The following is a 144,179-nucleotide window of genomic DNA, read 5'->3' as shown; positions in this document are numbered from 1 at the left end:
TTTAAACGCGTTTTCTGGCTAAACTAGAAGAGATAGAGCGATTTTAAGTGTTTTTTGTGATCACTGGGAGTTCACAGATTCCGCCAATATATGATAATAGCCTGTAGCAAAAATATTTTTGGAGATATTTAAAAAAATCTTGTGCAAAACTTTAAACGCGTTTTCTGGCTAAACTAGAAGAGATAGAGCGATTTTAAGTGTTTTTTGTGATCACTGGGAGTTCACAGATTCCGCCAATATATGATAATAGCCTGTAGCAAAAATATTTTTGGAGATATTTAAAAAAATCTTGTGCAAAACTTTAAACGCGTTTTCTAGCTAAACTAGAAGAGAAAGAGCGATTTTAAGTGTTTTTTGTGATCACTGGGAGTTCACAGATTCCGCCAATATATGATAATAGGCTGTAGCAAAAATATTTTTGGAGATATTTAAAAAAATCTTGTGCAAAACTTTAAACGCGTTTTCTGGCTAAACTAGAAGAGATAGAGCGATTTTAAGTGTTTTTTGTGATCACTGGTAGTTCACAGATTCCGCCAATATATGATAATAGCCTGTAGCAAAAATATTTTTGGAGATATTTAAAAAAAATCTTGTGCAAAACTTTAATCGCGTTTTCTGGCTAAACTAGAAGAGATAGAGCGATTTGAACTGTTTTTTGTGATCACTGGGAGTTCACAGATTCCGCCAATATATGATAATAGGCTGTAGCAAAAATATTTTTGGAGATATTTAAAAAAATCTTGTGCAAAACTTTAAACGCGTTTTCTGGCTAAACTAGAAGAGATAGAGCGATTTAAAGTGTTTTTTGTGATCACTGGGAGTTCACAGATTCCGCCAATATATAATAATAGGTTGTAGCAAAAATATTTTTGGAGATATTTAAAAAAATCTTGTGCAAAACTTTAAACGCGTTTTCTGGCTAAACTAGAAGAGATAGAGCGATTTGAAGTGTTTTTTGTGATCACTGGGAGTTCACAGATTCCGCCAATATATGATAATAGGCTGTAGCAAAAATATTTTTGGAGATATTTAAAAAAATCTTGTGCAAAACTTTAAACGCGTTTTCTGGCTAAACTAGAAGAGATAGGGCGATTTTAAGTGTTTTTTGTGATCACTGGTAGTTCACAGATTCCGCTAATATATGATAATAGTCTGTAGCAAAAATATTTTTGGAGATATTTAAAAAAATCCTGTGCAAAACTTTAAACGCGTTTTCTGGCTAAACTAGAAGAGATAGAGCGATTTTAAGTGTTTTTTGTGATCACTGGGAGTTCACAGATTCCGCCAATATATGATAATAGGCTGTAGCAAAAATATTTTTGGAGATATTTAAAAAAATCTTGTGCAAAACTTTAAACGCGTTTTCTGGCTAAACTAGAAGAGATAGAGCGATTTGAAGTGTTTTTTGTGATCACTGGGAGTTCACAGATTCCGCCAATATATAATAATAGGCTGTAGCAAAAATATTTTTGGAGATATTTAAAAAAATCTTGTGCAAAACTTTAAACGCGTTTTCTGGCTAAACTAGAAGAGATAGAGCGATTTTAAGTGTTTTTTGTGATCACTGGGAGTTCACAGATTCCGCCAATATATGATAATAGGCTGTAGCAAAAATATTTTTGGAGATATTTAAAAAAATCTTGTGCAAAACTTTAAACGCATTTTCTGGCTAAACTAGAAGAGATAGAGCGATTTTAAGTGTTTTTTGTGATCACTGGGAGTTCACAGATTCCGCCAATATATGATAATAGGCTGTAGCAAAAATATTTTTGGAGATATTTAAAAAAATCTTGTGCAAAACTTTAAACGCGTTTTCTGGCTAAACTAGAACAGATAGAGTGATTTTAATTGTTTTTTGTGATCACTGGGAGTTCACAGATTCCGCCAATATATGATAATAGGCTGTAGCAAAAATATTTTTGGAGATATTCAAAAAAATCCTGTGCACAACTTTAAACGCGTTTTCTGGCTAAACTAGAAGAGATAGAGCGATTTTAAGTGTTTTTTGTGATCACTGGGAGTTCACAGATTCCGCCAATATATAATAATAGGCTGTAGCAAAAATATTTTTGGAAATATTTAAAAAAATCTTGTGCAAAACTTTAAACGCGTTTTCTGGCTAAACTAGAAGAGATAGAGCGATTTGAAGTGTTTTTTGTGATCACTGGGAGTTCACAGATTCCGCCAATATATAATAATAGGCTGTAGCAAAAATATTTTTGGAGATATTTAAAAAAATCTTGTGCAAAACTTTAAACGCGTTTTCTGGCTAAACTAGAAGAGATAGAGCGATTTGAAGTGTTTTTTGTGATCACTGGGAGTTCACAGATTCCGCCAATATATGATAATAGGCTGTAGCAAAAATATTTTTGGAGATATTTAAAAAAATCTTGTGCAAAACTTTAAACGCGTTTTCTGGCTAAACTAGAAGAGATAGAGCGATTTGAAGTGTTTTTTGTGATCACTGGGAGTTCACAGATTCCGCCAATATATGATAATAGGCTGTAGCAAGAATATTTTTGGAGATATTTAAAAAAATCTTGTGCAAAACTTTAAACGCGTTTTCTGGCTAAACTAGAAGAGATAGAGCGATTTTAAGTGTTTTTTTTGATCACTGGGAGCTCACAGATTCCGCCAATATATGATAATAGGCTGTAGCAAAAACATTTTTGGAGATATTTAAAAAAATCTTGTGCAAAACTTTAAACGCGTTTTCTGGCTAAACTAGAAGAGATAGAGCGATTTTAAGTGTTTTTTTTGATCACTGGGAGCTCACAGATTCCGCCAATATATGATAATAGGCTGTAGCAAGAATATTTTTGGAGATATTTAAAAAAATCTTGTGCAAAACTTTAAACGCGTTTTCTGGCTAAACTAGAAGAGATAGAGCGATTTGAAGTGTTTTTTGTGATCACTGGGAGTTCACAGATTCCGCCAATATATGATAATAGGCTGTAGCAAAAATATTTTTGGAGATATTTAAAAAAATCTTGTGCAAAACTTTAAACGCGTTTTCTGGCTAAACTAGAAGAGATAGAGCGATTTTAAGTGTTTTTTGTGATCACTGGGAGTTCACAGATTCCGCCAATATATGATAATAGGCTGTAGCAAGAATATTTTTGGAGATATTTAAAAAAATCTTGTGCAAAACTTTAAACGCGTTTTCTGGCTAAACTAGAAGAGATAGAGCGATTTTAAGTGTTTTTTGTGATCACTGGGAGTTCACAGATTCCGCCAATATATGATAATAGGCTGTAGCAAGAATATTTTTGGAGATATTTAAAAAAATCTTGTGCAAAACTTTAAACGCGTTTTCTGGCTAAACTAGAAGAGATAGAGCGATTTTAAGTGTTTTTTTTGATCACTGGGAGCTCACAGATTCCGCCAATATATGATAATAGGCTGTAGCAAGAATATTTTTGGAGATATTTAAAAAAATCTTGTGCAAAACTTTAAACGCGTTTTCTGGCTAAACTAGAAGAGATAGAGCGATTTGAAGTGTTTTTTGTGATCACTGGGAGTTCACAGATTCCGCCAATATATAATAATAGGCTGTAGCAAAAATATTTTTGGAGATATTTAAAAAAATCTTGTGCAAAACTTTAAACGCGTTTTCTGGCTAAACTAGAAGAGATAGAGCGATTTGAAGTGTTTTTTGTGATCACTGGGAGTTCACAGATTCCGCCAATATATGATAATAGCCTGTAGCAAAAATATTTTTGGAGATATTTAAAAAAATCTTGTGCTTAACTTTAAACGCATTTTCTGGATAAACTAGAAGAGATAGAGCGATTTGAAGTGTTTTTTGTGATCACTGGGAGTTCACAGATTCCGCCAATATATGATAATAGGCTGTAGCAAGAATATTTTTGGAGATATTTAAAAAAATCTTGTGCAAAACTTTAAACGCGTTTTCTGGCTAAACTAGAAGAGATAGAGCGATTTTAAGTGTTTTTTTTGATCACTGGGAGCTCACAGATTCCGCCAATATATGATAATAGGCTGTAGCAAAAACATTTTTGGAGATATTTAAAAAAATCTTGTGCAAAACTTTAAACGCGTTTTCTGGCTAAACTAGAAGAGATAGAGCGATTTTAAGTGTTTTTTTTGATCACTGGGAGCTCACAGATTCCGCCAATATATGATAATAGGCTGTAGCAAGAATATTTTTGGAGATATTTAAAAAAATCTTGTGCAAAACTTTAAACGCGTTTTCTGGCTAAACTAGAAGAGATAGAGCGATTTGAAGTGTTTTTTGTGATCACTGGGAGTTCACAGATTCCGCCAATATATGATAATAGGCTGTAGCAAAAATATTTTTGGAGATATTTAAAAAAATCTTGTGCAAAACTTTAAACGCGTTTTCTGGCTAAACTAGAAGAGATAGAGCGATTTTAAGTGTTTTTTGTGATCACTGGGAGTTCACAGATTCCGCCAATATATGATAATAGGCTGTAGCAAGAATATTTTTGGAGATATTTAAAAAAATCTTGTGCAAAACTTTAAACGCGTTTTCTGGCTAAACTAGAAGAGATAGAGCGATTTTAAGTGTTTTTTGTGATCACTGGGAGTTCACAGATTCCGCCAATATATGATAATAGGCTGTAGCAAGAATATTTTTGGAGATATTTAAAAAAATCTTGTGCAAAACTTTAAACGCGTTTTCTGGCTAAACTAGAAGAGATAGAGCGATTTGAAGTGTTTTTTGTGATCACTGGGAGTTCACAGATTCCGCCAATATATAATAATAGGCTGTAGCAAAAATATTTTTGGAGATATTTAAAAAAATCTTGTGCAAAACTTTAAACGCGTTTTCTGGCTAAACTAGAAGAGATAGAGCGATTTGAAGTGTTTTTTGTGATCACTGGGAGTTCACAGATTCCGCCAATATATGATAATAGCCTGTAGCAAAAATATTTTTGGAGATATTTAAAAAAATCTTGTGCTTAACTTTAAACGCATTTTCTGGATAAACTAGAAGAGATAGAGCGATTTGAAGTGTTTTTTGTGATCACTGGGAGTTCACAGATTCCGCCAATATATGATAATAGGCTGTAGCAAAAATATTTTTGGAGATATTTAAAAAAATCTTGTGCAAAACTTTAAACGCGTTTTCTGGCTAAACTAGAAGAGATAGAGCGATTTTAAGTGTTTTTTGTGATCACTGGGAGTTCACAGATTCCGCCAATATATGATAATAGGCTGTAGCAAGAATATTTTTGGAGATATTTAAAAAAATCTTGTGCAAAACTTTAAACGCGTTTTCTGGCTAAACTAGAAGAGATAGAGCGATTTTAAGTGTTTTTTTTGATCACTGGGAGCTCACAGATTCCGCCAATATATGATAATAGGCTGTAGCAAAAACATTTTTGGAGATATTTAAAAAAATCTTGTGCAAAACTTTAAACGCGTTTTCTGGCTAAACTAGAAGAGATAGAGCGATTTTAAGTGTTTTTTGTGATCGCTAGGAGTTCACAGATTCCGCCAATATACGATAATAGGCTGTAGCAAAAATATTTTTGGAGATATTTAAAAAAATCTTGTACAAAACTTTAAACGCGTTTTCTGGCTAAACTAGAAGAGATAGAGCGATTTGAACTGTTTTTTGTGATCACTGGGAGTTCACAGATTCCGCCAATATATGATAATAGGCTGTAGCAAAAATATTTTTGGAGATATTTAAAAAAATCTTTTGCAAAACTTTAAACGCGTTTTCTGGCTAAACTAGAAGAGATAGAGCGATTTTAAGTGTTTTTTGTGATCACTGGGAGTTCACAGATTCCGCCAATATATGATAATAGGCTGTAGCAAAAATATTTTTGGAGATATTTAAAAAAATCTTGTGCAAAACTTTAAACGCGTTTTCTGGCTAAACTAGAAGAGATAGAGCGATTTGAAGTGTTTTTTGTGATCACTGGGAGTTCACAGATTCCGCCAATATATAATAATAGGCTGTAGCAAAAATATTTTTGGAGATATTTAAAAAAATCTTGTGCAAAACTTTAAACGCGTTTTCTGGCTAAACTAGAAGAGATAGAGCGATTTGAAGTGTTTTTTGTGATCACTGGGAGTTCACAGATTCCGCCAATATATGATAATAGGCTGTAGCAAAAATATTTTTGGAGATATTTAAAAAAATCTTTTGCAAAACATTAAACGCGTTTTCTGGCTAAACTAGAAGAGATAGAGCGATTTTAAGTGTTTTTTGTGATCACTGGGAGTTCACAGATTCCGCCAATATATGATAATAGGCTGTAGCAAAAATATTTTTGGAGATATTTAAAAAAATCTTGTGCAAAGCGTTAAACGCGTTTTCTGGCTAAACTAGAAGAGATAGAGCGATTTTAAGTGTTTTTTGTGATCACTGGGAGTTCACAGATTCCGCCAATATATGATAATAGGCTGTAGCAAAAATATTTTTGGAGATATTTAAAAAAATCTTGTGCAAAACTTTAAACGCGTTTTCTGGCTAAACTAGAAGAGATAGAGCGATTTTAAGTGTTTTTTGTGATCACTGGGAGTTCACAGATTCCGCCAATATATGATAATAGCCTGTAGCAAAAATATTTTTGGAGATATTTAAAAAAATCTTGTGCAAAACTTTAAACGCGTTTTCTGGCTAAACTAGAAGAGATAGAGCGATTTTAAGTGTTTTTTGTGATCACTGGGAGTTCACAGATTCCGCCAATATATGATAATAGGCTGTAGCAAAAATATTTTTGGAGATATTTTAAAAAATCTTGTGCAAAGCGTTAAACGCGTTTTCTGGCTAAACTAGAAGAGATGGAGCGATTTTAAGTGTTTTTTGTGATCACTGGTAGTTCACAGATTCCGCCAATATATGATAATAGCCTGTAGCAAAAATATTTTTGGAGATATTTAAAAAAATCTTGTGCAAAACTTTAAACGCGTTTTCTAGCTAAACTAGAAGAGATAGAGCAATTTTAAGTGTTTTTTGTGATCACTGGTAGTTCACAGATTCCGCCAATATATAATAATAGGCTGTAGCAAAAATATTTTTGGAAATATTTAAAAAAATCTTGTGCAAAACTTTAAACGCGTTTTCTGGCTAAACTAGAAGAGATAGAGCGATTTGAAGTGTTTTTTGCGATCACTGGGAGTTCACAGATTCCGCCAATATATGATAATAGGCTGTAGCAAAAATATTTTTGGAGATATTTAAAAAAATCTTGTGCAAAACTTTAAACGCGTTTTCTGGCTAAACTAGAAGAGATAGAGCGATTTTAAGTGTTTTTTGTGATCACTGGGAGTTCACAGATTCCGCCAATATATAATAATAGGCTGTAGCAAAAATATTTTTGGAAATATTTAAAAAAATCTTGTGCAAAACTTTAAACGCGTTTTCTGGCTAAATTAGAAGAGATAGAGCGATTTGAAGTGTTTTTTGCGATCACTGGGAGTTCACAGATTCCGCCAATATATAATAATAGGCTGTAGCAAAAATATTTTTGGAGATATTTAAAAAAATCTTGTGCAAAACTTTAAACGCGTTTTCTAGCTAAACTAGAAGAGATAGAGCGATTTGAAGTGTTTTTTGTGATCACTGGGAGTTCACAGATTCCGCCAATATATGATAATAGGCTGTAGCAAAAATATTTTTGGAGATATTTAAAAAAATCTTGTGCAAAACTTTAAACGCGTTTTCTGGCTAAACTAAAAGAGATAGAGCGATTTTAAGTGTTTTTTGTGATCACTGGGAGTTCACAGATTCCGCCAATATATAATAATAGACTGTAGCAAAAATATTTTTGGAGATATTTAAAAAAATCTTGTGCAAAACTTTAAACGCGTTTTCTGGCTAAACTAGAAGAGATAGAGCGATTTTAAGTGTTTTTTGTGATCACTGGGAGTTCACAGATTCCGCCAATATATGATAATAGGCTGTAGCAAAAATATTTTTGGAGATATTTAAAAAAATCTTGTGCAAAACTTTAAACGCGTTTTCTGGCTAAACTAGAAGAGATAGAGCGATTTGAAGTGTTTTTTGTGATCACTGGGAGTTCACAGATTCCGCCAATATATAATAATAGGCTGTAGCAAAAATATTTTTGGAGATATTTAAAAAAATCTTGTGCAAAACTTTAAACGAGTTTTCTGGCTAAACTAGAAGAGATAGAGCGATTTTAAGTGTTTTTTGTGATCACTAGGAGTTCACAGATTCCGCCAATATATGATAATAGGCTGTAGCAAAAATATTTTTGGAGATATTTAAAAAAATCTTGTGCAAAACTTTAAACGCGTTTCCTGGCTAAACTAGAAGAGATAGAGCGATTTTAAGTGTTTTTTGTGATCACTGGGAGTTCACAGATTCCGCCAATATATGATAATAGCCTGTAGCAAAAATATTTTTGAAAATATTTAAAAAAATCTTGTGCAAAACTTTAAACGCGTTTTCTGGCTAAACTAGAAGAGATAGAGCGATTTGAAGTGTTTTTTGTGATCACTGGGAGTTCACAGATTCCGCCAATATATAATAATAGGCTGTAGCAAAAATATTTTTGGAGATATTTAAAAAAATCTGGTGCAAAACTTTAAACGCGTTTTCTGGCTAAACTAGAAGAGATAGAGCGATTTGAAGTGTTTTTTGTGATCACTGGGAGTTCACAGATTCCGCCAATATATGATAATAGGCTGTAGCAAAAATATTTTTGGAGATATTTAAAAAAATCTTGTGCAAAACTTTAAACGCGTTTTCTGGCTAAGCTAAAAGAGATAGAGCGATTTGAAGTGTTTTTTGTGATCACTGGGAGTTCACAGATTCCGCCAATATATGATAATAGGCTGTAGCAAAAATATTTTTGGAGATATTTAAAAAAATCTTGTGCAAAACTTTAAACGCGTTTTTTGGCTAAACTAGAAGAGATAGAGTGATTTTAATTGTTTTTTGTGATCACTGGGAGTTCACAGATTCCGCCAATATATGATAATAGGCTGTAGCAAAAATATTTTTGGAGATATTTAAAAAAATCCTGTGCACAACTTTAAACGCGTTTTCTGGCTAAACTAGAAGAGATAGAGCGATTTTAAGTGTTTTTTGTGATCACTGGGAGTTCACAGATTCCGCCAATATATGATAATAGGCTGTAGCAAAAATATTTTTGGAGATATTTAAAAAAATCTTGTGCAAAACTTTAAACGCGTTTTCTGGCTAAACTAGAAGAGATAGAGCGATTTTAAGTGTTTTTTGTGATCACTGGGAGTTCACAGATTCCGCCAATATATGATAATAGGCTGTAGCAAAAATATTTTTGGAGATATTTAAAAAAATCTTGTGCAAAACTTTAAACGCGTTTTCTGGCTAAACTAGAAGAGATAGAGCGATTTTAAGTGTTTTTTGTGATCACTGGGAGTTCACAGATTCCGCCAATATATGATAATAGGCTGTAGCAAAAATATTTTTGGAGATATTTAAAAAAATCTTGTGCAAAGCGTTAAACGCGTTTTCTGGCTAAACTAGAAGAGATGGAGCGATTTTAAGTGTTTTTTGTGATCACTGGTAGTTCACAGATTCCGCCAATATATGATAATAGCCTGTAGCAAAAATATTTTTGGAGATATTTAAAAAAATGTTGTGCAAAACTTTAAACGCGTTTTCTGGCTAAACTAGAAGAGATAGAGCAATTTTAAGTGTTTTTTGTGATCACTGGTAGTTCACAGATTCCGCCAATATATGATAATAGGCTGTAGCAAAAATATTTTTGGAGATATTTAAAAAAATCTTGTGCAAAACTTTAAACGCGTTTTCTGGCTAAACTAGAAGAGATAGAGCGATTTTAAGTGTTTTTTGTGATCACTGGGAGTTCAAAGATTCCGCCAATATATAATAATAGGCTGTAGCAAAAATATTTTTGGAGATATTTAAAAAAATCTTGTGCAAAACTTTAAACGCGTTTTCTGGCTAAACTAGAAGAGATAGAGCGATTTTAAGTGTTTTTTGTGATCACTGGGAGTTCACAGATTCCGCCAATATATAATAATAGGCTGTAGCAAAAATATTTTTGGAGATATTTAAAAAAATCTTGTGCAAAGCTTTAAACGCGTTTTCTGGCTAAACTAGAAGAGATAGAGCGATTTTAAGTGTTTTTTGTGATCACTGGGAGTTCACAGATTCCGCCAATATATGATAATAGGCTGTAGCAAAAATATTTTTGGAGATATTTAAAAAAATCTTGTGCAAAACTTTAAACGCGTTTTCTGGCTAAACTAGAAGAGATAGAGCGATTTTAAGTGTTTTTCGGATCACTGGGAGTTCACAGATTCCGCCAATATATGATAATAGGCTGTAGCAAAAATATTTTTGGAGATATTTAAAAAAATCTTGTGCAAAACTTTAAACGCGTTTTCTGGCTAAACTAGAAGAGATGGAGCGATTTTAAGTGTTTTTTGTGATCACTGGTAGTTCACAGATTCCGCCAATATATGATAATAGGCTGTAGCAAAAATATTTTTGGAGATATTTAAAAAAATCTTGTGCAAAACTTTAAACGCGTTTTCTGGCTAAACTAGAAGAGATAGAGCGATTTTAAGTGTTTTTTGTGATCACTGGGAGTTCACAGATTCCGCAAATATATATAAATAGTCTGTAGCAAAAATATTTTTGGAGATATTTAAAAAAATCTTGTGCAAAACTTTAAACGCGTTTTCTGGCTAAACTAGAAGAGATAGAGCGATTTTAAGTGTTTTTTGTGATTACTGGGAGTTCACAGATTCCGCCAATATATTATAATAGGCTGTAGCAAAAATATTTTTGGAGATATTTAAAAAAATCTTGTGCAAAACTTTAAACGCGTTTTCTGGCTAAACTAGAAGAGATAGAGCGATTTTAAGTGTTTTTTGTGATCACTGGGAGTTCACAGATTCCGCCAATATATAATAATAGGCTGTAGCAAGAATATTTTTGGAGATATTTAAAAAAATCTTGTGCAAAACTTTAAACGCGTTTTCTGGCTAAACTAGAAGAGATAGAGTGATTTTAATTGTTTTTTGTGATCACTGGGAGTTCACAGATTCCGCTGATATATGATAATAGGTTGTAGCAAAAATATTTTTGGAGATATTAAAAAAAATCCTGTGCAAAACTTTAAACGCGTTTTCTGGCTAAACTAGAAGAGATAGAGCGATTTTAAGTGTTTTTTGTGATCACTGGGAGTTCACAGATTCCGCCAATATATGATAATAGCCTGTAGCAAAAACATTTTTGGAGATATTTAAAACAATCTTGTGCAAAACTTTAAACGCATTTTCTGGCTAAACTAGAAGAGATAGAGCGATTTTAAGTGTTTTTTGTGATCACTGGGAGTTCACAGATTCCGCCAATATATGATAATAGGCTGTAGCAAAAATATTTTTGGAGATATTTAAAAAAATCTTGTGCAAAACTTTAAACGCGTTTTCTGGCTAAACTAGAAGAGATAGAGCGATTTTAAGTGTTTTTTGTGATCACTGGGAGTTCACAGATTCCGCCAATATATGATAATAGGCTGTAGCAAAAATATTTTTGGAGATATTTAAAAAACTCTTGTGCAAAACTTTAAACGCGTTTTCTGGTTAAACTAGAAGAGATTGAGCGATTTTAAGTGTTTTTTGTGATCAGTGGGAGTTCACAGATTTCGCCAATATATAATAATAGGCTGTAGCAAAAATATTTTTAGAGATATTTAAAAAAATCTTGTGCAAAACTTTAAACGCGTTTTCTGGCTAAACTAGAAGAGATAGAGCGATTTTAAGTGTTTTTTGTGATCACTGGGAGTTCACAGATTCCGCCAATATATGATAATAGGCTGTAGCAAAAATATTTTTGGAGATATTTAAAAAAATCTTGTGCAAAACCTTAAACGCGTTTTCTGGCTAAACTAGAAGAGATAGAGCGATTTGAAGTGTTTTTTGTGATCACTGGTAGTTCACAGATTCCGCCAATATATAATAATAGGCTGTACCAAAAATATTTTTGGAGATATTTAAAAAAATCTTGTGCAAAACTTTAAACGCGTTTTCTGGCTAAACTAGGAGAGATAGAGCGATTTTAAGTGTTTTTTGTGATCACTGGGAGTTCACAGATTCCGCCAATATATGATAATAGGCTGTAGCAAAAATATTTTTGGAGATATTTAAAAAAATCTTGTGCAAAACTTTAAACGCGTTTTCTGGCTAAACTAGAAGAGATAGAGCGATTTGAAGTGTTTTTTGTGATCACTGGGAGTTCACAGATTCCGCCAATATATAATAATAGGCTGTAGCAAAAATATTTTTGGAGATATTTAAAAAAATCCTGTACAAAACTTTAAACGCGTTTTCTGGCTAAACTAGATGAGATAGAGCGATTTTACGTGTTTTTTGTGATCACTGGGAGTTCGCAGATTCCGCCAATATATGATAATAGGCTGTAGCAAAAATATTTTTGGAGATATTTAAAAAAATCTTTTGCAAAACTTTAAACGCGTTTTCTGGCTAAACTAGAAGAGATAGAGAGATTTTAATTGTTTTTTGTGATCACTTGGAGTTCACAGATTCCGCCAATATATGATAATAGGCTGTAGCAAAAATATTTTTGGAGATATTTAAAAAAATCTTGTGCAAAACTTTAAACGCGTTTTCTGGCTAAACTAGAAGAGATAGAGCGATTTTAAGTGTTTTTTGTGATCACTGGGAGTTCACAGATTCCGCCAATATATGATAATAGGCTGTAGCAAAAATATTTTTGGAGATATTTAAAAAAATCTTGCGCAAAACTTTAAACGCGTTTTCTGGCTAAACTAGAAGAGATAGAGCGATTTGAAGTGTTTTTTGTGATCACTGGGAGTTCACAGATTCCGCCAATATATAATAATAGGCTGTAGCAAAAATATTTTTGGAGGTATTTAAAAAAATCTTGCGCAAAATTTTAAACGCGTTTTCTGGCTAAACTAGAAGAGATAGAGCGATTTGAAGTGTTTTTTGTGATCACTGGGAGTTCACAGATTCCGCCAATATATAATAATAGGCTGTAGCAAAAATATTTTTGGAGATATTTAAAGAAATCTTGTGCAAAACTTTAAACGCGTTTTCTGGCTAAACTAGAAGAGATAGAGCGATTTTAAGTGTTTTTTGTGATCACTGGGAGTTCACAGATTCCGCCAATATATAATAATAGGCTGTAGCAAAAATATTTTTGGAGATATTTAAAAAAATCTTGTGCAAAACTTTAAACGCGTTTTCTGGCTAAACTAGAAGAGATAGAGCGATTTTAAGTGTTTTTTGTGATCACTGGGAGTTCACAGATTCCGCCAATATATGATAATAGGTTGTAGCAAAAATATTTTTGGAGATATTTAAAAAAATCTTGTGCAAAACTTTAAACGCGTTTTCTGGCTAAACTAGAAGAGATAGAGCGATTTGAAGTGTTTTTTGTGATCACTAGGAGTTCACAGATTCCGCCAATATATGATAATAGGCTGTAGCAAAAATATTTTTGGAGATATTTAAAAAAATCTTGTGCAAAACTTTAAACGCGTTTTCTGGCTAAACTAGAAGAGATAGAGCGATTTTAAGTGTTTTTTGTGATCACTGGGAGTTCACAGATTCCGCCAATATATAATAATAGGCTGTAGCAAAAATATTTTTGGAAATATTTAAAAAACTCTTGTGCAAAACTTTAAACGCGTTTTCTGGCTAAACTAGAAGAGATAGAGCGATTTGAAGTGTTTTTTGTGATCACGGGGAGTTCACAGATTCCGTCAATATATAATAATAGGCTGTAGCAAAAATATTTTTGGAGATATTTAAAAAAATCTTGTGCAAAACTTTAAACGCGTTTTCTGGCTAAACTAGAAGAGATAGAGCGATTTGAAGTGTTTTTTGTGATCACTGGGAGTTCACAGATTCCGCCAATATATGATAATAGGCTGTAGCAAAAATATTTTTGGAGATATTTAAAAAAATCTTGCGCAAAACTTTAAACGCGTTTTCTGGCTAAACTAGAAGAGATAGAGCGATTTGAAGTGTTTTTTGTGATCACTGGGAGTTCACAGATTCCGCCAATATATAATAATAGGCTGTAGCAAAAATATTTTTGGAGATATTTAAAAAAATCTTGCGCAAAATTTTAAACGCGTTTTCTGGCTAAACTAGAAGAGATAGAGCGATTTGAAGTGTTTTTTGTGATCACTGGGAGTTCACAGATTCCGCCAATATATAATAATAGGCTGTAGCAAAAATATTTTTGGAGATATTTAAAGAAATCTTGTGCAAAACTTTAAACGCGTTTTCTGGCTAAACTAGAAGAGATAGAGCGATTTTAAGTGTTTTTTGTGATCACTGGGAGTTCACAGATTCCGCCAATATATAATAATAGGCTGTAGCAAAAATATTTTTGGAGATATTTAGAAAAATCTTGTGCAAAACTTTAAACGCGTTTTCTGGCTAAACTAGAAGAGATAGAGCGATTTTAAGTGTTTTTTGTGATCACTGGGAGTTCACAGATTCCGCCAATATATGATAATAGGTTGTAGCAAAAATATTTTTGGAGATATTTAAAAAAATCTTGTGCAAAACTTTAAACGCGTTTTCTGGCTAAACTAGAAGAGATAGAGCGATTTGAAGTGTTTTTTGTGATCACTAGGAGTTCACAGATTCCGCCAATATATGATAATAGGCTGTAGCAAAAATATTTTTGGAGATATTTAAAAAAATCTTGTGCAAAACTTTAAACGCGTTTTCTGGCTAAACTAGAAGAGATAGAGTGATTTTAATTGTTTTTTGTGATCACTGGGAGTTCACAGATTCCGCCAATATATGATAATAGGCTGTAGCAAAAATATTTTTGGAGATATTTAAAAAAATCCTGTGCACAACTTTAAACGCGTTTTCTGGCTAAACTAGAAGAGATAGAGCGATTTTAAGTGTTTTTTGTGATCACTGGGAGTTCACAGATTCCGCCAATATATGATAATAGGCTGTAGCAAAAACATTTTTGGAGATATTTAAAAAAATCTTGTGCAAAATTTTAAACGCATTTTCTGGCTAAACTAGAAGAGATAGAGCGATTTTAAGTGTTTTTTGTGATCACTGGGAGTTCACAGATTCCGCCAATATATGATAATAGGCTGTAGCAAAAATATTTTTGGAGATATTTAAAAAAATATTGTGCAAAACTTTAAACGCGTTTTCTGGCTAAACTAGAAGAGATAGAGCGATTTTAAGTGTTTTTTGTGATCACTGGGAGTTCATAGATTCCGCCAATATATGATAATAGGCTGTAGCAAAAATATTTTTGGAGAAATTTAAAAAAATCTTGTGCAAAACTTTAAACGCGTTTTCTGGCTAAACTAGAAGAGATAGAGCGATTTTAAGTGTTTTTTGTGATCACTGGGAGTTCACAGATTTCGCCAATATATAATAATAGGCTGTAGCAAAAATATTTTTGGAGATATTTAAAAAAATCTTGTGCAAAACTTTAAACGCGTTTTCTGGTTAAACTAGAAGAGATAGAGCGATTTTAAGTGTTTTTTGTGATCACTGGGAGTTTACAGATTCCGCCAATATATAATAATAGGCTGTAGCAAAAATATTTTTGGAGATATTTAAAAAAATCTTGTGCAAAACTTTAAACGCGTTTTCTGGCTAAACTAGAAGAGATAGAGCGATTTGAAGTGTTTTTTGTGATCACTGGGAGTTCACAGATTCCGCCAATATATGATAATAGGCTGTAGCAAAAATATTTTTGGAGATATTTAAAAATATCTTGTGCAAAACTTTAAACGCGTTTTCTGGCTAAACTAGAAGAGATAGAGCGATTTGAAGTGTTTTTTGTGATCACTGGGAGTTCACAGATTTCGCCAATATATAATAATAGGCTGTAGCAAAAATATTTTTGGAGATATTTAAAAAAATCTTGTGCAAAACTTTAAACGCGTTTTCTGGTTAAACTAGAAGAGATAGAGCGATTTTAAGTGTTTTTTGTGATCACTGGGAGTTTACAGATTCCGCCAATATATAATAATAGGCTGTAGCAAAAATATTTTTGGAGATATTTAAAAAAATCTTGTGCAAAACTTTAAACGCGTTTTCTGGCTAAACTAGAAGAGATAGAGCGATTTGAAGTGTTTTTTGTGATCACTGGGAGTTCACAGATTCCGCCAATATATGATAATAGGCTGTAGCAAAAATATTTTTGGAGATATTTAAAAATATCTTGTGCAAAACTTTAAACGCGTTTTCTGGCTAAACTAGAAGAGATAGAGCGATTTGAAGTGTTTTTTGTGATCACTAGGAGTTCACAGATTCCGCCAATATATGATAATAGGCTGTAGCAAAAATATTTTTGGAGATATTTAAAAAAATCTTGTGCAAAACTTTAAACGCGTTTTCTGGCTAAACTAGAAGAGATAGAGCGATTTTAAGTGTTTTTTGTGATCACTGGGAGTTCACAGATTCCGCCAATATATAATAATAGGCTGTAGCAAAAATATTTTTGGAAATATTTAAAAAACTCTTGTGCAAAACTTTAAACGCGTTTTCTGGCTAAACTAGAAGAGATAGAGCGATTTGAAGTGTTTTTTGTGATCACTGGGAGTTCACAGATTCCGTCAATATATAATAATAGGCTGTAGCAAAAATATTTTTGGAGATATTTAAAAAAATCTTGTGCAAAACTTTAAACGCGTTTTCTGGCTAAACTAGAAGAGATAGAGAGATTTGAAGTGTTTTTTGTGATCACTGGGAGTTCACAGATTCCGCCAATATATGATAATAGGCTGTAGCAAAAACATTTTTGGAGATATTTAAAAAAATCTTGTGCAAAACTTTAAACGCGTTTTCTGGCTAAACTAGAAGAGATAGAGCGATTTGAAGTGTTTTTTGTGATCACTGGGAGTTCACAGATTCCGTCAATATATAATAATAGGCTGTAGCAAAAATATTTTTGGAGATATTTAAAAAAATCTTGTGCACAACTTTAAACGCGTTTTCTGGCTAAACTAGAAGAGATAGAGCGATTTTAAGTGTTTTTTGTGATCACTGGGAGTTCACAGATTCCGCCAATATATAATAATAGGCTGTAGCAAAAATATTTTTGGAAATATTTAAAAAACTCTTGTGCAAAACTTTAAACGCGTTTTCTGGCTAAACTAGAAGAGATAGAGCGATTTGAAGTGTTTTTTGTGATCACTGGGAGTTCACAGATTCCGTCAATATATAATAATAGGCTGTAGCAAAAATATTTTTGGAGATATTTAAAAAAATCTTGTGCAAAACTTTAAACGCGTTTTCTGGCTAAACTAGAAGAGATAGAGCGATTTGAAGTGTTTTTTGTGATCACTGGGAGTTCACAGATTCCGCCAATATATGATAATAGGCTGTAGCAAAAACATTTTTGGAGATATTTAAAAAAATATTGTGCAAAACTTTAAACGCGTTTTCTGGCTAAACTAGAAGAGATAGAGCGATTTGTAGTGTTTTTTGTGATCACTGGGAGTTCACAGATTCCGCCAATATATGATAATAGGCTGTAGCAAAAACATTTTTGGAGATATTTAAAAAAATCTTGTGCAAAACTTTAAACGCGTTTTCTGGCTAAACTAGAAGAGATAGAGCGATTTTAAGTGTTTTTTGTGATCACTGGGAGTTCACAGATTCCGCCAATATATAATAATAGGCTGTAGCAAAAATATTTTTGGAAATATTTAAAAAACTCTTGTGCAAAACTTTAAACGCGTTTTCTGGCTAAACTAGAAGAGATAGAGCGATTTGAAGTGTTTTTTGTGATCACTGGGAGTTCACAGATTCCGTCAATATATAATAATAGGCTGTAGCAAAAATATTTTTGGAGATATTTAAAAAAATCTTGTGCACAACTTTAAACGCGTTTTCTGGCTAAACTAGAAGAGATAGAGCGATTTTAAGTGTTTTTTGTGATCACTGGGAGTTCACAGATTCCGCCAATATATAATAATAGGCTGTAGCAAAAATATTTTTGGAGATATTTAAAAAAATCTTGTGCAAAACTTTAAACGCGTTTTCTGGCTAAACTAGAAGAGATAGAGTGATTTTAAGTGTTTTTTGTGATCACTGGGAGTTCACAGATTCCGCCAATATATGATAATAGGCTGTAGCCAAAATATTTTTGGAGATATTTAAAAAAATCTTGTGCAAAACTTTAAACGCGTTTTCTGGCTAAACTAGAAGAGATAGAGCGATTTGAAGTATTTTTGTGATCACTGGGAGTTCACAGATTCCGTCAATATATGATAATAGGCTGTAGCAAAAATATTTTTGGAGATATTTAAAAAAATATTGTGCAAAACTTTAAACGCGTTTTCTGGCTAAACTAGAAGAGATAGAGCGATTTTAAGTGTTTTTTGTGATCACTGGGAGTTTACAGATTCCGCCAATATATAATAATAGGCTGTAGCAAAAATATTTTTGGAGATATTTAAAAAAATCTTGTGCAAAACTTTAAACGCGTTTTCTGGCTAAACTAGAAGAGATAGAGCGATTTGAAGTGTTTTTTGTGATCACTGGGAGTTCACAGATTCCGCCAATATATGATAATAGGCTGTAGCAAAAATATTTTTGGAGATATTTAAAAATATCTTGTGCAAAACTTTAAACGCGTTTTCTGGCTAAACTAGAAGAGATAGAGCGATTTTAAGTGTTTTTTGTGATCACTGGTAGTTCACAGATTCCGCCAATATATAATAATAGGCTGTAGCAAAAATATTTTTGGAGATATTTAAAAAAATCTTGTGCAAAACTTTAAATGCGTTTTCTGGCTAAACTAGAAGAGATAGAGCGATTTTAAGTGTTTTTTGTGATCACTGGGAGTTCACAGATTCCGCCAATATATAATAATAGGCTGTAGCAAAAATATTTTTGGAGATATTTAAAAAAATCTTGTGCAAAACTTTAAACGCGTTTTCTGGCTAAACTAGAAGAGATAGAGTGATTTTAAGTGTTTTTTGTGATCACTGGGAGTTCACAGATTCCGCCAATATATGATAATAGGCTGTAGCCAAAATATTTTTGGAGATATTTAAAAAAATCTTGTGCAAAACTTTAAACGCGTTTTCTGGCTAAACTAGAAGAGATAGAGCGATTTGAAGTATTTTTGTGATCACTGGGAGTTCACAGATTCCGCCAATATATAATAATAGGCTGTAGCAAAAATATTTTTGGAGATATTTAAAAAAATCTTGTGCAAAACTTTAAACGCGTTTTCTGGCTAAACTAGAAGAGATAGAGCGATATGAAGTGTTTTTTGTGATCACTGGGAGTTCACAGATTCCGCCAATATATAATAATAGGCTGTAGCAAAAATATTTTTGGAGATATTTAAAAATATCTTGTGCAAAACTTTAAACGCGTTTTCTGGCTAAACTAGAAGAGATAGAGCGATTTTAAGTGTTTTTTGTGATCACTGGTAGTTCACAGATTCCGCCAATATATAATAATAGGCTGTAGCAAAAATATTTTTGGAGATATTTAAAAAAATCTTGTGCAAAACTTTAAACGCGTTTTCTGGCTAAACTAGAAGAGATAGAGCGATTTTAATTGTTTTTTGTGATCACTGGGAGTTCACAGATTCCGCTAATATATGATAATAAGCTGTAGCAAAAATATTTTTGGAGATATTTAAAAAAATCTTGTGCAAAACTTTAAACGCGTTTTCTGGCTAAACTAGAAGAGATAGAGCGATTTTAAGTGTTTTTTGTGATCACTAGGAGTTCACAGATTCCGCCAATATATGATAATAGGCTGTAGCCAAAATATTTTTGGAGATATTTAAAAAAATCTTGTGCAAAACTTTAAACGCGTTTTCTGGCTAAACTAGAAGAGATAGAGCGATTTGAAGTATTTTTTGTGATCACTGGGAGTTCACAGATTCCGCCAATATATAATAATAGGCTGTAGCAAAAATATTTTTGGAGATATTTAAAAAAATCTTGTGCAAAACTTTAAACGCGTTTTCTGGCTAAACTAGAAGAGATAGAGCGATTTGAAGTATTTTTTGTGATCACTGGGAGTTCACAGATTCCGCCAATATATAATAATAGGCTGTAGCAAAAATATTTTTGGAGATATTTAAAAAAATCTTGTGCAAAACTTTAAACGCGTTTTCAGGCTAAACTAGAAGAGATAGAGCGATATGAAGTGTTTTTTGTGATCACTGGGAGTTCACAGATTCCGCCAATATATAATAATAGGCTGTAGCAAAAATATTTTTGGAGATATTTAAAAAAATCTTGTGCAAAACTTTAAACGCGTTTTCTGGCTAAACTAGAAGAGATAGAGCAATTTTAAGTGTTTTTTGTGATCACTAGGAGTTCACAGATTCCGCTGATATATGGTAACAGGCTGTAGCAAAAATATTTTTGGAGATATTTAAAAAAATCTTGTGCACAACTTTAAACGCGTTTTCTGGCTAAACTAGAAGAGATATAGAGATTTTTATTGTTTTTTGTGATCACTGGGAGTTCACAGATTCCGCTAATATATGATAATAGGCTGTAGCAAAAATATTTTTGGAGATATTTAAAAAAATCTTGTGCAAAACTTTAAACGTGTTTTCTGGCTAAACTAGAAGAGATAGAGCGATTTAAAGTGTTTTTTGTGATCACTGGGAGTTCACAGATTCCGCCAATATATAATAATAGGCTGTAGCAAAAATATTTTTGGAGATATTTAAAAAAATCTTGTACAAAACTTTAAACGCGTTTTCTGGCTAAACTAGATGAGATAGAGCGATTTTAAGTGTTTTTTGTGATCACTGGGAGTTCACAGATTCCGCCAATATATAATAATAGGCTGTAGCAAAAATATTTTTGGAGATATTTAAAAAAATCTTGTGCAAAACTTTAAACGCGTTTTCTGGCTAAACTAGAAGAGATAGAGCGATTTTAAGTGTTTTTGTGATCACTGGGAGTTCACAGATTCCGCCAATATATGATAATAGGCTGTAGCAAAAATATTTTTGGAGATATTTAAAAAAATCTTGTGCAAAACTTTAAACGCGTTTTCTGGCTAAACTAGAAGAGATAGAGCGATTTGAAGTGTTTTTTGTGATCACTGGGAGTTCACAGATTCCGCCAATATATAATAATAGGCTGTAGCAAAAATATTTTTGGAGATATTTAAAAAAATCTTTTGCAAAACTTTAAACGCGTTTTCTGGCTAAACTAGAAGAGATAGAGAGATTTTAATTGTTTTTTGTGATCACTTGGAGTTCACAGATTCCGCCAATATATGATAATAAGCTGTAGCAAAAATATTTTTGGAGATATTTAAAAAAATCTTGTGCAAAACTTTAAACGCGTTTTCTGGCTAAACTAGAAGAGATAGAGAGATTTTAATTGTTTTTTGTGATCACTTGGAGTTCACAGATTCCGCCAATATATGATAATAAGCTGTAGCAAAAATATTTTTGGAGATATTTAAAAAAATCTTTTGCAAAACTTTAAACGCGTTTTCTGGCTAAACTAGAAGAGGTAGAGAGATTTTAATTGTTTTTTGTGATCACTTGGAGTTCACAGATTCCGCCAATATATGATAATAAGCTGTAGCAAAAATATTTTTGGAGATATTTAAAAAAATCTTTTGCAAAACTTTAAACGCGTTTTCTGGCTAAACTAGAAGAGATAGAGCGATTTTAAGTGTTTTTTGTGATCACTGGGAGTTCACAGATTCCGCTAATATATGATAATAGGCTGTAGCAAAAATATTTTTGGAGATATTTAAAAAAATTTTGTGCAAAACTTTAAACGCGTTTTCTGGCTAAACTAGAAGAGATAGAGCGATTTTAAGTGTTTTTTGTGATCACTGGGAGTTCACAGATTCCGTCAATATATGATAATAGGCTGTAGCAAAAATATTTTTGGAGATATTTAAAAAAATCTTGTGCAAAACTTTAAACGCATTTTCTGGCTAAACTAGAAGAGATAGAGCGATTTGAAGTGTTTTTTGTGATCACTGGGAGTTCACAGATTCCGCTAATATATGATAATAGGCTATAGCAAAAATATTTTTGGAGATATTTAAAAAAATCTTGCGCAAAACTTTAAACGCGTTTTCTGGCTAAACTAGAAGAGATAGAGCGATTTTAAGTGTTTTTTGTGATCACTGGGAGTTCACAGATTCCGCTAATATATGATAATAGGCTGTAGCAAAAATATTTTTGGAGATATTTAAAAAAATCCTGTACAAAACTTTAAACGCGTTTTCTGGCTAAACTAGATGAGATAGAGCGATTTTAAGTGTTTTTTGTGATCACTGGGAGTTCACAGATTCCGCCAATATATGATAATAGGCTGTAGCAAAAATATTTTTGGAGATATTTAAAAAAATCTTGTGCAAAACTTTAAACGCGTTTTCTGGCTAAACTAGAAGAGATAGAGAGATTTTAATTGTTTTTTGTGATCACTTGGAGTTCACAGATTCCGCCAATATATGATAATAAGCTGTAGCAAAAATATTTTTGGAGATATTTAAAAAAATCTTTTGCAAAACTTTAAACGCGTTTTCTGGCTAAACTAGAAGAGGTAGAGAGATTTTAATTGTTTTTTGTGATCACTTGGAGTTCACAGATTCCGCCAATATATGATAATAAGCTGTAGCAAAAATATTTTTGGAGATATTTAAAAAAATCTTTTGCAAAACTTTAAACGCGTTTTCTGGCTAAACTAGAAGAGATAGAGCGATTTTAAGTGTTTTTTGTGATCACTGGGAGTTCACAGATTCCGCTAATATATGATAATAGGCTGTAGCAAAAATATTTTTGGAGATATTTAAAAAAATTTTGTGCAAAACTTTAAACGCGTTTTCTGGCTAAACTAGAAGAGATAGAGCGATTTTAAGTGTTTTTTGTGATCACTGGGAGTTCACAGATTCCGTCAATATATGATAATAGGCTGTAGCAAAAATATTTTTGGAGATATTTAAAAAAATCCTGTACAAAACTTTAAACGCGTTTTCTGGCTAAACTAGATGAGATAGAGCGATTTTAAGTGTTTTTTGTGATCACTGGGAGTTCACAGATTCCGCCAATATATGATAATAGGCTGTAGCAAAAATATTTTTGGAGATATTTAAAAAAATCTTTTGAAAAACTTTAAACGCATTTTCTGGCTAAACTAGAAGAGATAGAGCGATTTGAAGTGTTTTTTGTGATCACTGGGAGTTCACAGATTCCGCTAATATATGATAATAGGCTATAGCAAAAATATTTTTGGAGATATTTAAAAAAATCTTGCGCAAAACTTTAAACGCGTTTTCTGGCTAAACTAGAAGAGATAGAGCGATTTTAAGTGTTTTTTGTGATCACTGGGAGTTCACAGATTCCGCTAATATATGATAATAGGCTGTAGCAAAAATATTTTTGGAGATATTTAAAAAAATCCTGTACAAAACTTTAAACGCGTTTTCTGGCTAAACTAGAAGAGATAGAGCGATTTTAAGTGTTTTTTGTGATCACTGGGAGTTCACAGATTCCGTCAATATATGATAATAGGCTGTAGCAAAAATATTTTTGGAGATATTTAAAAAAATCTTGCGCAAAACTTTAAACGCGTTTTCTGGCTAAACTAGAAGAGATAGAGCGATTTTAAGTGTTTTTTGTGATCACTGGGAGTTCACAGATTCCGCTAATATATGATAATAGGCTGTAGCAAAAATATTTTTGGAGATATTTAAAAAAATCCTGTACAAAACTTTAAACGCGTTTTCTGGCTAAACTAGATGAGATAGAGCGATTTTAAGTGTTTTTTGTGATTGGAGTTCACAGATTCCGCCAATATATGATAATAAGCTGTAGCAAAAATATTTTTGGAGATATTTAAAAAAATCTTGTGCAAAACTTTAAACGCGTTTTCTGGCTAAACTAGAAGAGATAGAGAGATTTTAATTGTTTTTTGTGATCACTTGGAGTTCACAGATTCCGCCAATATATGATAATAAGCTGTAGCAAAAATATTTTTGGAGATATTTAAAAAAATCTTTTGCAAAACTTTAAACGCGTTTTCTGGCTAAACTAGAAGAGATAGAGCGATTTTAAGTGTTTTTTGTGATCACTGGGAGTTCACAGATTCCGCTAATATATGATAATAGGCTGTAGCAAAAATATTTTTGGAGATATTTAAAAAAATTTTGTGCAAAACTTTAAACGCGTTTTCTGGCTAAACTAGAAGAGATAGAGCGATTTTAAGTGTTTTTTGTGATCACTGGGAGTTCACAGATTCCGTCAATATATGATAATAGGCTGTAGCAAAAATATTTTTGGAGATATTTAAAAAAATCTTGTGCAAAACTTTAAACGCATTTTCTGGCTAAACTAGAAGAGATAGAGCGATTTGAAGTGTTTTTTGTGATCACTGGGAGTTCACAGATTCCGCTAATATATGATAATAGGCTATAGCAAAAATATTTTTGGAGATATTTAAAAAAATCTTGCGCAAAACTTTAAACGCGTTTTCTGGCTAAACTAGAAGAGATAGAGCGATTTTAAGTGTTTTTTGTGATCACTGGGAGTTCACAGATTCCGTCAATATATGATAATAGGCTGTAGCAAAAATATTTTTGGAGATATTTAAAAAAATCCTGTACAAAACTTTAAACGCGTTTTCTGGCTAAACTAGATGAGATAGAGCGATTTTAAGTGTTTTTTGTGATCACTGGGAGTTCACAGATTCCGCTAATATATGATAATAGGCTATAGCAAAAATATTTTTGGAGATATTTAAAAAAATCTTGTGCAAAACTTTAAACGCGTTTTCTGGCTAAACTAGAAGAGATAGAGAGATTTTAATTGTTTTTTGTGATCACTTGGAGTTCACAGATTCCGCCAATATATGATAATAAGCTGTAGCAAAAATATTTTTGGAGATATTTAAAAAAATCTTTTGCAAAACTTTAAACGCGTTTTCTGGCTAAACTAGAAGAGGTAGAGAGATTTTAATTGTTTTTTGTGATCACTTGGAGTTCACAGATTCCGCCAATATATGATAATAAGCTGTAGCAAAAATATTTTTGGAGATATTTAAAAAAATCTTTTGCAAAACTTTAAACGCGTTTTCTGGCTAAACTAGAAGAGATAGAGCGATTTTAAGTGTTTTTTGTGATCACTGGGAGTTCACAGATTCCGCTAATATATGATAATAGGCTGTAGCAAAAATATTTTTGGAGATATTTAAAAAAATTTTGTGCAAAACTTTAAACGCGTTTTCTGGCTAAACTAGAAGAGATAGAGCGATTTTAAGTGTTTTTTGTGATCACTGGGAGTTCACAGATTCCGTCAATATATGATAATAGGCTGTAGCAAAAATATTTTTGGAGATATTTAAAAAAATCTTGTGCAAAACTTTAAACGCATTTTCTGGCTAAGCTAGAGGAGATAGAGCGATTTGAAGTGTTTTTTGTGATCACTGGGAGTTCACAGATTCCGCCAATATATGATAATAGGCTGTAGCAAAAATATTTTTGGAGATATTTAAAAAAATCTTTTGAAAAACTTTAAACGCGTTTTCTGGCTAAACTAGAAGAGATTCTGCCACTATTATAATTTAAATTTTTGTTAATATTTGGAATACACAAATAATAATCTTCGCGCACATGGTGTAAAAATAGGCGGAATTTCAAAACATTTTAATTAAAAATATTTAAAAATAAAAAAATATTTTTTTTTATATTTTAATTTTTTTTTTGTACATTCATGAAAAATGATTCGACGCAACTAAAAGATCGCGTCAATAATATTTCATTTAATTTCGTTCCATAAAATTTTGAAATTCCGCTGACATGTTTTCTGTCGCGCACAATTTACAGAGAGAAAAAAAAAATTCGTTTACTTTTTTTTATGTGTTTTTAATGAAGTGCGGGCGTTTTTTTCGTGTCCAATTTTTTTTTTTCAATTCAAATTATTTTTACTTTTATATTTTATCTTTACAGTTATTTTTATTATTAAATTTCATAATTTTTCTTGATGTCCTGTTAAATTTGAGTTTAAAAAAAAAAACAGAAGCCTCTTGTACCGAAAAACTTGTAACAATTAATTTTGTTTATTTATTGTATGTATGTATGAACGTACGTAAGTGACTAATTGTTATTATATATAATTTTAATTTTAATAAATTTAAAAAAAGATAAACAAAAATAACAGAAAATATTCGAAGCGTTGAATGAACCCCCGGTGGAAACACACTACCCACAAACTAAAATTGTTAGTGAGCTAATTAAAATAAGTATGTATGTTTAATAGGATGAATTATAATTGGATAGTAACAGTTGAGTCAAGAAATATCTTTACATTAACTGTACAAATTCCGCCTATACAGTAATCATTCGCATAAAATCACACCAATGTTAAGGAAAAATTAATTATTATGTAAAATTTAGATATATTAGAACCGTGCACATTGAGTCACTTCGTCTCAAAGTCGTATATTTTCGATCCTAAAGACGACTTTAAACGAGGGATTGCTTTGTATGTATGTTTTTATAAAAGTCCAATATTTAAAAGAATACTTACTCTAATAGTAATGAGTAGAACAGGTTAAAATTGAATGCCACTTTGACTTACCTGAAATTAGAACAAAAAAGAATTTATTAATTATTGTGGACATAAACCAATTTTTAAATGTTAAAAATAAATAAAATTACATCAAAGTTAATGTACTATTCTGACTTACAATTCAGAATATTATTTCACATAGGCACATATATTGTATATTTATACAGTTATACGGAGCGGAAACAAAAACTCAAAGCTAACCGAATTGCCTACAAATGTCGGAAATTCACTTTTCCATGGTAAGGAACCGTAAATAAACAATTTTTAAGAAACGTCGGTCTGATGGCCCGTTGCTATATATCTGCACTTTCGAAAATTATTATCTGAATTCATTTTGTCGTTATGTCACTGATTGATCAGCTTTTTGATACCTTAGTTCTGATTTGAATAATATAAAGTATGCTTCTACCAGGAGCTCCTTCTAAATAGGTCTAGTTAGTTTTCAAATTTTGTCATGGGTAATTTTTTTGAAATTCTAATAACATTTATTTTACACTTATCAACGCAATTTTTTTCACAATATTTTTTAAATTTTTACATAGGTCATTTATTAAAGAGCCAACCGTCCTTTCGCCTTGGTAAAAGTACATCACATATTGCAATTGGTATGTAAACATGTTGGTATACCTGGTTTCTTAAATCATACCTAAATTTTTTATGAATATGCAAAAATATGGGTGAGAAAATGACAGAAGGCAACAATAACATTGTAAAATGAAAAAAAATGGAAAAGTTGTAGAACAGTTCCGATATTTTAAAAGCAAACACAACTTAGATTCTAGATTTTTACAACCCTTTTACATACAATTATTATTTAAAAGCAAAAAAATCTCGAATGCATTTTAAAAAAAAAATTTGTTAAAAGAATTTTTTCTGTTGTATAAGAAAAATCTTTTTCATGCTATGACAAACTTTTAAGCGGAGCGGTGGTACAGCAATTTTGCACACTTGAAAGGCAAATAATCTGCGCAAGAATAACAAAAACAAAAACAAATTAATATCAATTTTGTTGTTGTTTTGTTTTTTCTCTTTTTTTTTCTTTTAATATTTTCTCATTCTTCATTCATTTTTAAATTTTTTCTCTTTTCTTTTTCGTTTTTTTTCTTTTCTTTGAAATCAACCCAATTCTACTTTACCTATACCAGAACTCAACCCTGTTCTACCTCAACGTTTTTTAAATTTTCCCTAAGCATTTTTCATATTTTTTTGCATTTTGTGTGCCAACTTATAAAACCTAGTTTTTTCTTTGTTCCCCATTATAAAATCCTTTTTTATTTTTCCTTGCCGTTGCAATGCAACATACTGCACTCTTTACATGCATATATGCATAATAATATATAAATATTTCTTTTATTAATTCATAAATGCATTCAAGTTGCAATGCAATTTCTTTTGCATTAATGAGCACATATGTGAGTATAAAAGGCATCATATACGTATGTGCACATTATGTGTATTCAAATAATGCAAATATGGAGAGGAATGCACATTAAAATTGCATATGTAAAATGAACTCGTTCTATAACAACTCCATATACTTACTCTCTAATGATTATTTGTTTTTTGTTTTGTAGTTGTTGTTTTTTGTTAATATATGCCAAAGCCAAAGCCAAATGCAACTCCCTAAGGAAGATCACGAACGCATCATAATTATTTTTTTTCTTCTATTTATTTTTTCCTTGTTTTTTTTTTAACATGTTTTATTGAAATTATGCACATGCATTTAAAATGATAAAAAAAAATAATATGTTCAAATAAAATGTACGTGTGTGTGTGTGTGTATTATATAAAGAAAAATACATAAAGGGTTTATATAAAATGCATTTTATGCAATTAAGAATTATAATAAATGAAAATTGAGTTGGTAAATTTTTTTTAAAGTTTTATTCCTGTTTACTATAGGAGTAACAATTTAAATTAATATTCGATTCAAATTACTACCAAGAACTCTGCATTTATCTAATTAATACAAACTGTGAGTGTCAATTATGGAATTAAGTATGATAGTCTTGGTCATTCTTAAAAACCATACGTGGTTATTCGATTACATGACTTTGGTTTATAGAAAAAGAGAGTTTCTGGGTGTCTGTGTTGCCAGCAAGGATGTTCCGTACAATTAAGGTCGGTTGACAAAAAAATGTCACAAAATATTCGAATTTATTGAAACCACCCATCGACAATGAAACAACCTTAAGTCCAAAACCTGAAGCCTACTCTAAGAAAACGTAATCTAATCCAGAATTCGACCAGTTCATACAACGAAGATAAAAACGAAGGAAACGCATCTGCACATAGGCTCAATACGATCTATATCAACATTGCAAAACGGAAACAAGACCTGAAATGTGTCGCCATAAAAGAATCATTGAATTCCCTAGACTTAGAGTAGAATTCGCACTATTAACCACCAAATTAAAATAAATTTTAAAATCGAGTCTATACAATACAAAATAACACCTACACAGGTCACAAATTCCATCAACCTTCTGCAGAATATGCCTATTAAGCCTGTAATCAAACCTCACATCCGATAAATTATGCCTACTAGGGAAACTCAATACCTGACACTTGCCTATATTAATTTTGAAAACCATTCCTAGTACATATTAGAAAGCGAGCCTATCATGATCATTTTGTAGACCCACACAATTACTCATAGAACGCTGATGTCGCTCTCCAATCATGTTATCAATTTAGAGATTATTTATGTAATTATTTATATAGAGAATTTTAAACTCCCAAATTTAGGCAGTTGAAAGTCAACTGCAATTGAATTGGCTCGATTTGCTTTTAATAAGGTAAGATTCCAATCTAATTCATCATAAATTTAATTAACTCTATGTTTTAATAGATTGTAAAATGTTGCAAATTACATTGTTGTAAAATAAATATTACTCTAAATTGACTATCTCCACATTAAATACAAAATAAAAAAACTTTACACGCATTTATAAAACGCACATTTTCACTGTAACTCATCCTTATTCATCTTATAAAACAAAATAAAAAAAAAAAATTGGAAGAAAAGTTGTTACACTAACCACTTTTTACATACTAAATAATGCTGTCCTACATGTTCCATCATAAGATAAAATATAAGAAAGAAAATGTAGAAATAAAAACTGGAACGCAATTCAAAGATCTTTTGTTTTTTTGTTGTTTTTTATAACAAGTATATAATGAAAAAAATTTCTACCTTTTGTAAACCACAATTGCAATACAACATAGTCAGTTCGACACAAAATAAAACGAAATATGATGCATAGAGTATGTAAGTTGAGGCAAGAAGAAAACAAAAAAGGTAGGAAATCAAGTCCGTCAAGTTTTCCCTTGCACTTTTCATTATTCACTTTTTTACATTGATCTTCTTAAATAGCAACAAGAAGAAAAAGTTGAAAATGAAGCATGCAGAAATTTCAATCATGTGAAAATTATTTGCATCAGTTTTGCATCTTTTCGTAGTAAGCAGTTATAGTAGATATCAAATAGCATTCGCACACTCGAATCGAATGAAAGTGAATAAGAAAAAAAAAAATAGATGGGAATTTTTTCTATTATTGCTTTTTTTTGTTTTCGTTACTTAGAAGGAGAGAAACAGGGAGAATTGGTTTTTATTTTCATCTATACTCACATCACGTACAATATCAAAGCATTTGAAAATTATTGATGGAAATAGATATTGTATATTGATGATAAATTGATAACTAATTATGAAGTTGATGGTTGTTAGTGAGATTTATTCAGAAAAACAAAGATAATAAGAGTTGTACAATAATGCATACTAGTAAGCATTCGACATCTTCTTTGGCACAAGTTTTTTTATGATGATAAATGATTGCACTGAATACGTAAATTACTTACAGTTATGGGTATCTTTCTGTAGTAGTTTCTATTCTACAACAAAGTTGTCATTAATATCAAAATTTATTTACAAATTGAAGGGACTACACTATTTTCCAGGCAGATGTATTTCAATATTTTGGAGACTTTTCGCGAAAATTATGTTCCAGACAGAATTAAATTTCACATTTTGACGATTTTCCACAAAGATTGAACTTCAGACAGGCAAATGATCAAAATTTTAACGATTTCCCACAAAAAATGCGTTCTTGACTGGCACATTTTCCAATTTTAAGGATTTTTTTACAAAATATGAGTTTCAGACCAGGCAGGTACATTTCCAAATTTTAACTATTCTACATTCCAGACAGGCAAATTTTGAAATTTAAACGATTTCCCACAAAAATTACGTCAGACTCATTTTCATAATTTATTAGCTCTCTTGCATTCCATTTACACATTTTCTCCGGATTTTTATTTAAATTTTCCATTTAAAACAATAATTAGTAAGCGACCTTTGTGGCTTTCGTTATTGAATATCTATACTCATATCTTTACCGCATATACTTCAAATACCCAAATTTACGTACACGTAACATATAGGCATATACAAAAATATAAAGTTGTATCTTCTAAAATTAAAAACAAGAAAAAAGCTAAAACCGTGTTGTGCATTCTTATAAAATAAGCACGATTGTGCATAATTGCATGAAACATGCAACATAATCTCATTCAAATCAGATCAAATTGTAAATTATACACAAAGAAAAAAAAATATTATTGAGAATATTATAAATTTACTATACCGTGTAAAATAAAAGTACGTAGTATTAAATATATCGTCATAGTATGAAGAGTGCGGCACGTAAGAAAAATATTTGTAAAAAAAAACGGAAAGAGAAAATTGTATATATAAATATAGTATATAATATGCACATAGTTAAACACATAAATTATGCATATACGAGAAAAAGATATTGAATTGATGTCACAACTTGCAAAATTCGTGCATCTTCGTTTATTTGCTCTGGTGTAGTTTTTTTTTTCTCTTTCATTGTCATATCTCATTTCATTATGTAGTTTATATATTAATAATGAGAACATTGGTGTGTGTATATTAGTAAAGTACACACAAACATAAATACTCAGTGTTCCAGTGAAGAGCTGTTGTGTAACTCAAGAGCCAAATTTTATATTTCGAAATCGTACAAAAAATTTGAAGTAAGCATTTCAAACTATAAAATTTTCAAATGCTCAGAAAATATAAAATAATGGTCAAATATCAAAAATGGTTTTGTCAATTTGACAAATTATTTGCTACCATTCATTTATTACTAACAATTGAATCGTGTGTCAGCTTAAAAATGAAAAGAAAGAGGCAGTATAATAACAGAAACAAGCGCTACAATACACAGAAACTCCAGAGCTCCCAAATTGCATGCAAATATGCTAGTAGAGTGCCACCTCACTAGGTGTAGGTAGCCGTGGTAAGAAATTGTGACTAAGATTCAAGAGACTGTTGAAGAAAAACTAGGCAGAGAACAAGGCTAACTCAAAACATGGATTTCTGACGAAGCTTGAAACGTCATCAATGAAAAGGGAAACGCAAAATACCACAGATCTCAACAATATCAGAGCTTAACAGAACATGTTAAGAAGACGGCTAGAAGAGTTTAACGAAGATACCTTGAGCAGATGGAGTCCCTGAATCAATCAATCAGAAATAATTAAAAACCGCCGTAAGAAAATTTAAACATTATATGGCCGCCGGAAATTATGTCAGAACAGCAAAACTTCTTCAGGAGGACGAACAAACTTTCGCACAGTTGTTATAAACACACTTGTCACAAGTTTGAAGTGAAGAAAGGGTTGCAATTTTAAACAGAGTTTGATATTCGAAACTGTGAGCACTCTATATTCCAAAAGAATATTGCAATATTATGATAATTATTATTATTACATTTCATACGCTAATCCTTGAAAACAATAAAATCGAATAGAAATAAAAAAATAGTAGAAGATTCGGGATTAAAAGCATATAGCCGCGCGCTATTGTCGCCAACGCCATTATTATTTATGTGAATGCAGACAATATTCTATTGAATGTTGTGCAGCATATTATTCAAATTATTGATACCCTTGGACAAAAGAAATACACAATTGTGAATCTGCACAATACACAATAAATTTTTTTTTTCTCTTTTTGTTTTGTTTTTATTTGTTAATTTATTATTATGTTTAATGATTATGTCGACGTCGATATTAAAATTTTTGCATGATAAATATCTTGTCATTATACGATAAAATTCTAGTTAAGAACAATTTATTTTAAATGATGGTGTTTTGTACATTAATAAATTATATTATGTGAATGTACATACTTATATCGTATCTATAATATCGATTTGTGAATAATTACAAATTGATTCTGAAGTTCTATGGCTGTTTTTAGTTTAGTGTGAAATCGCATAATTAATATACGTAGAATATCTTAATCTAAAATGACACTATAAAGAGTGTCCCAGACTCGGTAGTACGGCTGGAGCAGAATGAATGAATGTGTATTTACGAACAAAAACCGATTGGAGATATTTTGGTGTTTGAGCCAGCCTTCCCGAATTATGAGGGCTCAAAGCTGAACTGTTCAGAAATATTTGAAATATTCTTAAGTTTTTATAAAACTTTTATGGATTTTCGTGTTTGAAAATTATTCAATCTTTTTAGTACTAAACACTTTTTCAGAGACTCTTGCATTTTTCCTCTTAATGACACTCGTAATGCTCTCACAATAATGTACACTTAAAAATGTTTAATAAGCTTCAAACAGGGTATGGGCTTTTCAAAAATTTATAGAGATAAAATATAAAAAGTTCAGGTTAGTTCGGGTGATGATGGGAAAATGGAGATCCATTGGTATCACAACTAGCCAACAAGCCGCGTCAACCTTACCACAAACTAACCTACTATATATCATTTAATTTTTGATGCTAAATATTGTTGCTATAAATTATAAATTTTTGTAATTATAAAAAATCTTAAAAATTTTTGTGTTATACTGTTTTTTGTGTTTTAATATATTCATTGTAAAATCATTTTTAATTTAATTCAATTTTAATTAGCAATTCTTTTTACAATAAAAATTAAATATTCAATATTATTTGTCTTTATTTTTTATATTTTCCGACTATTTATCATAATTACAACCTATCCTACTGTAATTAATATTGTGAATTCAATCAAGGTTACCAAATGTTTTAATTTTATTTTATATAATATTTTTATATAAAATAAAAGTGAAATTTAAAGTTTTAATTATTGTCTTTTGAATATATTATCGTGATCGTATTTAAGTCACAGTAATCTATATTTAAATGATGCTTTATCATTTTAGTAAGGAAGAATTCTCTTTATGCCCTCTTTTGACACTCATTTTGTATATGAAGTTTAGCAACGCTAAAAGCTGTCATAATACACATACAAAATTGTAATACTCTATATAACAAACTTCAAAACTGTACCACATATAAAAAACTGTTATACTCAATATAAACAAATTCAAAACTTTTACACTACGTATGAAAAACTATTATACAAAAACTGTTATACTCAATGTAAAAACTGTTATACCTCATACACAAAAACTGTTATACTCGATATAACAAGGTTAAAAACTGTTATACCGCATACACGAAAACTGCTATACTCAATATAAAAAAGTTAAAACTGTTATACTACATACCCAAAACTGTTATACTCAATAAAACAAAGTTAAAAATGGTTATATGTATTGCACAATCAGTAAATCACATTATTATAATACATAATATATTAATTAAATGGTTGCGATATTAAAATAACATGCGTGTATTTTATGATTTCTTTGTTTATACATGACAGGATTTAACTGGATAATTAACCTTTTTAACCAACAATGTCCTCACATAATTATTTTTTATAGAACATTTGAAAACTTTACGTACTCATGTAATTTTGCAATTGTATATAAATAGGTTTTAAGAATATTTTCACAGTACAATATTAAATTTATTTCATTTTAACGTAATATATCCACAAACTGGCACAAATTTTATTTTAGATATGTATACACATATAGTTAATGTGAAAAAAAACTATAAACTTTATACAGTTTCATTGAAAATTTCATACTTAACATGAAAATTACACTATTTTTAATTATATAGTGTAGAGGGTGCCGAATAAAAACACCATTTTAAAAATTTCAATTCTCATAATTATTATTACTTGAAAAAAAATATAAATAATAATTATCTCGAAAATGAAATTTAAATATACACAAATTTGAATTTTCTTTTCATATAGTTAATTGTATTGTAAGTGCTATAAAAATTATAACTCTCATAATATTATAAAAAGTGTTTTATAATTTACACAAAAGAAATATTTATGAAATACGCGAAGTTATAAACAGTGCTTTCAAAAAAAAAATTTAAATTCTCTATGTTAAAATCACTTAACGTTAAAATTTTTTTGATTCCTAACATGAAGAAACATGTAGAACATAGAGCTTAAACCTAATTCAGCCGATTTGTTGTAATAATGGTAATTTTTATTGATTTGTTTTTAAAATTTCCGTTATTACTTCTGTTATATAAGGAATGAGCATCCTAGTAAGAAGCGGGCTAGCGCACGCCTTTTGAGATCCGAACCATTTTATGGAATTGAGCCGCAGGGAATCTGGCAGGAACTGATGAAAGACGTAGATAGCACGAAATCGCAGTTATAGAGAGTTCTTCCTGAATTGGGAGTTCACATTCATTGTCGACTCAGGAGTCACATGAAGAGATTGGGCCTCGAAAGCGAGTGCCCTTGCAGGTTCTGTAAGAGCGTTGACCCACAACAGAAGGTAGCCTCCGGGTGGTTGCGTTATCCACGCAACTATATTAAAATCGGTATCAAGATACTCGAATTTGTCAGAAGGATAGGTCCCGAGCGAGCAACTTAGAAGTGATAATCCGAAGAGAGGAAAGGGGAAAGTGTAACAACCACTTGAGTCGCGGTGCATTCTTGTCCCATGTCTAATTTAATCTAATCTAATCTGTTATTTATACAATTTTACATAGACTAATGCAAGTATATATTGGCGTTTTAGGGTGCAAGAAAGGTTATAGTTTAGTTGGAATTTTCGTGAATTCCACTTAAATTTTCTACTTTTTTTTCTTTTCTACATCTTTCATCCATTTAAGAACACATAATCCAATTTACTCCGCTATGGTTTGTAAGAGCATTTAAAAAAAATTCTCTCCTTATACTCTTCATGCATCTCTTCCTTTCTTTAATTTTCTTTACATTGAATATAAAATATTTAATTTTAATATAAATTCTCATATTTTATTTATGCAATTATTGTCATTACCCTATTGTAATGTTGAGAAGCTGCTGTTTCTGCTATGTTTTTTGTTATTTTTCAATTGTTGAATGCATTTTGCGTGATGTTAAAAAATTTGTTTGCTTTTATTTCTTTACTAGTTTTTGTTATTCTAGTTATTGTTGTCGTTATTTTTTGCATTAACTAAAAATTTTTTTTCTTTTTTCTGTACATGAATTCAAAATGAATACGTCAGAGAATTTTGTTTTCGCACGAATAATTACGGTGTTTTTTTTTTGTTTTTCTATTTTTACTTTTATTTTGCAGCGTACTTACATTTAAATGCAAGCAAGTAAAATGAAAGCGCATAAATAAGAAAACATGATGCATTTTTTTTATACGAAACGAAAATGAAAATGCCAAGTTTAAGAACAATATTTGAATTTCAGAAAAAACTTACTTATTTAGTATATTACATATATAGTAATTATTTATAGTACAGTAAAATTATTTTTAAAAAGAAAAGAAAAAATTCAGTGAAACTAAATTAAAAAAAAAACAAAAACTAGTTTTTCTTCGAGAACAAAAGTATAAAAAATTTTGCACTCTACAACTGCATATTCTATGTACATACGTATTTTGTACTTAATAAATTATTTTTGCGTATATATGACTTACGGCACACAAACTTCACTTAATACGCACAATAAAATAGCCATAAATTAAGTAAATTGAGTAAATTAAACAAATTGAGCTGTTGAGAATTATGTAGGTATACATTGAATTTTATCTTCATACCGGCTTCTTTTCTATACATTATATATACGGATTGCTATCAGTATAAATTTTATGTATAGGAGGCACGAGAAGTATTGACAGAACAAAAAAACAGAAAACAATAACAATATAAGTAAAAGTTGAAAGGGAGTACAACTATAAGAATAAAGTATTAATATTGTCAGGGAGGAAATAAATTAGATGAGATTTATTTATAATATGAGAGTAACGAGAGTTTGTACGATAATTTAAATGTTACCGGGGCGAAAATAACCGATTCTAGTAAATTTAAATAAGACAATCGGGAATATTGGCCTTGTCTTATTTCTTTCTTAATAAATCAACCATAGTTGAATAAACGCGTCATTCAGAAGAGTGTCACGCCCAGAAATATGCAATATTTTTACAATTTCTTATTTTATTAAATACACAGAAATATAACTAGTGTTCCTATTTTGAAAACTTTTGCTCAAAAATTTGCACTTTTCAAGACTATTTTTTTTAAATTAAGAATTTCTTAACATGTGACGCGGTATATTTTCTATTTGAAATGCAAGGGCGTAATTCTGATTCGATTACGTTATAATTAGTTCAGCCTAATTTCATATTAGTGAGTTGGAAAAGTGATATTTTGCCAATATCTTTTGATCTATATCTGAAAATTTGCACTCTTTTTGCACCTTTTGAAATTTCTGAGCAGAAACACTGAACATATTATTTTAATACTCAAACATATTTATTTATTAAGATTTATTGCAAATATTGCAAATAAAAATGTTTAATAATATATAACCAAAAATTTTTTACAATAAATATTTATTGACATACATACAGTAAAATATAAATCTTATAACAAATTATGTTAAGAACATAATTTTCATGCCTATATACACATACATGCACACCATTATAAATTATAATAAAAGTATAAATACAAATTGTTATAACAATAACAACAATATTGCTCACTCTATATATACTTATACAGTGTATAACAAATATACTTAAGCACAATAATATAATTGTAATTGTTGTAAAAAAAAAATTTACACAAATAATGTATAACAATAAAATATTAACTCCGAAAAGCAAAAAAAAAAAAACAAAAAAAAAAACATGAAAAACAATGAGAGAGAGTTAAAAATGCATAATAATAAAAAAAAATGCATGCATAATACACAAAAAACACAATGAACACTCTACTCCTAAATGTCGAGAAGAAAAAAAAAAAAAGAAAAATTGCATGCAATTTACGAACTTATCAACATGCATTCTTCATGTTAGTTATTCGTTGTCGTGCATGGGGTTCGGCAAAAACAACAACAACAATCATGAGCAGCACAACAATCATGATAATAATAATAAAGAGCTTTTTTTTTTCTTTTCTTTACATAAAAACAAAAATAATAGAAAAATAATGTAACAAAAAAAAATAAAACAAAAATTTCTCAATTTACTTAGCATTGGGATGGGTCAGGGTTGGAATGATTATTAAAAAAAAATATATATACAATCATATATGTATGCAAAAATATACACCATTCTCTCTCAGTCTATATAAAAAAATTTTTTGTTTTTCATTTTCTACACTCGTACATTTTATATGCATTTTATTACTGTTATAATAGCTACATAAATATACAATATTTATACAATATTACCGCTGGCGTCTCTTCGTCACTCATTTACGACGACGGCAACAACGAAACGAATGCAAAAAAAAAAAAAAAACAGAAGAAAAAGTAAAAATTCATGATGATAAAAATTGCATACATAAAATGCATACACGTACTACACATACACATATATCGTGTTCATATGCGAATATTATTGTATAAATGCACATATGTATGTACATATATGGGTGCCTTCATATGCTTGTATATTGCATATATGCAGATAAAAATGCATACAATTTTATATTATAATACATGCATCACGCAATGCCCAGAATTTTTCTTGCCAGAATTAAAAAAGAAGAAGAAAACAGAATGAAATAGAAAATAAAATTTCTTCAAATAAATGGAAAAATTATGAATTGAGAAGAGAAGAGAAACAAATATAATAAAAAGGAACAAAAGAAAGCAAAATCTAAAGTTGCAGTATTTACAGATGCAGAAGAAGAGAACACTGACAAAAAAATGTGAATTTAATTGTGAATAATAAATTATTAAGTTAAGAAGAAAAAAAATTTTGTTTTTGGTGTAAGTGAATATAACGTATGTGATCGGTGAAACACAAATAATGGCCATAATTATAGAAAAAAATATTTATTACAATTTTTTTTCATAATTTATAAGAGTAAGCCGAATACAGTCGGACTATCATAGGGCGAATCGCTACATACTTTGCAAACAATTTTAATTCGTGTTAGAGAGCATTGGATTCCAAATCCAATTAATTGCATACACAAAACACGAGTTTTCCCCAAAAATTAGTGTTAAGATAATTACAGAATGTAAGGGAAAAAATCAATTGCAGAATTTGCAAATCAAAATTTTTCTACTAAAGGTGTTGTTTCTTGTTTGTACATTAAAACTGTTTAGTCCTGAAAAAATTCCGCTTCTGAAAAGTGAATTTGTATTAATCAGTTTCATGTTATATAGAGGCTATTGTGAAATTGTCATTAAAATGGAGAGTTTTGTGAGAATTTTGAACGTTTCGCTTTAAGCTGTCAAAAATTCATGAAAATTTTGTTAATGATGTAAAATACGTAAACTATTGTAACGTTCGTAAACTATTGAGAATTTCGTGTTATGTTATTCTGTAGTTTTGAAGGAGTTTGACTGTATAAAGTTGAGAATTGATTATAGTGTGGACATCAGTATATATATGTTTGAAAATAAATTATTAATTACTTGGTTTTACATGTAAATGATAACAAAAAAATATAAATAAGAAAAAGTGAAATTAGTAGAATAAAGTCAGATCAAACCAAATAATTTTTGTAAAGGAAAACTTTTTCCTTGAACAAGTGGAAATGTTGTTATACTAGTTTAATTTTGTTGTGATATCATGAAATAAAAAGAAAATTGCATATTTTTAGGATGAAAACAAAAATTGATAAGGCATTTACTGTTACTTTATAAATGTAAATAAAAGAGTATTGAAATTTGAAAAAGCTTGAAGATTCGGAATAAAGCAAAAGATTCCGGATTTTGATGGCGTTCTCATAGCTACTCCCTTTTATTTGAAAAGAAGACAAACTATACAGTGAAAGCTCCTTATAGGATCACTTTACAGCGGAAGAAAAGTGGTCATCATATAGAGCTGGTAAACATATTATAAAAAATATTGGTGAATGTATGGAATATGGAGGCAACTCTTATTTAAATGGTAACATTGTATTGAAAACCACTACAATCTGTATGTGTAGTTCTGTTAGTTTACGATAGTAGTTCAAAGTCGGCTAAAAAACTGGTCAGACTATACAGGTTTTATCGTACTTTATATTACATTTGAGTCAATGTTTAGACATTTTGCATTTCAAAATTATTTTATAGCTCTGTTGAGCCTCCAGTAAACTAAGCAAGAAACTGTAAACCAGAAAATATTTTTTTCATCGAAAATTAAAATGAAGAATTTTTTTTCCCGAATTTATTTAATTTTTCTTATGGGACGCGCCTAAATTTATGCAATCAATTTTGGTTTATATGACGTGAATTATTTTTTCATTTTAAACATTTCTGCCTTCCCAAAAGACTTTCCAAAATGTAACAGTTTTTCCCTCAAATTGTTAAAATTAAAATGTGCTATTTGACAAAATCTTGGGATCGAGACTGTATTTTTGATTTTCTATTGAAAATTTTATTTTTTTCATTTTATTCTTGTCTGCTGCAAGTGGATGGACACTTGATTTTTATGTTATTTTTTTTTTATTATTTTTTGATTGTCTTATTTTTGGATTTTTTAAATTTGCTCTTTATTCCTTTAATTTTAAAATGTCCTTGAGTTGATTCTCTTCTTTTTTCATTTTATTTTATGTTTACTAAGCGAGTTATGGTCGTTTATAATTTCCAAGAATTTTATTCGTTCAAGGACAATAAAATGAATACACCAACATAATTATTATGTTTCGCTTTGTAAAATGTTATGCAATATTATACTTATATGTATATGAATATATTTAGAAAACTGATCATTAGAAACCTGTGTGAACGGAAGACCTAAAAATGAAAACCAACATTATATTATATGTGCTTTTTATGGTTGGTTATTCTTGTTCTTCTTCTTCTTCTTCTTGTAGTTGCCCTTTTATTTTTCAGTGTCCTTTGTTATTCGATTTTTTTTTAATTGTATATATGTATGAATGTCACTTGTATAATAATGAAGTTCGATATATGCTGCACCTGGCACCTGAAATTTAATTTCTTCATTTTATATACCCCCGTAGAATACAATATGTATATGCATATGTAAGTATGTATATATTAGCTAGCCCATATTATTGTTCGCGATATTGACATAGTTTTGTTAAGAATATTTTTGTCAGACCAAACATTTTTATTGAGCGAAATTAATTCCAATACAAAAATAATAAAAAAAAAACCATAATTCAACCTACATTCAATACGAATATGTAGAAAAGTATGTAAAATTCCTTAAAATCATTGGTTTTACAAAAAAAAAACATAAAATCAAAATTTTGACCGCGTTCTTATTCTTTCACTATTTTGTTTTTTTTCCACTGCTATCTACAACGTGTACTCTTTACGCTTTACTCTAACATAATTTATGCCTTTATTTTCATTGTCGCTATATTTATTATTGTTATTTTTGACCTTGATCCTGTTTCAGTTTTCTTCTGCTCCAGTTCTACCTCCCATCTCTCTATCTATGTTAAATTGTTTTGTTTGTTGATGGATCAACAACAGTGTTGGTGGCCTATTTATTCTTGATTTTTGTTTTTTATTTTTATGATTAGAATTTTTTGCTTATATGCACAGGTTTAACCTTTAAAATAGAGTAACAAAACAAGACATACATACAAAGTATATACATACATCCATATTTTGCTGTTAAAATACTGATGAGATTTTTATCCGGTTATTTTTAAGGTTAAATCTGCATATATGTGTGTGGATGTAGCTTTACATAAGGCCAAAACATAAGGCAAAAAATAGTTTTTTACACTTGGTTATTGTATTACGGCTGCTATGATTGTAAGAAAAGGTCTCTGGTGGAAAAAAAATTGAATCTAGGGCATTTGTAATTATTTGAGATTTTCAAATATGGGTCACTTTAATAATGTCAATTAGGTATAAGGTAAGAAAGATCTTAAAGCAAAAAATCGCAAGATTTATGATTTGTTTTAGAAAGACTTAAAATCATTTCGAAATTTAAGAATTCGGATTTGGAAAATAATTAAAAATCCTTAATTGTACAAAGTTTAAGATAAAATTTTAGCTAACAGTTGCGGAGTTGGAGGTGAGTCTATTTAGTAAGGAGTGCTCCATACATATATAGAGTAAGAAAATTGAATTTTTTCCATGTAAAAGAGAAAATTTTATAATTGATTCTTATAATAGATTTTGAACCTAACCGTACACATTATTTGCAATTGATTACAGGCTGTCTACCGTCGCAATTGTTCAGGGACGGAATTTCCTGAGAGAATTCCAGTTTTATTCTTTGAACAGTTGTATTATAGGCGAGAGTGTTGGAAGATTCAATAAGTCGCAAATGACTGCGGTGGACCGGGGAAAATGTTCTCTTACGTCATTCGATTACGTGTAAATCTACAATCTATCTACCCTATTCCTTTTAGATTTGACTTAAAAAATTTAAATATAATAATTAGTTTCTATATTAGTATTTAGTTAACTATGGCAGTAATGCGAATCTAAGCTTTAAATCACAAAACTAAAATGAATACAAGAATAAAATCTTAATTGAAATCTAGGTGTTCAACATACAAACTTTCATTCTTTTATTCAGTAAAGCCCATATTATATTGACAGTAAGTTCAAGTTCAATAAAACTTTGAAAATAATAAAAACATAATTTATTAAAATTACGTCTTAATTACGATATTACCATAAAAAATTTTGAAATTAATGACTACCCATCTATATATGAGACAATCAAAGTATAAAAAATTACTATAAAACGCAACTTTTATTTTTATTTTTAATTTAATATGCCTATAATAGAATTATACAGGGTGTAACGTATCCAAGTGCACTCCTGTGTGCCTATTGTTCTCAGAATCTTATCGGTAGACAAAATTTTTCAATGGAAACAATTTTCACAGCTCAACTGGTTCCGAGTTACACGGGCTTAAAATCTTTGTTTTAATTACATGGGCTCAAGTTTTTGTTTTATTTTTCGAGAGTATAATTTCGTTCCTGTGTCAGATAGGCACATTATTGAATATGACTTGGAAACCTCACAACAAAGACTTTGTTAGTATTATATACATTATTTATAATTTGTTTTTGGAATGATTATGATTTCGGAATCACATACCTTTAAAGATCAAAAAATTTGAATTTTCATTAAAATTTTAGTTTTTTAGGTGGCGTAACATTGAAGCTTTCTTTAATAGCTTAGCATACCTGGCAGCCAGGTTAACTTTTTTAATTTTGTATTCGAATCATTAATTGAGAAAAATAAAGTGACTTTTATTGTAAATGTTATTTTGTACAAAATTGTTTTCTTCAAAATGACTTCGAAATTTGTGCCGTTAAAATATCAAGCGGTCGAAATGGTGTATCTCTTCTGTGATTGCAAATGTTCAAACTGAGTTTAACCTACATCTGGAAAACTTTACGATTCAGAAAATATCATAAGGCATTATTCACTGGTATAGAACTTTTTAGTAGTTAGTTTTGATTTTAGTTTTGTAACACCAAAACTGATTTACATGAACAGTATAGTGGCAGTGTACTCAGAGTATAGCAGTGCATTTAGGTACCCTGTAGAGAGTGGAGTGGAGCAGTGGAGTACCCTGTACCCTAATAAAATCATTTATTTTAACACTCAATTTTTTAATGAGTAAATCATTTAAATTAGTTTATTATATAAGAGATTTTACACAGAAAAAAAAATATTTTTCACATAACAATAAAAATCTTAAAATTAATATTTTTTTCGGCATTTATTTTACAATAAAATAAAAAAATTGTTTATAGTGGAATAAATTTTTAAAATATTTCATTTTAACTTGTTACAGACTTTCTTATATACTCATTTTTACACATATACAAACATATAAGCAATTTATTATGGTACAAAATTGAAATTATAAAAATATCATTCAACTTTGTTTAATGTACTATAAATATTGCTTTATTATATTACTATCATGGCAATACAATTTTAATGCCATGGCATTAATATTAAGTCTAACAATATCTATAATTGCAAATACACAAATGTTGATGTGGTTTTGTTATTAAATTTAATAATTGTGTAATAATTATTAAAAAAAATATACAGTAAAATAAAAATGTCCTTTAACAGGATATACGCAGACAAATTTTATTAAAAAAAACTGAACCATAATTATTATTAGAAATTATTCGAAATTATTAAAAATAAATTAGTCCACTTTTTGATTACAAAAATTCATTGTACTGGTTTATTTTTTAGTTAGGCGCATCAAAATTGGCATTAGCTGGGCATAGGTTCTGATTGAATGGTCAAGCGTAACGGTTAGAACTTTAATTACGGTAAAATCAAAAAAAATATTTAAATTAAATTAAAATTGCGTAAGATCTTGTAAAAGTTACTGTCTTAGTACAACGGCTATCGTAGTCAACTATAGGAAGGCTGACTGTTAAACGTGCAAAAGCAGAATTAAGGGTAAAGATATTAAGTGTGCTGGCGTGTGTAATAAAATATATGACTACCAGACCAGTATTTTGGAAACAAACAAGAGGTTAAAATTTCTGTGTGACGATTGTGTTTTATACATCCACAATGTAGATTCGGTTCTTCAAAATATGGAATGCGCGTTACGTAGAAACATGGAACACCTTAAAGAATATAAGAGCGATTTCCACAATGCTTTGCAACGAAACGAAAATGAAATGATGGGAGTACTAAAAACTATTAATACAAAAATACAGTTAATTGATTCATTAGTGAATTCAATAAACAAAAGTGACGAAGTGTGCTCAAAATTGAAAATTTTTACACCTTAAAGGTTTGATGATATTACAATTAAAGGTAATTCAATTTAAAATGTAGATAATTTTAAGTACTTAATGTAGGAATTGTAGATATCTGTGATGGGACTATCTTATAAAAAAATTGAAGTAAACGATCATTCCTATAAGCATGGCTATAAAAAGATCTGGCGGAATACCAACACATGCAGCTAAACTTGTTTACAATGGCTATATTCTATCAAAAATCAGATATAACATAGGTAGCTGGAGTCACTGCTCTGAATTTCCTGTAAAACAAATAGGTACAATAATGAATAAAGCGCTAAAAACACGCTCCATGAGTAATCCATTGAACTCTGCCAGGGGACATGTATGAATTTATTGGTTAGTGAAGAGGAGTGTATCATGGAGGGAACCGCTGCTTAGGTGGTAGTGTTGAGGACTCCTATAACTAATCAACTAATTAAGTACAACGAGAGCATTTTCAAAGTTCTCTTACATATTTTTGCCGACTGCATTACGTACAATAACGGGTGTAATGTGATAGCACCAAATTTCACATTTCTCCTGAACCATATCAGTTTTTTTTTTTTAATAGAATGTATTTAATGCAATTAATCATCCAAATTTAGAAAACAGAAAAAAAAAAACTGAAAAACTTAGACAAACCGCAGACATAACGTGTTCGAAAACCATAATATTAATTTTTAAAATTTTCCATATGTATGAGAGGTGTAGTCTGCAGAGTTGCTTATTTGTGAGCTTAGAAAATTTCATAATTTTTCCTTTTTTTTTTGGTGTAACCTCATTCTGAAAGGTAAAAACACCCCCTCCTTCTGCCTCCTTCTTTATCATTTATAACATTACTTTGCACTTAAAAGGCAACAATAATATTTTTTTTTCTGAAAATACATACTCGCACACAAAAATAAATAATAATAAAGATTATTTTATAAAAAAAAAAGCCCCAAGTAAATTTCCACACCTTTTTCCACCCTGTTTTCCTTTTATTTTTTTTTTTTTTTAATTTTTTTTTAATTTTTTTTTTTTTTGCAAATTTACCTATATTAAATGGTATTATGGTAGCACAGTAAGGAAAACTGTTATACATTTTTAAAGAAAGGTAAACTTGGACCCGAGTACCCGACATAACTGTTGACTAGTGTTGTTGGGTTCATTGATGTACAATTTAAAATGAAAACAAAAATAAAACCAAAACCAACTCTTTAAACTCTTAAGATTTTTTTTTTGTTATCTTTATGGGTTTTAGTCCCTCTATATGTATATGTAATTTTTCATTAGAACTGTTCCTAAATTTTTTGTTTTTCTGGTTAGAAAGAGAACCTTTGTATAATCTGGTTAATAAGTAAAAAAGGATGAGAAAATACTTTTAAGGAAAATTTATTATTTTTTGGTCACCTTGCTTGCATAGCCTTAAAAATTTGATTTATTTATTTTTTTTATTAATATAACAAAAACAAAAGTACCTTAAATTTTTATTAAAAATATTTCTCTTATACAATTGTATTGCGTACCTACTTACTATCCTCTCAATATTTTTTATACCGACACTTCCTGTCCTGACAATATTAGTCTTTATTTACAACCGAATGCGTACGTATATACTCCTTAGATGTTCTGTGTATATAAATATCTAAAATTCTGTGTGTATTTTTATGGAAAAATAATAAATTTAGATCAAGGACGTCGGGAATTATATTTGGGAAGACATTAAAAAAAAAAAAATAAAAAAAAAATTTTATTATCATAATTTTGTTTTGTTTTTTTTTTACTGCTTTCTTTTGTAGTAATTTTTGCATATATAAGTGACATACACACACAATTTCGAATAATGTATACATTTTACCCAGACAACTTTCGGGTGGGGTTTGAAAAAGAAAACTTTTTCTGTTTATTTTTTTATTTTCATAAAATTTCTTTTTGTTTATTTTATTATTTTTTAACTTAAACTTTTATATTATTAAATTAAATATGAGGTTAGTAACGTCCGCATAAAATTTTTGTTCTACATAAACATAGTAACACACAAATAAAAATATATTGTGCATAATACTTCATGTGTAGGTAAGGTAACTTACATTTTACATTTATGTATGAAATGAGACAAGAGAAACAACAGACAGAGAATATCGATCATGATAAAAATAATTGACCAAAAATAAACCTAAGTTGTTTTATTTTATTCTTCATATTTTTATGTGGTTTGTTTTTGCAGCTTTCTTATGTGTTATACACCATAGCACACCTATTTAAATTTTTAATATACATCTATTTATCTATTATACCCGCACAATATTAAAAACATACCATGTGTGTATGTAATATGCGCTTTAGAATTGGGTGCAAATACAAAATTTTTTAAAATTTTGCAAAAATTAAAAATGTAGCAAAATTATAACTATTATACAGCAAGTATTCTCACCAATTTAAGTATGATATATGTAATTGTAAAACAAAGTACATAAGTATGTATGTATGTAATTACGAATATATGAAAATATATTTTTGTTGTAATAACATAATATTATATAAAAAATATAAGACACCCCTGACCCTGCACTTAAATTTATTTTTTTTTATTTTTTTATTTTTTTATTTCAAGTACAAAGTTCAATCGACAATTGTAGTCGGCAAAAGAAGCAAAAAACAAAATAATATTCTAATACTAATTTATATAAAGAGAGGCGAGTTTTTTTTTTTCTCTTAAAACTTTGTTTATAATTTCTGACACTCTCTTCAGAAATTTTCTCTTATTACAATATATAGAAGAGAATCATAATATTTTTAATCTTATTATTTATTTTTACTCTTAATATCTAAGAGAATCTTTTTTAAGCATAATAGAGGAGCAAATTAATATATGGTTTATGATGTTATACTAATACTGTTATTAATATTGGTTTTATATTAAATTTCTTAATTAATATAGATTTTAATAAGAAGATTATATTAATTTTGTAAGAATTTCTTAAAGAAATTTAATTTCTTAATAAACAATGAATTTATTAATTAATTGTTTTTTAATAAAGAGAAACTCTTATTAAAAAAGGGGAAGTGCGGCAACAATACAAATGTACAAAAAAAAACATATACAATAATAAATACAACATTAAATATAATGCGCTGTTGTATGAATCACAGTTAATGCAAAATATAAAATATTTCTCTTAGAAATTCTCTTAATCAATACACATATTCTTTTACTCTCATTCACTCTTTAAATTTCATTTCTCTTTCATTTTAAGCAATTGAAAATACATTTAAATATTTTCATTTTTTTGTAAGTTATATGATATACTTATATTCAAAGAGCCTGGCGTTCTATATGCATGTGTATATATACAAAACAGAGAGCTTTTCTTCTCTTTATAGAACATAAGAAATAATTTTTATTTTTTAACAAAAAAAAATTTTATATTTAATAATTTTAGTTTTCATAGTTTATGTACAACAATAACATTACTTTATTTACGATATATATGTGATATATAAATGGTTATTTACAAAATATGTTAGCTATTAACTTATTTCCAAAGCATATAAGTTTCATACATATGTAGGTATATAAACTCAATTAAATATATATATTCGTATATATATATACAAAAATAGATAGTCTACTTCATCAATGTCAACAAACTAAATTTTGAAAAATATGCAATCTTTATGTAATAAGAATATGTACATACATAACGTACAATACATATGTACATACATTTGATTATTATATACATGTAGATATTACAAAATATTTCCAATTATGTACATAAACACATTTTGTATTACATAAATAATACATAGAAAAATTAATTCAAAAGAAAGAAAAAATTGTTCGATATTGCAAAATAAATAGAAAATTGCATACTTTTAGGAACTATCAAAATTAATAAAATATTATTAATAAAAGTTACAGTTTATTTTATGTTATTTATTACAGAATAAAATTTTAAAATTCAAACAAAAAAATTTCTAAAATTTTCAAGTTTAAGCAATATCCCCCCCCCTACAGTTTTCCTTTATAAATTCATTCGTATTAAACAAATATTATTTATATACAAATATAAAAATTTTTTGTTTTAAAACTTCAAATACTATTTACATAATTCATATATGTGTGTATGTATGTATTTAAAAAAAAATATAATCATAAAAACAAAAGCTTCAGCTTCTATATCGTAAAAATTTGTTTCGGTCGTTCACCATAATAAAATCAAAATAAATAATATTATACTGTATATAAGTATGTATAAATGTTTTGAAAACAAAAGTTTAAAAATTACCTACTTGCATACATACATACATATTTGAGATCATCCTAATATAGAAACAAATACAAAGTAAAATTTTTCAGATTATCACATAATTGCTCATAATACATAAGTATGTATACAATACATAATATACTCAATATACAAATTTGAATTTTTTTTGTTATGCCTTTAAATATAGACTTAGAATGTATATGAAATACTTTAAATAGTATTAAGTAATTGCTTAAGAATTTTAACATTTTAAGATACGATAATAATAGTTTTCTTTTTGTGGGAGAGAGGAGGCGGGAAACCCATTCATCAATCTATGCATACAAAGTATAAGTTCTAATAAGAGGTGTACATAAAAATGATTACTATAAATCTCATAATTAAAATGATGTAATAATTAAAATTTCATTCTAAAAGTTTTGGTATGTCCAAAAGTCGCATTAGGCTTTCTCATAAACGCAGTATATTACGATATGTAGTGAGAACTATGCCATATTTTATGTTCTTGCACAAATGTTGGTAATTTGTAACATAAAGTAGTGTATACCGCAGTAGTGTGTGTTTTTGTGAGTAGCCCAGTCAAATCATGCGAAATGATTTAATTTCATAGACTAGTTAAAATTTACTATCGTATAATGCATATCCATCACGCAGCTTGCCTTTTGCAGTTATTGTTTTGTAGTATTGAGAACAGTTTCAATTAATAATAATTAAACTAATATTAAAACCATGCTTTCAAAGCTCGTGGTTATATTCTGTAGGCATCGTATTTTATTCTAAAAATATACTTCTAATACCTAAGCTAACAAATATTTTTTCAACAATAGAAAATAGAGTAATTCTCATTTCCACACCTATATACATAATATTATGAAATTAAAGAAAAAATATTTCACATAATTACTTAAGTAATAAAAATTTTCTCTCATAAATATAAATATCTTGAAAATCATTCACTCTAATAGAATACGTTCATTATAATAAACTCTAAACTAAATTTTAAATAACAAATTAACATTGAAAATTCATTATCATTGTCCAGGGACATAATTATTGATGTACATACATACATACAAATGTACATAAAAAGTCAATAAATATTTAAAACTATAAACATAATCTTACATAAGGCTTATGTAAAATCACCCAAAACACAAGAAAAAATACCCAAACATAATAAACGCAAACAAATAAAATCTAAGTTATCTAAGTTACTAGTAGCATGAATGTATCACAGCAATAATTACAAAAAGTAATAATATTTTTTTTTTTCTCAAAATAGTAAATTTTATAAAAATAAAAATAAAATATAAGTAAATTTTCAATAAGGAAAGGCAATACTGTCATAACAGTAATACATAAAAGTATTAATGCGTGAGAGTTTTAAAATAAAACCAGCAGGTTTTTTTTTTTCTTTCTTGCTTAAGAATTTTGTGTTAATCGAATAACAACAAACTTAGTTTCTTTCTCCCCCCCTCCCTCCCTGCCTTTAATATCATTGTAATTCTCTTCTTTCATTTCGACCAAAAACAAAATATGTGTAACAAGAAAAAATTTAGAGTTCAATGAAAACAAAAACAAAGTAAACAGTAAAAACAAAAAAAAAAAAACAGAAACAGGAATTGTCTAAAACTTCGTCGAACTTTTTAGAGTCGGACATTTTTAATAGAAACTCTATTGGATAATTCTCTAGAATAAAATCGAAAATGAAGCGAATTTTTTTTTCAGAATTCAAATGGAAGCAATAACACAAAAAAAAAAATTCATACCTAAAGTATATGAAGAAAACAACGCGCTAGCTTCGCTCTTATTTATACCAGAAACACATAAAAAACAAAAAGCAAACAAAAACTTTACAAAAACAACAAAAATATGTGTGTTTCTGTATCATTGTGCCTTAGTCTGCCTGACCGGCATTACAAATAAAATACATTGTATTATAAATATAGAAATGTTAATGTTATAACACTAGCTGTGATTGATTATGTTTATATTATTTTGAATTTTCAGTATATAAAAGTATTTATATTCTCGGTCGGTGTTGGTATGGTAAATGTATACATAATGCTATATTAGATTGTGACTGCCTTAATAATATTATGTGTTCATATGGTACAACACAAATACATCCAAAATTCACCATTCACCATAAAAATATACAAAATATATGATTTTTTTTTCCTTGATTTGAATCTTGAGAGGCATAACATAATATATATTATGGATAAAATCGAAGAAAAAAAAAATTGAGAATAGAAGAGCGCAGGTCAATAATTATTATTATTGTTGTGTACTGTTGTGTAAATAAACCATTGAAATCATAGACTATATACCGTATACAGTGTACATACTACAAACATTCAAGAAAAATAATATTAACAATGAAAATGGTTTTATTTTATTTACATACATACAATTAATATGAGCACAATTATTATGAAAATATTACTTAATTTCAAGTACATATCTACATGTATACATACATATCTTATGTATTCAATTTATATATTTTATACAGGTGCATGTACATATTTATTGTGACGCTATAAATTTCAATGTTTAATACATAAGAATATAATATTATTAAAGTTTGTTTGTATATAATGTAAAATACAAGCTTTATATATAATTTGCTTTACATATGGTTTATTGCGTATATACATACATAATATTTGCTAAATTATTACCAAAGTATTTGTTTTTCTCATCTCATACACTATACATGCATGCACAATTTTTTAAATTCTGTTTTTTTTTTATATAGAATTGCAATAGTATTTTAGTTCTTAATGAAGATGACTTCATCTCTATTTAATACATACTAATATATATTTCATTTCAGCCATATAACTGAGCAATCATACATAATATCGTAATATTGGTAGCCATAATAAAAAATATAGTGTAAGATTTGAGATTACCCAGAATAATTTTTCTTCTTAAAAATCAATAATAATTTCATTTCTCTCTACAATATAATTTTTTTTAGTATTCAATAAGCTTAAAATTATAGTATTTCTCTTAACATACGTAAATATAAAAACATTGTATAAAATTTGAAAAGAAACACAAAGAGAGAGAGAGCGGGCGGGGGAGGTACTTTCTTTAAGATTTAAAATTTCTCTTAAAAAAATATTTTGAAATTTCTCTTAAAAACGAAATAATAATTGATTCATCATACCGCAAATTAGACCCCCAAGGGGCTTTAGTTTTTTAAATGAATTTTTGAAATTAGTTTCAAAAGCAAGAGTTAGAGTATAAGAAATTCGATATAATTACTAAAACTTTGTATTTAGTACACATTGTTATAAAATAAAATTATGCTAATCTTTTACCATTTTTTATCCTTCCTAACAATATTTGATGACATTTTAGCTACTCATATCACTACAAACATTATTTCTTTCAGAGCTTTTAATAGTGTAGAAGTAAGCACCTATGCATGTATTTTGAAAACAAGAGTGTGTTGTGTTAGTAAATCTAATTTTTTCAAGTATATTTTACATTAAAAGTTTGTTTACATGTATGTATACATTATCAACAACCGTATTGATGTTAAGAGAAAAAACATTTCTCTATAAAATTTACTCTTATATTTAAGTTTAAAGAGAATTTATAAATACTTATTTAAAATTCTCTAAAACAAAATTTATGTATGCGATGCGACACCTGTTATTATAATCAAGAAACAAAAATGTTTGATAATAGAAAATATGAATAACTTTGCTATTCACCGCTCGATGGCGTCCTATTTGTTTGAGAGAAATTTGAGGAGATTTTGAGAAAGGTTCTCTTTTTCTTGGTATTTAATTTTTTGTAAATAATTCAACAATAATAAAATTTTTTTTGATCTTTTGGTTCATAGCTTCGTTTCGCAAAAAAAAAAAAAACAGTTGTTTAAAAATAATTTTACGTCATATTCTCCTTTACTCATCTACTTTACTCCTGTCACATTTGAAAACTAATTTGAGCAAATGCTTTAGGCCATAATTCAGCTCGCGATTATGTTATTTCGTAAGAGGTTCTTGCTTCGGATTTAGGGAATATATAGTTTCTGTACTCATATTTTTAATAAAGTTTTATATAAAATTTTTGACTTACCCATTTTTCCATTTGGACTATAAGCATCATAGCTTCCAGTTGACATCGGTGATGGATATCCATTCGAGATATTTGCATTAAAATTATGACTTTGTGAGCCCGGTGATGGGCTTAATGGTGCTGCTGAACTAGCCGCACTTGGACTAGGAGATGATATCCAATCATCATGACTGTAATATTAAAAATTTTAATCATTTTTAAGATCTAAATATATAAACAAACATATCTATGTTTAAAAGAAATATATTTTTGGAAATTACCCGTCTAATTTAGTCCTTTTATTTGGAACAAAAACGATATTATGACCATTTGTACTTCCAGTACTGGTAGACGCTATTGTTGTTATATTTGTACTAGAATTTAATGAATTTGTTCCAGTATTATTATTTGGACCTCCACCACTCCCACTACCACTATTAACACTGCTGTTACCGCTAATACCACTATTATTATTTATACTGCTATTACTGATAGCTGTAGCAGTTACAACAGGATTATTTATATTACCAATACTATTACTAATATTATTAACAACATTACTAACAACAGTTACAGTATTTGCTGGGGTTATTGTTATAACATCTTGTATAGGTTCAGATTTTATTGATGTAACAATAATTTTTGATGTATTTGAATCACCATTCATATGACTATTAACCGATGTTCCTGATGATGATGATGATGTGGCAATTGAATTTATTGGAACGGCAGTAATTGTTGTTGTACCACCATTACCAATAATAGTGCTACTAGAATTTGTTCCACCACCAGGTCCATTTCCACCACCAGCTGGTATACCACCTAATATATGAGTTGAATTACTGTGACGATTACCAGCTGTTGGATGCTGTTGTATTATTATATGACTTGGAGTTGTGGCAACTGTTATCGCAGCAGCAGCAGCAGCTGATTGTGATGATGATTGCTGTTGCTGCTGTTGCTGAGCCTGTTGTTGCTGTTGAGCTTGAACATTCAATCTGTACATTTTTTTCATGAATGCAGCTTTTTTTTTTATTTACACGTTCCCAACGAATAATTTTTATATAAAAAACAAAAAATTTCGTTTTTTTTCTGTATCAGTAACGAAGAAGAGAGAAATATAGGGTGAAGAGAAGTTCTCGAACTTTTTGTTTTTTTTTTTTTTTGGTTTTTCTTGATGTTCTAGAAAAATTTGTTAACCCTTTTACGATTAACGGTAACTTTAAAAATTTTGATTTTTTGCTCTTTCTATACGAACAATTTCACTCTATAAGCGCGGTGAGGGTTCTCCTCTCTTTGCCAGCTGATTTCTAAATTGGCTAAATCGTTTTTATTTTTGTTAACTTTAAAATCAATTTTGCTTCACGTTTTATACAATATGGTTTTTCTCTCTTTCTCAAAGTCTTTTTAAAAATTTTCTAGAACGGTATATAATTGCCATTGGAAGAATTTTCATATTTTGCTGTTCATGTAATCCTTGAGTTTTGGATTTTTGTTTTAATTTTGCTTCGTTTTTTTTTGTTTTCTTGCTTGTTTTGGTTTTGTTTCGCTAAATATGTAAATTATTTCTTTTGTTGCTTAAATTGAAGCTTGTAAAAATGAGGTGAAATTGGTGTAATTTATATGCGAGCAGGGATGTGCTTATACTTTTATATCATAACTTTAAAGTAACAAGAAAACACAAGAAAAAAAATAAAGAAAAAAAATCGTTACAGCGACTAGTTAAAATTTAATTATGCGCAATTTTGTTTTTTTTTTGTTTGTTTGTAATTTTAATACAAGATTGTAGAGATGCGTGTGCACTGTAAATAGAAAAGAAAATTTGAATTAATTTTTTCAATTAAATGAAAATTAATGAAATAAAATTATGAATTTAATAAATATTTTAAGTTTAAAACGATTAACAAAAATTTACATATATTGCATATATTTAGGCGTTGATTTTTTTTTTTTTAATTTTATACTTTTAAGAAGTCTAGGTATTGGATTCAGGATTTTAGATAAGAAAAATTCACTAATTTAGAAATAAAAATTCGGAGTAAATTCTACAGATGTAGGGCAATAAAGGTCAACTGACACGACTGTAATAGTAGCAGTTCTTTCTTAACAAAATATGATAGAAAAAAACTATTTCAAATTATTGGCGTCAATGCTACGTTCCACTGTCAGTCAACTAATTTAACCCTCAACGTTTAAGTACCCCCCAGCCTATATAAAAGAGTATTTTATTACAAGAGTAATTACGCAAATTTTGTCTTAAAGATGGCGATACTTACTCTACATGAGAAACGGACAGGTATAAAGAGCATGTTCTAAATTCTCCACCTCTGTAATATCCTGACACCCGGCGGACATCCGCTATATTGCCTTCAAGTCCGTTGTCTATTTTGCTCAAGAAATAATACCCCGTCAGTACCCCAACAAGTATGCTGAGATCAACCCTGCTGTATACCAAAACTGCTCTGGCCACCTTGCACGTGTGAGGGCCCGGGCCTCCTTTTAGACTCTTTATTTATTATCAATGAATTCCTTCAGCGGCAAACGGACTGATCGACTAGGTAACTTTTACTTTAACTTTTAGGTTAAAATTTTCGCATATTCTTTTTGCTGTCCCCTCATCTCTTTTATCACATCGAATATGATACAAAAAAAAAAATGTTTTTTATTCAAAAATTCATTAAAAATTTAAAACAAATTCATTTATTCTTCAATCCATTTCATTTTACTCCTTTAATGCTTTCACTGTTTCAAACAATTTAGTTGACATTATCATACAGATGTCTCTATACGTAGAGGTAGATCCATAGTTTCTCAATTTAAATGTCAAATAATAATTGGAAAAATAAATTTTTTTTTTATTTATTATTAATGATGAGAAAAAAATGCATTTAATGAGATTTACAGCAAAAAACAAAGAAACAAATCCCAGCAAAAACATGAAAAATCAAAAGAGGGCAAAAAGTATTGCCATATCTGCCTTAGCCATTCAATGGCAGGCATGCCTGTAATACTTTTTTTTGATAAATCCTTTAACATTCACATTCATTTTTAAAAAATAAGTAAATTTTGTATTTATAATAAATTTTTTTTCTTTGATTTCTTTATTTTTTCCCCCCATTCTCTCATTTCTTTTATTATTATTACGTCGTTTTTAAAATGTTTTATGCACTTCGGCCTTTCAAAAAAAAATTTTCTTTACATTCATATACATATACGTAGTATGTAGGCACAATATATAAAATTCTCAAATGAAAAATAGAAGAATAAGCAAAAAAAAAAAATTATTATGAAAAGTAGGTCAATGCAGCAGTTTATTGCACTAAAATTCATTACTGACGTTATAACATTTAAACATCGTATAAAAAGTGTAAACACAAATACTCTCATACACACACACACTAACTATTACATACTGTAGGCTTTATATACAATCATACTTCACATACATAAATACAAAATGAAAATTGTGCCTATGTTTGTGATTTTTTTTTGTTTTTACATAATACAAGTATTAGAATAAATTAAGAAAGAAAAAAGGAAGGACACAACTCTAAAAATAAAGAAAATCTGTTTTTTTCAGCACAAAAACCTTTTCTTTATGAAAACATATGTACACTCATTTGTATATTTAAAAATAAAATGCCCTCATATAAAATTTTTAGATATATAGACAAACATACACTCAAACACTGCTAAAAATGACAATTAATTAGAATTTTTAAGTATTGTTTTTTTCTGTGTAATTTTCTAAATAATTTTAAATGTTTAATTTTTTTCAAACAAAAAAATATAGACCAGGGTCCCTATTACACTAACTATCCTTCTTTTACTTTATACAAATCCGATTAAATTAATGAAATGCGGCAATACTTATTTTTACTTAATTTAAAGTTTAAACTTACAAGGTCCAAATATTTCGCATAATTCCAAACTTTAATGAAGTAGGATCAAAACTTAACCATTTATGATTGAAGAATTGTTGTGATATCCTAGTATTCCGTAGGATGGCGTTGATGACATATAGTACTAGGAACACGGCTATCGGAAGGAACTTGGATTAATGCTTAAGACGTTGAGAGAAAACGCCAGTGGCAAAAAAAGAACATTTAGCGAAGTTAATTGTATCCGTTGGGCAAGTGAGCTGAATGACCTACTAGATCTACCCTAAGGGGGAAAGTTAAAAAGAAAGTCGCAAAAGGTCGTAAAGAAAGAAAATCTGAAGTCGCCATTTACAACTTTATTCTATACAGCGATATAAAAAGAAATTATTCGCCCTTTTGTTTTAAATTTTTTTTTTAAACTTTTAAACACTTCATTTCAAATCCTTGAACATTTTTTAAAATAAATATATAAATAATACCTGCACTCTTTTTATACCAACGAACATCTTTTATATTTACACGTAATATTTATGTGTTTATTATGAAATATAGTTCATATACGCTTGCACGTGCATATTTAAAAATATTGCTAGAGAAAAAAAATGTATTCACCTCGTCCCAGTGAAATATTGCAAATTTTTTTTTCTCATTTTTAAGAGGATTATTTGTATTTTTCTTTTTTTCGTTTATTGTAGGCATAAAGTGCATAAAAAATTTTTTAATAACATTGACTAAGAAAAAAGAAGAAAAATAAGCTTAAAACCAAATTTCGAATTAGGAATTTTAAATAAATCAAGCATTATAATTTGAAAATTGCTCAGGAATGTTTTAAATTTCTTATATTCTAGATTCTGGAAGATAAAGAGGCATAGAGCATTCAATCGACCCTATTAAATGCGGTGATAATCGATTTGAGCTCATATGAGGAGTATGTGAGAATGGAACTATGAGAGTCTAAAATAAATAATCTATTGACAGCCTCATATTTCTCATGATTAGTTTTATTCGAGCTACAGAACGATACTTAAAATTAGAGCTAACAATGATTCTATTAAAAATAATGGCAAAGTTTATGTCAGCTTTCAAAAGATGAAAGATAAACATCACATCTACGATATCACGTCTATAACGTCAATATGTTAATTAGTTTTAGGCTATTTCCATATGATGAGAGAGTAATAGGTTCTTCCCACGGAAAGTGTTGAAGCGTAAATCTTAAAATTTTTTGTTTTGAATCGACTCAATCCTATTAATATGAATGTTGTAATGAGGTGACCAAATTTGTGAACAGTATTCCACATGACCAAGAACAGTAGATAAATATGGGGATCTTAAAATGTAAGGATAATTAATCTCATTAGAATGGCGTTTGATGAAACCCAACATCAAACTTGCTTTGCTATGAACAACTTATTATCGAAGCAAATACCTTGTGAGTCCCTAAGCGAATCAACTCTTGTAAGATTTTGTTGACAATCTGACAAAACCGATTGTCTTAGTCTGGAATAATACATTAGTGCACACTTATTTATATTAATTTCTAGCATAAATTAATTGCTTCATTGCAATTCGAAATAGACACAGCATCATTAACAGCAATGATAAATAGCGGTGGCCCCAAATGCCTATGTCTTATTGAGCTTTATTTCTTTAAGTGTTTTGAATATTAGTCTACAAACACTTCCCTCGTTCTTTAGTTCTAGAAAATTTACAGATATTTTAAATTAATCGAAGAAAATATCCACAAAATGAGGCAATAAAAAACACTTATATTCAATATTCAAATCAAAAAAACAATAACAAATGAAAATTCAATAAAATTCAAAGAACTTAAATATTCGGTCGTCCACTGAACTTATGCGCGTCTTTGTCCTAGAATTATTTCAAGTTAAGAACATTTACACTAAAAATAATTTTATAATTTTTATTTTTGATTGACTTAGTCTTTATCTATAAGTACATTCTCCCTCATAATACAAAATAAGTATACCAAATACTTTTTTATATCTCATTGAACCCATCTTTGAAATATACAAGATTATAAGTAAAAAAAAATTAAAATGAAAGCCTTCAAAAGCCTTCAGTCAAATAAAATGTGAAAAAAATGTAAATTTTTTTTTTGTATTTTTCAACAAGCACTACAATTTATCTACAATTTCTTTTATATCTAAATGCATCTACTACATTTTATTTATATAGCCTTGTAATTGAAACCCTTTACAAGTCACCAATACGAATACATTTCTTTATACACACAACTACAAAAACACCACTATCAACATAAAAATTTAAAATTAAAATATTTTTTACATCATACTTTTTTAGTTTTCCATTTTAAAATTCAATTTCTGTGTTTGTTACCTTGATTTCAAAAATGAATTAAAGAAAAAAAAAAAAGAAAAAAAGCATATATTTAGGCGAAACATTGAACTATTGCACTATTATTTTCTTTCCTTTTCTACTTTTCACATTGAATTGAAAAAATGAAAAAAGAATGGAAGATGGGGGGGAAGGAGAAAAAAACTGAAGAGAAAAATAATTAAATAGAAATATTTAGAAGGTTTTTTGTTTTTGTTTTTTGCTCTCACCTTCCTGTTTATGTGTATGTACATTGATTCCCTCGTGCAATGCTGTTCTTAATACGAATTACTATCGTATAATGATAGTACGGATGTGTTAAGCATATTTCAGTGTTTAAGTTGAATTTAAAAATTATGTGAGCCATCTCTCAATGAGATGGCAAAACAGTTCGTGATAAACTTGGTATGAATCCCGGGAAACAAAAGAGTTCCGAGGAAACGTAATGGATGAATTATCTTGCGTTTAAAGGACGCCGCCCTAAAAAAGTTTTATAATTCTACCTGAAAAAGAGAATCTGTATATGCCGTCAAATACTTCTGTTGCTATACAGCGTAGCAGTAAAGTAAAAAAATTTCAGGGAAAATGTAAAAACATGTGACAAGAATAGAATAAATTAGAATAAATGCTAGACTAACGTCACACAAGAGATGTAATAGGGGTTTGTGTCGGGGCTATAACAAGGGTTTTGAGAATGAGGAAACGGTTACCCATCACCCAAGTTCATGTGCAGTGCTGGAGAAATTTTGAGGTAGATATTCGAAGTCCGTAACCAACAGTTTACATACTTCGTTAATGCAATAGCTAGGGAGTAAAGGATAAGATGCGATCTTACTTGTTGTAAATTTTACTGGCCTCAGTTTAGACGACCTTGGGAAGCAACGTCAACGTAATCTAACCTAAGTTTCGGAGCTTAAGCTATATGTAGCTTATTTTATTATGTTTTAGTCATACGACAGTATTTTCCAAAGATATATCACAAATTCACCACTATGTACTTAACGTTAGATATATGAGTATTCTAAATACTATTAATATTCAAATTTCTGAAACGGAAAGGATGTAGAAATAGAACAGCACTGAATATAAATGCTTTAACATTCATTTATATTCAATTATTTAAATGTTTTTCATGTAGAAAACGAAAATACAAACACAAAAATATTATGAAATCGAATGAATTTTCCTTTTTCCTTCCTTTTTCGTTCATATTTACTCATTTGCATTCCATTCCGTTGCACTAAAAATATTAGAAAATTTTGTATAATTTTTTTTTTTGTACTTAGACCCTCTTAAGGGAAAGAAGAAAATAGTGAATTGAATGCACGTACATTTAATATCTAGTTGCATGCAGGAAAAACGGTTGAGGATAGCGGTAAATCAAATATAATACGTTTTTTCTCTTTCGCTTTCCCTCCTTTTCTCTATATTTAAAATATTAAAAAGAACTCTTTTGGAATGGATGAATAAAATGAATTATTTAAGGTTGTAAACAAATGCATTAAAGAAAACCATAAGTAAAACGTTATTTTTTTTTTCCCTAAAAAACCTTCTGAGATTTTAAGGTGGTTTTTTGCTTTAAAGGTTATAGATTAGTTGAAAGAACTGCACGATATTTTCATGTCTTTACTTTTTTTAAAAATATGTAAATTTTAAAATTTATAAAATATGTGCATACTTGTATTTAGAATTGTTTAAGTATATCCAGGACGTATGCATGTATAACAAATTAGATATGTAAATGTAAATAGTAATTAAATGTTTCAATGGCATTTAAAAGAAAGGGGGGACGAGAAAAAGGAAGTACGGAATATAAAAAAACTTCCTTTCGACATTAATTTTCTTTTTAAAAATCAGAAAACGAAAAAAAAGGAAAAGTAATTGGTTTTTAAATGTTGGATAATAAATGCTAGAAAAGATAAGGAGTACAAAAAGGAAAATGAAAAATATAAAAAATTGCATATCTTCTGGCGAATAATTTTTTTTTCTTTTCTCACTCGCTGAGGGAGCATAAGGCAACTACATAACTGCACCATCTAATTTTATTGTGTCCCAGTAATTTTATTTTGGATCATGTTCTGCAGATCTTTTCTATTTTTCATAAATGATGCCGCCGTTCTGTCGGTCTGTCAATTTTGTGCTTTCCTTGAAAGTCCACTTCTAGAAACTTTCTTTAAATATTGTTTTCTGGCCGTATAATGGATTCGTTTTCATTTTCCCTTCCTTACTAGGAGTTATATAGGTTTCCTGCTAATCGCTAGAGCTCTGAGTTCCTGATTATTTTTGGTCGAAATACCATGCATATACGACTTGCATTTTTTTTATAAGAGTACTGACTTTTTCATTTTTTAACGAAGTGGTATCGTACGCAGACTGAGTCCCTCAAAAGTCATTCTGCCGAGTTTCATATGTATGTTGGGAATTTGCTCCTCTTATGACTTCGTTTGATATATTCGTCTTGACCTTAAATGGCCTAGTTTGTTTATGTGTACCATAAAGAGCAAATCGAGAGAGCACATTGGATTTGGATCTTTCTTGCCCTATGATTGGCAGTATTTCTTTACTGCGAGTAAAAGTTATATTTGCCTTCTCGTTCTCTGTATACCTCAGTGCCCAAATACTTATATCAATGTTAAATTACTGTGTATCTAATCTATTATCCCCCTGAGGATATTAATGTGTTGCTTTAATAGTATTGGTTACATAACATCCTGCAATACTTTGTTCTTTATTTGAATACATTGTAATCTACTACAAAATACTCCCATGTGCATAGATATATAATTTTAAAGGTGTTATTTTAACTATTACCACCCAATGGGGTTAAAATTTAACCTCATTAAATAATTTTTTTTTATTTTATAAGAGAGTAAAAATTGGACCAAATCACAGCATTAATTTTTATTCTCATTTTGAAATATTTTCTAAATCCAATGCATTTTTCTCTTTTTTTTTATAATTTAACTTACATTCTGATTCAACTATATACGTACATACATACGAGTATATTTAACACAATTTAACTTATATAATTTTTGAACATTACTTTTGCACTTGATCTAAATTTTATTCTTAAAGGAAATACTATGTACATATATGGAAACGTTTTTGAATGTCAGATACTCAAATGAATGTGTGTCATTGTATATGTGTACATTGTATAAGAACATTGTCAAAACCCAATGATTAAAAAAAATTAAGTACGAGTATATGTATAGAACAAGATGATAAAGATACTATAAAGAAACTTGCAGCATTCACCTTTTTATTAAAAACAAATTTGTGAGTAAATAAATTTCTGCTCATTAGATTAAGTTAGGTCACGTGACATAGTTCGAGTTCTTTATAAAACGTTTTAAATCACTGGAATTTACATTCTCCACGTCTGAAAATTGCATTAAAATGCGAATTAAGAAACTTCCGTTTTCCTCTGTCAAAGCCGTCCTCCTGGCGTGTTCGTCAATCAGACAGTGCCCAGTTATAACAACTATCACAGCTCCGATGTTATCACAAGGAGAGACATTAGATCCGCCGTGCGACGTAGATTCAGGTTATGTCGCATAAATGTCCTTTACTAATTTTAAAAACAAATTAGTTTTTCGAATTTTTTTTTGGATCAAACAAATTTCAAATTTCGAACACTAAAAAAAGTGGTTTGCCACCTTGTTTTAATATTTTTTGCGTTCCTGCTAAAATCCATTGAGCAATTGAGGATGAATTATTAAAATCATAATTAAAACAAAAGGCGATTTAAGAGGACATGAAATACATGTTGAATTTTAAATTGGTTTTCAAACTCTAATTTACATATATGTATGCTCTACAGACGACTATTTCAGTAAACAACGACGACTGAAATGAAAACGAAAACGAAAATTTTCTTCGGAGCATTATAATTGTTTCAACGCGAACATACATACACAAGAAAGATGTGAGATGAACTGCCCCAATTCCATGAATTCACAAAAGACATAAACGAAGAAATCAGTTAAAGAGAAAGTAATACAGACTCAATGCAAAGAAAAAGCGTCAAAGTAGTAAAGTACAATTGCAACTGAAATAAGAAGAAACCATCATACGAGAAAAAATAAGAAAAAAATTTATTAGTGAGTGAATTTGTATTTGGGTAAACATTTAAGTAGAGAAGCATCGCATCGATAACATCTCGTCGATTGTATGTAGTAAAAAAAAAAAACAAAGTGTAAATATAAAGTTGCAGATGAGAAAAGAGAAATGAGAGGGAAAATTTCATGTAGTGCAAGTGGCGCCTTCTTCATTATTTTTTTTAATCTTCTTTAATATTTGCTTTTTAGTTTATTTCGGAAAGATTTTAAAGCTCATACACATACACATTTAAACTCTATTTAGGTGAGTATTAGTGAAGGTTTACTTTTCTAAAATTTGTATAGAGTCTAATGCATCCAGAGATACACATTTTTTTTTGTAGCAATCAATATTAATTTTATCTTTGTTTTTGTATTTTACGAAAAAAAAACAAAATTATAGTGTTTGCATCTTCTGAAGAAGAAACGAATTTCTTTTTTTTTTGGAGGGAAACTAGGCGCCATAACTACTTGGAACAGTTTGTTATTGAATATGAATACTATGCATTTATACGTGTGCAATTATGTCAATGCGTTAGAAAAAATTGTATAAATTTAGTTGGAAATAAATAATTAATTCACAATGTACTTGTATGAACAAAAAGGTTTCAGATTTATCGACCTATAAGTAACTGTTTCTGACATCTAGGGTAAAAATAGTAAAGTAATAAAAATTTTCTGTATTTAAGTAATTTAAATATATCAAATAGAGTGAAAAATACGATTTAAACCCCTAAAATTTATAAATAATTTTTAAAAATTTTAACAAGAAATTTCGACTTTTTGGAACAATGGCTAGTGATGGTTATATACTACAAAAGTTTAATGGATTGAGTATGTTCCAATGAATCAATATTGTTCTTGAATTACTCACTAGCTGCACAATGATACAGTTTTGTTATTCATCTACAGAAGAAAGGCAAAGAGCCCATTTACCACACTATCGGATTTTACGATTCGCATCCTTAATTCATTTCTAAAGCCTCAACTTGCCGAAATACCCGCAATAGAGAAATGCTGCAACGATAACCTCCATTGATTAAAAACGCTTAATTATTTGTTGAAGAAGACTAGTCTGCGACTGTTATTTTAAGCTGTGTAAGAAGATAGTTTCGAGGTTATTAACAATACAATGTGCATTTGTTTATTTTTATTATTTATTTTCTTATGAGAATAAATAATGCAAATTCCTTAATACAACGCCAGAACAAATGGATGACTTAACCAGAATCAAGGCAGAAAAATTAAAAAATTTTAATCTCCTCGAACTGGACTCGAACCAGTGACCTACTGTTTTCTAGGCGGACGCTCTGCATACTAACCTACATAGGCATGAAGAGATTACCGCCCCTGCCTCCGCCTACAGTGTTAATATTTTTGTTTATGTAAAAGAGTACTACTATTCTCTCGACCACCCCACCCCTATCTTTCCTATCTTTGTTTCTCATTCTCTTTTTTTACTTACTGCCTGTTTTTTTATTTTTAATTACATAACATGCAACTTGTTTTGTTTTTGAACAATTTTAGTAATTCATTTTTTTGTTACTATTATAACACTTCCTTTTATCCTGCTTTTTCCCGTTACTATTGTTATTTGTACAATACACTGAGAAAAAAAATTAATAAAAAAAAAAGCTTTTACCTAAATTTCTTGTATTTTTCTGTTTTATTTTTCTCTCTCACTCTCTCTGTCTTTCTCTGACTGTGCCTCTCTTGCTTTTTGAATGTAAGCTTATTTAAACATTTTATAAAATTGCAATTGTATTGGTATACACTAGAATTTCATATTGCATTTTTCAAATGTCCTTATTTTATAATTGTATTTGTAAAAGTAGGTGCAATTTAATAACGTCAATGAACGTTTTTTTTGTTTTGTTTTTCTTCATTGTTGTATTTTGTTTCCTTTGTTTTTAAAAATATCCTAGTTTCAAAACTACTTCTGTTTTAAAAAATTTTTTTTGCTTTTATTTTTGCTTTTGAGGATTTCATGTAATTTGGTCTCTATATATTTGTGTATAAAAGTTATGAATTATTATTTTGTTTTTTGGTTTGTTCGTGGATTGTTTTCATGTGCACTTAAGTGTTATACATACATACAAACATACCCATATGTATTTACATTAAAAGCCTTTGTACTACTTTTTGTTTTTACATTTATATAGAGAAAATAGGAAAGTTGTAAGCAAATAATCATAGTAATGTTAACTGTTACGAGGTTTTTATATTAAAATTATCTTTATTCCACAATATCCGCAATTTTTTTTTGTGTTTTTTGCTTTTATTTTTGTACTTTTTGTGTATGAAGAGAAGATGGCATTGTAAATATGTAAATTTTGTTTTTGTATCTCTTTTTTCCTTTTATTATTTTATATACGGTCATAATGAAATATATTGAGATATATATAGTTAGTATATGTGTATATATGTGTGTGTATTTTAATATTGTATATAATTGGGTGAAGTTGAAATAGAAAAATATTTGGAAATTGACCTGTGACCCCGGCCTAGAATTCAAAAATTTTTGTTCTATTTTTTGGTTTTATTTTTGTATTTTTAACATTTCTCTATGTATATCTACGATATATAAGAGTTTTAAGTAATATATAATTGTTAAGGAATGTTTTTCGAACAATATAATGATAAACTATTTAATTGATTTTTTTTTTGTTAAGGTATACGATCATATCGCATTTAAAGAAAATTCCAAATAAATTTTCATAATTTAATAAAGTCAAATTGCTTATGAATAAATTTATATTTAATTTGTAGACTTATTCTGGCATTTTTATTAAATTAAAATGGGTTTTACTATATAATTTAATGAAAATATAATAAAAAACAGAAACTTAGTACAAGCTTTAAAAATTTTTGAATTATTTAATTAGATATGCTATTTTTATATATGTAAACACTAGGTCCCCACTTGTTGTTGAAATTAAAATTGCTAAATTCAAAGAATTTCAAAATATTATTAATAGAAATTCAATTGGGAATTTGTTATATAATAAAATAAAAATTTCCTTCTAGAAGTTCATAAGATCGTGTACTTTGAATAACATTTGACTAAATGGAATAATTTCAATAGCAATTCGGAATCCAAGGATATAAGATATTGAAGCATGCACGGGGTGTCCATTGCTCTTCTGAATATATCATTATATAGACTCACAAGAGTAAAGCTTTTGCATCGAAATAGTGTTCACATTTCAAAAGTGTTCCGATTTACAGGGACTTTTATTTTCTGAAATTTTAGGAATATAACTCAATTTCTGTATGAGGTAGGCACGCTTTTAAAGATGATTTTAAAAGCTCTGAATGACGACACTTTCATCATCAAATCTACATTAATTATAATTGTCTTGAGTTCCGATATCCCCATGACGTATCAACTAAGCTTCTTAAATATAATGTATATAGAAAAGTCGAGGAACCCAATAAGTCAATCCGGCAATTTTCTTTAATAAACGGCCTATAAATTTTAGTTTTGATTTCAATAATTGTTTAATAGACAAAATTTATTCAGCAGGTCGGTCCATCAATAGAAATTAATTTAAATGTTATATAAAATTAATAAGAATTGTGGAAAATATATGTAAATATAGAATTAAATAGGCATATAATTGTTATACATGCGTATAACATTTAATTCATAATTGTTATACATATGTATTTTTATGTATTAACAATATATACTATAATAGTTTTACGTAACAGTTTTGTATTAATTGTTATACATATGTATAACAGTTAATACATAATTGTTATACATATGTACATATAACAATTGAATTTTTTTGATTTAATTTAGGAATTATAATTACACTCAACTACACATATCTAGAAGTGTAACAGTGCTCAGTTGTCTTAATAATCTCTTTCATATAACAGTTAACACTTTTTTTATGAAAAAATTATTTTCAATGTCTTTTATGTACTAACATAAATACATATATACACATATAAAAATTTCAAGCAAAGTTTTATAATTAGGGGCAACACAATTTATATTATTAAAATTAGTTAAATTTGTATAATAGTATTATAAATTCATATGTTTATGTGAATATATATGTGTATAACACCATAGCTCTGCAACTAGATAGATATCTATACTCTTGACCTGACACAAACTGATGTCACAAAACAATTAATTTATTATATGAAATTTTATTTTTTTCTTATTTTCTCTTTTTGTTTCCATTTTTATAATGCATTGCCATTGTGTATGTGAGTTTGTAATGTGCATAACTATATGTATAAAAAATAAAAATAAGCATTAAAATATTAGTATATATACATATGTATATATACAATAATAATAAGGATATTTTAACCCGAAACGAATGCGTCTGCACACCAAAAATAAAAATAGAAAAACAAAAAAGAAAGGGTAAAAATTCTGTCAAGGTTAAATCAATTTCTTTTTTTTTTCTGGTTTCCTCACAATTTTTTCGTTCTTTTTTTTTGGAATTTTGAAATTAATTCTATTTTTTCTAAAACAAAATTATCTTAATTTTATTTTTAATATGAAATTCAAAATATGAGGTTTTTGTGAAAAAAATATGAGTGAGAGAGAGAAATCAGATATTTTTTAACATAATTTTTAATATTGCATATATTTAGGGGTATTGTAAAATTATTTGAATGACTTGCGGGTTTGTTTTACTATCAAATTTTAAAATGATCCATGAATTTACAATAGTTTTATACTGTATGATCAGCTTTCGATATTTGTATACGAAACTATTCACAATAAATTATACAATCCTGTACTGTACTACGGTAATAATATTACTACTATTTCCTATTCACAATATTATATATAGGGCGGTTCAGTAAAGAGTACAATATTATATATTATTGTTTAAGAGCATTAAAAATGGGCAAAATTTCTGTTTTGAATTAGTTGTCAAATCTCAATGATTACCGAAATACTGGGTTCTTAAAATAATTTTGACGAAATTTCTACTTGTATAAGCGTTTTTGCTTGTAACTTCTAACCCAAAAAGTATAAAAGATTTACATAAATATTTTTCGAAAAAAAACTATAGTGAATGGGTAGGGAATTGTCATATTATTTGATTTTATATTTTATGTATAGCCTAGAGTAGACACTTAAAGTAATTAATATATTTTAAACTTAAACTAATTGATTATTGTGAACTTAAAAAATAAATTTCAAATAAATAAAAATTTTTTTTTTATTTTTACCTTTTTTTATTTTGTTATATTGTTCGCAACGCTATAAATAATTACGGTATACTGCTTTTGTTTAATTTATAATAATTGAAGAATTAATTATTTATTAATATTATTAATAAGTAAATATTATTAATAAAGTGTTATACAAATTTATAATATCTAATATATTATAAGTTGAAAGATTTAAAAATAATTATTTTATATATATTATTTTGTGTAATATTAAATTTAATATTTTAGTTATATTGAGGAAGATTTTTTTATTATTTATTTATGTATACGTATGTATGTTGCCAGTATAACAATTATTCAATAAAGATTCACTTATTAGTATATTATACTTAATGACATTAAAACTAATATACTGATATTAAATACACAAAATTATTATTAAATTTAAATTATAAATGAAATTGAAATTGAATGTAGAGAATTCTTAGAGTTCTAATTCTGATTATAATGACATATAGTGTCAAATTACATTTAAATATACATTATGTATAAGATTATATAAATATATTAATTCAATACGTAGTTATATAAAGTGTTAATATACTAATACAATTAAATATTAATGGCGTCAAAAGGATTTAAATTTTACTGTTATTAAATTTTATATTTTGTTGTTTTCTGTATATGTATATATGTAAAATTAAGAAAAATAACAAAATATTCTTAAATGCAATTTGTTCTTTTTGTTTAATTTATTCACTAAATTTTCACAATTTTGTTTTTTTGTTGATATTTTAAGAAATCTTAATATAGAAAGCACAGATTTTTCAATTAAACATTGTGAATTTTAATAATTAAAATATAAAAATATTTTTTTGAATTTTTTTAAATTATTTTAAATTGTTTTGAATATTCAACCAAGGCAATGAATTTATGCAAGTATTTTGCTCTTCTCTTAATGCACTTATCCAATTATAGTGTAAAGAAATTAATCACTTTTATAAATTGTGTGCGTATGTTTAATGATTTTAAATTTAATTTGAAATTAAAATTCACAATTTTTCTTCTAAATCAAAATTTGTTTATACAAAATCGATTCTGAATCAAAATTTTCCTTACTTTCACTCTCGTTTATTTTAAATTTTTCTCAATTTTTTTTACAAATTTCTCTGTTCTTATTTTTTTTTCCAATTTTTCAAATTGTAGGCAAAAATTTTAAATTCAAATTTTATTTTTCTTATTTTTTTGTTTCTATATTTTATTTTTTATAAAATCACTTTTTTATTTATTTTTGCTGACGTTTCTATAACATATTTCTTTTTTTGACATTTCGATAGATGCAATTTTAATTCTCTCCTATATGCACATAACAATATCTTCTCTCTCTTTCACACGTATTATATGAAAATTTTTATATATATGTAAATGTTAAATAATGCACATGTATTTTATTTTTGTGCCCTTCACTCACTAATATATTGAAGTAAAAAAAAAAAAAAAAATTCACTTACAGTAAAAATTTTTTCATATTTTATAGAAAAAAATTTTAGGCGTTAGAATTTTTGCTCTTTTTGCATTTTAGAATAAAAAATTTAATTAAGCACTAATTTTTAAGAAATTTTGATTGTAAAAGGATGCAATTTTTAAAAAAATTTTTTCCATTTTTCCTTAATTTTAAAAATTTTCTTTTTAAATTCTTGTTCCAAAACAAATAAGAAAAAATTAATTTTATTTTTAATATTTTGTTTTTTTTCTTATCTTTTGTTTTTTGTAGCCCTTTTTTTTAATGGTTTGTGTTGCGACTTCCAAGTACACGAGTAACAAACTGAAAAATCAAAGAAAAAACAAATAATAAAACCCCGCCGAGACAAGAAACACAAGAAAAACGAAAAAAAAAAATAAAAGCTTTTTTTTTCCCTATTCTATATTCTACTTTTCTTCTTTGAAATACAAAAATCAACGGTAAATATGCAAAAACAAAAAAAGAAAAAATCTAAGTTGCCTGGGTTGCCATCAATATTCAAAATATGATGCACAAACAAGAGGAAATAGAAAAAAAACAAGAAAAAAAAAAGAAAAAAAAAATACAGTCATTGCGCCGGTTGCATTCGAGCAATTTTTGTTCTGTTTTTGTTTTTGAAACTCGAATATAATTTTCCATTGTGTATTATTACACAATTTACAATACACTGAGAAAAAAAATTAATAATAAAAAAGATTTTTCTCTTCAAATAAATTTTAAGTTGTCATTTTTAAAATTTCCCAACAGTATAGCTTAGTGATGCAATTTACGCATTAAAAGAGAGGAAAATGAAATGAAACAATTGAAATAAAAGAACATAATCAAAGGGTTGTTATTCAAAAATTTTTCAGTTTTTCAGAATGAAATCAATTTTGAAATCTCAAAATTGATTTATTTTATATTGAAAATTTTTTTCAATAATATCTCATAACCTGAAGTGATCACAGAATATGGGTGAATATTATTTAATACTCAAATAGAAAAATGAAATATTCCGAATTTCCTAATGACAGAAATTGCAGTAATTATTGCAAAGAATTATTCTGTCATTTTGACATTCTCAAACAGTCCGTATAATTATAATCGTATTTAATAGGTGCGGTTTTAAATTTTCTGTTCATAGCTCATTACAACAACATTGCTTAAATTGACAACAGAATTTGTCAATATTAGCAATTGTTGGTTGAAATTTTTTTGAAGAAATATTAAAAGTGCATAAGGTTAGAAAATTTAATTATTATTTGCAATATTTTTGAATGGATCATCCTCAATTTCGGTGTATCAGTAAATATATTCATATACATATGTATGTGTGTATAGTTAAAAATAAAATATGAAAATCAAATTTTAATCTATAAAATTTGATGAGAATTAAAATTAATTGAAAATAAATAAATCGATGACGACTTTAATATTTTAAATGTACGATTAAAATGCATAAATACGAGTAAAAAAAGGATAACACAGAGAGAGAAAACAAAAAAAAAGCTTTCAATTAAACGCACTATGAATATTTCGAAAAACGCAACGCATACACCTACAAATATGTATATGTATACAAAATACACAAAAAAGCTTTAAAATAAATGCAAAAGAAGGAAGGAATTTTAGGTTTAATCTACTTTTTAAAAATTGCAATAATAACAATGTGAATAAAAATCTCTCCAATAACTTTAATTTTAAATAACAAAAACAAAAACTTTTAAGAGAGAAGTTTATATTAAAAAGTTGCACTTTTACATACACACAAACATAAATTCTTGTCAATGTATGTTTTTTTGTTATATTGATGTACAAATACATAGAAACAAGAAACAAAAACAAAATATATTTCATATTTTGTAATGACATTTAAAGATGACAAAATATGCAATTCTCAGTCAAGGATTTTTTTATTATAGTTATTTATATTGTTATACATATTTATATATACATTTTATGTTGATGTATAACAATTTTATTGGATTTATTTAAATGAATTACTATTTTTGCATGATGTTATAAAGAAAATTATTGGAAAACTATTTTTTGTTTGACATATGTGTGTATGTAGAAGATTCAAAATTCATTATTTAACAAAATTTAATTTAAATTATAGTTGTTTTGATTACTGCATGAATGAATGAAGCAAAAACGTCATAAATTAAAATTATAACAAATTTGTAATAGCTATATTGTACTCATAATTTAATAACTATTATACACAAATATTTTTGGAAATGAACTTAAAAATAAATTCGATTGCAATTTGGATTGGAAAGTTTCTTTTCTTCCTTTCTCCTTTCTTCTACAAAATTTATATGAATTTCTTATGGTTAAATTAGGAGTACGTCATTAAATTTTATTTCATTGATACAACCAATTGTGTTATATTCTTCCTCTACCCCTATTTACAACTTTAAACGCAGGAGAATTTAATTAGAATTTATTATTAAAAATAAATACTCATTAAAAATTAAGAATAAATGCTCAAGAGTAATAAAAAATACTCATAAGAACTCATTCTTGAGTATTTCTTCTGATTGAATTTTGTGAGTGATTATTTGAAGATGACTTTATTAAAAAACAATTGATTAACTAATTGTTTTTGATTTTTTTGAACGATTTTTTAATGGTCTTTGGGGTGATGATATCTGCATGAGTGGAAATTTTTTAGTAACAATTTTCAATGGTATTTTTCGAGTAAATTTTTTGAGTTTCTTTGAGCAACACTCATTTTCAGCAACATTCAGTCAATTTTGAGCATTTTTGAGCTACATTAATTTTTGAGTGACTTTTTTGAGATTTTTTTTTATTAATTTATTAATGATCCCCAGTTTTTCACATAATATTTTTAATTTAATAGAATTAGCTTGATTACTCACAAGATCGGCTTAAAACCATTTAATTTAAAGAATTTACTCAATTAGCACAACACAGCACTGCTAGTTAAATACAAAGATAAAGAAATATAAGAATGGTCATAAGAATTATAAACAGTAATTTCTTTTTGGAAAATTTAAAAAGAAAAAATATTTGAGCTCAAGTTTGCTCAATTATCAATTTTGGAATTTTTGTACCAAATCCAAATGTACCACGAAATTTTCCTTTAGATTTTTTTACGTAGTTTTTGGAATTTCGATATGCTATCACAAAATTTTTTTTGTAAATTTTCAGTCATATTTTATGCTGTTGAGCGCTCCTAGAAAATATTATTGCGTGTCTTCAAAAGTCAAATATAACTGAAATTAAAAATTTACTCAAACATTTCTCAAATTTAAAAAAATATAGCTCAAAAAGACAAAAGTAACTCGTATAATAAAAACAAATTAATAAAAAAAATTTCATAGCAACACTGTACTTTTAAATTGAAAATGAAATTCAAATACAATAACCCAATTTATTAATATATAAGAGCTTTTCCGTTTCCATATTTTCTAGAACACAAAAAAAAGGATTCCAAGATTATTAATGTACAAAATACATATACATACACATATACATATATATATGTATTTTTTATTATCTTTTTTAAATTCCTGATGTTGATTTTATAATTATGTTCGTCAGACATCCTTGACAAATTATAAATAAGCACAATAAACAACCTAACAAAATATTTTTTTTTTTGTTTTTTTTCTTATTTATCATATCCTCCATATATATTCCAAACACGCTCATATAATATGTAGTAATAGTAACATAAAAATCGTTATTTTAATAGATACTTACTCATTGATGACCTAATAAAATAAAGTTCCACAATTTTATATACGAAAACAAAAAAAAACATTATTCCCATTTCTAACAGTTTTTTTTTCATTCTTTTGCTATTTCTCAATTCAGTGTTGTCGCCCAAAAAGTTTACCCTCTTCCTACAATCGAAAAACCCAAAAACAAGTCCTTTGTATCAGACCATTTTTACTGATTTCATCAATTTTCATACGTGTAGCCTTCATAGGCTATAGGCACACCTATAAATAAAAAAAAAATTTTCCCAATCCCAATCCTTTGACGTTTTCTTGTAAATTAAAATGGAATGAGAATTTTTATATATTGGGAGAGGGGTTAGGGAGACTCCCTGTTTTCCGGCCGATTTTTTTTTTTGCAATTTTTCTTATTTTATTTAATATTGCGCATGTAGGAGAAAATTCCATATACTTATATATAGAATGTAAATAATAATTGTTTTTTGAACTTTTTTGAATGAAATTTCATTCAAGCATTTCCCAAAATCTAATGCCTATATAGACTCTCTAGACTCTATATAAAAATATTTCTGAAAATAAAAATAAATATGCATTTCTTATACATATATATATGTACACATGTATAGGAAATGTAGAAATGTATAATGTAGAAATATAACATTCTTATCTGTATATTATAAAATCCAATATATTTGAAGAGAGCACACATTAGAGAATTTTAAAATAAAAATTTTTGCCTATACAAACGTACGCGTCCATTGAAATTGATTATCTCTCTGATTTTTAATAAGTAAGTTAGTAGTATGTGTAAGTACTTGAAGAGAAAAATGTAATCAAGTCTCGTAGTATACCAAATGAATTATTTTTCACGTCTATTAGTATAGATTTTGTTCTCTATATATCGGCAGCTAAATATTATGTTCTTATATTTATAAATGTATAAAACTATGGAAGAGAGAATGAGATTTTTCGATATTTTGTATATATTTTGCATTATTTTTTGTAAAAATATGTAAAAAAGCTTAATTTTTAAATTGAGCCATGAAATTTTTTAAGCTTTCAAATCGCTATCATTCTGATTCTAGCACACAATTAATTTATTTTTTTAATTCAATTTTAATAATATAATTTTTTGCAATAAAAATTGCTTTTACAGAAATTAATATGTAAACCAAAACTCAATTGAGCTACTCAGGGTACAGTGCAAATTTCAGACTGTGGTGTTCGCGATAGCCGGGGCTATGGAATTAGCAGCAGGTCGTGATATGATCGATAATCGTGAGGTTACCATCTTTGTTGATAACAGAGTTGTGGTTTGACGCAGTGATTTGTTGGTGTAACTTTGAGCTTTATTCCTAACCTTTTAATGTGGTAGGTAATAAAGGTCAAATAAGTAACGTATTAAGGAGTTCCCTTTTTTACTGCTAATACTACTCCTTAAACTACTAAAATAAATAATTTTAAATATTAAACTACAAATCAAATTACTTCATCATAATTGTTTCAATGAGATATTAATAATTTATATTCTAAACTAAAAGTACCTACTTATTTGAAAGCATTATAGAGAATTAAGTTGTCTGATATATTATGTATAGATAAGTAGTTATAAACTGATTGTTAAATTCAACAATTATAAAATGACAACATTCACCTGAGTAAATATACTATATGTATACGTCCAGATCTGGATCATGAACTTTCTATAATGTTTACTTTCATAATATTTTAATTTAAAATTGCTAATTACTAAGTGTTATAATTATTATTACTATTTGTTTTTGAAAAAAAAAGCACCTGCTTTCTTAAATTTTTGTTACTTTGTTCATTTTTGAAGTATTTTGTTACTATACAATGTTTATTAGGCGAATACAAAAAATATTAGAATGAATTTTATTTTATTAATGTATTAACAACAATTTTCTAATGAATTGTGTGTTTTATGAATTAAAAGATTGGCTAACAACTAAAAATCTTGGTTAGTTCTTAACAAGTTATGAATTAATAACAATTATTTGTAGGAATATTCGATATTTCAAAAAATTTCTTGATTTATTTGGAATTGAAATTTATATTATTGAAATTTATATTACTTTATTAAAGTAAAAGCATTATATTTAAAGTAACCAGAAGCCTGTAAATTGAAGGCTTCAATATGGATGTAGATTTTAGGTTCCTGAAGAGAGATATAGACAAAGAAGCTAGTCTGCTCCGACTACCGCATCCAGCTATGTCCTATTGTAATCCATATCTAACTTATACTAGCTCATATTTCTCAACCGATATTTTTCAGGCGGTTGGACGTGAACTCCCCAACACTGTGAAAGCCCCACCCAAAAGCTATCTGTACCTCTTGACGACCAGAACAAGATAGTCACACAAATCGCACAAAAGCAAGTTGGATTTGCTCAGTTTGTGTAACTGATATTTTACCGAACGACGGAGAGTGAAGATACCAGTAATAACACGAACCCGATTCTTATCCATCTCAAGCAGTTTTGAAGAGATTTTGCATATACATGCACATCATTATGTATTCTCATACAAATTGTCCCTTAAAGTATGCAATTAAATATTTAAAAAAGTTTCCTTACAAGATACCCATCTAAAGGAAACTAAATAAATTTGATAATATTAATATTGTGTACAAATATAAACCAGAAATAAAATGTTATTTGTATGTATTTTTATATGTCAGTATGTGCCGTCTCGGATTAGTTGTGTTGCCATCATAAAATAATAAGAAAATAAAATATTTTTAGAGCGCATCTTCGCTAAAATTATAAATAGTAGAAAAGGAAAAGTACCACATTTTTTTAACATTCAATATTTATAAATAATTATACTTGTATACATAAGTGTATATAAAAAATAAACAAACTAACATTATAAATATGAAGAAGAACAGTAACATAATATGAAAATATAATGTATATGAAGAAAACTATTATGTATAAAAATGAAAAACGATTGCCCCAGAAAATGGAAAACTAAATAAAAGAAAAATAGAAATGAATTGAATTAAAACAACTACACTGTAAAATATTATAAATGCTCTCACAAAATAAACAACAAGAGAGAGAGAGAGATAGATCACATAACAATTGTATTACAAAGATTCAAGAATTTTTTTGATTATGTGTTAGAGAAAAATATAATCACAAATTAATAAGCCTATTGTATACAATTATATTGTACGATTTATGCCTATAGAAATATATTGATACATATCACTTGCATGACAATAAGTATATCACTTTTTGCGCAAGTATTAATAATTAACTATACTTGCAAGAAAGTTTTTAGCTTACTTTTACATACGATTGTTAAAATTGTGTTGTGTGTTTCCGCTTTAATTACATTTGTATACTTTAGTTTTCAGTTTTTTTTGAGTTAAAAATTATTTATATTTGTTATTCTATGCCATAATGTTTTTCTCATATTAAGTATATTTCGTGAAGCTGGCATGTATTTATATTTTTTTTACTGTATAATACCATTTTATGTTCTTCACAATATTTGTTATACTCCTTGTTAATAATAAAATACTCCTATTAACAAAGAGAGTATGTAATTTGACTGTTATGCTATTACACTACTTACGAATTATTTATTACATGCTTTTGTAAAAAAATTACCAAGAATATGGGCTTAAATGTGAGAGTTTTCAATTGTTGTCAACACTGAACTTTCTTTAGCAATAACTTATTACACACCAAGGCAAATAATGATTTTCATGTAGAGAACTTTTTTTTTATAATAAACGTCGCTATAGAGATTTGGTTTATTTCATATTATGCTAATAAGTTCTAAATAAAAAAAATTTGCACGATTCTTTTGGTTTCTTTTTTCATTTTCATTAAAATACAAAGTTTATGGTGGGCTCGTGAACGAATATCTCGTGAAATACAAGGAAAATAAAAAAAATTCACGAGTAATTAGGAAAAAAATTTAATTTTTTTCTATAAGTATATGTGGTAAAGCGATTATATTATATTTTCTCCCAATTCTCCAAAGATGTGTAAGTGAGTATTAAATTAAAGTGGTATTGTAAAGACCCTATAAGTAGAATAACAATCGATAGCAATTTATTGTTATTTTTTCTCTTATCTTAATTTAATATTTAACATATAAATATATATATATATATACAGTATATTATTACATATATACAGTATATTATTTATTCATGTTTGCATAAATATCTACTACTTATTATTAAATTTTACCAATACGAAAAAAAACTATACAGTATCTCTACTCTCTAGAAGTATTTGCCTATATAGTAAACACTCATACACATATGGTTGTATTATGTAGCCTTGTAGGTGCATATAGAAACATATATAGAACTTGCTATTTGTATCGTATATGGTGGTATTTTTTGGTGTATAAATCATGATTTTTCGGTCGGGCTTTCATTCGGCATATTTCATTTTTATAATATAATACAATAATAATGCTATAATGAAAATAAAAAAAAAAATTATCATTCGTGCAAATTCGTATATTAGGTACGAGTACGAGTATATGTGATTATTGTCATTGTTGCCGTTGTTGTAGGTATTGTATTGTATGTAAATAAATAATAAAAGAAGAGAAAAAGAAAAATAAGTGAAAATAAAAGCTGAAAATAATAACAACAACAAAAGAAATAGAATCTTTTTTTTTTCATTATTATTTTCTAAGGTTCAGACTTTTGAGTTGAAGGTCAGTCAATGTTTTATGTCATTCAACTTATAAAAACGAATGATGATGATTATTGTTTGTTGTGTTGTGTATTTTGTTTTGATTTTTTTTTTATTTTATTGTTTTTACTTTTTGTTTTTATTTTTTTCGCTGCTATTATATTGTTATAAAATGCTCATATGTATGTATGTATGTATGTATGTATGAATGTAAATTTTTTTTGTAGAGCTTTCCTTTTTTTTCTTTAAATAATTTTATATTGGTATTTTTATTGTCATTATAATATTTTTCTCTTGTATTATTTTTGCTCATTGTATATATGCGACATTAGCAATGGTAATAATTCATACGTATGTATGTATGTATTATCTAATATTGACAACTGTATGCAGTTTTAATGTTATTAGTTTTATACTTTATAATACATAATTTATTACGAAATTTAAATGAATCGGAGAAAAAATACTACATTGTCAGAATTTAGTTTGTGAATTATTTCTATATCGTATAAGTAAGTATATACGTATAAGTGTAAAATATGTTGATAATAGATTTGTAGATTTTTGCAGCCGGGCTAACAGTGAACAGTAAGAGCGTATAATAACAAATTGTGCTCTGCCCCAATCTCTCCTGGTTGCGGGACATACCTTACAACACCTGCTCGAGACTCACTCTCCTGATGAACTCGAGCACCCTCGAATGAATAAAATTCTGTTGCGCGTTTTTAGAGGCAATTTTTAGAGTACAATCCATTATTCGTAACGTTGCAGCAATATTAAAAATTTAATATGATATTGAAAATATTTCGTGGAAAATGTTGAAGTTATACTAAATATTGGTTTCAAATAATTGTATTTTCTTCTTGTTTCAGTTTGAGAAATAGTTGCCCCTAAAGGTATGCAATATTGTAAACCATGGCTTTTTTAAAAAAAGACATCATTGACTCGAAATTAATAAAAAAAATTATAAATGCGCTCCGAAATTATATTCCTTATTGATAACACTGTTTTTAGTACTACACGGAAAAGAAAAATAAGTATGAAAATGTTCTAAAATTCGATTCAATTTCAATTATAATTCGTTTTATTGTGTTTGTCTGTTTAGTTAAAATTTGTTTGCAAATTATTAACAACTATCATGTTTTGCGGATAAAAGACATTTTATTTCCTTAAAATTTTCTCTAAATGAACGACTACATAGCGATATACATACATTTACAATTAGGAGTTCAAAAATATGCTGCTGCACTGTTTCTATGACTTTTCTGCACAAATCTTTTTTATTAATTAAATGAATTTTAATTGAACTAAATTTTTTTTTAACTTATAGTGTATACTACTCTTATATGTACTTATATAATTTACACAAATACATAGAAGGCATGTGTTGTGTACGTATGTAAGTTAACAATATCTAACTTTTTTTTTTTTGGAAATTTTTTTTCCAAACACAAAAAAAAAAACAACAAAACAATGAATAAAACTAACAAAGTGAAATAAAAAAAAATAAGAGGCACAATTCATTGAACATAGAAACAGAGGAGTAGTTGATATTGGCTTTTTATTCATGGTTTAGTTTTTTGTTGATTTTTTTTTATGTTTATTTAGTTTATAATGTAAGACCTTGATTAACCTTGAATAAATTGTTATACATATTTATACACATATGTGTACGTTTGATAATTTTGATCATTTCGGTTTTTCGTTTTTTTTTTGTTGATGTTGTTCCTGTAATAATAATCGCAATTACAGCTCAAATCAGTTCACTTATGATATTTTTTTAATTTAGATCTCTTTAAACAGAGATAATAAAGTAGTTGCTTTAAAAGGAAGTAAGCAATAAAAAAAACTAATGTGGCACAGTACACAACCGATCGTAATGTATATTATATAGTTACTGAAAATGTAACTGAAGTAATAAAAATGCTTTTTAAATACTGCTTTAAAATTTTAAGGACTCCAGGTTAGGCTCTTATTTAAATTCCAAGAAATTTCATTTATTATATAGCTCCGTAGATATGATACAATATGTAAAACCCGACCTTACCTCGGTTTCCGAGCCCTGATCTTTCGAAAAAAAACATTAGGTTCCTTGTTTTAGCACCCCGAATATACATATTAAATTTTAAGGAAATTAGTTGAATATTTTTCTTTATATGCGCAAAAATGTAAAATTGACTCCGTAAGTGGAAATTTTATCAAAATGTCAAATGCCAACTGTCAACTATCACCCGTCGAATGTCAACTGTCACCTTTCAAATGTCATCTGTCAACTGTCACCTGTCAAATATCACCTGTCATCTGCCAAATGTCAACTGCCACCTGTCAAATCTGAAAATATCAGATGTCAAATTTCGAATACCTCTCAGAAAAGTTTCGTTTTGCAGCGTTCGAATTAACTAAAAAGTTCGCCATTTAATTTCGGTAGCAACCAGAGCTCAAATATTAAATTCCAAAAAATTTCTTCTGGTAGATCGACCTCCAGTTCAAGCCCTAATCTTTCCAAAACAATTTATAGTTTAATTATTTTAGCATCTTGAATTTAAATATTAAACTTTTAAAAAGACTGATTGAAAAAATTGACTGTATTAACTGCTAGTACTAAAGTTGATAGTAAAATGACAATTGAAGTGCTCATACAAAAAGTTTCCATTTAACATGAATTTTTTATTAAAAATTTTTCAAAAATTTATTTTTTTAAATTTTTGATATTTTATAATGATTTCCAACGATTTTATATCTTTTTAATTAAGGTATACAAAAATACGAAATTTGAATATCAAAAGTAATCAATTTTTTTTTTGTACTCCATTCATTAAACAAAAACAAATAAAATTAAAATCTACAGTAGAATTTTTATATTTTCTAACAAACTCAAATATTATTACTTTCCAATTCATTAAAGTTAACTGGTCGATTTAACATTAAAAGAAATTAAAAAAATAAATTAATATAAAAGAATTTTAAACATCCCACATTTTCCTTATACATATATTTAGCCACCGCATTGCGTAGAATAAGGGAGGCTATGTGATGGCAACAAATTTCGCATGTCAAATTATCATCCGAAATGCTGGCAAAGCGTAAGTATGCTATTTTTAGGGAGGGGTCTGCCTGTCTGTTAGTGTGCCTGTGCAGAACTGTATCTCATGTTCGGCTTAAACGATTATCATGAAAATTTATCTAAGTTTATCTGAGGATGGGAGTACGTCAAAGTTAATTTTGAGGATGCGACGTGACTTGATCAAGTTTTGGATCATGTTAGACCTCTGGAAATGGATCTTTGCTACATGAGTTCTGGTCGTTGACAAAATGAACTGGGAAACCTTTATCAGAGAAATAAGATCACGGTATATTAACTGAAGATTACTTTATATTCATAAAATTTTAAATAAATGTTGAAAAAAAAAATTTTTTAATTTTAAAATGCGAATGATTATGTGCTTGCCACATCAGATTTTTTTTATATAGACAGTATGTTGATGTTTTCATCATTAAATGAACTTAAAAAAATGAAAATTTTTCGTTTTACACAATTTATTTTACTGAAACTCTTTCATCATTTCAAAATATTTGCTTTAATATTTTAAAAAATGAGAACGAAGAAATTCTAATTTTTCTCTTCAACAATGTATAAAACAAAAAACAACATTATTCTACTACAATAATTGCGATTTACTTAAAATTCACATGCAAAATGTGAAACAATTAATCTTTCAACGCCAAAAAATAAAAAATAAAAAACTTCATTTTCTTTTCATTTTATTATTTTTGTTCGTGAAGTGATTCATTTCATTTGGAGATACAAAAAAAAAACACCCTCCTAACACATTAAACTTTTACAATGTTGCATTATTTTGTACACATTGTTGCAATTCTAACATTTCTGTTATACTGTAGGCGCGAACTAGAACAGAACAGAAAAAGTTTTGTAAAAAAAAAAATGGTTTTTTTTTTTTTTTTAAATTACGATCAATATCTTATCGTAATGAAGCCTTAAGATAAAAATAGAAAACAATTAAAAGTAAAAATAAAAAATGTAATAAAACAATTTGCAATTTTTTTGCGAAGTGAATATTGCAATGGGAATGATGCAGTTTCATTGCAATTATAATATTCCAATAACATTAAAATATTTTTTAAAATGTTAAATAAAATTTGGAGAACAGAGAATACACCACGTACTCAATTTCAAAAATTAGAAAAATGAATGGAATTCTAAAAAAAATTTTCTGATTCTTCCAAATTCAATCCAAAATATTGTAAAAATGAGAAGCTTACATTTAAATTTAATAATTTTTAATTGTTCGGCTAAACTATATGCTATTTGGTCGAATAAAACTCAGTTATTATGAATTCAATTTGAGAAATCTTAACGCACTGTTTTTCAAATTGTCAACATACCAATAATCCTGTCAAATTATTGATTATTCCAATTATACTGCAATAGAATTACTACAATGCGTTTACACTGTGTACAGATCACATACATTCTATTATTACATTTTACCATCTTTGTTTGAAAATAAAATTAATATCCAACAATTTTAAGAATTGCAAACACTATTTCAACTTTTTCAACTAACATACATACCTGAATGTATGCATATTTTGTTGTTTTAATATTAAGAAATTCATATGTTTCTATTCATTTATATGTGTATGCTGTACTAAATGTGCATTTCACGTGCAATTTATTTTCACAAATTCATTCAGTTTTGCACATTTTGTTTGCACATTTGATTATTTTTCAGTATCTTGCAAGTGAGAAAATATTAAATTATTTTGTTTTTTGTTAGTTTTTTGGATAGATTGCAAAATTAGGTTATAAAATTTTTTATCAAAAGTTTTTTTTTTACATCATTTTAAAAATAAATTGAGTGAAGAAATTTTTATTTTTAATATTTATTTTTTATTTATTTAATTTTAAATTTACAATATTAAAATATAATATTAAAATTTTGTTCTATGTTTTTAGACTTTGAAATGTCTAAATTTTTGGATGTCAAAGTTTGAACGACAAACTGAGGAGGACATGAAAAGGTTGGACATCAGTGGAAAAAAACAATATTTCTCTGGTGCATCCAAGCGGCGTATCGCGGCTTATATCAGGGATGTCATGTCCCCAGAGGAAGCCCGCAGATATGAGAAGGAAAGGCTAGAAAAGCTGAGATCTTGCGGATCGGGTGTTGTGGCCGACCATCCCCAGAAGAGAGAAAGGTCAGAAAGCAACACCCCTGATGCAGGGCCCCTGATGAAAGGTTGAGGGAAAGGTCTCTGGGAACATTCCTCAACAAAACCCGAAAATGAATTCTTATCGGGATGCAGTAGCACAGGTCATGGTGGCCATCACTCATAAACTGCATCCAGACGAAAGGCTATCCGAAGTCCAGATGCGGAAAATCAAAGTAGCCATCATGGATGAAATGGATAAAGTTGTGGATTCTCATCCACAATTCACTGCAGCGTTGCAAAGGGATGGATGGATATCCGTAACATGCAACAATCAAAACACCAGGGAGTGGATAACCAGTGTCTGCAGGAAGATAAAGCCTTGGGACGGTTGCAACGTCGTGGTACTGGATGGCGACGATATGCCCAAACAGCATGTCTGCGTCACCTACGTGCCAAAGGACGAGACAACCGTCAGTCTCTCCAGGGACAAATTTCAAAGAAGGATAGGGAAGCAAAATCCCAGCCTCAAGATGAGTTCCTGGAGAGTGCTGAGAATGGATAAGAAAAAGGACGAGGGCTGCTCCATCACCTTTTCCGTGGATGATTCCGGATTGGAAGATCTACGGAAAGCGGAGTTCTGACTTTTCCTGAACTTCTTCCGTGTTACCGTTCGGGTTAAAGGAAGAAAATCCTCTCAAGGTGCTGGCGGCAGGGCAGGAGAAAATAAAAAACCAGCGCCCACCGCAACAACGACGAGCACTTCAGGTCAATTAAAAGAGCCAAAACTCATTGAAAAGTCTGAAGTCACTCCGAAAACAGGTAAACGGAAGGACCATCGACCAGCACCCCAAATACAAGCGTCCCGGGTCAACTAAAAGGGCCCAAGCTCCTTGGGAAGCCCGGTACTGCTTCGGTATTTGCTGTTGAAGGGGCTAGTGTGGCACCCAGGACGGCAAAATAGGCTGTGGCAGGGCAGGCGCCCACCAAGATGCGTAAAAAAGCGGCAATGGGAAGCATGGCTCATGTAAAGCCTTTGTCTAAAGGGCCTAAGCCCATAGACAAGAGCCGGAGGAAATGATATGACTGTGAGGTGCATCCAAATAAATCTACAGCATGCTAGGGCATCTACTGATGTTCTAGCTCATAGATTTATGAAGGATCACCTCGATATCGCCCTTATCCAAGAGCCTTACATAGTGAAGGATTAGGTTAAGGGCCTAACAGGTGAGCTATTGTATGATAATACAATTGGGGGCAGGCCTAGGGCTTGCATTTTGTTTAGTAAAAAGCTAACGTATTTTCCCATTCCAGATTACTGTTCTAAGGATCAGGTAGCTGCGTTGGTGAAGGTGAAGTCTTCCGGGGGTTGGACAAAGTTCATTGTATGCTCATCCTACCTCCCGGGAGACTGTGCCCACCCGGACGAGCAACTGAAAGATCAAGTAGACTTTTGTGGCAGAAGGAACTTCCAACTTATAATAGGAAGTGATGCCAATGTCCACCACATTGTCTGGGGAAGTAGTAATATAAACAAAAGAAGTGAGAGCCTACTTGAATTTATATATAGCAATAAATTAATGGTTATGAAAGAGGGCAATAAGTCGACATTCAAAAATGCAATTAGGGAAGAGGTCCTTGACATCACTCTTTGCACTAAGTTTATCGGCAGTAGGGTTAGTGGATGGCATGTCTCAAATGAGACATCCATGTCCGATCATAGGCAGATTAGGTTTGATATCGTGGTCTCCAGGGGCATGGTAGAAGAAATGTATCGGGTACCTCAATCCACAGATTGGAGTCATTTCGAAACACTCCTCATGGATGGGATTGGATCAATTCCTGCTTCTGTCAGAACGGTAATGGATATCGAACTGGCCAGCGATGCTCTGACGGCGGCTATTACTAGTGCTTACCATGGAAGCTGCCGCGCTAAGCCGCTAAGTGGAGCAATAGGAAGTGCCCGTGGTGGAATGAAGAGCTTTCAAGACTTAGACTAAAGACCAAAAAGCTATTCAATAAGGCCAAGGTGTCGGGTTCGTGGCAAGAGTATAAACACTCATTCACGAAATACAATAAAGAAATTAGGAAAGCGAAGAGAATTTCGTAGAGGGCGTTCTGCAAGGACATTGATGAACTCTCCAGCAGTGCGCGTCTTCATAGGGTGCTTTCCAAAGAGTATTCTAGCGGTTTGGGCCTAATGGAACGTCCTGGTGGCTCCATGACCGAGAACAGAAAGCAGACGTTGGGGGTTATGGCGTCAACGCACTTTCCTGACTCGGAGATTCTTCGGAATCACTCAAATGCGGTCATTGAACCGAGAGCATCTTGGACCAGGAGGGATGACTGGCAACGATCCCTTCTGGTCTTAATGATGGGCAGGATTAGATGGGTTGTTTTCTCTTTCAGGCCCTTCAAATCTCCAGGTGATGACAGGATATATCCTGCATTTTTGCAGAGGGGTTTCCAACATATCGCCAGAGCACTGTTGGAAATTTTTCGTGCCAGCTATGCGTGGGGTTACATTTCTCAGCCATGGAGGGTGGCTAAAGTGACGTATATTCCGAAGGCGGATAAGCGACCAAGCAACCACCCAAGGTCTATCCGTCCAATCAGTCTTACTTCTTTTCTATTGAAAACAATGGGAAAAGTGATTAATAGATTTATAGGGGACGATGCACTGGGAAGCAATCACTTGCATGAATCTCAGTACGCCTATCAGTCGGGAAGGTCTACTGTACTCGCTCTGCAGAGTCTGGTGGGGGTCCTTGAAGACTCACTGGAAATGCGGGAGGTGGCAGTTTGCTCCTTACTTGATATAGAGGGAGCTTTTGACAACACCCCATGTCATGTCATCTGTGAGTCGTTGCACAAACGAGGAATTGATGCGACGACTAGCAGATGGGTTAGTCGGATGCTACAGGATAGGATTATTGAGTCCACCATAGCTGACGATGTACTCTTCATCTCCGCTGCAAAAGGGTGTCCGCAGGGCGGGGTTCTTTCACGGCGGGGTGTATATGCAACCCTTGACCCGTATTGCACGGTGTTCCAGGCCGAAATACATCCAATACAGATCTGTCTGTCAATTTAAAAAGGGGGTATAGAAACCGCACCATCTATGTGTTCTCGGACAGCAGAGCTGCACTGCTGGCGCTTCGTTCAGCTCAGGTTACATCCAAGTTGGTCTGGGGCTACCTTACTGCACTTATGTAATTGGAATCGGAGAACAGAGTCACGCTCATTTGGGTGCTGGGCCTTAGTGGCCATGCGGGCAACGAAATGGCCGATGGGATGGCGCGGAGGGGATCTGGGGCTGACTTTGTGCAGCCGCTGCCTTTGTGCGGTCTACCTTCTTCCGCCGTCGTGACCAGGCTTGCCTGCCTGTTCGCGACGGAATGCGGCCGTCACTGGCGGGACACGAAAAGGTGCCGTCATGCAAAAGTGTTTCTTTCGGCGTGCTTCAGCGGATTCACCGCAGAGTTGCTTTGGATGAGCCGGACCCGGATTCGCATTATAGCGAATTTCTTACAGCGGGGCACTGCCCAGTGAAGTACCCCTTCATAGGCTGGGGAAGTCAGGTTGCCCCCTGTGCAGATTTTGTGGGGGTGGCGATGAGACCGCCGTGCACATTCTCTGCGACTGTCCAGCACTGGCTGTTCGGCGCCGCAATTGTCTTCGACATCGATCCCTAAGTGTTCGGGAACTGTTGTCCAACTCCCTTAGGGATATCTCCCGCTTTGTGGTTGGGACGGGGATATTATAGGCGGGAGCTTTGGGAGGCTACAATAAGTCAAGGATGGCGGCGGTGGCTTGGGGGGTTACTCCTGTCCCACTCGGTTCCCTTAAAATCTACAATCTAAGGTCCGCAATAATCAAGGTTATTAAAATATTTCTTAAAAATTGTGTTTATAAAAAAAAAGCGAAATAATTAATAATGAATTTAATTTATTTTTCTATTTATTTTAAAATCGAACCACTTATATAGAGTAAAAGCTACACATTTTATTAACTAATTTTATTAACTACTTATACATATATTTTTATCCTTGAATATTCCTCACAATTCTGACCCTAAAATTAAATTGTAGAACAATAAAAACTTAATATTTATGTAAGTGATGTGTGTAGATGTGTATAATATGGAAAATAATAAAACCCTATTTTTGGTGTTAACTATTTTAAAACCCAAAATTTTTCTATTTTATGATATTTGCATATTATCCTTAAAAAAACACAAAAAAAAATCATCTATTAATTAACCGCAAAAAAACAAAAATCCTCATTTATCCCACATTTTCAACATAAAACATTTACATACTTACTGACATTAGTAACAAAAAAAGGGCAAAAAAGAAAATAGAAAATTCAAATTAATATCGTAAATATCCTTTTCTAGAAAAAATTCTTAAACATTCAACCTTAAAATATAAATTTTACTGTTTTCATATAAAAACAAATAAAAATATACGCAACCATAAATATCTAACTATAAATTTCATATACATACATCTATACATACTCCTTTACTTATTTTAAATAATATCCTTTTATACCTATGTACAAACAAGTTTTCCTTAACACGAGAAATACATACAAAAATATTTTACTCCTCTATTTTACTCACACCCTATTCGCACGTCATCACCCCTATCTCCGACGAAAAAAAAAGGCAAAGAAAAATAATTTTTCCTGCTCTATCAGTTTTCATTTTTTATTTATTAATTTTCTATTGCAGGTTTTCTTTTTTTTTTTTTGCTTGTTATTTTACTAAACAAAATTTCTTTACATTTAATTAAACGCCGACGACGACGACGACGACATCTCTATCACTACACCTTCCCCTACTCCTCCCTCCTTCCCACTACTCTTCAATTTATAATATAAAGCACTAGACGCAATATAAATATGTATACATATAAAGGATCGATAGGACCAGACAGACTATTAAAAATATAAAATAACAATAATAAAAAAAAAACAAAATCAGAAAAAAAAGGGTCTTTTTCTAAGGATATTTATACATACTTGTATAGAGTTGGCGAAAATAATAAAAAAAAAGAAAATTCATTTTTCGTTACATTTCCATTTCAAAGAGCACCAACGTAACAGAGACAAAAACAAAAAAATATTTTGCGTTCTTGTTATTTTTATGTGAGAACGATTTTTTGTTTCATTTAAAAAAGAAAACAAAAAACGTCAGAATTTTCTATATAATAAAAAGAAAAAGAAAGTAAAACGGAAAATAAAAAACACCACGACGGCATAAAAGGAAAATCAACAGAAAATTTTCTTCAATAAATAAAATGTCAAAAGTTAGGATAGGTTGAAGGGGGGGAAAAGCAGGGGATAAGGAAGAGGGTTCAACCTATTTATATAAAGTATAAGGTCTTCTTGCAAAACATTAAAAAGCACAGAAAAAGGAAAGAAAATAAAGAAAAAGTAAAAAAAAAAAGGAATTTCAAGAAAAATTCAACACACCTCCGTAATAGTTCTCATTTAAAGTTTGCTTGCTTACCCAGTAAACAAAAATTAGCAAGTATTACGAGTTAAAATGAACTAAATCTCAATTTCTAAAAACGTAGAGCGAATCCTACAGTCTATATATTTTTGTAAAGAAAACGATCAAAAACATTTCAGGCGATTTTAGTTATGCTCTAAACTTTGACAATTTGACTATAAAAATGAGTTTTTACAATCAGTTAAAAGCAGCTTTTCAGAATGTATGGAAGTTACTCGAATTTCCTTGGTAGAAAAAAACAAAAAAATTTCTGAAATTTTGGTGGTGTTTGCTTTATTAACTTTTGGTGTATTGCACGATACAAGATTAAATTAAAGTAGAATTCTACGTTGGTCAACCTTATATGTTCATACTGCAGAGGACTCCTTCAAGTGGTTACATGCCCCATTCTAGGTGTAGTAAATCCGTTAAAACATAAAAGAAAAATGAAAGATACTCTCTGCTTATATGGACAGTTGGTCTCTTCTACTGACCATCCAGGGCAGTAATATTATACTTTTCAATTAAACTGACTTCATTGGTTTACTGGGCTATTACTTATTTTTATTACTATGTATACGTATTTCTGTTATGTGCGTGTATGCATGATGATAATAAAAATAAGATAGAAAAAAAAGAAGAGGAAAAAAAGGAAAAATTATTATTCTTGCTCTTTCAAGCATACATTAATAAAATTATATTTTATTTTCTTTTGATTTTCTTTTGATTTTTGTAGCCTAAAAGCCTAAATTTTCCTCAAATGTTGCTCCTCATCGCTAGACGTTTACTTTAATTATACATACATATACATACTAACAAATTTTTATTACATATATGAAAGAATGTACGAATAAATTAAATATTGTATTTTTGTGTAAGTGCGGGTGCGTGTATATTTTAAAAATAACGTTATGAAATTGTGTAGATAGAGAGAAAGAGAATGAAAATAAAAAACACAAAAAATATATGTTCATCATTGTGTGTCCTTGTTTTTATCCTTGTTTTATCTTTTGCCATTTTGTTTTTACTATTCTCTCTAATTTTTTTTATTGCTTTTCGCAGTACACATTTTTTTCTTTCTTCCTTCTTAGTTAATAAATACACGTATACGTACGTACGTATACATAAATTAAGAATGTTAAAATGTACGTATATGTAGTTGTATATCAACTCTTTCCTCCCAATTACAAAAATATTTTAAAATTTTAGAGTTGTTTGAATTTTTGTCTGAAAAGTTTCTTCGTACCAACATGTAAATAATGCATAATGAGTGTTTATGTATATGTATATGCGTAAGGATATAACGTTATTGAATATAAATTTTGTATGAATATTTATGGCAACCACGTACGTATATTTTTATATTATATTCTGGTGTTTTGGGTAAATTTTTTTTAGTACTCACCAGAATATTAAATTGCGTATAGACATGTGCGTGCGTCAATGTCAATGATTATTATTTTTTGTACATGTACATAGCTGTATATCTATAGCTATGGATATACATTGTCGTTAGAACTATACGTTAGGCTCAATATACAAGTATATTTCATTTTTGTGTAATAGCCGTAATTTCTTTTTTTTTTACCAGAGATAGCGGTTCTTTTTTTGTGTATAAAAAATTTGATAATTTATTTTAAAAGCATACTTATGTATTATGTAAGGTTGTTTATTTTTTTTTTGTCTGTAAAACTAAGAAAGTAAAACCGAATAATAACAAAAAAGGTTATTTTGACAGAAGGAAGAATTTTTTATATTTTGGCTGTGCTCAATACTAAGTAAAACACCAACAGATGATAAAATTTCTTTTTAAAATCTACTATCAATAAAAACAAAGCAGCTTTTAGATCAAACAAGTTGCAATATAAACCTGAATTCCGCGATATTAAACCCACAGCATCCCTTATTTGGGTACAAGCTGGTCATTATACCTGATAAAACTTATGTGATGTAATATTAATTTATTACTAGAAAGAGGTTTAGCTTTCATGGGGGTCCAGAATTTGTGAGTTCCGGATATGAACCAGTCTTTCACCCCACAAATGAGGTAATTTTGTGCAAAAAATATAGAGGCTCCCATCTCCATTTACATTAGTACTATAACTAGGGCTCTGATAAATATTAGTAGAGCAGTTATCTACGGCTGCGAGGCTTCGATAGGGGTCATAAAGTCTCTTCAGAAACATTAAAGTCGTAGGTGAGCCACCGGCTTGCATTCACACAATAACTGCTCCATTGTTTGGTTCTTTTCTTGGCAAAGATGGCAGATCTCGTCGTTCGTCATATAAATTTTTTTTTAGATGGGTCATCGAGAGGCAATGCCCAAGTACTTCAACTAATAGCCTTAAATCTGGGCGACCAAGGGTTGCCAATTCTCGCCCATTCAGTTTTAAAAGACACACAAATTTTTTTTTGATTGAGATAGGCTCGTTAAATTGTTCCAATTATCAACGTTGTCCCGTTCTTTCAAACTATTCAGGGCGAGCCGGTGTTGCATTTCGCACCCCAAAGTATATCTCCGGTCCAATGGAAGGACTTATTTGCGTCTACGTCGCAGTGTCCTGGCACCCATATCGAACTTAGATTGTTATACCTAGCCAGAATGTTAAGGACACCATTATTCCATGTGGACCCCATTACATAAAACAAAAGGTACTCAAGATCGGCCCTATTGGGATCTTGCTCCTCCTGAGATTCTTTTTGATACACTCCAGAGCACACAATTCAATAGAAGCTTGAAATATTGAAGGACAAATACCCTCAAACAGATCCTTTAAAATTTTCAAAATTTTTAAAGACCTAAAATGTTATTTGTAGCAAAACGAAAAGGTAAAATTAAATTTATGGACCACAACCAAAATATCTGATCTATTAAAAAGCAATAAATTGCAACCCCCCTATATCTATTTAAAATGTAAATAAATTTAAAGTGAAATCTTTAGTGTCACTGCACCAATTTTATTTTTTAATTATTTAAAAATAATTTATTTATGTTGGCATTGACTGAAATAATGAAATTTTCTTGAAATTTTTAGACAAAATGTAAAAGATTTAATGAAATTTTTAAATAGAACGTTAATAAAATATTCGCAATGATTTATAAATAGAAATATTTATTTTTTTTTATTTTATTGATTGACTTTTAAATAAAGTATGTGGAATCGTGATTGAGAAGTGAGGTACTTTGACCTCATTTTATAATAGCTTTTATACTTATATACGTGGATGAGTATGCCTGAATATTCCACCTATCTGAAATATTTTAATTCATTATATTTATAGGCCTTTTCATAATCGCAATATATCACGATATATAGCGAAAACTGCAATATATTTAAGTTCATAAACAATGTTGCAATGCAATTGTGTTCATAAACCTTGCTAACTTATCAAAAAAAATATCTAAATTATCGCGACTACCTGAAGTATTTGTCCATCAAAATTATTCCAGGCGGTGTTTTGCTTGTGACTGTGATAGGAAAGACTTTGTGACTCTAATAGAAATCTTGTGGTGGCTGCTGTGTATCAGGCGCCTAGGTATGGGTCTAATGTATGTGGGAACGGGAATAGCAAATGATACTATGGGTGAGAAGGTTTTAAAAGGCTCGGTTGTCTAAGGGAAAAAAGTATTTGCTTTTTTTTGTTTAATTAAATAACAAGTAAATAACAAGAATTACTATCTTAGAATAAGAATTATTATATTAGAAATAAGTAAAAATATACTCACCGCTTATTATTTTCAATTAGTTTTTATTATCCTGAAAGAAGAGAGAAAAAATATTTTAATTTAAGTACATAAAATCTATAAAAACTTAAAATTAATTACTAAAATTGTGTTGTTTAATTAAAAAATGAAGTGAGAAAATTTATGCTTTGTTTTACTTAATCCCACACTCTCAAAATATTTATTTAGTATTAGCAAAAGGTTATTCTAAAACTGAAATATTTTATTTTTATTACAATCCTTGCGTATATCGATTCAATTTACCAATAAACTCAATTTATTTCAAATAGGATAATAAAATAACAAATGAAATAGAATCCTTAAAAAAGGATATTTCCTATGATTTAAAAATGGAAAAATGTGAAATTATTAAAAAAAATTTAACAAATTCAGAAATATCCTTTTTTTTATTTGCTTTACCATTAAATCCAATATTTACTTTCCAGTATTACAAAATAATGTACTCCATATTGAAATATGATTAAAGCAATAAATTTAAATATGCCTCCGTGGCGCAATCGGCTAGCGCGTTCGGCTGTTAACCGAAAGGTTGGTGGTTCGAGCCCACCCGGGGGCGCAACAATATTTTGTAATAATTTTTTTTTTTTTGTATTCTTTTACAAATTTTTTAATTTTCTTATTAAATTATAATTATTTAATTTTAAAATTAAATCTTATAAAATTTTCTTTTAACATGTATTGTAAATGTAAACATCAACTTGTTTTAGTTGCAATTTAACATTCATTTTTCATTCTACAAACACATTCTTTGATGAATCATATTTTTCATGTTTTCTCTTCTATACATAAGCAATTCATTATTTATTGAGTTATTCATTCATTCGTATTGAGTTTTGTGTATAGTAGAAACCACTTCAAAAATAAAGTAGGTAGATAGAGTACACACTGAGTTTGTTTTTCTCTCTTTCTCTTTCTGTTACACTAAATAAATATATGTAGATATCTACTGTTGAAATAAAAATTCTTTTTTATTTTCTTACTTCTTACTTACTTAATTTTGATTCTATTATTTTGATTTCATTTCATTTGGTTTATGTTTGATTGTTGAGCTTTGGTAAATGGTGAATATTTTTTTTTTAGTCTTTGATTGTTCTATTCTACGTTATTTTACTGATAATCTAATGTCTAACCTAAGATAATGTTGAATTTCATTTGATATTGAAAATATGTAATAAAATTTATATGTCCTCGGTAGTATAGTGGTCAGTATCCCCGCCTGTCACGCGGGAGACCGGGGTTCGATTCCCCGCCGGGGAGGATGCTTTTTTTTTTTTATTAAATTTATTTAATTTATTAATTAATTAACGGTTTTAATATACTACTTATAAAAAATATAATAAACGAGTAAATTGATTTTTTTTGCTGGTTCTGTGGTGAAATGACGAAAATGGTGGATGTTACGATGAACTTTCTCATTAAGTATTGAGCCACAGAAGAAGGAAGGAAGTCTTTGAATGGTTACGGTCTCGTAGCAAAAGAGTTGCGAAAAGTCGAACAAGATCCCGGAGTTTATGAGGAGAATATAGGGTTTCGAGGGAACGTTTGGGGTGTTATAAGTTGAAGGCGGCAGAATACATTCACTTCTTGGGTTGTGGTGTATTATTCCCCATGTAATCTAATCTAATCTCATCTAATCTGCTAAAACGGTTTGACTAAAACAATTTAAAGAAAAAGTCTACAATTATTCTATAAAAATTGCAATAAACAAAATAGAATAATTTATTGTTTATAAGGGAAGGGAGTCGTTTGGGATGTCGAAATGCCATAAATCAACTATTTTTATATTTTTCCGAATTTCACGGGAACTAGTTTGTGTCAATTATTGCACTTTTATTTGAGGCATATGATCGACTGTAATTTTGCATGCCATAAGTTATTCGAGAATATACATAAATATGTAAGGCCTTTAATGGGATAATCAAATACAATTAGTTCGAATTAAACATATAAGTAGGAACTAGGAATTTTGAAGACTTCTATTTATTATTATAGACCATAAACTATTAATTTAGACAATAGGTTTTAATCATAAACTAATAATCAAAATTTAATTTAGATTTTTTTTTTAATTTTTCACAATGATGCACGAATATATAATTATCTATCAATTTTTTTTGTACATTTATAGACAATATGCTTTTCAATGCAAGGTCATCGGAAACATTCAACCTTTTAACTATTATATAGTTAAAATGTTTATTATATTCAGTTGTTATTTGATTGCTCATCACAAACACAACAATTTGACATTTTATTAAAAGCTTTTTTGCTCTTTTTTTCCATTTCAATAAAATGCAGGAAAAGCCCCATACATATTGCAATACTATATTTTTTTATTTCTGTGTTTCTTGTGTCCCCAATCGCTACTGGAAATACATTCAACTTGAAACTTTTCATTAATATCTATTGAATGTTTATTATACTCTTATGAAAATGCATAAAAATTGCAAGTTTTTCTATGAACTTATACTACTATCCAGTGAAATGCGGTTATAGGGGAAAATTTAGATAAGTTGAATGAATGAATCAATGAATGTTGTGGCATCATCATCATCATCATTTCATTAAAAAAAGCTTTTCTAATTTCTCAGGGCATTGAATAGGCACATATACAAATTTAATAGAGAAAAAACAAAATGAAAAATAAATGTTTTGCCACAATGATCACCACAGGAAAAATTAGAAAACGGCATAAAAATAGAAGCAAAACTAAAAAAAAACAAAGAAAAAAAAATTTAAAAGTGCATTTTTTTTTTGTTTTGCAAAACTCGTGTACAAATCATTTTGAGCTTTCTGGCTAACAATGAATTTTATAAAAATAGAAAAAAAAAATGAAAACCCTATTAAGTAGTTTATAGAACCGTAATAATAATTTGCGGTATTATACATATACATATGATGTAGGTATAATCCGTTGATATAACAAAATGGTCGAATGCGACTAGAGTTTCGATTAATTTCCTTTATTAAAAATTTTGAGTTTGGAATATTATTTTGTAGTTTAGTCTCATTTGGAAAAGAGAACAAGAAAAATAAAAGTGACTTCCAAAGCACGTATTCTCCAGCGCTTGTCTTCCAAAGGTGGATGACCGCATTTTAAGCACATCTATGACTTGAGTCCGAGTTATTCAATGCGTATAACAAAAAATGCTTGGTACATATATGGACCTCGAAAAGATACACAACCTCCTAGGGCTTATCAGATATAACTCACATTTAAAGTAATGGTTTTTTGTTGCGAATAAAATATCTTGTAAGAAGGCGAACTTGGAAATGAATAATATAAAAGTCTTTACATATGCAAAGTCCTATATTATTAAACCCGGTCAAATGACTATTTAAAAATGCTCACATTTAACTGTAAAACTAAGGTTAAACTTTAAATGTTAGATTACTAAGCAGGTCCAATTGTTTAGTTTATAACACATCTCCGGGTTTTACTGTTTAAACGTCGATTACTTACATTTTAAATTTTCAAAACCGGATAGAATAATAACTTATATTATGCAAATATAAATTTCGTCATCAAAATTCACTATGATTAAAATCAAAGGAAATATCGATTGCCCCCATTTTTTTCTTCTTTTTTTACATTTGTTTATCATATTGCAAATGAACAACTGATGTTCAAAGACCGATTATTATTTTTATACGAGAAGTATTTAGAATGAAGGAAAATGCATTTATTTTTATTCAAATGAATTCAATGTACACAAAATAATGACACAAAAAAAAGCTGAACAAAAAACAGCAGAAAAAGTTCAAGGAATTGTAAGGCATTTTGTTTTCAAATTTTTTCTAATAATAGATGGTTCTAAATATGTTTCTATAATATAATGTCATACTTGTGTATATACGTATACAGTTGATTATGAACTTCAACTATGAGCATGCTCACTTATAATATCTATATATGCAGACATATACGTTTCCACATAATATTTAAATTAAATACTTTAAATAATGGGGCGATGATTATGAATTATTCTACTATAGTACAATATTGAAATAATAGAAAAATTTATATAAGTTAATAACAATGATGATAAGTAACATATGTGCATACTTGCATTAACTTATAAGTACAATCGTTTGTAATTTACTAGTACGTCAGCTTGAAAAATAATTTTGTTTATTTTTATTAAATGGTAGGGACATTATTTGAGTTTATTTCAGTAATTTGTGTTTTGATGATTTTTGTAAATTTCAACTTAAGTTAATGATAAATTACTAGTTTTTAGTTATTATTAAAAATATTATTCTTAAACAAATTTATAATTTAACACGAGTGATGTAATTGCCACAGGATGAAATAACTCCCATATGTTAGTATCTGTTGAGACAACGTCAATACAGATGAATACGTTTATAGATGCGTGTCAAAATTATTAACCGGACCACTGTCGCCATCAACGCTCACTCTAATGTCCCATTAAACTAAAGGCTGTGCATCACACCAGTATAATACACACAAAGACAATAATCTGCCGAAGCCCTATTCCTCAAAATTTAAGGTACCGAGAATTTGAATATCCAGAATATGCTCGCTTCCTTCTATTAATGAAAAAGTCTGTGCAAACAGTTCGTAATCAATTCTTCCACATTTATGCATATGATAATTGAGTTCGCAGTAGATGTTGAAAAAGACTTTTTGGATCATTTTTTTGTCTACCTTCTTCTTGGTACATGAGAAATCGATTATCTGTTTCTCATAAAAAGGCTTTCATAGAATTTTAACAGGGCGTAAAAAGGCTCCGATCTCATAAACCACATAATCATCCTATTACTAGTGATTAGAACTCTGGTTCCCTGGCTGCTGAACAAACATATATTTTCTGTGAAATTTCTACTATACACACAGATATTATAGGCACAGCCCCTAAATTGTTGCCTGATATACGGTTGTTTTGTATTCTAGATAGCTTAAGAAATGAATACTGACGTTCTCCCCATGTACTATTTGAGTAAGGTTCACTTTGGCTGCCGTTTCAGTTACGCCCGCTTTAGCTGCCACTTATTTTTGTAAGAGGAAATTATTCTGAATGGGTAACGGAAGTTAAATCTAAACAAGTATTTATCCGTGCTCCGGGTTTAACTTTCCCTATTGGTGGTTAAGTGCACATTGTCGACACTGCTGACAAAATGTTGTCAACAGTAACAAACTTTACTTTTTAAATACAAATATATGAATGATACCGTTCACATTCATGTCGGTTGCGATGCTAGAAAAAAACTCCTATATATATTAAATTTACAACAATGTAACTCTTTATACATAAACTTATTGTAACATTTGTAGAGATTTCTTTTTTAAATTTAATCATTTTTCTGTGTAATAATAACTGAATCATTTTTCTATGTTATTTGAATTTGCTATATTAATTTTAAAATAAATTTTTTTTTAGTATAATGACTATATTTGGTGATTTAGTTGGAATACAATGCGATCTTTCGGTTGCCAAAATAAATTCATATACTTATTATATTTAGAATATAGTCTTAGGCAGAAGTGTTTAGTGTTTTTATAATATTTATAATTAAAAGAAATTTCCTCAGAGTAATAAGTATAATACGGTTGACTATTTTGAGTTCTAACAATGTACTTTCATTTAATATTTTAATGTCAACAAAATTTAATAATATTTTTGTTAACCTTTGTCATTTGCTGATTTCCTCCATGCATGGTACAAAGGAATGTGTGCATAGCCTCCAAAATTCATTTATTAAAAAATTTACTGTATGTGGCCGTGTAGGACAATAACTAAACATAAACCATTTTTCGTACTTGTACTTAAATGCACTGAAAATAATTCATGAACTCGTAAATCTAAAAATATTAAATGGGGTAATTGCCTTTTTTTCTTATAATTTTGCCTTTTTATTTATACGTAAAATATACAAATAATAATTTTCTTTTTGTCCTTGAAATTAATCATATTAAAATATTTTGCAGATATGAATTGCGCGCCCCTTAAGCACTACTATTCTAAAAAAAAAATAAATTCTTGAATAAATTCTTAAATGCATACAAAATTATAAAATACAAAGAAATACCAAAAAAATTTATTTAGGAAAAATTCGAGTCGGCGAAAATTAAACAAACAGAAACAAAAAAAAAATCAAAATTTATCACTTGTAATAAAAATTGTTGTTTTTATTGTACAATTGCACATTTTTATTGTCATCTTATCCCATTTTAATTTCCCACTTTTTCATATTTTCTTTATTTATTTTTAACAAATCTATTTAAATTAGTTTATATATGTATGTAGAATATACAAAATGACCGACACCATCTGGTAGAATTTTCGATGAAATTCATTTAAAAAAATTTTTAACGTTTTACGGAAAAAAAAGTACCACAAATTAAATTCAAAATAGAAAAAAAAATTTTTTTAATGGCCTCAATATTTAAACCGGATTCCTTATGTCATCATTTTGTGGTCCAAAAATTTAATTTATAATATAGTGAAATGAATTCAGATTTTTTTTTTTGCAATTTCTACAAAAAAAAAATAGCTTTAATACTAATTTTTTAATATTAAAAAAAAGCTTTTACAAATTCTAGGCCAAATTATCATATACAAATGTATGTATGTATAGAAAATGTGACAAACTGTTATTTATTATCCGTACATACGAAAGTTTAGTGCCACAGATTTGAAAGCAAATTTATTTTACACACAGTATATCGGAGTCTATCAGAGATGTAATTGCCGAGATTTCAAAGTAAATTTAGTTTTGAAATCGTTGATGATTGCCAAAGAGAAAAATAACAATATATGAAGAACGTAATGGGACGCACGCATCAAAGTAATGTTGATCATGCGAACACCCTTCGAATAATAGTCGAACAGTTAATAAAGTTCAAAATACCTCAGAATTCAGAATACTATACATGCTCTTCATCGAATACAAGAAGGCTTTTAACATTATTAATGGCGATGCAATATGTAAAGCACTAAAAGATAGGCGGAAGACAGCCCTAGACAAAACAATCCATATGATCTTAGAACTCTACGAAGAAGTCAAGCTCGCGATAGTATATACAAAAGAAGTAAGTGAGTCATTTATTACCCGAACAGGAATCAAGAAGTTGCCCAGTTTCACCGCTACTCTTCACAATCTTACTATGCAACATACAACAAGTCATTGGCTCCCAGAAGGGGTATAATCAGGAATATCAGCCAAAACTTATTAGATCTGGATTACGCGTATGATATCTGTCTCCTCTCTCACAAGATCAGTGATATGCAGAGTGAATTAAACCATCTTGAACAACTTGCTATGGCATGTGAGTCTAGAAAAAAGCATTTCTCTATATTTATATTATTGAAGGGATGAAAATAAACTACTAGCACAATCAATTTGGAACTCAATAGTTCATCAACAACAAATAAAGTTCATCAGTGACTTCTGCTAATTGCAGAGCATCATAACACCTAAAGCATGGCCCAAGTAGATGTAGAAAACAGAATGTAGAAAGCAAGAGCAGCGTTTGGCAGGCTTCAACCGATATTCAGAAGCAGCCAGATATCTTAGCCTTAGAATATTCCAGGATCAAATTGGTTCTGTTGTACGGCAACGAAACTTGGCTAACATTAAAATTTGTTCTTCAATATGCCTCAAATCATTGAAAATCTCATAACTTTTTTAATTCGGTAACATGATTTTTTTTTTGTGATTTACTAAAGTTTTTCAGAATTTAGAAACAGAACCCTCCAAAACTTGTCACTTATTTCCATGTACTCAGTATCAATATATATAAAAAAGAAAAAATTGCATCTCTGTTACTAATTTTCAAAAATTTTTTATATAAAAATGAAAAACGTGTATTCTTCCAAATTGTACGTGTATAATGAACTGCAACTACATGTCAGAAATTTACCGAAAACAAAATATGTATATAAATTAAACTATAAAGATATTGAGAGGGCGAATAAAATTTCGAAAAGTATGTATAAAAAAAAAAACAAAAAAGTGACCCAAATTTTTTTTTAATTAAGAAATCAAAACAGAACGCCAATTTTTCTCAATGAATGAATGAAGATATAAGAGTAAGTAGATGTGATATGAAAATTGCGCGAGGCACTTTGCGATTCACTCAACGGTACAATAAATTTGCGTCAATTTAAAATCGCCATTTTTAAAGGAATTTCTTGCTTTTTTTTGCTTTTTTTCTTTTGCTTCGTGTTGTCACTTTTTTTTTTTGCATATTTGCTTTTTGCTTAAAAGATTTGTACATGGGGAACAAATTCATTTTAATTAATCGCATAAATTAATTTAATTTGTAGATTTAAAAGAATATTTCACAATCGATAATTATGAATGTATGTACAGAAGAATGTTTTTTTAACACTTTAGAATGTACAGTATGTTTTTTTAACACTTTCATTTTTATAATAACATTTTTATTACAATTGTTAATTTATTTTAGGAATAGCTACACTTACCAATTTTGATAAATTAAGATTTATTATTGCATAACTATAGGGCAATTTATCATGGCTTTTATTTAAAATGCGGAAAGTACGAAAGGGTTGGTTGGTTGACGTAGCAGGTTCACTTCACTATAATTGGGACAAGCACTAGCGAAATGCCTAGTGCTTTGCTTAGGTATCTCCAGTCAGCATAATGTATTCGATGTCTTTTCTTTTTCTAGAAAGAGCTGCTAAGAAATTAAAATTTAAGTTTGAGAATTTGAATTTTGAGTTTCTTTAGAAACTTTAGTTTTCATTGGAATACTTTATTTTGAATTTTATGACTTTGGATAACAAGTTGTCAAAATAAAAAATTTAAAAGAACAAAGCCCAATGATTTTTAGTACTCGTTTCATATAATCAGATTTGGACGATGACTACCACAACTTTGAAAATATTGAACCTTTTAAAAGTTGAAAATAATTTTTTTTTATGAGTTTTTGTTCTTTTGAAAAATTCTTTTTTTTTATAATTAAAGTCAACAGAAAATACTAAAAAATTGTTATGGTTGTGTGGTAAAAATTATCATAAATTTTTTGATACTTTTTTTTATGCTTTTCACATTTTCTTTTTTTTTTTTTTAATTTTTCCTTTAAAGAAGTTTTATTTTTTCTTTTGTGTTGCATTATTTTTTACTAAAGAGCTTCCATTAATATTTTTTAAGCCCTTTATTAAAGTCATAATATTATGTTCTAATACATACATACATATTAACATATAATATAGATATTTATGTATGCATATACATAATCCTTATTCAAATGTTTCTAATGAACGTAGCCGGCCAACTCTTAGAAAAACATAGCAAAATAAAAATGTATGCAAAGAAAATTTTCAAAGGAATTTTAATTATGGATTTTAGTTAAAAAAAAAAATAATTTTTTTAAGGTTTTCATTAAGGTTTAAAATTGTTTACAGTGCTTATTTTGTGCTTTATTAAATTTATGGTACTTATTAAATAACAAACACTAACAATGATTTTAAATAATTTTTAATCTTATGTAACTAAGGCTATCCGAGCGACAAAGTAGAGGACTCCACTCATGTCCTATTCGAGTGTGATGGCTTGGCCCGCTCTAGATGCAGATTTCTCGGGGCCTTGGACTTGGATTCTTATGAATCATTGTGCATGGTGGGCCTATTAAAATTTATCGGGAGCCTGTATGTTGAGTTCTAATAAATCGGCGTGGGGATGCACAAAAGACCTGTGTGGTCGAGGTGCTGATTAAATTCACCCCACACATAACATAACTAAGGCTGCGATTTTTTGACAATTCATAATAGTAAAACATAAGAACTATAAAAACGAAACATAATTCCAATGCGGCGAATGGTTCGAATTCTTAGTTATAGCCTTTATAAATAGACTTGATGTTGTGTAAGGTCTTATTACGCGGAAGCAATTAAATTTTTTTTTTAATAATAACCAAAATTTTGATTAAGCATGTCAGGTCTAGTCTTTTTTTTCGTAATGTTGATATAGGTCATATTGAGGCAATGCCTGTCGTTTGTTTTACTCTTCGTGATATGGATTGGTCGGATCCATTAAGTTGCCCCGGTTTTATTAATATTTGATTAATGCTACTAAAATTATTTTTCCTGCACCTTTCTCTTTCCATGTATAAATGATGACGATATTATTTCTAGTAACTGGGAGCTAAGTTTGTCGGCTAAGTTACGTTTTTTGCTATACTAAATTCTTGTGCTAAGCAGTCGTGCGATATAACAATAGTTGATATGAAGTAAGAAATTCTATAACTTATGTCAGTAATAGATCGCATACTCTTAACTACTCAAACAAATTTTCAGTCACATTTAAAATATACGAGTAAGTACCTTCATTTAAAATATCGGCAATATTAACTTTTATTTAAATATTATGCGAAAGAAATTTTTATATAAGGTGTGCATTTTATTAATTAGTCGAGGTAATGGAAATTATTTTTAAATTATGATGAATTTTTCATAATTGTTAAAGAATCGTTTACATTAATTAATTATGATGAACTCATAACTAAATTCTTTACATAAATTTTAATAAAATCGAAAAGCTAGTTACAAAGAGCAAAATTAATTTAATAAATATTCATCTTGCATGTACATACATACGTATATATTTAAACTAATATTAATTTAAGAGTGGGGTTTGTGATTTAACAAAACAAAACAAAGAGAAACAGAGAAAAAAAAAATATTTTCAAAATAAATAAAAATTTATTGCATACTTATGACATTTAATTTGCCCATTTAAATTTATAAAAATTTATATTGATGTTATATACAGAATAAACAGTTGATTAATATTAAAATCGGACGATGATTCAATATTTTTATTGAATAAATTTCAGTTATAAGAACCATATTAATATAGAATGAATTAAAAACGAGAAATAGCAGTATGAACAGCATATTCCGCGAATTTTCGATTCGCTACGCCATAAATCGTACGGTTTGCTATACGTCATATTCATGGCATGATTAATATCGTGGTTTCAAAGATTTTTCTTTGTCTATGTGTCCTTTGGAAACTTGCTGATTTTCTGATCGAGAGGACTATAGCCCAGATTGATGAATATTCTTTTGACTAGTTACTTAACTACCACTGTATCAGGCTCTTCAACAGGATTATCATTGGGGATTGTCCTGATCACTATTAGGCGATTAGGAGGTTGATTATAGTCGGCGTATGTTTTTATTCGTACTTGCAACTTCTAATTTCTAAGTTGAACTCTAATGAAGTCCTATTCAATCCTTACAACCGTCATTGTTCATCATCAAAACTATATTGATTTGTACAATACATACATCCCAGTATGTATTCCCGAAAACAATAAAAAAAAAAGTCACTCCCATGTTAAAAACTATAAAATTTAATATTTTAAATTGGAATTTTTTCTAAAATTTCTCAATCAATCCCCCTTTTTATGAATGTATATATTTTAATACTATTTTATACATATGTATGTCTGTAAGTATATACTTCTTCTACACTGCAATTAAATATTGAAAATGATTCTACTATTGCGTTTTTAGTTCATTTGCCTTAGAAATTCACTTACGATGAGTGTTTTCGTATAAAAATAACAAAAAGTATTTCAAGATTTTTCGGCTTTTACTTTCTAGTTTGATTTTTTTTTCTAAAAATTCGCAAAAAAAAAATCACATTCTTTTAAGAAATCATTTTGAATACTTACTTCTCTCTCTCTTTTTTGAAAATGCTATAAATCACGCGGCACATCCGTTGAATAAATGTAATGAAACAAATCTCCACATTGACCCCTTCATTACCACAAAATTTTCAATTTCAAATAACTTTACATAAGTTAACATATATGTGTTTGTGTAAATCAAAAACGAAAGCACGAAAAATATGTTCTTTTTTGCTAAATTAAAAATTCTTAAGAAATTGCAAAATAACCAACAACGAACGAACGGACCAAACCAGACATTTTTCTTCTATGTCGATCCGCTAGGTATTATTGTTGTCTTTCATTTCTTATTTTTTTTGTTTTCTTCTTTTGTTGTGTGTTTATTTCCGTCCTAAAATAGGCATTAAATTGGAAATGGTGCCAGAAAAATTGAATGCAATTTTTTAATAGATACAAAACAAAAAAAACTTCATTTTTATTTCATTTTTCTAAATGAATTTTACGATGGTAATGAATTAGCGGCGGCGCGGCACAACCGAAAGTTTGTATATGAGAACGAGACAAGTTCAAATGTAATGAATACTTTTTTTTAAAGACAATTTTTATTTTTGCCTCTTTCTGTTTTTTTTTGTTTTTATTAAGGGAGGACGCATTTAAGCAGCGGACGCAAGCGTTTGTCAATTTAAAATTTTAATAGTATTGTTGCAAGTAAATGATCTTCTTTGGTGGTTGTTCAAATATAAAATTGAATTTTTTTAAAATTAAAATTTATTTCTTTTTTTTTACAAACTTCTTTCATTTGTTTGTTTGTTTTTTTTTTTTATTTAAAGAAAAAACAATCAAATAAATTAAAATATTCAACTATAATGTTGTGATTTGTTTGCAAATTTGAATTTGTGTGGCTGATATATGCCAATGTAGCTAATATCATACAAATGTATACATTTATGTAAATCTATTTCAAGAAAATTTTAAAAATACTTACAAAAAAATTGTCGAGACAACATGAAAGTAAAAAGGCTTGCGTGTTTTTTCATTTTACTTTCTGACCGTTGTGACCAAAAAAAAAAATTTTCAATATAAATTTATTTTGTAGAAATCGAAAGGAAATTCAAAATAAAATGACTAAGAAATAAACGAACAAAAGGCAACATATCAGTAAATTTGAACTTTTAATAATTCGGTGAGAATATTTTTCTTTAGGAAGAACAAATGCATTAGGGACCTAGGAAATAAATTTTGCACTTTAGACTACTTTGAACATTTTAAAGTCCCCATTTAATTTAATGCCAATTTCACTATTTTACTGCATAATTTCTTAATTATTTGCGCCATAAAAATTAATTTTCAAATATTCTTTTCATTAATAATTATTTTGTGGAGCAACCTACTTCTAACATGTGATCACATTCACTATTCAAAGCTTAAAAATATAAAAAAAAAAATTTTTTTTGTAGCGATCCTGCCAGGAGTCGAACCTGGAATCTTCTGATCCGTAGTCAGACGCGTTATCCATTGCGCCACAGGACCCTTATCCAAACAAGAATCATATGATTAATTTATAATCACTTGCTTGTGGTACATTAAATAAATTACAAATACAACATGTTGACCGGTTTTAAAAAAAAATAAAATTTAAATATTTATTTTAATTTTTTATAAAAATTTGCATAAAATTATTTTGTGTCTAATGAAAAATATTTATGTACAAATGTAAACATATTCATAGAAAAGTATATAAAGTCGTACAAACATACATAATTTTATTTATACTAATAAATACTACAATATAGTTGCCAAGGTTTTAAATATTATTTACTATGTTCTATAGAAATAATTTTAAAGTTCTTAAAATTTATAATTCAACATTCAAGATTTTAAAGAAAAATTTTAGTATTAAATCGTTATACCAAAATCACAGTAAAGGTATATAATCGGATATTTTAAAGCTAATCTTGTTTTATAATATTGAAATTTTTGTATTATGAATGGTGTACGCTGATCCGGACATATATTAATGATGATAGTACATGCAGTGATCTGGAAATTTCTAATGTTACAGAGGCGGGGCCGAAACTAAAAATAAACAAAAATAATAAAATTCGTTTGTTCCAATACACCAAATGAGGGGGTTAGCCTGATGGACAACAAATGACCAAAGCTCTTTCGCATGCATACCCACGAATTCGATACATGCATTGATGTAAGGATTCCTAATGTTGCAGAGACACGGCCACAACTAAAAAACAAAAAAAAAATGTAAAATTCGTTTGTTCCAATACATCAAATGAGGAGGTAAGTCTGATTGACCATAAACGACCAACGCTTTCCTGCACATTTATCCGCGATTGCGATACATTTATTGATCTGAGGATTCCTAATATTACACAGGCGCGGCCGAAACTAAAAAACTAACAAAAAATGTAAAATAAGTTTGTTCCAATACATCAAATGAGGTGGTTAGCCTGATAGACAACAAATGACCAAAGCTCTTTCGCATGCATACCCATGAATTCGATACATGCATTGATCTAAGGATTCCTAATGTTGCAGAGACACGGCCACAACTAGAAAACAAAAAAATATGTAAAATTCGTTTGTTCCCATACATCAAATGAGGTGGTAAGTCTGACTGACCATAAACGGCCAACGCTTTCCCGCACATTTATCCACGATTGCGATACATTTATTGATCTCAGGATTCCTAATGTTACAGAGGCGCGGCCGAAACTAAAAACAAACAAAACTAATACAATTCGTTTGTTCCAATACATCAATTGAGGTGGTTAGCCTGATTGACGATAAATGGCCAACGCTCCCTCGCATGTATATCCACAAACGCGAGACATGCACTGATCTAAGAATTCCAAATATTACGGAGACACGGCCGTCACAAAAAAACAAACGCAAAATTATAAAATTTGTTTCTTCCAATACATCAAATGAGGTGGTTAGCCTGATTGACAATGAATGGCCAACGCTCCCTTGCAGGTATATCCACGAATTTGATACATACATTGATTTAAGGATTCGTAATGTTATGGAGACACGGCCGCAACTAAAAAATAAACAAAAAATTATAAAATTCGTTTGTTCCAATACGTCAACTGAAGTGGTTAGCCTGATGGAAAACAAATGGCCAACGCTCCCTCGCATGTATATCCACGAATGCGAGACATGCACTGATCTAAGAATTCCTAATGTTACAGAGACACGGCCGCAACTAAAAAACTAACAAAAACTGTAAAATTGGTTTGTTCCAATACATCAAATGAGGTGGTAAGTCTGATTAACCATAAATGGCCAACACTCCTCCGCATATATATCCACGAATGCTATACATTTATTGATCTGAGGATTCCTAATGTTACAGAAACACGGCCGCAACTAAAAAGCAATAAAAAGTTATAAAATTTGTTTCTTCCAATACATCAATTGAGGTGGTTAGCCTGATTGACAATGAATGGCCTACATTCCCCCGCATGTATATCCACGAATGCAATACATGCACTGATCTAAGGATTCCTAATGTTACAGAGACACGGCCGCAACTAAAAAACAAACAAAAATTATAAAATGCGTTTGTTTCAATACATTAAATGAGGTGGTCAGCCTGAATGGCAATAAAACTTAGTCAGAAATATAACGTTACTCCTTAATTGTTATTTTATTAATTGTTATTTGTTTTTGCCAACTTTTTTATCTGTTAAAATCTCCGCAGATTTTCACTTTCAAGAAAGAAAAGAAAAGACTTGATATGGCAACGCTTTAAGAACCCACTTTTCAAGTTTTTCTTGTTTTTAATTTTTGTTTCTTAAATACGCACTAATTATTTTTAAGATTCACATAATTTACATAATTTAAATGTTATATGCTGCTATAAGTACAAACATACATACATATATGACAATATTGTTTTGTTTCGTGACAATTTTTGAGAAACTTGTGTAGCGTACTATTCGTATAGAGGTAGATACCAAAATAATATGTCTTTAAGTTCATTAGGATTTTAAAAAGTAAATTTTTTCTTTTATAATTTTTGAATAGTTTTTTAAAATTTATGTTTGGTTTTATTAACACCTACACGTCTATATAGATTTTCTTCGTGTATAACATATGACCATATAATATTTAGGTGTATACGTAAATAATATTTTTTAGTTATATGAGAGTTTAATTATTGCTCGCCTAAATATAAAAGGTTATATGCCAAGGAAAGGAACTTTTTCATTATTGAGAAATTTACAAAAACGATTCCAAGATTGCGCCAATTTGTGCAAGTGATAACTCAGTCTCGAAATTCATTAGAATTAGAAGAGCAATTAGACATGGAATATGTATTTAGATAGAAGTTAGAGAACTGTCTCTTATTATTCGTAGCTCACTCACACCTATTTTCTATCTTTTCCAATTTTAAGTATAGTAAATGTTATGACAAATTAAACTTTTCATTCCACGTCTCTGTACTTTTCTACGACATATTTATGTAAGTACCTCGTGTAGGCATTCAGATATTATGAAAATTGGAAAGAGAAAAAAAATCGCATGTTTTTGGTTATAAATATTTCGTGTAATTTTTATTAATTACCACGAAAGAACGAAATTGTAAATAAAATTTTTTTTTAATCATTAAAAACTTGTCTATTATCTATTTTGTATTACAGTTTTCAATTTAACTATTTTAAATATTAAACCTTAAAAACTAAGGTAAAGTATTGATATACAGTATGTATTTGATATACACAATTCCATGTGTACATGTATAATTTATTAAGTATGACAAATAATCAAGATGAGAGTGGAAGCCATCTAAGCGACAGCAACTATAAAGATATTTACACATAGCTCTAGAAAAGTATTTTTATTACGCGATTTTACTTTTTCTATTTTCGTTTACCAGCTTTCGTATTTTTCTTGTTGCTTTTTTTTTTGCTTTTAGCTATTTCATTCAATCGTTTTTGATATTAGTACGAATCGTAATTCGCTACTGTTCTTCTGTGTGCTAAATAAAGTTATCAACAGAGGTCGCAAATATTTTATATTAGTTTTTACAGTATATATATAATATTATAGCTAATGCACTAACACAATAATATATATATATATATATATATATATATTACATATGTGTGTGCATACAATTAAGTAAATTATACATTTACTTGCTTTATTAGAATTAGAGAGCTAGTAGTGAAGTAATACAATATTGCTATACTTAAGTATAATATTTTAAATAAGTAGTTCGATGAACTCGATAAAGCGGAACACATTTCATAACACGCGACTATATTAACAAGCGCGAAAAATAAAAAAAAAAAATAGAAAATTAAAAATATTCTATTTTTTTCTATTTATTTATTATTAATATTTTTTCTGTTTTTTGTTTAAATTGAAATCACTGAGGATTTCGCTTTTGATGTATGTATGTAAGTAGGTTTTTTAAAGCAAATAAAACACTGACATTTTTATTTGTATACTTAGAAATAAAATAATAAATAGAAAAAAAAAATATATTCAAATTTTGACATTTTCCATTTTGCTGATACAAAGGCAAACGGGCAAAACTCAACAACAAAATATATTTGCAAGTTGCTGACGGTATTTGAAGTAATAAAACAATGATAAGCAAATTAGAAGTGAATGACAAGGGGGATAAAGAGCCAGAAACACTATATTAAATATTAAAAATAGAATATGAAAAGAAAACGTTCTTGGATTGCTTTACTACTGGTTATCTTTTAAATAAAATTGAGAGAAGGAAATTCTAGGTAAATAGAACAATATAATTATGTAAGTAAATGTTTAAAGTTCAGTTTCATAAGTCAAGTGATGAATAATATGAAAAGAAAGAAAATGTTTGATAAATTCTATTTTTTGTCAAATGACTTTTCCGTTTGGAATTTTGATATTCCCCTTATTATTTGTATGTATGGATGTATAAAAAATTGAACAATATTTTTTCTGCTTGCTTTATATTTGTAGGCTTTTCGAGTTTGAATCGTACAGACGAGCTATTAATTTGTTTGTTTTTGTAACGATTTGTTTATTAAATCCGTTGATATTAGCTTTATTTCCGTAAATTTGGATATTATGAATTTTTTGTTTAAATTTTGATGTAATATTTCTCTCTGTGATTGAGACTAGAAGTGAAAAAACAGCAAATAAAGTACCTGGCTACATCAATAAATAAAACAATATAGCACATGACTCCTTCCTGTGCACATACATTTTATACATGCAAATGTACATATGTATGCATATTTAATGTATTCATTTAAAATGTAAATGGATAAAGACTCCAACTAAAAATACTGCCATAGGTTCTAATTATTATTACGTGAAATCCAAAAGGTATAAAAATTGTAAATTGGCCATTTGAAATTCAATGTCGTTCGTCTGGTTTATTTATGCTTGTTACACCACCTATGTATTAACGTGGCAAAGTACGATATTTTTTTGTTTTTGATAATCAGCCTTAAATACATTAATAATGATAAAGGAAGAAAATAAAAACAAGTGAAAAAAAATATAACGAAAATTCTTCTTTTAATTCTTCTCTTTTATTTTTGAATTTTTCAATTACTGCTATTCGTTTTTTTTTTTAAACTACTCTACTCTATATACTAGAATGATTTTTTCCAGACATTAAAATCCTACCCTATCCCAAGGGAAGCCAAGTTAAGGTCTTTTTTGTAATTTAAAAACAAAATTATTTTTTTTTTGTTTATTTTTTTAATTGTGAAGCACAGTACTCTTTATATAGCTCTGCCATTATTATTATTGTTCTTGTTATTGCTGTTGTTGTTTTTGTATTTTTTTTTGTTATTATTGCCGTTGTTTGTCTGGTTATCGTTGTCAGTTTTATTAAAATGTGTAATATGACACGACAACGACGACGACAACACGGTATATTCCAACTTAAATAAGATCAGTGTTGTTTGTTGCTTTTTATGTTATTTTATTTTGTACTTATAGGTATAATTCGGTACACATATTTTTTTTTTAAATTCTCTTTACAACCGGACTTTTGTTTAAAAAAAAAATAAAGAACGAATTCAGGATCTTTTTTCAAGAAAAAATGAAAAACTGAGAAAAAACAAATAAATACGAAAAAATATTCACATGATAAACAAAGAAAAAACCGGTGCCTATATGAGTCTATGTTTTAAGTTACAGTATCAAATGAAAGTTTTATGTCAAAATGTCCAGCAAATATTGGCAAATCTCCTTAAATCTCTCCGAAGCTACTTGATCTGCCGCAGTCTTGGAAAATTCCCATAGAGCTCTGATCGCCCCCTCTATGTTTCCTTTCTTAGTTTCCCACGAATATACCGCAGCCCGATTTCGAAGTTTCAGGCCAAGGGAAGCTGTGTCAGCTCTTTCCTTGTCCAGCGTCAGCTGCCTCACTTCCTTCTACTTCCACTTGGCCTGGCACCCAGCACATAGTGATCCGGTTGCGACAAAAAAAAAAAGCCGCGAAGGATATCGATAATAAACTCAGCGTTCCGACAGCAACCCGGCAAACGGACATAATCATTATATCTCCTGTCCACTGTACCCTTTTTCCAGGAAGAATTTGGTTCTTGACCCAAATACCCACACACCTGCACCCGCACTGGTTTTCTTGCTTCGGTTAAACATAAATTGAAACTTAAAGATCACTATTCGATACCCGTGAAAACAACTTCAACTTGCTAATATCTATGAAAACAGTCTCAGTCTTGCAGAAGGTTGGGTCAGTAGAAATAAAAAGGCCTACATGTTGGTGCTATTCTTAAACATCCCAAATCGTTAATTAATATTTTATTATGAAAATGTGGTATAAAACTTCTGTTTAACACTGTTAATATGTAAACATTGTTCAAACACCCAAGTGTACACTATTATTTAGTATGTATGTATATGCAAATATTTAATATTGTTTACGACGAAACGATGAAAGACAAGTGTTATATTGTAGCATGCAAAAATAATGAAGGAATCTTAAAAAATGAAAGAAAAGCCTTAAAATATACAAAAGATTTTCATGTGTATACTTTCATACATACAAAATATTTTTTTCTTATTTACTTTGTTTTTTATAATGTCTCCGTTTTTTAGCACTGTTGTTTAGTTCTCTCTTCTGCAAACATGCTATGATACGGCAAACATACTTTTATGTTCACGTTTACAGGTATTTACAGGCATATGTCTATGAAATACTCTAGTATACATAAAGTAAATATAATTTTTATTAAATTCCTTTTAAGGTGGATTTTCGTAATAATATCAGATCAGGTGGAATTAACAAGGAAAAAAGTACCAACATAAAAAGTAAGAAAAAAATTATACTTATTTTTGTTGTACTTATTCTGTTTTTTAAGGTATTTCATTGTATATGTATATGAAGGTATGTATGTTTAGGTATTCAGAAAATTTATGTTCACTTATATTGACGCTTGACTAGCTTAGAATTTTGTGTTTTTTTTTTTGTTTTTTCTTCCACTTTTTTTTGGTCTTTCTCCTCAAGTGTTTATTTACATATATTTTTATATTTACCTTATTATTGCATTGTTTATACCTTTTCTCTTTAATATTAATTCTCACTCTAAGTACATACATTAATATATTTTATTTCCAGACGGAACTAAGTCGTTTCTGACCTAACACCACTTACATATTGTTATACATATGTATACACATTGCATATATTAACGACCGCTTATTATAATAAGAATTCTTACATATATGAAAATATTTAAATTCTCATATGACTTAATATTGTTGATTTTTACTGCATGTTACGACGAGAACTACGATGAAAAACTAAAAATTCTTATAAATGAGGAATTTACCGTAGAAAGTTAAAAAAAAAAGAAAGAGATGAAAGAACATTGTTGCACAAAGAGGATTAAATTTCGTTTTATATGTAAGTATATTTTAAAATGAATAAAAGTTTTTAAAAATTTAAAATCTATATTTGAATTTAAATTGCATTAATATCGAATTTCTAACCTAAAGTAAAATGAAACTTATTTAAAAAAAAATCACTGAACAAAACTTGAAAAATAAAATTGCTTGGCGGGAAACCTAGCAATATATAAGAATAGTCCATGTGTCAAGAAAGAGCCATTGATATTTTTTTAAATACTGTTTTTTAAAAAACTAGAACAAATATCGCAGCAATACCGAAAATACAACGATCACTTTCCAGAAACTCCTCAAACGAAATTTTATAAAGAAATTTTAAGAAAATCTTTAGATGATTCGATGAAACTCTGCAGTTGAAAAATTATGCTTTTCTAAAGCAAAATATTTAAAAGTATACCTCTTGATCGCTTGGATATACAACTAAGCTAATAACAGGACTATTAGTATTCACGTGTTGCACATTCTCTGCTATACCAACGTTTTGACACCCAAGAAGGCAATGTCTTGAGATTCGGCGGCACAACACCCAGTTCTCCTGGCTAATCTAATCTAGCAAAAGTTTTGAAAGTGTACTTTTCAAATACAAAGAGCTGCTCATGGTCGTTTCACATGTTAGCGCTTTACTCTCCAAAAACAAATTTCTTTTCATTTCTATTTCCTTTCAAATTTCTTTTCATTTCTTATTTCTCCCTGTAATACTGGCTTCCGCCCCAAATCTAGTCAGCTCTTCCATGTTCTTAATCATATTAATTTATTTTAATTTTTTAAATATTTGAATGAGCTTAGGAATATAAATGCATTCACAGGGTCAAAAATTTTTATATTTAAATATTTAAAATTCTCTTTTAGCATTATAAAATATTATAGATATCCAGCGATCTAATTATAACTTTAATGTTTACCATCATTCAAATAGTTTAACCCTAACCTATGTAGTCTTATTATTTATACATAAAAACTAAAATAGAAAAAAAGACTAACGAAATTCTTGGGAAAAAGAAAGAAAGGAACGCAATTTCCCTTTATTTTTCCCTTAATATTCAAATTTTTTTATTATTCACATCCGCTTTTAAATAAACACATTTTTATACACACTTCATTTCGCAAGTTTTTGCCTCTTGATTTTTGCAATTTTATTCAATTTTACTACAAAATTTAATCGCAAAACTAATAAAAAACCAAAAAACAGAGCTAAACGGTGTAAAAGAAAAAAAAACATAAAAAAATTTCACAGACTACAAAAATGCAAACTACAAGACAGAGAAAAAAAACAAAACAAAAACCATACATGCCATGCCACAAACAAAATTTAAAATCGCCACAAAAACACAATTTCTTTTCATTACTTTAAACAGAATTATACATTAATGGTTTTAGAATTTTTAGATCCCAAGTATTAGCATTGCAGAGTAACAAAATAGAAAGAATATGGAAGACAAAAAAATAAAAGTGGAAAAACCATTAAAATCCCCTTCTAAATATTTATGTACTTATAAATACAAGTTTTTAATACACATACAACATGGAAGACGAAATTAAAATGAAAAATATTTGGAAACGAATGAGAAGGTTAAAAATTTTTTAAAAGTTACACAAAATTAAAGAATTCAGTAGAAGTTATGAAGTACAGTACTTGTGCGATTTCGGATTACGATCTCCACAAATAAGCTACTAGATTGTGATTTCTTAAAATAAGTTGAGCCATACATTAAACTTTTAAATTAGAATGTTTTGAAAAATAAACTTTTAGGTTTGTTCTGAAAAAAAATTGCCACCCAGACTTATCAGAATTTCAGTTAGCTTACAAAAGCTTGGTAAAGCATTCATGACAATAACAGACGCCGTCTTTTGACGAAAAATGTGAAAAAAAATTTTCTGTATGGTTTAATTTTTTGTGTAATTAACCCGAAAAATTAAACTATAAGCATCTACTTAAATGCATTAAATGCGACTTAACAAAATGATTGTTGTCAAAATGGAAATAACAAAGAAGTGACATCCAAAAATTAATTTTTGTTGCCGAATATAACAAAAAATGTAGAATCAAATTAAAATAAACAACAATTACTTGAACAATATAACTAAAGAGTAAGAAAGTATTTAAAACGTCAAAACATAAGATTCACCAATTAAATTCAGTCAACGTTACACTAATCTTGCTTCTTCTTTGTTTTTTCACTTTTTAACTATATTGAATAAAACAGCGTGTTAATGTTGTATTAACACTAAAATTAATGTAACAAAAAATAGAATGAGAAAAAAAAAGAATAGAAAAACAAAAAAATTATGAAATGACATTTCCCTTTTGTATTTAATTTCATTTCATGTTGAAAATTTCGTTTTTTTTTGCAATATTCCATTGCAAAATTTTGCGTTAACATGCCAAATACACTCGCACAAATACCTATAATATTTACTTTCCTAATTTTAACGCAACTTATATTGTCCATAATATTTTGGCATTACCCCATGTTCTTTCTATTCTCCATCTCTGTTTTTGCTATATAAACTTTTTTTTGTCTTTTTCTTTTTCCAATAGTTTTTGATATTTAGTACAAAATTTAGTACTTGGCACGTATTTCCATTTTAACTTTTTTGAACATAAAACAGAAAAAAGAAAAAGAACGTACATATCATGAAGTCAGTGCAAATACAATTGATGGGAGAACAAGGTTTCATTGTGTAATGCAAAACAATTCAAATGAATTGAACAGAAATTGAAAAGAAAAAAGAGTAAAAGAGACAATAAATGCGAGCACAAAACAAAAAAAAATTAATTTTTGATTCATTCAAAATGCACTCGAATTATTCATAGTACACAATACACAATTTGAGTGAAGTAAAAGAACTTAAAAAAAAAAGAACTTTATTGCTACTAAAATAATAAAAGAAGCAAAGAAAAGAGAAAAAATAAACAAATATAACGAGAATAATTGAAATTAATGCTCGCTAGCTAGATATTGCAGCCATGACCTCAGTTAATTTTTAAAATTAAATTTGAAAAAAAAAACATATGTTATAAACATATGTACATATTTATGCAATGCAAAATATAAATAAAGAGAAAATCCAAATGGAAAATAGAGTGCAAAATAAACATAATAATATAAGAAAATTATAGAGAGTAATGAGTTGAATCCGACATATTTAAGGTAGCACTATTAAAGTTAAAACTGTTGAAAGTGTGAAAGTGTGAAATTGTTCAAAAATCATCACATGGTTGAAGTTAAAAGAACTATCAAAATACACGTTTTGGACTCGTCTGTGTAGATGATCGCAGCTCCAAGACTCAGTTGTGGATTTCCAGGACTCTTGACACAAATTTGCTCTACTATGTTTTTCACCAAAGTCCATAGACAACTCCATGCCGCGAATCCTGTTCATATTCCTCACAATACTAAGTTGTTCCTTATGGTCACCATGTTTTGAATCCCCTAATTGCTTTATTTGTAGTGCTCAATTCATAGCCTCATTTTTATGATGAACGTGAAGCGCAGCCAGGTCCAAGAGAGCCTCTATTGAGGCACGGAAGGCGTTGCAGTCGGGTAAGATTTGAGGTCTTCCACAGTTGATTATAAAGTTATTTCAACAGAATTCGTAAAATTTCAAAAACTCTTTCATTTTGCTCAAACAACACTATACACATTCAATCAAGTTGTCCAAAAATGTAAGCTGGGTCTTAAATCATAAAATCAGTAATAAATTAACACTCAAATTAACAACACATCTCATTAATGGTTTTGTACTACAACTGAACTTTTAAAATTTGAAAATTGATAGCGCCCTAACTAAAAAGAATCATCCCAACACATAAAATACATAACATGTTTACAATATAAACATCGTTTACAAAGGATCTTAAAGAAAACAAAAACAAAAAAAAAATTCACACATATACCGACCAACTTATGAATTGTTTTGTCTTTCTTTACTTTTTATTTCTTTTTGGTTTTTTGTTTCTTAATAATTTAAGAATTCCTAATAAATGTGAGAGAGCGGGAGGGTTATGAAAATAAAAAATGCAAAATGCAACACAACACAGTACAAGTATCTATATGTGAATATTTTATATTCAAAATGAAAACCAAAAGAACTGATGTATACGCAAATAGAATCAAAAAATATATAGAGGAAAAGCGAAAGGAAATGAAAAAATATGTGAAACGCATAATAATGAACCCACAGTTTTAGAAAACAGAAGTTTCATCCAAAAAAGAAAAAAAGTCGCTCCAAAATTAGTTTTAAGAAAAAGAATAAATTTTCTTTTTTACTTTCAACATTTTGTCTTTACTCTCTGGCTTATAGCGTTTTAGTTTTGAATTTTTCATTTTAAATAAAAAAAAAAAATTCTATGAATTTGCTTGTCTTATTTCAATGGAACAGTTTTTGGTTTTTTGCACAAACGAGCGTCTATTTTTCTTTCTTTGGTTTTTCTTATTAATACGACGCACTATTATTATACGATACAATTTTACATATATAATAAACATGCATATATTATATATATATGCATTTACGTGAATTATCGGTTCTATATGCTATTAAGACGAGCTATACAAACATCTTACACAGATTGTATTTGCATTAGAGTTGTTCTTTAAAGATAAAAGATATAAAATGAGATATGGAGATGGCTACAATATTGTGTTTTAAATAAAATATTTTGCAATTATCACTGTTATAACGATTAAGAGGTTAATTTAAATTAATTATAATAAAAGATGTTGTTTAAGACGCTCGAATTGGAAAAAGACATGTGAGGGATTCAATAAAATAATGAAAACTAAGATAAAAAATTTTATAAAAATATCTGCAGCTTATTTATTATCTGCTTATGTATAATACAGGTCCACAGATAGATGGATATGCTACTGTGCAATAAAAAAAATAGCGAATATATTCATTCGTCGTCTAGTTGTACCGACAGATTCAGGAAGACTGTGACAAAAATTTTTGTGCTGAGCTTCCCCCTCATAAACAGCGAAGGGAGATGGCTTTATTGAGGGCTTTTAAAGTGGCTTTATTCATCGACGACTTTAAGATGGGAATTGGGTCGGAGCAGGAGTTTTTTCCTTAACACATAGGGTATCTGAATCGTATCGGCTTCCTAACCAATCGAATGTCTTTCAGGCGGAATTTTTCGTTATACTGAAAGCATGCGATATCTTGGGAGTCTCTATGTTGTAGCTAGTAATATCGCAATAGTGATCGACATCCGGGCCGCGATTCTGGCCCTAAGTTGTCTAGGGTATTCTGCAAACTAGTGAACAAATGCTGTCACGAGTTGACGAATGTGTGCGCTCGCTAAAGTATCACAATTCTTTGGGTTCTGCGCCACAATAATATAGCGCGCATTGAACGAGAGGATCAGCTGGATAGGTGTGACTTATTCATGGAGATTTCCGGTGCGGAACGGGTCGCAGCTGCTGGGAAATGGACAGAAAGGAAACTATTTTCCACTATCTTTGGAAGCTTCCGGCTCTGTGCGGACAAAAGAACCGGGTGGCTTAGATTAGACCATCTGTAATCGCACGCTGAATGACGACCTAGCGGCCACGGGAGTAGCGAAAAGACACATTTGTGCTAATTGGCATCAACTATATTGATTCGGATAGAGGGTTTTCCCTATAAGCGGTCGAAACGTATTACCAAATACTAGCGAATTAATCATCTCAAAATAATTAAAAAATTTGGCCAATTTGCCTTAAATACTAATTTTTTGCAAGTACATAATTTATTTCAAATTTAAAATAATTTTTATGTACGCATGTCTCACAATTTCAATCAAAATTTCAAAAACCGCTTATATAGTTAAGGTTCAATTATTTTCTTCTTATATGATTAAATTTTATATTAAAAATTCGTTTCTTAAAGTTACAAATAAGTATAATTTTAATAGTCAAACAACCTGTCTGTCTCCTTTTACAAAAAAAAAAATATGTACATGAATGTAAAATAATAACGAAAAGAAGTAAAACTAGTTAATATTAAATTTTTAATGGCATACCATAACCATTTTATATGTACATATAAATATGTATTCAAATGTATGTATGCATACAAATCACGAATGGATCTACAAGTATGTATGTATGTATTTACATGTAAAATAAAAAAGATATCAAATAATAATAAATTTAAGTAGAAATAAAAAAAAATCCATTTTGAGAATGCCGGACTGTATTACCAAAAAGTCTTTGCATATTACAGTCTTAAAAAAAAAAACAAGTAATCAAACCACAAACTGCAATTTCATGCAACAACAACCACTTAAAGCCTTCAAGTCTGAAAATTAGTTTTTTTTTTTCGTTGTTGTTTTTGTTGTTTCTTTTCATTATTAAAATATTCTTTCTCTTTTCTTTAACAATTTTTTTGTTTTATTTTACGAATAAATAATCTTTTGACCCACAAGATGACAGACAATATTATTTTAAAAAAATTTTTTTTTCTTTTTTTTTTTTATTGTTCTAGTCATACTAAGACATACTAAGCAGTGTAATTATTATTACTTGTACTCGAATATTGGGGTATTGAAAAGTATATATACAAAAGTTATACCATTATGCATGCATAAATGTATGATTTTAATAAAGTACATACATACTTACATGCTTATATATAGATATAAATATTCTTTGTAGTTTGAAACAAGATCTAAGTAACCTCTAAACACACTCTAGTTTTTCTGTTTTAATTTTTATTTCATTTATTCTACTTACATATACTTGTAATATTATAAAAAGATATATTTTTTTTTATTGTCTAATTCAATTCTATGAAGTGCACTTTAATGTACATACATACATAATTATATTCATATATTATAAGTATTTGTGTATGTAATGTAATAATTATTGTTATACTATTGCTTACATTTATTGCAAGTGCAAAAACACCACCTATATAGGTATCCGTGTACGTATAACAATTTTAGTTCTTAAGCATCTGTAATTTAATATTTTTTCTATATAAAATTTCAGTTTTCTAACTTGCATTGCATACCTATAGTTTAGCTTAAGAAAAATTATTATGCACCACTTTTACACACTTCTTTTATCTCTTTCTACTCTATTTCAATTTATTATTACGATATTATTATTTTATATACGAGTTTTTCTTTTATTCTTCTCATTATTTTTATTATTATTTTTGAGGAAAGCAAAAAGAGAACGTAATAAACAAGCACAATACAATACAAAAAATACAACACAACAATACAACAACAAATAATTAAAAGTAAAAAAAAAAACACAAAAAAAAAATAAAAACGACAATAAAAAAAATCTTAACTGGTTTTTTTTCTTAATTCTTTTTTAATATAAAATTTTTAAAAAAATCAAGCAAAAGTAATAAAAAAAAAGAAGATAAAGAACTTAAAATCTGGTTTTCTAGTAACAAACAAACCAAAGAGAGAATCAAAGCTTTGCTTACTGGTACACGAGATATTATACGAGTATAAGCGAAAGCAAATGAAGAAAAAAAAAATGAAAACCAGAAATGCGACTAGGTTGGTTGAATTTCCCTCATAACCTCGATTCTCAAGAAGATTTTAATGCTTGTTGTGCACAATATATTTAGAGAGCCGGTTGAATATAAATTTTTTATTAAGTATAGTATAGCTATTGCAGATTTTTGCGACTAAAAATATCAGATTTTTTTTTTCTCATTTTTTTTTATTATTTATTAATTTCGTTTTGCATTCTGTTGTTTTTTCATACTTTTAGTTATGGCGTTATTAAACACAAGTTTTTAGAATGGAAAAATTTATGAATATTAATTTGAACTAAAATGCAGTTACCATATTAATACTATTGAGCAGCAGTGTCTTGTGTTTGGGCAATTATAAAAAATTTAAAGAGATTTAAAAAAAAAATTGAGAGGTAAATTATTTTAAAGAATTTCTGGTTTGAACCAAAAGCTATTTACATAACGACTATGTATATTTTTTCGTATATATTTGGCAGAATCGCGATATTATAACAGCATTAATGCCGGATTTGCAATCGAACAATGAAATCAAAGAGTCTAAACTTCGAATCTACAACCAAAACAGTAAAATCAATCATGCTATTAAAACTTCAATCCATGTAAAAATCATGCAGACTATTGACAAATTGAAGCGTAATAAGACCGGGAGGCAAGGTGTTATAACGGCCGAACTCTTAAAACTCAGTCGCCATACAATCACACTCAGAGAAAAGAGTCATAAAAGTAAAACTACCTATGAAAGGTGATCTGAAAAAGTGAAATTGGCATGGAATTACCATACAAAAAACAACTATTAAAGCTGGCACTAATAATTCTCGCAAGAATAGAAAATCATATAGATATTCGAGAAGAACAGGCTTGTTTTCGGAAACAACGAAGTTACACTGAGCAATTATATAGACTGAGAATCATCGTGGAGTAATAAAACACATTGAGATTCATCATGGAGCATTCGATTGAGTGAAATTTAATATTATAAACCACATTCATAGATTTCGTAATAGCATTGAAGGCAATTTATCGTGAAAGAATGTGGAATGCACTTAGAAATAAGCGAATTCCGGAAAAAATAATGAGTATAATAAATGGAATAATATAGGCATCAGGGTAAAAGAAGAATGTCCACTCTCTTCATTTTCTACAATGCAATTCTAGATGAAATAATGAAAGAAGGCCACGCGCACATCAAAGGTCTCTTGAAAGATCTAGACTAGGCGGATGACATTACCCTGATTCAGCCAAAACACAAGCCTATTCAAGATAAATGATACGTAAGAGGAAATTACAAGATTCTACTACTACACGGAGGGGTACAGAAAATCCGTGCCATGTAATTAAACCTGAACTTCTTAGTAGAGTGACCATTTAGAGTTATATAAATATTTGCCCATTTAAGAACTTCATTAAATCATCCGGTTCCTGAGACAATGTTACTTCGGGCTTATTTCAAAAGACATAAAATATATTGTAATCAAATGAATATTCTCAGTTTGCACTGATACTGAATGCTATGAAATAATTATTACAAAATCTGCGTACATTTTTTTAAAAACTATTTCAAAAAAAAAAAAATAAAAAAATTTACAAGAAAATTTTCATTAATCAGCAGGTTATTCTTACATGTACTGGTATTTTATAGTTTTATTTTCTCAAAAGAAGTAACAAAACATGTAACGATCATGAGATGTTTTATTGACTGGAAAATCTAGTTTTCTTTTTCATGTTGTTGTTCTCTGTTCAGCTCACTATATTGAGGTTCTTTTCACGAATCACTCATTTTTGATTTTTTTCTTTTTTTTAACTATGCAATTACATATTCTTGCGATTACTGGATATGTTTGATTATAGAGCTATTTTAATAGAATTAAATTCAATGAGAAAATGTGAAAACAATGAGAAGAGCACGAAAAAATGCTTGTAATAAAAATTTTAACACAAAAATACAAGAATGAATGTGGTTATGCTACTCAAATAGAAACGGCCTTAAGAAATATCTAAGCCAATAGATGAAAATCAAAATTACATGTTTATGGAAGTATAAAATATATGTATAGAACATTGAAGTAAAATACTTAAGTTTATTTTATACTCAACATGACATTCTACTTTTTTGTAAAGACGTTAAAAATGAAAACGAACATTTCTTTTGTTTTTCTGGTTTAGTACACCAAGTTTCTTGTTTACTCGTCACTTGTATCCTATTTTTTGTGTAAGAAAATCAATTTTTTGTTTATGATTTTAAATTGCATATGAGTTCTTATTTTTTTGGTTAAGGAACTACACAATGTATAAGTATGCACACGTTTATTGTTCATGAACCATTTATTTGTATATTAAATAATTAAAATGGTATAAGATTAAGAGTGAATATAATGCAATATTTTAGTGGATCTGATACAATGACACTTGCTTGTGTTTAGTAGTGTTAACTGGCGCCCACCTGTGTTTCTTACTGGTGCCCACATATATTTAGCAGTAATACCCACTAGGGCATCCCCTTCTCTTTTGTTTCGCGCCGGATGGAGTTTAGTATTATTGTTTAATACTAAAACGTCAGCTCTAAGACGTTATCTTTTGATTTCTTTGGATCGCCATGTTTTTCGTTTAATATTGGGCAATTTTCTTGCCCTAATTTATTGAGTGTGAATTTAATAAAGTGCCAATGCTTTCACTATTGGACATTATTCCTATATTTTAACATCAAAAACTCACCTCAAGTTAAAATAGACCACGTTTTTTTATAGAAAAATACTTAAGCTTACTCCGACTACTTTGAAATATTCGATCCGTGATCCAAAACAAAGACATCCGGTACCCGTATGTATACCACCTAATTGTTTGAATTCACAATAAATAACTTGCATTTCAAATTGTCTTGTCATTTTTCTGAAAGATATATCTACTAATTCTTGTACTTGGAATCAGCTTACAGTAATTAATCAGCAATGCCAAGTATGACTTTATTTTGAGTTAGCGAATTTATTAGCATTTAGAAAAGGATCTAAAATTGTGAATTCAAATGGATAAAAATTTTCTTATTCAACTTCGTTTAAAAAATCTTCACTTGATATTGTATGTAGGCTTTGTTAATATTTAATGAACACCATATTGCGTAAATCGCTTTCAATTTTTAAAAAGAGATGAAAAATTTTGATTTTTTAAAAAAGCAGATAGAAAATCCATTTAATTACTAATAAGAAACATTAGAAATTAAATAGGTTTTCCATCAAAAAATTAACAGAGTATATTTAGAATAAGGCGGCGCAGAGTACAAACTGAAATGAGACACAATAATTAACGCATTGCACTCTAAATAGTAAAAAAGAAAAAAAGTAATTAAAAATTCTTTATTCGATTGTGAGAATTTTGTTTCCTTTTTTTTAAATTTTTTGAGTTCACATAGACAGTAAGATACTTTATAACGTCAAGTATAGTGGATGGCATTGAAAATTTGAATTTTTCACTTTTTTCTCAATTTTTCTCAAGTGTTGTTTTCCTCTTTTTCATTCCCAGATTTCTTTTTTATAATTTTCCGATTTAATTATTGTTTGTTTCACTTTGAAAATGATTTTATCTCATACTTGTTTTTTTTGGTTCTTTATTGGTTAATCTACTATGACTGTTGTATTCAATTTAAGTTTTATAGAAGAAAATGTAACGCACTTAATAAAAGTTAAAAAGTTTCTTAATTTAAAACATAAAAAAAAATAAAAAACGAATTTAATTTTCTTTTTAATCTTGAGAAATTTTTTATTCTTTAAGAAGAAGAAAGTATAGTGAAATTGTGAAAAAAAAAATTAAATGAATTATGAGAAAATAATTTGACATTGAAAAATTAGATTTTAATGTTATTAAACTATATAAAACACGAATTTAAAAGGGTATAGAACTACAGTGAGCTTTGGACATTTCATTTATATTTATTAAGTTTCTCTTGTAAGAGCGACTCTTCTAGAATTAAATATATGGATACTATTTGGATGGAAGCGATATGAGGCGAGTTAATTTTATAAGCGATCTTAGGATTATGCTCGACCAGAGACTTCATTTTAAGGCCCACTTTAACATGGCTACAAATAGGAAATTCTAAATTATCTTACGTTATGAGGAGAGCAAAGGAGTTTGATGACCCCAAAGTTGGGAAGCATCTTTATTTATTATATATTAGGACTCTTTTGGAAGACAAGACCCATGTCATCTTTAAGGATCTTATCGTTCTATTGATATTTCTGAGATCACAGGAAATTTCAACTCTCAGGTTGCCGCTGTAAGTAGTTAAACAATTTGTGTACTTGCAAACGTTGTGGTCTTTTATAATAATAGCTCTCGTCATAGCATAGCTCTCAGTAACGTAGTTTTTATTCATCAACCTGTTTCGGAGATTTTTGTTTCACCCTTTTTGTTAGAATAAATATCTTTTAGGGGAAAATTGGAACAACTAGAGTTCGGTAGAGCTTTTCAATAGCCGTAATCACTATACAGATTATGGTAGGAATGAGCCAATTTTTATTTTATTTTCTTAAACTTAATTCAAAAATATTTTATGCCACTCATACTAAAAACTTGTTTTCCACCCTCATCATATGATGAAGAGTTTGCTAGGCAATATGATAGCCGCATTTTGTGCGTCTAAGTGATAATTGTTTTGGTTGTCAAGTGATTTATAAGTAATAATTTGCATGATAATTGATGCATGGACAAAGTAATTCGTGTGATATAAAATGAAAATATCAATTTGCAGTTCCACCCTAAAGTTACTATAAGATGTACATTTTTCACTATTTACTTTTCAGTATTATAAACTATAGTAAGAACAATAATTTTTTTAACTTATTTTTGAAATACAAAGTTAATTTTTTTTGTAGAAGTATTATTATTCATTTTCTATTGGCCCATAACATTTCTTCTTCTGCTTATATCAATAAGCAGTATAAATTATTTTCTATTTTATTCACTGTCTAGACACTTTCTCTGCGAGGTGTACTTCATTTTATTATGTATACAGATTAAAAATCTATAATAAGGTATTAATACCAAAAGAAATACTATAATATGCCTTAAGCGCCTACATTCATCCATTTTAACTTTTTATATTTATGTACGAATAAATACATTTCGTCAAACATATAAATTAATTTTAGAAAAAAAAAAGTCTCTACAAAAAAAAAACAAGAATCTTAAAAAATAAAACAATTTTCTCTATTGTGAATGAGTGCTCAATATACGTTTGTTTAATTACAAAATGATTGCATTGAATTTAAATCTAATGAAAGAATTTTATATACACGTATATGTATATATATGTGTATTAGTAAGTATGCATATTGAAAACTTATTCTGTCTAATGTTTATTTTAAATAATTAAGTTCAAAAACCTTTTCGGAATAATTTCTAATTAAAAACCTATTCAAAGTATTGATTATAAACGTTCTATTTTCTATTCATTTTGTTTTCTTTTTTTTTTTTTAATTCTTTTTGATTTGTTTAATTCATTATAATTTTTTTTTTTTAAATTGATCTAATTATTCCTAGATGGCGTTGTTATATACTTGAAAACTGCATAAATGTTGTGTCTCTGACTTTAGTTTTGCAGATAAGCCGCAATACTACAAAATTTGGAGTTCAATATTTTACAAAATTCGAAGTTCAGTGTAATTTTGTTTGTTGTTTGTGTTGCGTAAGGACTTTGGGCCGGCGAAATGTGAAAATATCATTTTATTTTTGTGTCAGCACTATACAAATTTTATGTGGAATGTCAATAAAAGCATTTAATATTACAGTGTTTAAGCTACATTAAATTGTATTCAAATGTAGTAGCGTTGCAGTTATACTGCATATATATGTATGTTCAATTGAAGTCAGGTCACCAACGAAATAAGTTTAAGAGGCTTCAGCATAGCGGTAACTAAGGTTAAACATTTTAACTGATTTACTCAGAGCCGCATTATGAATAAATGAATAAATTTGTAAAGTTCTTAAAAATTTGAGCAAAATTTACAAAATTGAGCAATTTTGAGCACAAATTGGGCATCTAAACACTCCAATAGTCAATAAAATTTTTAAAGGAAATTTCTTATAACAGTTGATAAGATTATAGAAATTCATTGTTTTTGCTACACGGGATACCTATTGGATCTTAATTTAAATAATTTAATATGAGCCAATTTTGCGAATTATAATCATTTCTATATATAATATCGTATATTAGTGGTCTATGCAAGTATGTGCTAACCTTAAGTTTGTTGTATATGTTCATTTGTTTCACATAGATGGCAAATATAAAAAAAAACTTTTGTTTAAATGTTTCATTTGAATAGCAAATCAATTTTAAATTTACATTCATTTGCTTTTGTACATACATGATTGTATACGCGTATATGTATATGTGTTATACAGTCGATAATCTGAAAAAAATAAATTTTTATACTAAGATGAAAATAGTAAAAAAAAAAATATTTAAAGAAATGTTGTTAGTTTGTATATGGCATTTATTTTTTATTTTTCATATTTTCTATATTTGGTTAGCACATTTTCCTCTAAAGATTTGCACACATACATATGTATATAATGTTATTTAAATTATAAAAAAAATTTCTGTTTAATTTTTAAATTATTCTATGCCATCAAATTAGTGAGTGAGTGGTGAATTTAGATTTTTAATTTGAATGACGTTTTATTTAAACTAAAAATCAGAATTTTAAAAGAAAAAAAATAATTTTAATAAAAATGGTTCTTGAAAATTGTTCTCAAATCTCGGAATTTGTTCTCAAAATGCAATATCGTAATATATTACTTATTTAGGAAAAAATTAGTAAACAAGGAAATGTTTTGTTTTACATAGTAGTGGTTTTGTTGATTTATTTTGATTTATTTTGCTCAAGGTGCTCAAGGTGCTGGCGGCAGGGCAGGACAAAATAAACCAGTACCCACCGCGACAACGACGAGCACTTCAGGCCAACCAAAAGAGCCAAAACTCATTGGAAAGTCTGAAGTCGCTCCGAAAATGGCGGCAAGGGAAACGGAAGGACCATCGACCAGCACGCCAAATACAAGCGTCCCGGGAGAACCAAAAGGGCTCAAGCCCATTGGGAAGCCCGGAACTGCTTCGGTATTTGCTGTTGGAGGGGCTAGCGTAGCACCTGGGACGGCAAAAGAGGCTGTGGCAGGGCAGGCGCCCACCAAGATGTGTAAAAAGGCGGCAATGGGAGGTAAGGCTCATGTAAAGCCTTTGTCTAAAGGGCCAAAGCCCATAGACAAGAGCCAGAGGAAATAATATGGCTGTGAGGTGCATCCAAATAAATCTACAGCATGCTAGGGCATCTACTGATGTTCTGGCTCATAGATTTATGAAGGATCACCTTGATATCGCCCTTATCCAAGAGCCTTACATAGTGAAGGATCAGGTTAAGGGCCTAACAGGTGAGCTATTGTATGATAATACAACTGGGGGCAGGCCTAGGGCTTGCATCTTGTTTAGTAAAAAGCTAACGTATTTTCCCATTCCAGATTACTGTTCTAAGGATCAAGTAGCTGCGTTGGTGAAGGTAAAGTCCTGCGGGGGCTGGACAGAGCTCATTGTGTGCTCATCCCACCTCTCGGGGGACTGTGCCCACCCGGACGAGCAATTGAAGGATCTAGTGGACTTTTGTGGAAGGAGGAACTTCCAACTTATAATGGGAAGTGATGTCAATGCCCACCACACCGTCTGGGGAAGCAGCAATATAAACAAAAGAGGTGAATGCCTACTTGAATTTATATATAGCAATAAATTAATGATTATTAATGAGGGCAATAGGCCGACATTCATAAATGCAATTAGGGAAGAGGTCCTTGACATCACCCTTTGCACTGAATTTATCGGCAGTAGGGTTGGTGGATAGCATGTCTCAAATGAGACATCCATGTCCGATCATAAGCAGATTAGGTTTGATATCATGCCTGGCAGAAGAAATTTATCGGGTGCCCCAATCCACAGATTGGAGTCAATTCGAAACGCTCCTCATGGATGTGATTAGATCCGTTCCTGCTTCTGTCAGAACGGTGATGGATATCGAACTGGCCATCGAGGCCCTGACGGCGGCTATTACTAATGCCTATCACGGGAGCTGCCGTGCTAAGCCGAGGCGGAGCAATAGGAAGTGCCCGTGGTGGAATGAAGAGCTTTCAAGGCTTAGACTGAAAACCAGAAAGCTATTCAATAAGGCCAAGGCGTCAGGTTCGTGGGAAGAGTATAAGGACTCACTCACAAAATACAATAAAGAAATTAGGAAAGCGAAGAGAATCTCGTGGAGGGCGTTCTGCAATGGCATTGATGAACTCCCCAGCAACGCGCGTCTTCACAGGGTGCTTTCCAAAAAGTATGCTAGCGGGTTGGGCCTAATGGAACGTCCTGATGGCTCCATGACTGAGAACGAAAAGCAGACGTTGGAGCTTATGGCGTCAACGCACTTTCCTGACTCGGAGATTTTTCGGAATCACTCAAATGCAGTCATCGAACCGGGGGCACCCTGGCTCAGGAGGGATGATTGGCAACGATCCCGTCTAGTCTTCACGATGGGAAGGATTAGATGGGCTGTTTTCTCTTTCAGGCCCTTCAAATCTCCAGGTGATGACGGGATATATCCTGCATTTTTGCACAGGGGTTTCCAACATATCGCTAGAGCACTGTTGGAAATTTTTCGTGCCAGCTATGCGTGGGGTTAGATCCCTCAGGCATGGAGGGTGGCTAAAGTGACGTATATTCCGAAGGTGGGTAAGCGACCAAGCAACCACCCAAGGTCTTTCCGTCCAATCAGCCTTACTTCTTTTCTATTGAAAGCAATGGAAAAAGTGATTGATAGATTTATACGGGACGGTGCACTGGGAAGCAATCCCTTGCATGAATCTCAGTACGCCTATCAGTCGTGAAGGTCTATTGTACTCGCTCTGCAGGGTCTGGTGGGAGTCCGTGAAAACTCACTGGAAGTGCGGGAGGTAGCAGTTGGCTGCTTCGTTGATATAGTGGGAGCTTTTTACAACACCCCATATCATGTCATCTGTAAGTCGTTGCACAAACGAGGGATTGATGCGACGACTAGCAGATGGGTCAATCGGATGCTACAGGATAGGATTATTAAGTCCACCATAGCTGACGATATACTCTTCATCTCCGCTGCAAAAGGATGTCCACAGGGCGGGGTTCTTTCGCCCCTCCTGTGGTCCATTGTAGTGGATGATCTAATCGCTGCTCTCAGGGGCTCCGGGCCGCGTGTCTGGGGATACGCTGACGATGTGGCCTTCGTCGTGCGGGGAAAATTTGAGAGCACTATTTCTGATCTTCTACAGCAAAATTTACGTGTTGTGGAAAGGTGGTGCAAAGGTGTTGAGTTAAATATAAATCCAAGCAAGAGCACTTAAGTCGCCTTCACCAGACGCAGAAGCAGGGATAGATTAACGAGCCCAATTCTGTTTGGTGAACGTATTAGTTACTGGAGGGAGGTGAGGTATCTGGGGGTAACCCTGGATGATCGTCTCTCTTGGAATACCCATATAGATAGAGTTATTGGGAGACCTATGGCGGCCTTGTGGACGTGTAGGAGCTTTATCGGGGGGACCTGAGGAATTAGTCCCAGAATAGCACTGTGGCTATATACGGCCCTTGCTAGGCCCATCGTCACCTATGCGTCGATTGTATGGTGCCGTAAGGCTAAGCAGGCGGGTGTGCGGGCCAAGCTGGAAAACCTACAGAGGCTGGCCTGCCTGGGAGTGACCGGGGCGATGCGGACGGCTCCCACCGCTGCATTGGAGGTGATGATCGGATTGCCGCCATTGCACCTCCATATATTGAAGGAAGCTCGGCTGGTGACTTACCGACTTCTCTCTGGCGAGGACGGGGCAGGGCTAAAGTTGGCCCACAGAACTCACAGAGACTTCATTGAGGGCGATCCGATTCTAAGAATAACCATGTCAGATACCTGTCTGCCGCGGTACAACTTCGACCACAGGTACAGGGTTCTGTTTCCCGATCGATGAACATGGGATCGAGGTGGTCCGGTACTTAGGTCGGGTTCGAGCGTGTGGTATGCGGACGGGTCCAAAACGGAGTTGGGTGTGGGTTTGGGCGTATACGGTGTCCGCCCGGACACGCGTATATATGCAACCCTTGACCCGTATTGCACAGTGTTCCAGGCCGAAATACATGCAATAGAGATCTGTCTGAGAATCAATTTGGAAAGGGGGTATAGAAACTGCACCATCTATGTGTTCTCAGACAGCAGGGCTGCACTGCTGGCACTCCGTTCAGCTCAGGTTACATCCCAGCTGGTCTGGAGCTGCCTTGCTGCAATTAGGGAATTGGTATCGGAGAACAGAGTGATGCTCATTTGGGTGCCGGGCCATAGTGGTCATGCGGGCAACGAAGTTGACGATGAGTTGGCGCGGAGGGGATCTGGGGCTGCCTTTGTGCGTAGAATCTAAATACACACATCTAAAATTTAATTTTTTTGCACCGTTGATTTTTAAGATTACAGATAAACGATGGTCAGCATACGTATCAGACGGAGAGAACATAAGGGAATAAACTATCATCGGATAAACAGCATAAACATCACTGTTACAAAAGAAGTAGCGCAAATTGTAGAAGACGAAATCTATGAGAACCGATAACTGCAGTTTATTGACGCTATATAGAGAGATTCCAGGAACATATGTAACTTAAGTACAGCAAGTGATTTGAAAATAAAATTCAAAGCTTTCCTAACCACACTATGTGGTTATAAACTGAGGTGTGATAGAATTGTGGAGGCAACCGATGTAAACGTACATTTTGACACGAAGCAACTACTTCTTAGGAATCGGGTCATATCCGAAGATCAATTTTATTACTACAGTGCAGGACCGTATTCCTCTAGCAACGTCTTTCAAATCTAGGTATACTTATATCAAACAATAAAATTCTGTGTTTAGAATTACCATATCAGTTTTTCATTATAATTTCAGAATTTTAGTTAAATTACAAAAAAAATTCAATTCAGCAAAACTTAAATTTTATGAAATTATAAAAAAAAAAATCTAAATTTAAATTTAAAAATCTTTAATACTTTAAAATTCATAGAATTAAGAAATAAAGGGAAAACATTTTATTTTTTTTCCCAACTACCTATACAAATTTAAAACAAATTTAAAATTCAAAAGAGAAAATGAAAAACTTTTTTTCTTTTTTATTTAAAAATTTTCCTTCTCTTTCCATTACATTGCACATTACCTTCACTAATCCATTTCTATAGAAATTTTATACCCGTATTCTTTACTTTTTTTAACACATTTTTTATGCAATATTTACTTCGTTTTATTCTTTTAATCGCATCTATCGCTGCTGCTGCTGCACATTAGCATCAAACGATAGAACATCTCTTGAAAGCCATTAAACATAGTTCAAGGCCAAAACCCAAATACATACATACAAGAAAAAAAAATGCACAAAAACTGCAAATGATCCAAAAATTAAGTTAACAGAATTCCATAGCTAACGAAAACGATAATAAAAATGAGAAAAAAAAAACCTCTGAAAGAGACAACAAAAAAAAATGAAAAAGAAGTAGAAAGAACGAAAGAAGAATACAATCAGAGCAACAAGATATTTTGATCACAAAAAATATTGTGTTGTGTTGTATGTCCCATCTTAATTACGTTAGCAGCATATGCAATTTGAATGCAGAATGCTTCTCATAACAATAATAATGATGATGATGGTGATGGTTTTGTTGGTTAACAATAAATACTGCAGGTCCAACTTTTTTTTCTTTTTTATTTTCGAAAACCCTTTCATTTTTTTCTTTTCCTCTGTCTTTCACATTATGTTTTCTAATCTAAATAAAAATATATCTTATATGCTTTTTTAGTGTTGTCTTATTCTTTTGCATTATTCGAACGTAACATATTTTATAATGCTACCATATCTTGCATTTTAAGTGGAAAAAATCATATTTTTTTTTGTCGTTCTATTTAAGTTTCGTTTTTTGTTCACGTTCTCTCTTTTTTTCGAATGTATGCATATAAAATATGAAAATACCAAATGCAGTACACATGTTTGTGTTACAGCCAGTGAATTTTTAAATTATTATAAGTATTATGGTTATGAATGTATAGAAAAGTAATTTGTGAGGTCTCATAAATTTTCTCATCCATTTGCAACATAATTTTATGATTTATTTAGAATTAAGACTTTTGTTCCACGAAAATTAGACTTCGCAACATTTAAAACAATATTTTTTTTTTCTCAGAATAAAAGTAGAATTTTTAAAGTTCTGATTCCATCCCTGGGATCCTAATATTAGTATGATTAACTAAGACAAATTTAACATCCTCCGTATCGTTTTAGTATTCAGTTGAAATTTTGACTCTTTTTTTTTGGTGTGTTTCAACTTTATTCTTTGTATACTCATAAGAGCCATCCCCCTCTCCGCCCTTCCCCTTTCCATCTCTTCTATTTCCCATCTAATTCCCTTCAATTTTGTATTTTATTCTTTTTAATAAATTTAAAATTTAATGTTTTTTGGACCTAGAAAATGAGACTCGAATTTCTCATTTGGTTTTTTTTTTCTGGTTTTGGCGTTTTTTTTTTTTGTTTACTATATTATTTTTATTGTTTTCTTATATTATTTTATATTGGGACAATTTTGTAGTTTGTCTGGTCTTGTCTTACATAAAAATATACAAAACAACTAGATGAAGTTTTTAAGTGAAAGAGAAGGAAATACAAAAAATAACATATTGTTTCTTGGTGCGGCTACTGAGCTGTTTCTTTGGGGTAATAAAAAAATTTTTTAAAATAATAAAATTGGGATAAGAATGGAAATCACTCTTTCTCTTACATACCACCAAAATCAGTATTATACTTGATGATGCACATATGTGAACAACTGAAATAAAATATGTAGTCGAATATAAAAAAAAAGTTCTTGTTTTCCTTTTAAATGAGGCGATTATTGGAAAGCCATAAAATTTCATTGTGATTTGCTACTTCTTTATGTATATGGATGTAGATTATTTTTATCGGGAAAAGGAAATTTTATATTCAATAATAATTATTGTGTTTATTCTCGGATTTTTTTTAAGTATTAATTTAATAGTTTTTGGTAGATTTAAAGAGATTTTTAAGTATTATTTATTAAAGTAGTCAAATATTTCCCAATATGTTAAATTAAAGATGGTCTGAAATTTTGTTTATTGTAGAAATGCGTATTTTATTAGAGATTTAAAAATATCATTTAGAACAACAGAAGATTTCTATTAGAATTATTGATACAGCAAGGAAGAAACACAACATAGTATCGGCTAAATTTTTTAATAGTTCAATCATCCACAGTACCCTCTAAGGTGTGTAAGATGGATTTTATTTAGAGAAGTGTATCTCAATAGACCAAACCATTCGCCTTCATAATCATAATAGTTTACTTTCCTATTCCTTGAAAAGGCACACATTATTTAACTTTTCTTGATTACCGAATCAATGTAATATGAAATAATTGTAATCATGGAGCGTTTGTTTTAACATTTTATAACTTTTAGCATCCATTTGACTATACTGACGTTAGTATGTACACGTATGAATAATTTTCCAAAAGCAAATTATTTTATAGTCATTCAGATTAATGAAAATTCGTTTAAGAATTCAACAGAAAGATGGGTTTTCTAAAGGTTTCTACTAAATTCTTAGAACACTCTATTAATTCCGGAAAACCAAACTATCTAATGCAGGTAAAAATTTTAACCGCAAATACAAAGTTTAACATAGAAAACTCTTAAATTGATTTGTTTTAAATTGCGTGATTTCAAAAATAAAATTCAAATTAATTCCTTTTCAAATTCTTTTTAAAATTTTGTTTAACTTTTTTCTTTGACCCACATTCAAAATCTTTTTAATGCCAATCATAAAAATCAAGGAAATATTTTAAAATACCTAACTAATTAGTAAAAATTTAAAAAAACAAGAATACCTTTTCGAGTTTTAATAATAAAATTGAATGTTACTCTAGCAGTTATTTGGGTACCTACTATTTTGGAGCCGTAATAAAATTGAATAAGTAGATAACATTGAAATTACGTCATTAATAAGGCACAATGTAGAGTAGAATGTTTCAATTATAAAGTTGTAAAGAATTTCAGAAATTGTTCTTTGATCCAATGATCAGCAAAAATTATATGGGTGACTACAAATTAATATTAATAACTTTGGAGTTGTTCTACATATAATGAGCTTATTTATGAAACTTCATTAAAAACCTAAATCTTTTCCTCTCCAAAAACGAGTTCATTCTCGTTTATTTCGTATATCTAAAAATCTGACAAAATCTACTTCTTTTTCGGGAGGCGCTAGTGAGCGTTAAATTTTTTAATTGAAAACAGCGCCACCCACAAGTAGTTCGTTTCTGTATATTACTATAAACTCTATACACAGTGATATTGTTATATAGGTATTTATAAAGTGTTAGTTTACTTACCAGTTTATGAGATTATCCAAAATGATTGAAATATTTTATTTATTTTTAATTATTTGTATTTTTATTATAATAAATTCACTTTTTGTATGTATATAATGGAAAATATTAATTAATATATTTTTTTCTTATAAAATACTTAATGGAAATTTTAATTTATTTAAGCATTTTATATTATGTATATATATAATTATATAATTTTTTAAATTTTAATTTTAATATATATATATATATATGTATAACTGGTAAATATAATATTTAATTAAAAAATATTTGTTCACCGACGACGACAACACTTAAATTAATTACATTTAATAGAATTTTTTAATTTTATTTTATTGGAAATTGAATTTTTACTTCAGACATTTTTTTTACTTAATGCCGCCTAAATATATTCGATTATTATGTAGAATTTTTTATAATAACATGCTAAAATTTAATAAAATTTAATTATTTTTTTCTTATAGCTCTGCTGTGTTTTTCTCTTATATTTTTTTATATTTGAATTGAAATTTTTTTTATTAATTTTTATAAAATAAAGAAATTTTTAATTTTATAATTTTTTTTTTAATAAAATTGCACAATTTTTAAAATATAAAGGATTTATTTTTATCAGCTCATCTTAATACTAATTAGATTATTAATTTTTATTGCTATTTTATAATGTTGGTTGTTATTTAATTATAATTATAAATTTTAAAGATAATAATTTATTTAATTTTCTTTATAAAATTGGAATTAAATTTTATTTATATATATTTAATTATTTTAAAAATCTAATTTTAATATTACACATATAAATATTATTGACGCGACAGAAACGAAAAACAACTAAATATTTTGACATTTAAAAGAAAAAAATTTTAAGTATTAATATGGTTATGATTAAATCACAACAGATGGCAGTTATGTATTTCGTTTTTATTACTGTTAGAATTTTTTTATATATTATTTTGCTTCTTATACTTTATTTTTTGTATTCTAAAATTACATTAACTTTGTTATTTAATTTCATAAATACTCAAAGATTTATTTTATTAATTAAATTTTATTTTCACGTATTATGTAAAATTTCATTTCGATTAATAAATCCGAAAAAAATCAATATTTTATTTATATATGTATAGAAGGTCCGGAGTCTGGGTTGAGAATAAAATTTCATTACAGCGCATCTGAAAAATAAAAATTAAAATTGATTATTAATTGTGAATAAAATTTAAAATAAAATGTGTTTGTTTTAAGTTTTAGATTTTAAATAAGACAATTTGAACTTGCGGAATATGAAATGCAAATACGAGAACGAAATTTGGATAAGTTTATCCATTTGCTTTGGTAAAGTAATTGAAATATGTTTATTAATATTTAAAAAATTTACTTGAATTATGCAATACTGAAATTTACATTAACGAGTATGGGGCGTCCCTTTGACAAACGGTGATGCCAAGTAAGTTTTAAACTGCCTATTAATATGAATAAATGCCAATTAATATGAATAAGATGAATATTTGAAAAAGCTTTAATAGAATGTTTTCAAGCGTTAGCAATGTTTCGTTCAATTAAGCAATGCACCGCGACCTAAGACTTGTTTCATCGTGTTCTCGTCCCCCTTCCACCTATAACGTCTAAAGCCCTCCTTTGGGACCTATTTTTTTGATATTTTCGAATACCTTGTGGAGAACTGATTTCTCATAGCTCTTAACTACTAACTCTCTCAGAGAAGGTGCATCGAAATCTACTTAATTTCCACACAGAACTTTCTAGTACCTTCACCTTCCAGTACCAACCTCCTCATTGATCCCCTCGGCAATGTCTCAGTAGTGGATCCGTGAGCATTTTCATCTGATTCCTACCCTAAAAACTACAAAATAATATCAATCTTAATTCGTACTTTTAGGTATCACAGAGCGGATGACAAGGATAACTCTACCTATATTCGTTTCTTTACGAAATTTCATCACTCCGGCAAATGTAATATAAAAACTACTAATTTTATTAAGTTATATATACTATCTTTACTCTTCATTTTGGGCTTCATAAATTTACTTTCATTAACGTAAATACAAAAAAAACTTATAACTTACTTTGAACTTTACATGCAAAAAAGTTGTTTAAAAAAATTTTAAATACCAAAAAAAAAAAACTTTGTAATTTTATGAAAATATCTATTGCATGCAATTAATTGATCTAATTTTGTTCTGTGTTCTTATATGACCTTTAAAAACTTTTCGAACTAGCAAAACGACATTGATTTCTTTTTCTCTCACAATAATTTTTATCCTTAGACTGTGGCTATATATAAGTTTTGTAATTAATTATTATAAATTCTATATAAAAACTAAATAAATTCCATAATTTTATTATTCTTTGTAAAAAAAAAAGTGTTAAGGAGCGCATGCCAACCTTAAACGCAGTTGAAATCGAAGTTTTCATGTCATTTTCTTGTTTTTTTTTTAGAAAATCTTTACCGGAATCGTATGCTTTCTGGTTCTGGTTGTATATTAATGAACTATGTGTAAAACTTCCCTAATATTTAATAATGTAAAGCACGCCTTATGTGTATTGAATAAATGCATATATTTTATACTAAATATTAAAATTAGTGCTGACAAATCAGTTGTAGAGTGAACATCTAATTTGTTTGGTTTAAAAACTAATATACAAGTATTTGGGCTTTATACAGACGTTCGGCTTTGCACAGTTTGATTAATAATTTGTAATAAATTAAAGATTTTAATTTTTATTTTAATATTTAAAATGGCTGGAAATTGTTTATTTAAATGCAAATATTGTTGTAAAATTTGAGATACAGAAATAAGCAAATATTGATCAATTTTATTGACTGTATACGTGGGCAACAATTAAATGAGTAAACTGCAAAAATCAAATATTTGAATTTTATTTATATTGAAATTTAAATGCTACTTTGATGTACGAGAAGTAGTTGATCACATAAGAATTTCGCTTTTTGAAATTAATGTGCGTGCCAAAAGTAATTTTTAATTCATTCATTTGCTTAAACAATCGCTTCCGGTCTCTTAATAAAATTCTTTATGTTTCAGGACATTCCTTTTATTTTGTTGTACGTAAGTATATAAATATGACTGTATTTTTCTTTTTCTTCGTCTCTTAATTATTACTTTCAGTTTTTTTAGTTTCATTTTCTTAAAGGTTTGGTAAGACACAATATAAGCAAATCATTTTTGTACCCTACTTTATATATAGTTGATGTCTTCCCTTGTTCAATTTTATTCAACTCTGACATTCATAAGATGAACACAATTTAACTGACATAATTAATGTGTAACATTAACAAAATACCGCTATTCTTTTCATTCTTCACTTAAGTAGCTACGTACATATATACATATATATTTTACTTTGTTCTTATTATTTAATTTCTGTCCCTTTCTCTCATATTAGAATATTTCTTATATGTATATTTATAATTTAATTACCTTGTCTCAATTTGCGTGTTTTAAGGTTAGTTTCTTTTAGGTTCTTTTTTTGCTTTAGTTAACATTTGCGTTTTTCTGTCATTTTTTAAATGAGAATAGAAGTAAAATAAAAAAAAAAAAAGAAAAAAAAAAGAAAAATTAGTCCAATGTCATTTTTACACCCCATTTCGCTAATTGGCTAAAGCTTGGTAAAAAATTATTAGGCTTTTATATTTTTTTTTGTTTTATTTTTGAATAATTGGTTTTACGCTTTTGTTTGTAGTTCCTTTGTTTTGTTCATATATAAGTAGCATTTGTAAACAGTCAAGGGTTGAAAACTTATGTAAAAACAAGTTAGAATCTTAAAAAAATGTTTATTATGTAGCACAAATTGTTATTTATACCGTTAATATTAAGCAATTATAAAAAATACAATTGAAAAACATAGGATTTGCAAGAAAATCAAAGAATCATTTAGAATTCGATTGAGAGCTGCCGAACAATAAATGGGTGAGAATTGTACATGGACAAAGAGGATTATTCATTGGAAATATGATTGGTAAACAAATTTGTACGAAGAATGAATGATACACGGGGTGGCACAGGTTCCATAATATCATGAAAATTAGTAATTAAAAGAAATTAATAAAATGAAAGGGACATCTAAAGAAGAAAATTGTTAAAGAAATCAAGGTCGTCCAACACGAACCGTAGACCTAAGCATTGAAGAAAAATAATTTGTTTTTTTTTCTGGTTAATACATTTAATATTTAAAATAATATCATAAAATTTTAAATTCAGGTATATTTTTTATTCATTATTCTATTTGAGATTCCATAAGCAATGGGAGCCTGCTTTCAGATAAGTAAACTTCATAATTGACAGACGTAAAATAGAATCAAATTAGAATATTTTCTCTTTGTGATGTTTTTTTTTGTTTGAATGCACTAACACTAAATGAATAGTTTAAATAGGCTTGTTAATGTTAATGAAATAACATTAAAATTTTTCACCTCATATTTTCCATATTTTGAATCTTATTCGTAAATTTTTTTGTATTAGTTAGTAGTTGTAATGTAACAGAAATCATGAATAGTATATATAACATTAATGCTAGCATTACAATTTATTTTTTTTATAATAAATATTTAAAATAAATAATATAATGAAAATTAAATATTTTACGGGTTCATGAAGATGGAAATATATACGTCATATGAAATTTACATTAAAATATGAAAAACTTTAATTATTCACACTTACACGGATATTATACAATGCCAGCTAGTTTACCTTTTAATGGCGCCAATAAATTTAAAGAAATTCATTGAAATTATTTATGCTTACAATAAATTATTATTTATAGTATTTTGCCGCACTATTCAAAGTGTAGACATCAAAAAGGAAAAACATTTTTATTACTTAAAATCATTCTTTTTAATTTTACAGGTATCTTCTATATAGCAGTTGTCTTATGTACGAGTACATGGTGAAGATCAACAAATTTTCGAATTATGCGGCTTCAATGTATGTATAACAGTTTCTGTACATAAGTTATTAAAATTTCAGTTGTAATTTATTGTTTATTTTGAAATTTCATTTAGTTTTAATTTTATATTTTAAAACTCACAGAAGATTTATACGGATAAATGTATATATAATATCAAATCGAGATTTATAAATTTTGTCAGGTTGTTTAGGTTCATCTACTGATGAGTGATTCATCTAGTGATGATTGATGAATCCGGCAAGCTAAAATGGGCCAAACAACCGTAGTTTGCTGGAATATAAAATCACATTCGTATCATATTATTTCGCCACTTTTAAATCCCCGTACCTCCACTATTTTCTATACACGTTGTTTCTTAAATTTTTGACGGATTTAATTTATTCAAAAACTTAATTGTGGGAATTTTCTAGCACCTGTGTCAATCAATCTATTTTTGGTTATCACTCACATTAATGTTTAATACAGTCTGTATAGCATTAGAGCGTATGCAAGTTCTTGTGCTGTATAATGAGTAACTGGACTATTGCAAACGACTTTAATTTACGGACCATTTAAAATATTCACGTTATATTATAAAATAACACTTCTATAGCATTATGTAGAGTGCCTTCCCCGAAATTATTTGTCAACAATAGTGGCTGCCTAAATGTAACTAAAAACAGGTTTACCGGTTGAATATAATGGGAACACTGGCGGCTTTCAACTGACTTAATAGCTAACAAAATTTTTTTATAAATTCCAAATTAATACTTGTAGCTGAACACCCAAATTGAACCAAATGAGTCGATTAAATTCAATTTAAAATTAAATATTGACAAAAATAAACCCATAAAACTGTACATAAATCGAAAAGATCCAATTGAAATATTTTAAAAACCTTAAAATACTTAATTAAAGTAATAATTTCATGATCAACTCATAATAAAACACATGAAATTCAATAAAACCAAAAAAGAAAACAACTATTAAATTCACCATCAATAAATTTATTGTACACTGAGAAAAAAATAAAACAAAAAAAATTTCAATTGTACTTAAATAATCTTAATGATCGTTAATAATGATGATGATGACTTTTAATATAAATTTATACAAGTCATTTTTAATTTGTCACAATTCAAAAACCGCCATACCCATATACACACTCTTATATAGTTGAATAGTACACACGCTTTTTTCTTCTTCCATATATATGTACGTTACATACATACACCATTAAAAATAAAATATCCAACAATTTTTATTTTAATATTTTTAATAAATTGCCTCTTAACTGAATTCATTTTAGGTATATGCAATTTTTATCTATATAAACAAAAAAATATATATATATAAAATAAATTTAGAGTCAAATACGCTTATTACCTACCGCCTACACCCACAAAACTTTTTGCTTCTCACCCCTTCAATAAAAACAAACAACAAAAACACCGTGTTTTTTTTTTTTTTAATTTGGCAAAAACGGGGTAAAAAAAAGTCATTCATTCTATGCAGTTATTATTTAAAAAAAAAAAAAAATAAGCACAGAGAGAAAAAAAAAATTTATCAGATCAATGAACGCGTATATGATTTTATCGTCGCATACAATTATTATTGTTCTATACAAATACTGTGAACTATTATTTGGGCAACTCATACCGGGGGTTTCATATATTCACGTCACACAAATTGTACACTAAAACTAACCTATATTTTTAATTTATAATGCTTTAAAATCTTTTAATCCTAAGAAAACTATATTTGTTTGTTTTGTAATGCAGCAATGTCGGTCAGCTTGAACAAGATTAATTAATTTTAATGGTGTTTGAGCAGCCACGCATCTGTAAAGATAGTAGAAAAGCGTCTTTGTTTTGCATATCTCCTAACACGGCCGACACAACATCAGACATTGAAGAAGACATGATACAGATACGTCAACCGTAAGAGGATACCTTTTTTACTTGGATGGTGTTTACTTCGACAGCCGCGCATCCATAAAAAGATAATGGAAAAATGTTTTTGTTTTGCATATCATTCCACGATAAGATTAGTGCTTCCACGACAACATGAGAAATTCAAGAAAACGTGACTTTCATTACTTCAACCAATGACACTTCAATTTTCTTCTCTCCTATATTTGGGCCATCTTCTGAAATGGGTCACATACTCGTATATCTTAAATTTTTGTTTTAATATTTTTTGATCACTTGACGCGGAACACCTTCAAAATACTTAAACATGTGCATACTTTTAGAGAGTTAGCCCCCACATAACTGAAACGACCCTCATAAATTTCAGTCACGTTCACATCATTTAGGTCATTACAGAATGAAAAATTAAAAAAAAAAAATAAAACAAAATAATTTTTTTTTTGTTAGAACATTCATAGCGTAAAATTTTCTACATGAAATTGTTTATAAAGGGGAGGACTACAAACAAAAATTATAAATGCGATCTCCAATTAGTTAACATCACACCAAATTATTATATTTTATGTGATAATATCAAATTTGTGTATATGTGAATGTGAAATGGTCAATGCCATTGTGCCGGACTTGAAATTTGTAAATTTTACTCTATATATACAAATTGAAAAATACCAATAATAAAACAATAACAAGAGAAAGAGAGAGAGGAAAATGAAAAGACACAAAAGCCAATATATAGGAACAATCGAACATTAGCAAATTGGGGACAATAAACAATAACTAAACAAGAAGAATAAGTAAAACAAAAAAAAAATTATTATAAAAGAAATGAAATTTTTTTTGTTGCAAGGCAATTAATGAAACGGAAAAATATTATGCCCCCTTCCTCTCGGATCTCTTCTTTTTGGTGTACGTATGCTGTTGTGTGCTAGTGCTACTACTATGATAAAAATCATTTTAGCGATTTATGAATTCCTGCACTTCACTATACGAGAACAAGACGAGTTATGTTTTGCTCTCTCTCTTTTCTAGTTTAGTTAAATTTTCTTTGTCTCTCATTTGTGGTCAGCACAGCACACATTTCACTAGCGTCGGAGTAATGCAATTTTTTCACTTTTAATTTTGCTTAATTTTTTTTTTCAAAACTGTCTGGTTTTTCATTTCTGGTTATTAAATTGTGATGGTTGATTGGTGATTCTGATATGATAAATTTGCGATATGGAAATGCAATATTATTAAAAAATGAGAAACAACCACAAAAAAAAAAGAAAAAGATGGTGTCCTAAATAATTTTTTGTGTCTTTGTTTTTTCTCTCTTTTTTACCGACCGTATTGTGTAAACAATAGGTAGGTTATGTGATGGCAACAAATTTTGCATATCGAGTTTTCGGTGGAAACGTACTTCTCCATAGTAGGGAAGTGTAAATAAACTATTTTTAGCAACCTGTCGGTCTGTCGGTCTGTCGGTCTGTCGGTCTGTCGGTCTGTCGGTCTGTCCGTCTGTCGGTCTGTCGGTCTGTCGGTCTGTCGGTCTGTGTGTGCACGCGTGTATCTCAAGTTCGGCTGAACCGATTTTGATGAAATTTTATATGTAAGTTTGTTTCCACCATGGCACGGATCGATCAACTTTTGGTATATATCAGGCCTCGGGAACTGCACTTTTTAGCGGGCCCGTTTTACATTTTTGAACATTTTGAAGAAAGTATTCAACCGATTTACTTGAAATTTTATATATAAGCTCAGCTCGACCGTCTGCAAAAATTCGTATGTTTTGGAAGAAATCAGGCATCGGCAACTAGACGTTTACTACGGGCCAAATATACATTTTTGTGTATATAAAGAGAAATAATCAACCGATTTCATTGAAATTTAATATATGAATTCCTCGTATGAAAACTATGAACATATAAATTTTTTGGAAAAATCAGAGCTCAAAAACTGATTTGCGGGCCGATTTTACATTTTTCACAATTTTGAAGAAAATATTCAACCGATTTACTTGAAATGACATATTTGAGCT

At 29.2% G+C, this 144,179-nt stretch overlaps 1 protein-coding gene, 1 long non-coding RNA gene and 3 other non-coding genes across 5 annotated transcripts; 2 read left to right on the top strand and 3 right to left on the bottom strand.

The window, feature by feature from the left end:
• Positions 1-26,428: 26,428 nt before the first annotated feature.
• On the bottom strand, positions 26,429-54,305 carry LOC129619216 (ecdysone receptor-like). The gene is made up of 3 exons (XM_055534356.1): positions 53,274-54,305; positions 53,014-53,183; positions 26,429-26,560 (listed from the first exon to the last, which is right to left on the bottom strand). Exons 1-3 carry the CDS (start codon positions 54,005-54,007, stop codon positions 26,511-26,513), a joined length of 954 nt encoding a protein of 317 aa, XP_055390331.1. The 5' UTR covers positions 54,008-54,305; the 3' UTR covers positions 26,429-26,510.
• Positions 54,306-54,324: 19 nt separating this feature from the next.
• LOC129619215 (uncharacterized) lies at positions 54,325-135,791 on the bottom strand. The gene is made up of 3 exons (XR_008697850.1): positions 135,312-135,791; positions 92,787-92,817; positions 54,325-54,794 (listed from the first exon to the last, which is right to left on the bottom strand). It is a non-coding gene; the product is annotated as an uncharacterized LOC129619215 (long non-coding RNA).
• On the top strand, positions 93,287-93,360 carry Trnan-guu (transfer RNA asparagine (anticodon GUU)). The gene has a single exon. It is a non-coding gene; the product is annotated as a tRNA-Asn (tRNA).
• Positions 93,990-94,061, top strand: Trnad-guc (transfer RNA aspartic acid (anticodon GUC)). The gene has a single exon. It is a non-coding gene; the product is annotated as a tRNA-Asp (tRNA).
• On the bottom strand, positions 105,891-105,963 carry Trnar-acg (transfer RNA arginine (anticodon ACG)). Its single transcript has one exon. It is a non-coding gene; the product is annotated as a tRNA-Arg (tRNA).
• Positions 135,792-144,179: the final 8,388 nt, after the last annotated feature.

The sequence above is a fragment of the Condylostylus longicornis genome, unplaced genomic scaffold (genome assembly GCF_029603195.1).
Source record: "Condylostylus longicornis isolate FDR11 unplaced genomic scaffold, ASM2960319v2 ptg000011l, whole genome shotgun sequence".
Classification (NCBI taxonomy): domain Eukaryota; kingdom Metazoa; phylum Arthropoda; class Insecta; order Diptera; family Dolichopodidae; genus Condylostylus; species Condylostylus longicornis.
This window is presented reverse-complemented; position numbering and strand designations above follow the sequence as displayed.

Bases quoted from the DNA above. Each gene is read 5' to 3' on its own strand.
- LOC129619216 (XM_055534356.1), bottom strand. From the start codon at position 54,007: ATGAAAAAAATGTACAGATTGAATGTTCAAGCTCAACAGCAACAACAG. The intron at 53,184-53,273 runs GTAATTTCCAAA...TTAATATTACAG, and splicing joins AAAAGGACTAAATTAGACGG to TCATGATGATTGGATATCAT. The intron at 26,561-53,013 runs GTAAGTCAAAAA...TTCTAATTTCAG, and splicing joins TAGTCCAAATGGAAAAATGG to GTAAGTCAAAGTGGCATTCA.